Source organism: Hippocampus zosterae, chromosome 6 (assembly GCF_025434085.1).
Source record: "Hippocampus zosterae strain Florida chromosome 6, ASM2543408v3, whole genome shotgun sequence".
NCBI lineage: Eukaryota > Metazoa > Chordata > Actinopteri > Syngnathiformes > Syngnathidae > Hippocampus > Hippocampus zosterae.
This window is the reverse complement of record NC_067456.1, coordinates 12,622,736-12,760,708: the sequence shown is the minus strand read 5'-3', so window position 1 is coordinate 12,760,708 and position 137,973 is coordinate 12,622,736. Positions and strand designations below refer to the sequence as shown.

At 43.9% G+C, this 137,973-nt stretch overlaps 7 protein-coding genes and 1 long non-coding RNA gene across 17 annotated transcripts; 5 read left to right on the top strand and 3 right to left on the bottom strand.

Annotated features, from left to right (window-relative positions):
• The first annotated feature begins 3,526 nt into the window (after positions 1–3,526).
• On the top strand, positions 3,527–10,302 carry slc6a4b (solute carrier family 6 member 4b). The gene is made up of 13 exons (XM_052067785.1): positions 3,527–3,740; positions 4,418–4,552; positions 4,715–4,934; positions 5,062–5,200; positions 5,275–5,409; positions 6,364–6,467; positions 7,297–7,424; positions 7,494–7,606; positions 7,859–7,990; positions 8,107–8,206; positions 8,319–8,419; positions 9,533–9,700; positions 9,789–10,302. Exons 1-13 carry the CDS (start codon positions 3,545–3,547, stop codon positions 9,867–9,869), a joined length of 1,752 nt encoding a protein of 583 aa, XP_051923745.1. The 5' UTR covers positions 3,527–3,544; the 3' UTR covers positions 9,870–10,302.
• A 9,764-nt stretch (positions 10,303–20,066) lies between these two features.
• On the top strand, positions 20,067–20,760 carry LOC127602006 (uncharacterized). Its single transcript, XR_007962681.1, has 2 exons — positions 20,067–20,230; positions 20,402–20,760. It is a non-coding gene; the product is annotated as an uncharacterized LOC127602006 (long non-coding RNA).
• A 387-nt stretch (positions 20,761–21,147) lies between these two features.
• ankrd13a (ankyrin repeat domain 13A) lies at positions 21,148–27,880 on the bottom strand. The gene is made up of 15 exons (XM_052067774.1): positions 27,546–27,880; positions 26,379–26,514; positions 26,126–26,250; positions 25,982–26,027; positions 25,606–25,749; positions 25,341–25,530; positions 25,023–25,089; positions 24,848–24,929; positions 24,354–24,415; positions 23,833–23,963; positions 23,599–23,756; positions 23,340–23,471; positions 23,099–23,259; positions 22,940–23,004; positions 21,148–22,566 (listed from the first exon to the last, which is right to left on the bottom strand). The coding sequence occupies exons 1-15, from the start codon at positions 27,651–27,653 to the stop codon at positions 22,368–22,370; spliced, it is 1,806 nt and encodes a 601-aa protein (XP_051923734.1). The 5' UTR covers positions 27,654–27,880; the 3' UTR covers positions 21,148–22,367.
• A 911-nt stretch (positions 27,881–28,791) lies between these two features.
• git2a (G protein-coupled receptor kinase interacting ArfGAP 2a) lies at positions 28,792–45,778 on the top strand. 7 transcript variants are annotated; one of them, XM_052067773.1, is made up of 21 exons: positions 28,792–29,161; positions 34,397–34,530; positions 34,863–34,975; positions 35,080–35,185; positions 35,270–35,356; positions 35,584–35,714; positions 35,787–35,881; positions 36,382–36,427; positions 36,794–36,845; positions 36,919–36,991; positions 37,448–37,545; positions 37,640–37,751; positions 38,264–38,406; positions 38,507–38,656; positions 39,718–39,966; positions 40,651–40,740; positions 42,507–42,589; positions 42,665–42,856; positions 43,018–43,149; positions 44,679–44,742; positions 44,839–45,778. In XM_052067773.1, exons 1-21 carry the CDS (start codon positions 29,110–29,112, stop codon positions 45,049–45,051), a joined length of 2,415 nt encoding a protein of 804 aa, XP_051923733.1. In that variant the 5' UTR covers positions 28,792–29,109; the 3' UTR covers positions 45,052–45,778. The 7 variants fall into 7 exon arrangements, with proteins under 7 accessions (XP_051923733.1, XP_051923727.1, XP_051923726.1 ...); XM_052067767.1 differs by lacking the exon at positions 43,018–43,149 and having other exon boundaries at positions 36,797–36,845; XM_052067766.1 differs by lacking the exon at positions 43,018–43,149.
• Positions 45,140–54,148, bottom strand: tchp (trichoplein, keratin filament binding). Of its 2 annotated transcripts, none has more exons than XM_052067781.1 (13): positions 53,794–54,148; positions 53,343–53,537; positions 49,212–49,407; positions 49,073–49,129; positions 48,790–48,858; positions 48,481–48,651; positions 48,286–48,398; positions 48,150–48,216; positions 47,813–47,985; positions 47,186–47,267; positions 46,905–47,069; positions 46,641–46,775; positions 45,140–46,542 (listed from the first exon to the last, which is right to left on the bottom strand). In XM_052067781.1, exons 2-13 carry the CDS (start codon positions 53,531–53,533, stop codon positions 46,510–46,512), a joined length of 1,452 nt encoding a protein of 483 aa, XP_051923741.1. In that variant the 5' UTR covers positions 53,534–53,537; positions 53,794–54,148; the 3' UTR covers positions 45,140–46,509. The 2 variants fall into 2 exon arrangements, with proteins under 2 accessions (XP_051923741.1, XP_051923742.1); XM_052067782.1 differs by having other exon boundaries at positions 53,813–54,148.
• Positions 54,149–55,049: 901 nt separating this feature from the next.
• On the top strand, positions 55,050–58,651 carry gltpa (glycolipid transfer protein a). Its single transcript, XM_052069217.1, has 5 exons — positions 55,050–55,243; positions 56,391–56,449; positions 56,998–57,131; positions 57,221–57,371; positions 58,080–58,651. Exons 1-5 carry the CDS (start codon positions 55,141–55,143, stop codon positions 58,260–58,262), a joined length of 630 nt encoding a protein of 209 aa, XP_051925177.1. The 5' UTR covers positions 55,050–55,140; the 3' UTR covers positions 58,263–58,651.
• Positions 58,652–59,461: 810 nt separating this feature from the next.
• On the top strand, positions 59,462–76,809 carry trpv4 (transient receptor potential cation channel, subfamily V, member 4). The gene is made up of 17 exons (XM_052067526.1): positions 59,462–59,682; positions 60,742–60,822; positions 61,557–62,005; positions 63,058–63,233; positions 63,745–63,897; positions 64,452–64,592; positions 66,679–66,977; positions 68,504–68,683; positions 68,777–68,935; positions 69,893–69,985; positions 70,085–70,158; positions 70,455–70,620; positions 70,704–70,770; positions 71,076–71,380; positions 71,887–72,014; positions 72,308–72,429; positions 73,469–76,809. Exons 2-17 carry the CDS (start codon positions 60,814–60,816, stop codon positions 73,567–73,569), a joined length of 2,622 nt encoding a protein of 873 aa, XP_051923486.1. The 5' UTR covers positions 59,462–59,682; positions 60,742–60,813; the 3' UTR covers positions 73,570–76,809.
• Positions 76,810–80,461: 3,652 nt separating this feature from the next.
• On the bottom strand, positions 80,462–137,326 carry fam222aa (family with sequence similarity 222 member Aa). 3 transcript variants are annotated; one of them, XM_052069220.1, is made up of 3 exons: positions 137,219–137,326; positions 105,416–105,558; positions 80,462–84,772 (listed from the first exon to the last, which is right to left on the bottom strand). In XM_052069220.1, exons 2-3 carry the CDS (start codon positions 105,510–105,512, stop codon positions 83,298–83,300), a joined length of 1,572 nt encoding a protein of 523 aa, XP_051925180.1. In that variant the 5' UTR covers positions 105,513–105,558; positions 137,219–137,326; the 3' UTR covers positions 80,462–83,297. The 3 variants fall into 3 exon arrangements, with proteins under 3 accessions (XP_051925180.1, XP_051925179.1, XP_051925178.1); XM_052069219.1 differs by lacking the exon at positions 137,219–137,326 and adding an exon at positions 133,315–134,199; XM_052069218.1 differs by lacking the exon at positions 137,219–137,326 and adding an exon at positions 105,676–105,804.
• Between the last annotated feature and the right edge of the window lie 647 nt (positions 137,327–137,973).

Below are 137,973 nucleotides of genomic sequence, written 5' to 3'. Positions count from 1 at the left end.
AGTGGACACAAACCACTCAGATTCACACATAAAGTATGTAAAACTTAGTCTTCCAATTATTCTGCATGCACAGTTTAAAACATACAAAATCATGGGGACAACATGCAAACTCCACAAGAGGAAGGCCGGAGTTGAGATTCAAACCACGAACCTAAGAACTGAGGGGCGAGCATAAAAACCCCTGAATTGCAGAAAAAATAATTTCAGAAAATAAAAGATAAAAAGGACCAGCTCATCAACTTTATACAGTACCCCAAATGTGTACACAACCATACACATTTGAGTATGTGGCTGTTTAATTTCCAGCAATATGAAATGAAATTTCTCCAAATGAGTAAACCTACCAGCATGAAGTGGGCATAGACATCAAGACATGTTCCAGACGGTGGAGTCTCAGGGCCACGAGTCCCACTCTGCCTTGGAGGCCCTGAGCTGTCAGGTGGATCAGATGGCGAAAAGAATGCAGTGATTATGCAGAATGACAGACTGAAGAGGTGGATGCCCCCCAAAGATGCTTTCATGATCTCAGCACCAGAACAAAAAAAACCCCAACTGAAAATGTGAATGTCAAGATGGATTCTTGCCAGCCCAAACAGTGTCCTCATCCAAATCCTAACCTGCAATCCTTTTGCTCAATTCCATCCCAAAGACCTCTCAAAAACCCATAACAGTGAGAGGAATATGGAGCCTTAGAGGAAAGCCCAGCATATTGCAATTTCTTTCCTTTTATTTTTCTTTTCATATTCCCCGCAAACATGTTTGTCTTAGGATTCCCTTGCAGGAATGACTCACACCTGACAATGACATGAGGTAATAGCACGTTGTTAAATGTCAAAGTGGGGCTTCGGCTCGAATAAACTGCACACCAGAGCTCTCCCCCAACCCCATCATGCGTTTGGTTTCATTATCATACCGACAACTTCAAGGGTGAAAACTACTTCGCTGCAAACTATTGTATGGAAGCTTGGCACCGTTTGGGCGAAGGATCAAGTGGAAACAGCTCAGTGCTTCATCGATCTGTACGTTTGAGAAACAACAATGGTGTGTCATCTTCATGTGTGTTTGCCTGCCGGCGGAGTCTGCGGGCATGGCTGACATGCACATGTCCGCGTGTGATTGGAGTCGACGTGCGCTAACAGGCGATAGAGGCACCTGTCAGTCCGATGTTCTTCTACTGCGGTGTGCCAATGCGGATTGACAGAATGGTATGCTCGAGAAGGCCAGAGCTACGTGGGCTGTTGTCTTGATGCTTTCAGGCCCCCAGGAAATGCACACCTCGGCTGAGCAGCCATAGCTTGCTCTTGGCTGATTGTTCTCATGAAGGCATTTTGGTGGAGAAAAACATGACTATATCCAATACCTTTGAGAGGATCTAGACTTGACTCAGACTGCCTCACTCCAAATCAATGATCTCTGACCGTACATATGTTCTTCTGGCTGGATGGACAAAAAGTCCCAGGGACGCACTCCAGCATCTTAAAAAAAAAAAAGGTTTGGCCGGAAGTGTGGCTGTAATTATAGCTGTAAATTGGGAGGGGGGAGGGGGACAAGAAGGGGGGCACTTTGGTACTTTTGTCCATGTAGTTTTATTATAGGCACAATATCTAACCGGACACCCAGACATTTAGACCATTAGGTGACACATAAATAATGGCACTGTATGTGTCTCACTGTCGTCTCAATTTACTAGTCTAACTTCATTTGATGCACTCTGCACTCAACGTGAGCACTCCGAATATCCGGTGTGCATGCGCTTCAATAAGCTTGCTGCTAAAAGCGATGGATTTGATTTATCATTTATCAGGTTTTCTTAATGGGAGCATTTTAGCTTCTGTGGTTTTATTCTAAACCATATTAACGCTTGATCAGGCGGTTCAGTTGGCTCAAGGTGCTACAGCATTAAGAGTTTACCTGCATCAAACTACAAAAATGTAGTCTTCTTGCTGGCCTTTGCTTGCCTCAAACGTGGTTGGTTATTTTAGTATATTGGCATTTATTCCTAACTGTTGACCACAACCAGACTCACCTACAACATTAGTGATTTTTCTTCGGGACAGTGTGTGCACGGGCATGGAAAATATTGTCATTGTCATGTAACATTGTGGGGACAAATGCCCTTTTGACTTACTCTTAATATAAGGGGATCACACTCTTTATCCTCCGTGCAGGTGATGTCTGTTCAGGGGTTTTGCAGACTGTGGGTAGGAAGTCAAATAATAGAGAGTCAGGAAGAGCCGTGTGGTTTTCGTCCTGGCCATAGAACAGTGGGCGAATTCCACAGTGTGTCCTAGGGTGGCACGCAACAGGAGGATATGGTTCTGGATTCACTGATATGGGCTCATATGTCCCTGTATGACCGGCCGAGGTCTGCATTGTCAACAGTAAGTTGGATACGTTGTCAATGATGGTTGTGTTGTATTGTTTTGTCATTCTATGTTGAGTGTTCTTTTGACGCCGGTGCGGGCACCCGCAGCGGCTCCTCTTGTTGTCTTGTTGTCTGTTTAAGAGGGAGGAAATTTCATCTCTGCTGTATGCTGCACATACAGCACATTTGACAATAAAGTTGTACTTAACTTAACTTTACTTGACTTGACTCACTGGCAATTTGAGGCCTTGTAAGTGTCCGGTTCACCGGCATCAGTATTGTGTGTTTGCTTTTTGCAGATGATGTAGTTGTGTTGACTTTATCAAGCTACGATCATCAACTCTTACTGGAGTGGTTCATGGCTGAAAGTGAAGCGGTTGACCTGAGACTCAGGCCCAAATATATAGCCTTGCTCCTGGATAGATTAATCGAGTTTGCCCCTACGCAGATTTAGACAGCTCCTCTCACTTGACTTGCAAGAAAATGTAGGTTGACAAGCAAGGAGATGGAGGAAGCAGAGGGAAGTCTGGGCTTTCCTGCTTAAGCTGGACTCCCACAACCCGACTGAAAACGTTAAAAAAAAAAAAAAGGACAGATGGATGGACAAATTGCTGTTGTCTATATCTATTATGGGGATGGCAACACATGAAGAAAAAAAAATTGTGCACCACCCTGAGGTATAAGGAAACTACTGTACACTTGTTTTCGTCCTGACACAAGGTTCCCCGAAAGAGATGACATCAACATACTGCGTACAAGTATAACACATTATTCAGAATTAGTCAAGCAACAGGTGAAATTTGACAAGGGGTCTTTGTGGAAATATGAATATGGGTGATGTCATAATATTGTACAAATGCTCATAATGTTGTGGCATGGTAACATATTCCCAACGATCTCATACTCAATGAATTTGGCTTTAAAATGTGTCTTTTAAAATTCACATGTGACTTATCAATCTGAACTTCAGCACATGCAGTAGGCGATGACAAAATTCTTCTATTATCATTGAAATGTCACAGAACCACTCTGATGTCTGTTTTACAGGTGTTTATCCAGGCCCCACCCACAGCTCCCGCGGTAACCGCTCGAGGTCAAACCGCCCCGCCCCTCCCTTCACGGTACTGCTTCCTTTGACTGACTTTTCGCAGTCCGGTGGCCCAACACATCTCAGCGGTCATGGCCGGTAGTCTGATCCACCACGGCTCCCCAAATCCCGGCTACGCGTCTAACAACGCGGTGCCGATCCTCACGCAGACGGACTCAAGGGACAAATGGAGCAAAAAGATGGACTTTCTCTTGTCTGTCGTAGGTTTTGCTGTGGACTTGGGAAATGTTTGGAGGTTTCCTTACATATGTTACCAGAACGGTGGCGGTAAGTTGTTTTTTTTTTCGTTTCGTTACTTTCATCATTCATTTATTTGCATGTCATTTTAGATCTTCAGAAAAACCGTCTGAACGTGCAAATCCACTGTCCATGGTGCTGAAAGTAGCTCGTTAGGAGAAAAAGAAACATACTTTCCATGACAGAGTATCAAACACATTTATTTTGTGTCATGTAGAATACAAGAAAAACGTTTGCTTTTAATTTCATTCAGCATTTAAGAAGCTTATAACACTTCATCTGACTGCCGTGTCAAAAAGAAAAACAAACATAGTATGATTCAAATACGATGAGTGAAAAAAACAACTTTTCTAAACAAAGAAAATGCAATTGTTAAACGTGTAAATATAATTAGGATGCCATTTGTTGCCCTTAGAAGAAGTCCGGTTTTCTCATAAATTATATTTGCGATTACGGTTTGATTGAATTAAGATTTAATGATTGTTAACCCCACCGATAGCATAAACCACACTTGGCAGAGAAATTAATTGCCGAAAAATGTAAACCAGATACGGTATGGCAATTACAAATTTTACTTCAAATTCAAGCCTCTTAAACATCCTCACTTTTACAAAACTCTATCGATATACAGTAAATAACCATGATACCATACTTTGTTGGACTGTGCATCTTAATTTTGGTTTGTGTGCATGTGTGTGAGAGTGCAGGAGCTTTCCTTATCCCTTATATTCTGATGGCCATCTTTGGCGGAGTGCCGCTCTTTTATATGGAGCTGGCCCTGGGACAGTTCCACAGAACGGGAGCCATATCCATATGGAAACATATCTGCCCAATTTTCAAAGGTAAATCGAATGTATCCCACATTTGGAGCAGCAATATGTATCAAGAAATCTGCACTTTTGTATGTCAAATTAAGGTCACCAAAATACTGTTACAGAGATGACAAATCCATTTTTTGGTATATTTGTTTTCTATTATTGGGCACTGCTTTGTTTGTGTCTTAGGCATAGGTTATGCCATTTGCGTCATCGCTTTATATGTTTCCTTCTACTACAACACCATCATCGCCTGGGCCCTCTTCTACTTCTACTCTTCCTTCTCCACCATTTTGCCATGGACAAACTGCGACAATGCCTGGAACACCGACAACTGCACCAATTATTTTGGCATGGACAATGTCACCTGGACGAATTCGTCCCGATCTCCGGCAGAGGAATTTTACACGTAAGTGCATGTAAGTGTGACTATAAATAAAAAGCATGTCGGGTGAATACATTTAAAGTGTATTGTTAAGAGTGGAGTCTTGAATGTTGACTGTGTGCTGATGGCAGGATGTGTTGAATCCTAACAGGAGGAATGTCCTTGAGATCCACAAGTCGTCAGGTCTGGCAAATGTGGGAGGTGTTCGCTGGCAGCTGATGCTCTGCCTTTTCCTCATCTTCACCATAGTTTACTTCAGTCTCTGGAAGGGGGTGAAGACTTCCGGAAAGGTAACACATTGTCACTGCCTTGCCCCGCTTCCCTCACAGAACAGATGATGATGATTTATTTCCTTTGCGCCCAGGTTGTATGGGTGACCGCCACTCTGCCCTACATTGTCCTTTTCATCCTGCTGATCCGCGGTGCAACTCTGCCAGGTGCTTGGAGAGGCGTGGAATTTTACCTAAAACCCAATTGGGAGAAGCTTCTGGAGACCAGTGTGAGTGGTCTAGTTCTCTGAAAAGTAAACATATCCAAAGGAGTTATGCGATCCTAACCCCTTTTACAGAGAGTTACAGTACTGTATAAATTTTACTCGTCCAAGGTTTGACCTTGCTGCATCACCCCTGCAGTTTTTCTGCCTCTCCTGTGAATTTTGTCTGCACTCCACTGTTGGAGGTAAAAAACTAAAATGCAAGTGATCATATATTCTTTAGTGTGTAAATGGGGAACAAGAAACCTAAATGATTTCCTCAAAGATATCTTTACACTTAAACTGATCGAGACTCGGGGTTATGTCATGCTTTGATTGGATATGCCTATTCTGAGAAAGTGACGGAATCATTTTGAGAATGGGACTTTTTGACAATATAGAAAATAAAAATCGTCCTATTTGAGAACATTATTTTAGTCTTCTGCCACGTTCTCATATCTTTTTGAAACTTTCGGCAAACTCAAACGAAAATGCAATAATAATAACAGCAAATACGATTTTATTTTACACTGAGATATGTTGAGAAACTTGTAATAAAAGGCTGTTACCGTATCTCTCACCCTCTGGCTCAGTGAAGCGGTTTACTAAGAAGCATTAGTAAACCACCATATTCGCCTTATCAGGGGCGAATATGGATGAGATGAAATGAGATGCATAAATAAGCTACAGAGCGGCATAATGAGATGCATAATTGGTTTAGATTTTCTGCCCATTAACAAAGGCCTCCCTTTTCTGACTCACAAGGCTGCCCTCTTCTTTTTAACATGCTGCTCTTCAGATCTCCCTGCGTACAGCTGCAGGGTGGCAACATGGCAGCTACAGTATATGCTTTCATGACAAACAACACCACTTAGCTTCGACACACTTTAGGGAATTAACAATGATGAGTTATTGGGGATTTCACCTGAATGATTTTGTTACACTTTTGTTTGCATTTTCCTCTCCACATTTTTTTTAAAGGTATGGGTGGATGCTGCCGCTCAGATCTTCTTCTCACTTGGTCCAGGCTTTGGAGTGCTCCTGGCACTCTCCAGCTATAACCCGTTCACTAACAATTGCTATCGGTAAGAAGTGACGTGTCCGATTGTTTTGTGCCCTGTTCACTTCTGCCATCCAGTCGGTGTTTGTTATTCCTTTTGAATATCTTTGAAATTGCAACTGAAACCATAGCGCACTCTCGTTTGACTGTTAAGCATATTCCAACAGACAAAATGTCTTTTCATCACTAGAGAATGTCAACCTGAAAAACATCTCATATGTTTAACGGTACGGCGTTAAACTGAAACTTAAGTTGACCCATATTTTTAAAATGTGAATTTGTTTTATTGAACTACCGGTATATGATGGTGACAATTTTTCTCTTATCATATGGTCATTTACAATATATATTTTTCACTATTATTCATTTTTGTGTATTGATTTGTTCGCAGAAATGTAGCAGTTGGCTTTTAATGAAGTTTGCTTAGTCTATTTTGGACAGACACCATCTTAACATATCAAATGTGATGCATCGGATCAGCCGGTAGATGAAATATCCAGCCATCCAGCCATTTTCTAATACGTTTATCCTCACGAGGGTCACGGGCATGCTGGAACCTGTCCAGCATGCATACCTGTCTTCGGTCAGTAGGCAGGGGGACACCCTGACCTGGTTGCCAGCCACTCGCAGGGCAATGAAATATTTGAAAGGCAATTATTTGTAAGACGGGTAAGAGCTACAGCAGAATAGTTGTCAACGCACACAGAGAAGATATGTCTACTAAACATGTTAAGCTGCAAGCAGACAAGAGAGAAATTTGATTTTGAACCACCCAGGTTGACAAATAATGTGTGCAGCTGATGGTCAATTCCTTCTTTTTTTTTGGATAAATCTTTTCTTTTATGCTTCTTTAGTGACGCCATCGTGACGAGTTTGGTGAACTGTGTCACCAGTTTCGTGTCAGGGTTCGTCATCTTTACAGTGCTGGGCTACATGGCGGAGATGAGAAAGGTGAAAGTTGAAGATGTGGCCAGAGACAAAGGTGATGCCAAGACATTAAACACTGTCTATATTTTCCCGCCGACGTCATAACATGTTGTCCTGATCTCAGGACCCAGTTTACTCTTCATCACGTACCCCGAGGCCATCGCCAATATGGTGGGCTCAACTTTCTTTGCCATCATATTTTTTGTGATGATGATCACTCTGGGGCTGGACAGTACGGTACGTCCTGTCACCTGCATTCAGTACATAATCAAGTCAACTTACAAATCACAACTTAATTGCTTGGAAACAATTGCTCCCCTATGTTTGATGTAATTATCTCGTCTAATGGCAAATACACGTTATTCCTCTTCCAGGCTGTTACAATTAGACAAATCGCAGATAGCGTATAGATTAAAAAGGTACATGCTGTGAGAGATAGAGCCAAAAAAATGTAACATTGTGGGGACAAATGCTCTCCATTTGTTGCAGTTCGGCGGTCTGGAGGCGATCATCACGGCCGTGTTGGATGAATACCCCGATCAGTTGTCTCAGAGACGTGAACTTTTTGTCCTTTGCTTGGTGCTGGTCTGCTTTCTGGGCTCTTTGAGTACCCTTACTAATGTATGTTGTGGTTGATGTTGTTTTGATTTTTGACCGCTTGATCATTCTTGTCATGTGTCGAGATGATGTATTTTAGGGAGGACAAAATAAATGACTTCACGTTGGCTGAATGGCAGGGCGGTGCCTACGTTGTGAAGCTGTTGGAGGAGTTCGGGGTGGGATGTTCCATCATTGCCGTGGGATTCCTTGAGGCCATTGCAGTTGCCTGGTTCTACGGTAAACCCGAGACTGACTGACTGGGCAATTGTTGTCCCGTGATTGCAGCATTAGAGAATCAACCGCAAGATACAAAACCATAAGAGTTTTGTCCTCCTTATCCTGCTTTCAGGTATCAACAGATTCAGCAATGATGTTGAAGCCATGCTGGGCAAAGCACCAGGACTGTTTTGGAAGGTGTGCTGGGTTGCTATTAGTCCAGCCTTTTTGGCGGTAAGAAGTCTCGATTTATTTCGGTACAAATTTGGATGAAAACATTTAAACTGGCCTGAAATATTATGTGTCGCAAATATCTCTATAAATATAAACTTCACATACCTTATCTAGTTCAGGGATGAGCAACTCAAATGATGGGGTGTTGGGGGGCGATGCACAGTTTTTCACCAGCACTACCAGAGATACAAATAACCCGATGTATGAGATACGAGCCGATTATTTATTTATTTATTTATTTTTGGGGAGCAAACATTTCAGATATGAGCACTGTACAGTGGCAGGCAAATCGACTCAACTCACAACAAAATAAGGATCAATCTGGCAGGTTGTGAACAATTCGTGAAAAAAAGAGGCTTTGAGCTGTTTGTTGTCACTCGCAGTGGAAGTTTACAGTCAAACTAAATATAACACAAAGAGAATTACACGTTGTGTAATTGAAACAACTACATAACTTTGCCTTTAAGTCTGCTAGTTTCATGCAAACACGCAACCATCAAGGGGCTAATGAACAGCATTTGTGTGGCGGCATTTTAATGTTTACGTAACATAATTGAACACGGAGGGTGCAGCAACACATTTAGACAGACATAATAATACTCACAAGCATATGGTCTTTATCCTCTGTGGAAAACTAGCTGCTTAGTCACTTACAGTAGTTGTGAAAATCGTCTTTGTTTGTGTCTGTGCTATACTGGTGCCGGGTTACCAAAGTCTGCACACCAAAGGGAATTGATCATTAATGAATTAATCATCATGATCTAGCCTTTAAATTATTTACAATCTGTTTAATTATGCTCTTACTATAGATTTTTATAAAGTAAAAATATTATAGTGTTACAGTATTCCCATTTTTGGCAAAATTGTCTGATGTTAAAAAAAACCCTTAAAAAATGATTTTTTTTCCATCCACACATGACATCAAATATATTTTGGAATACATTTTCACAGCCACGCTCATATCAACAAACACACATTGCTCATGCGTTTGATACATTTCCAGCCCAAACATGCATATTCATGAAGATGTAGAATTCACCTGAACCCAAACCGTGCCCAGGATAGGAAGAATTCCATCTCACCTGTATGGTCATGTTTCCCCTCTATTTTTAGTATATCATGGTGAGTTCGCTGCTGAAAGCCCCAATACTCACATTGTTTGACTATCAGTACCCGGACTGGAGCATCACAGTTGGATACATCATTGGCTTCTCATCCTTAATGTGGATCCCCATTTACATGGTATACAAAATGGTATGGACACCAGGCTCTCTCAAACAGGTCTGTGAACACACAAAATACATTTCGGAAAAATGTGTGCATTGGGTAGGAAACTTAATGCATATGGAATCATTTCCCCAACTGACAGAGGCTGGCAGCGTGTCTCAGACCGGAGAGGACCTTACCAGACATTCACGTCGACAGCTTAAACATGGCCATCCTCCCATAGAAAGATGTTGGAGATGAGAAAACACCCTTGAGTTTTATCTGTGACATTATGACTGTTTACAGCTCACTTGGTTAGTTTTTAGTTTTATTTTTGGTACTTATCGAGCTAATGCTGAATTACAAAGTAATAGGTACGTTTTGCTAAAATTTCATAAATACTTGTTTGTGTGCTCACAGATATGTCTGCATCAATGGGACAATCTCAAGTTTTCCTAGCATTAGTCTCTCAAAGTCTGTTCCCTGTATTTTTCTCGCAGTGACGTACGGTAAGGATGGAAAATGACAGCATGCATTGCGTTACACATGGGGATTTTTCCTCAAACCGAAAGCTGTTTTCCAAAACTAATAAAAGTTAGATGTGTGTTCAGTTTTTTTTAAGTGAATACTAACTTGTCTGTGCTTTTAAATTATTAACATATGTGGGTTAACCTTTTTTTTTATTTAAACAGTGACATTGATACTTTTATTATATGTTATTATTGGTAATATACATGTGATATGTAGGATTCTATACCAGCTGTCAGACATTTTTTTTCATGAAAGTTTAAATAAATCAAAAAAGTCTAAAGTCTTTCCCGTGGATGTCGACCCAATTTACCGCCCCACCAATGTTAGAGATGAGTCTGTCAAGACTCACAATATACAATACACCAGAAGCATCTTAATCACAAAAGCAAATTGGTGGCAATGTAGGGACTGTTTGAAACATCCAAAAATTGCAAATAACATGTTTTGCCTTATTCTTCCCTAAATATCACTGTGCAAAATTGGGTCAAAGTTGTGTTTATATTGTGCCTCTCCAGTTGAAAATACCTGCTATTTTTCTTTTCAACATTAGTCAAATGTGTTAACTTCTCTTCTATACAAGCGCTCTGACTTTATATTGTGGTGTGATGAGAAAAGTCATGATGGCTGTAATTACATTGTTAAGGTAAATGTCTGAATTCATTCCAGAATATAGATGTGTCACGATCTGCCCGAAGCGATAATGATCGCTCCGTGCAGAACGAGGAAAATAAAGAATTGGATCCCCGGAAAACAGACAACGAAAGGATTTTCTCAAAGCAAAGAGTGTCTTTAATGACAAAAACAGAAAGAGCCCGACAGGGAAAAAACGGAAACACAAAACGCTGGTCAAATAAGGACCAGGGAAGAAATAAGGAAACAACTGAAAACGCTCGCTGAAAAACAAAGTGCGAGGAACTACTGATTAGGCAATATCAAAGTATTCAATTTAGTGACTAACGCTAATGGCAAGAGTAAAGGCCGCAAGGCAAGAAGGCAACGAGTAATCTACAAATAGAGGAATTAGCACGAGAGATCAATGGCACGGTGAGGAATTCTCCGGCAGCGAGATGACTGTCGGAGTCTCTTAATAAAAGAGGGTAATCAGCCCGAAATTACGGACAGGTGCGCGGATGGCGGGGGAGAAAACCCGCCACCTGCTGGCGGACACGCGACGTGACAGTACCCCCCCCCCTCAATGGACGCCTCCCGGCGGACTACCCGGCTTGGATGGATGTGCAGCGTGGAAGTCGCGCAAAAGGGACGGATCAAGGATCCAGGAGCGAGGCACCCACTGCCGCTCCTCAGGCCCGTAGCCCTCCCAGTCGACCAGATACTGGAACCCCTTTCCCCTGCGCCGAGAGTCCAGGATGGCACGAACCGTGTACACCGGGTCACCGTCGACGACCCGCGGAGGTGGCGGCGGCGTGGGAGGAGGAGCCAAGTCACTGGGAGACACGGGTTTGAGAAGGGAGACGTGGAAGACGGGGTGAACCTTCATGGTGGGCGGTAGCCGGAGCCTGACTGCAGCTGGACTGATGACGGCCTCGACCTCGAACGGTCCAGTAAATCGGGGTCCCAGTTTCGCAGACGTGCCGGCCAGCCGAAGATCCCTCGTCGCCAACCACACCTTCTGTCCTACCACGTATGAAGGAGCCGGGCGCCGGCGACGATCCGCGATCCGCTGGTTCCTGGCCGCCGTGCGGGACAACGCAGCCCGGGCCTCCTTCCACACGCGATGGGCCCGCTTGAGGTGGTGCTGCACAGAGGGGACCTCCACCTGCCCCTCCTGGGACGGGAACAGCGGCGGCTGGTACCCGTAGGCGGCCATGAAGGGGGACCTACCGGTGGCAGAAGAGACGAGGGTGTTGTGCGCGTACTCCACCCAGGGTAAGTGGTTGACCCAGGACGAGGGACGGTGAAGGCACACACAGCGGAGGGCCGCCCCCAGATCCTGGTTGGCACGCTCGGCTTGTCCATTGGACTGGGGGTGGTACCCCGAGGTCAGACTGGCAGTGGCCCCGAGGGACCGGCAGAACTGCTTCCAGACGCGGGATACGAACTGGGGCCCCCGGTCCGAGACAATGTCCAGTGGAATGCCGTGGAGACGGAAGACGTGTTCGACAAGGAGGTCGGCGGTCTCCAGCGCCGACGGCAACCTGGACAAAGGAACAAAATGAGCCGCCTTGGAGAAGCGGTCCACGATCGTGAGTACGACAGTTCGACCCCGGGAAGGCGGGAGACCCGTGACGAAGTCCAGGGCGATGTGGGACCACGGGCGAGGAGGAATGGGCAACGGCTGGAGCAGTCCCGCCGGCGGCTGATGGGACGACTTGCCGCAGGCGCAGGAGGTGCAGGCCTTGATGAACTCCGTCACGTCGTTGCGGAGCTCCGGCCACCAGAAACGCTGGGCGACGAGTTGCACAGTCCGGTTCACCCCGGGATGACACGCCACCTTGGACCCATGTCCCCACTGCAGAACTTCAGATCGTAAGGAGGGAGGTACGAATAGCCTCCCTGCTGGGCACTCCGTCGGCACCTGAACCCCCTCCAGGGCTGCCTGGATCCGCTGCTCAACCTCCCACTGGACGGCCCCCACGACGCACCGGGTCGGGAGGATGGTCTCCGGGGATCGATCCCTCCCCGCAGGCTCGTGGAGACGGGAGAGGGCGTCGGGCTTGGTGTTCTTAGACCCGGGAGAGTAGGTGAGGATGAAGTCGAACCTGGTGAGGAAGAGGGCCCACCGGGCCTGACGGGCGTTCAGTCTTTTGGCGGAGCGAAGGTAGGCGAGGTTCTTATGATCTGTGTAGACCGTGAAGGGTTCCTTTGCCCCCTCGAGCCAGTGCCGCCACTCCTGCAAGGCGGTCACAACTGCCAACAGTTCACGGTTGCCCACGTCGTAATTGGACTCGGCAGCACTGAGTCGACGGGAGAAGAAGGCGCAGGGGTGCAACTTCTGGTCGACCGGAGAGCGCTGGGACAGCACAGCCCCCACCCCCGAATCCGAGGCGTCCACCTCCACGATAAAGGGGAGATCAGGATCAGGGTGCTGTAGTACGGGGGGACTGGTGAACGCCGCCTTCAGGTTTGCGAACGCCGCATCCGCGGTCGGATCCCACTTAAATGGGGTTTTAATAGACGTAAGGCGGGTTAAGGGGAGCGCCTTCTGACTATAACCGCGGATGAAGCGTCGGTAGAAGTTGGCGAACCCCAGAAAGCGCTGCAGTTCCTTGCGATTGGTTGGAACCGGCCAGTTAGTGACGGCACGCGTCTTAATGGGGTCCGCCCTTAACCTGCCCTGTTCAATAATGAACCCTAGGAAGGAGATGACGGGGACATGGAATTCACACTTTTCTGCCTTGACGAAGAGCCGGTTCTCCAGTAGACGTTGTAGCACCAGCCTAACGTGTTGCTGGTGCTCGTGTAATGACCGGGAAAAAATTAAAATATCGTCAAGGTAAACGAAACAAAAGATGTTAATCATGTCCCTTAGCACATCATTGATTAGGTTTTGGAAAACGGCAGGGGCGTTGGTGAGCCCAAAAGGCATAACCAAGTATTCGAAATGACCCAGAGGGGTCTTAAAAGCCGTCTTCCACTCGTCACCCTCCCGGATGCGAACCAAGTGGTAAGCGCTGCGCAAGTCTAATTTGGAGAAAATGGTGGCTGACTGTAATGGGGCGAAGGCGGAGTCCAGCAAGGGTAGCGGGTATCTATTCTTAATAGTTATCTCGTTTAAACCCCGATAATCTACGCAGGGTCGCAGGGTCTTGTCTTTTTTCCCTACGAAGAAAAAACCCGCCCCTAACGGTGAACGCGATGGTCTAATAAGACCTGCGGCGAGCGAGCTGTTGATGTACTCCGTCAATGCCTCGCGCTCGGGTTGGGACACCTGATACAGCCGCGAGGTCGGCAACGGAGCGCCCGCCTGCAGGTCTATAGCACAATCGTAGGGGCGGTGTGGAGGCAAAGAGTGGGCACGATCCTCGCTGAACACCTCCTTTAGATCCCGATAGCAATCCGGCACTCCGTCAAGGCAGATCTCCTCGGGGGGTGTGACACGTTCATGCCTCCCGACGGCCGATTGCAGACAGTGCTGGTAACAGTACTGGCTCCAGCTGTCTATCGCTGGGCGCGCCCAGGAAATCACGGGATTGTGTGTCTTGAGCCAGGGTAACCCGAGAACGATCGGGGCGTTGCGAGACCGCATTAAGTAAAAACGACGATGTTCGACATGGTTGCCGGACAGTAGAAGTTTCAACGGCTCCGTCCTATGCGTAACTACCGCCAGGAGACGCCCATCAAGATCACAAACCCGCTTCCTATCTATCAGCTTCTCCACGGAACAACCCAGCTCGGAAGCGAGATCGGTGTCCATTATGCAGTCATCTGCCCCCGAGTCTACCAGAGCCCGAACCCGCCACGACCGGGACCCCCCTAATATCTCCCCCTCGAGTTCGAGTCTGTTGGGGTGACCAGGCCGCGAGTCGACTCGCCTAGACTCGAAGGGAGGCGCGCGCGGTCGTGACTCACAGTACTCCTGGTGGGCAGGGGGTGACGGCCCCGGATGGCTGGTTGCGGCGTGAGGAGATGGTGGAACGCCGTCAGTCGTCGCTCGATCGCTGAAACGACGCTTTCCTTCCTCCGCACCAGCGTCCCTGCCTCCCAGCTGCACCGGTTCCTCCGTGGGTGTTCGTCGGAACTGGGGCCGCTCACCCCCACGCTCCCGGCTTCGCTCCCTCAGGCGATTGTCCATGAGGAGGGAGAGGTCGATTAATTCCTCCAGGTTGGTGCTGTGGTCGCGGGTCGCCAGCTCGTCCTTGAGTTGAGGGTTTAGTCCACGGCGAAATAGGCCACACAGCGCCCGATCATCGTATCCACTCTGGGCGGCCAGGATCCGGAACTCGATGGAGTAGTCCGCTACCGATCGCTCTCCCTGGTGGATGGCGAGTAACCGGACCTCTGCCTCTCTGCCCCGCACGGGATGATGGAACACCCGGCGGAACGCAGCCACGAAGTCGGGGAACGAAGTACGGAGATTCGGCTTGGCGTCACTTGTCGCAATCGCCCACGATGCTGCCGGACCTGTTAACAGACTCATGACATAAGCCACCTTGGCGGCGTCATTAGCATAGGCAGACGGCTGTTGATCAAAAACGAGAGAGCACTGGTGGAGGAAGTGTCCACACTGCCCGTGCTCGCCCCCGTAGCGAGGGGGGTGTGGAAGCGATGGCTCCCTCGTCATAATGGGATATGAGGGGGGCGCTTCGGGAATGATAGAACGAACCCCGGGGGGAGATGGTATCCGCTCTTCCACCCGGACCAACCGAGGTTCTAAATCATCGGACCGATGAGCCAGCATGGAGACCGCGCCACGGAGTTCCCTAATGGCTTGGCCCTGCTGACTCATCTGTTGCTCTTGTCGGGAAAGAGCGGACAAAATTCTTTCGATGTCTGCGGGATCCATGGTGGCCGGAGAATTCTGTCACGATCTGCCCGAAGCGATAATGATCGCTCCGTGCAGAACGAGGAAAATAAAGAATTGGATCCCCGGAAAACAGACAACGAAAGGATTTTCTCAAAGCAAAGAGTGTCTTTAATGACAAAAACAGAAAGAGCCCGACAGGGAAAAAACGGAAACACAAAACGCTGGTCAAATAAGGACCAGGGAAGAAATAAGGAAACAACTGAAAACGCTCGCTGAAAAACAAAGTGCGAGGAACTACTGATTAGGCAATATCAAAGTATTCAATTTAGTGACTAACGCTAATGGCAAGAGTAAAGGCCGCAAGGCAAGAAGGCAACGAGTAATCTACAAATAGAGGAATTAGCACGAGAGATCAATGGCACGGTGAGGAATTCTCCGGCAGCGAGATGACTGTCGGAGTCTCTTAATAAAAGAGGGTAATCAGCCCGAAATTACGGACAGGTGCGCGGATGGCGGGGGAGAAAACCCGCCACCTGCTGGCGGACACGCGACGTGACAAGATGATATTGTAATTCATTTATTGGGGCTGGTTTAACTGTGATCTAACAGGAGGAGTGAAATTCAAATATTACTCCCCAAAAAAAAATGCAACAATCGCTTTATGTTTATGAGCTGGCAACCCCAGTTATAATTTAAAGTAGGCTTACATCATTTCATATCAAATTTAACTTGCATGATCATTTGAATTTCGGCCTCCCGGTGTGGAATTTGCATGTTCTCCCCGTGCCTGCGCGGATTTTCTCCGGGTACTCTGGTGTCCTCTCACATTCCCAAAACATGCATGGCAGGCTGACTGGACACTCTAAATTGTCCGTAGGTGTGATTGTGAGTGCGGATGGTTGTTCAGGGTGTCCCCTCCCTACTGCTCGAAGATGGCTGGGATAGGCTCCAGCACCCCCGCAACCCTTGTGAGGATAAAGTGGATTGGAAAATGGATGGATGGATGCTAATTTGAAATGCACAAAAATAACCTCTGACCTTATAAGCTAAGAAGAAGCACACTTGTTTTTTTATGTTGGTTATTTTGTGTCTGCAACGGCAGACCAGTTCCCACTTAATACACGGTACTGTACATCTACTGAGGAGTGAAACACAAAACACTTATTCAACAAACACACATGCAAACACGTATTCTGGACCATTAAAGGCCTTTTTTTTAGATCTATTTATTTTGTTAGGGAACCAAGCCCTGCCACTTTTAAGACCACAGGTAGGAAAATACACGAGATCATAAAGTAGCTTATAACATTACAGTATGATCCATTATGGAGCTTCTAGCTGATGTTCAAAGCGTCTTTGTGTCAGTGACTATTGAAGTCGACCACAGCAATCAGATAAAAGAGATGTTTCTGAAAAGGAAGCTGTTCCTCCACCTACCAAACATGAGTGGCTAGACACTGAATGGGAGGGAAATGTACTAAATTGACTATAAACCAAATGGATTTGATACATTCATTCTTAATTAAAGAAAATGAAAAAATATTCAAGACTTGTTCATGTATTCAGGGATCGACAATTTACTTAAATCCAACAACACCAAATAGACGTCTCAGAGAACTATATTATATTCCCTCAACATTGAAGTCGAGGCTATACATTTTTGACCACTGGCTCGCACACCAGTTGTTATGTGTACCGGTAGTTTAATATAAATATTTGACGACATAGAATATGAGGCCAATAATAACCTCCTGCCTGCCATTAAAAAAATAGGAGAGGGTGTTAACAGTTGAAGGTAGCAGTTACCTGACAAGATGCACATTATTCCTCTTTGTGATAGCAAATTGTGACCAAAATTGACGTATATGTTACTGCAGTTGGTCAATTCAAACGGCGATACAAAGATACCATTTTGATAAGGTACGGCAATGGGGGAATACTGTAATTACAAATTCAAATAAATGTTGGGTTGAAGACGTAGGATTTAAAAGTGTGGGGCTTTTTTTGGAGAGTGTATGGCAAAGCAAACACAATATAGAAACTGCATGATGGTTCAGGGCCGGCACAGTGGACGACTGTCTATCACGTCAGCCTCACGGTGCAGAGGAGGTCATGGGATCAATTTCGGCCCCTGGCCTTTCTGTGTGGAGTTTGCATGTTCCCCCGTGCCTGCGTGGGTTTTCTCCTGGTACTCCGGTTTCCTCCCACATTCCAAAAACATACATGGCAGGTTCATTGGGCACTCCAAATTGTCTCTACGTGTGAGTGTGAGCGTGAATGGTTGTTTGTCTCTGTATGTATTTGCGATTGGCTGGCAACAAGTTTAGGGTGTCCCACGCCTACTGCCCAAAGACAACTGTGATAGGCTACAGCAAGCCCCTCGACCCTTGTGAGAATAAAGCGGATCGGAACATGAATGGATGGATGATCGTTCAGGATATTATGGTACAGGTTGTGGCAACAGAACACATTACCCTCACAAGCAAATGCGATGAAAGTACGGTAATAGGCTCCTTGTATGACAATGCTCAAATTCACTGATGAAAATGCACTAAAGTACAATATATAAGAAGAAAAAAATTTACTAAACCATGTCAGTAGCCAAAATCAAATGACTCAATTTGAAACACCAGAATCTCCGACCCGATATACTACCGGTAATTCTAAGTATAACGGCAAAGGTATCGCTATTAATGTTACTTCCCATCTCTCAAAAAAAGCTTTGCTGTGAACTAGGAGCATTAAAATGATGCACACAAATTAGTTCTTTAGGGATGAAGATAAAGGCCATAGACATCATTCGTGCAAAGTAATTACATAATGATATAACCTCAAGGAGCTTGACCTTTACATCATTTCTCGATTGCTCTTTGACATTTCAGAGAAGTGAAACGTGATGGAGGCCTCACATTTGCATGATGGTTTCCAGTTAAGATGTGAGGTTTGGTACTGTTTTTACCGTAGGTCGACAAGTAGCACCACTACCGAGACCTGTAAACATGGCTGCTTTGATTGCATTTTAGTGATCGATCTGCTGCAACTTTTATGAGTTTCATCACATTGACCTGTTGATCATCGTCAAATGTTTAAAAAAAATATCCCACATAATTCCATCAATAACTAAGATGGGTGCACTACATGCAATAATTGGGAGAGGTTTGGGTACCAATCACCCCCGCCTGTCCCTCAAACACAGCTTCTGATCAAATGTCGGATATCTCTTCAAATCGGATCAAATCGGAAAACATTTGAGGCTGACAGTCGTAATTGTCAAACCTGTCCTTATTTACAAACCCAATTCAAAAGAAGGTGGCATATTGTGTTCAACATAAATAGAAACATAATCCAATGATTAGCAAATCATGTTCATATTATTTTCAACTGAATAAGATATCCTTTATTTGTCCCACACTGGGAAAATTTACAGCCTCCAGCACCAAGAATGTAGGTAGAAAGAAGAAAGAAGACAGAAGAAAGAAGAAAAAACAACAACAAATACCGTTCAATTAAGTGCAATATAAACACATTAAATACATTACAAAGGGAAGATATTTCATGTTCAAACTGATAAACATGTTGTTGTTGTTTTTGGCAAATAATCATTTTCTTTTAATTTTATGGCTGCAACAAGTTGCAAAAAAGGCTGGGACGGCTGTCAAATAAATCTTAGTGTGAAACATCCCACAGGTGAACAGGCAAACTGTCGATTGGGGTTAAAAGGAGTTCCCTTGAATTGCTCAGTTATTCACAAGCAAAGATGGGGCGAGGTACACCACTCTGTGAACAACTGCATGAGAAAATAGCTGAACAGTTTAAGAATAATATCGCTCAGCGTACAGTTGCAAGGAATTTATGGATTTAATCGGCTACGGTCCATAGTATCATCACAAGGTTCAGAAAATCACCACATGGGCTCAGGAACACTTCGGAAAACCAATGTCAGTAAATGTAAATCTGAGCTAGATCTGTAAGTGCAACTTAAAACTTGACTCTGAAAAAAAGCTATTTTTTCTGGGACCGAGCTCATCTAAGATGGACTGATGCAAAGTGTTATATGGTCTGACGAGTCCACGTTTCAAATTGCTATGAGAAATTGATGACATACTATCCTCCGAGCCAAGGAGGAAAAGCACCACCCGGATTGCTATGTACGCAATTTTCCAAAGCCATCGTCTGTTTTGACTGAGACGTGCAGATAAGAATATTGCTTAGCCCAAGTATAGTAGTTGCTTTGCATGCTAGTTATAGTTGTTTTGCTTCAAAATGTCCTCTCTCAGTTAAATTCAGTTAGTCAGAGTTGCAAATCACCATAACCGTGTAATGCGCCTCGTATTGTTGTTGTACAGGTCTATTTACTGACCCGATCGCATTAGTTCCACAATGTAATTGTTGAGTTGATTTGAGCCCAGTCTGATCATGTGGCGGTTTTAGGACCCTGTTCCCACAGCGGAAGCGCCCTCTCTCTCTCATCAGCCTCATCATCAACATCATTCTCATCACCATCGTTTCTTCCGCTTCCCCTGCTGTGATGCTAGCTGCTGTCCCACACGCTTTATTCATGATGTCACTAATGGTGTCGGTGAGTGGTCAAGACGAGGAGTCTACAGTTGCCGAGAGACCTTACACGGTCTTACAGAAACAAAATTTAGGTAAGAAACGAACACAAATTCAAGCGCGGATGATTCATTCTAAGTCTTCCCGAGGTTTGACCAGGCCCTTTTCTCGTTTCGACCGTTTTTTTGCCCCATTGTAAGCGACAATCGGAAAACTGTCAATCAAGCCGTTCAAATTGAATGGATAGCCGCGGTTTTTGTGTACAGTCGCGCTGGGGAGCGTCGTCGGTGTCCTGCTGCTGCTGCTGATCATCATGGCCGTGTGCGTCTACAAGCCTCTACCCAGGCGCTGAGCGTGTCCTCACGGGCGGAGACTCGACATCAAACACCACCTAATGGGCCACTCAGTGGTGATCAAATCCACCCAGCCAGAGAAAGGTGGGCCTTCGAGTGGCTCTACCTCTTGTCCATTTATTTATTACAGGCAACTGGATCCCACCTCATGCAATATACAGTTTGCAAATTATGCTTGTAGAAATTCAGTGTTTGAGTTATATATTTCTGTTATTTATTTTAAGTGAAGACTTATGTAAATAAATGTTTTGGGTGTTTTCAACACTACTTGAGTGAAGTGTTGCTCATTAAACCTACGCAATTGAATAAGATCCATCCATACTGTAACCACTCTACGTGGCGGGACCAAAAACGAGGATGCCGTGTTGGCTAGTATGCCCATATTTGGAAGTGCTGACCTAGGAGCTGACCACGGAGATTGGATTGCACGTCAAATGATTTTGTCACAGGTCATGTTTATCGTGTACTGTCAAGCCACAATAATTGTTTAATCATATACGTCTTGTTTTAACTTGAACCCCCCTTGATAATGCAATCAAAACTACTAAGTAGTTGCCTATTCAAGGCATTATTTTTGATACAGTGGAATCGCGTGAAAGTGTAGATTTGTTGAATATGTCTGGATTCTCAGAAAGTGCGTGAAGTCACTGTCAGAGTACTTATGGAAATAAAGTGCTTTTATTTTAAGAACAGCTGCACCTCAAATGGTATGTTACAAAGATCTCGGTTGACTGAAGCAAAAATTGGCCTTTATGAAACGGTTGGCAAAATGATATCATTATAACCGCTCGTTTTTCCATCATGTACCACAGTGGGCAAGATTTGCACAAAGCGCTCAAGTTAGTGGTTGGTCATAAGAAAAATAACTACACTGTAGTGGTTATCCAACATCACGGTGGGTATGTCTTGCTTCCTATTGGACAAGGGGAAAAAAACTTTCTAAATTTTGAGTGGCACCAGCTAAACTTTCCATCATGTAACAGACAAAATGTCTGTTGGTACATGCTAAAAGAACAAATCATCGAATCCCGACATGCCTGCACACAATCAAGAGGTTTGCCGTTTGTCGCTACAGGAGGAAACATCAGGACTGCTGTTGCATTTTTGAACAGAGGCAATAATGCTGGTATTTGCTCAGGCAGCTCCCCCCACGCTCATTCGTACAAATTCCACTTAAAAAAAAAGAACTTAATATATACAATTGCTGCAGAAATTTCCAGTCTCTTGCAGCATTTTCTTGGCCTTCTGAAAAGTACAAGAAACCTGCATGTACTTCGAGTTAGTCGTATGGCAGAGCTACTGTATGTGAAATTACCAGTAGTTTAAAAGTCGTTTCCAAAAAAAGAGGGTGGTTAACATTTGACCCTGAGATTTCCGTTGCCAAATGGAAATGGCTTGTAGCATCAAACCCTTCATGGGCATCAGCAAAATAACGCTATGGGAGTATTTATATTCCCCAAATTACCACATCAGAGATTTAGGATTCGAGTCAAGCCAAGAACATAAACCGAAGAGTTAAGTGGGAGTGCCAACTTATTATGTGGAGTCACTTGAAGTAGTCATTTTTTGATAACATTCTCAGGAGCTGCCGTAAGAGTAAGATATGAATGTGACTGCTGCTGAAAGGATTCAAAGCCCGCAACACCTCAGAGCGCACTGATCAAACTGGAAGACGGAGAATGTAGGTACGGAAATAACATGTATCCTCTTAGCCCAAAATGCACTTTCAAAAGTTAAGACAGGAAAGTTTTGCCTGTGCAAAGAGCAGGCAGTTAAAGGGAAAATCTGCTGTTGCATAGAATACAGGAAGCGGCAATTGTCACTGAGGTGAGATGAGGTGGCCCGCTTTCAGATCGATCCCGATTCCCTCTTCATCCTTCTACTTTTCAGTGAGTGACAGCTGTAAGATGCGCTCCAGCTCCTCTTCCTCCTGCTTCCTCAGCCGCTCCTCTCGCTCTTGTGCCCGCACAGAAAGCTCCATGGCCAAGTGGAGCTCGGAGTCGTGGCTTGAGGCGGAGAAAGTGCTTGTGGGGCTGGAGGTGTCGCCATATTCCACTAGCACCCCCTCTGGGATACTCCTGGAATCACAGAAGCCGCAGTTATTTGTAAGAAGCTAAGTCTGCATCTCAATCAGAAATGTTTGGTCATTCCAGACCGCTGTGAGCATTGGTAGTGCATGTCGTGAGCGATTGCGAGGTGTGCCGCAGGAAACTATCCAATTTCACTTCATTTTTCTGATCAGCATTTTTTTACTACAAATAATGCACAGTATCTTTGTGACATTTACAGTAAGTCTCCTTAAATGCTCTTCAGCTAAATGGCAGAAGGTGCAATTAGTCTCTGTATCCGTCTGTCAGAATGTACTGTACTAATTACAGAGAATGTCTAAAATGCGATCATGAAACGTTTCAGTGACGGTCGTCTACATCACATGATCGTGTGAAAATCTACCTGTCACTCTGGCTGTTGACCATGGCATCGGTGTATTCGCCGTGTGGGTCATTCCCGATGCCATCCTGCAGCAACAGAATAGTGGCAAGCGTTCCCAGCACAATGGACAGGAGAGGAGGACGCATGGAAGCATATGAAGAACGATCGCTGGGACCTCACCTGGTCTGAGCCTATGTGGGAGTCCAAGAGACTTTGATGGATTGCGTACTGCAGAAACTCCTCGTCGTTCGTGGACGCAGGAGCGTGACGGCTGCCCCCTCGGCGGTGGTAGTTGTCAGGTATTGCAAACACAGACGGACACACCCGGAATGTTGGAGGGACTGAATACGCACAAAAGCCACAGGTGAGGAGCAAAGACAGAGATTGATCTATTTGCTCGCGCTGTTGAGTACGTTTCTACCTCTGGCCTCTTCGTCGTCTCCTGTGGATGACGGTGTGGCTGCTGGTGTTATGCTGGCTTCCTCTTCGGTGCTGCATTTATTCACGTTCCCAAAAGTAATTCTGGCATTCAGCACATGAAATAGAGGAATCTCTGCAAAACAGAAAAAATAATCACGACATCATTTGGATGCTACACGCACGCACACACGCACGCACGCACACACACACGCACAGACACACACAGTGTGTTTCCTGGTTCTCAACATGATGGCAATCACCAATTTTGATGGGAAATCCAGGAGGGAATTTCAACGTGACAAAGTCTCGTAGCCGTGCAAAATGCGAGCTGGTCCGAGCCATGAGGTCAATGATGGGGGTCACCTGCTCCACCAGGGACAGAGGATGATCTTCGCTCATCCACAATGTCCCTTTAAACCTGCGTGAGAAGGTAACGCTGCTTTAATGCCGATGCGGAATACAGATGAAAACTAGGTTTTGGAGGGTTGTCTAACTTTTGCGTTCGCACGCTCAGCTCAATCGGTCGGCCGATGTCTCTGTTCCCCAAATTGAAATTGGGATCGAAATATTCCTCTGGAGTGATGGCTGTGGGGTTTGTGGCAGTTGCGTATTCAAGTGTCAGGTCCTGTTAACAGTAAGAGGTTTCAGGATGACAGGTCGCACCAAATGGTCAATCAACACACTGAAAACTACAAAAATATGATTAATATTACAGGAATATATTCTCACTTATTGCTGGTTCAGTTACTAGCCTACATCAAAATATCACTTCCGGTCCATTTCTAAGGTTTTGTGTCATGCTCTTAGAGGCAGGAAGTGGCTTGCTAACCGAGAAATGGAGAAACATTTCTTTCCCCCTTATGCTCCCTTTTTAGAAAAGTACCATTCTCATTTTCATCTTGGTCCCTTTTCAACAAGCCCTTGCATTTTACTTCATTGGAATGTGCATGGGTAGTCTGCTGTGGTCGTGAAGTGTATGTAGGCAACATGTTTGATCACAGGATGCGCGCATTACCCCTTGTGCACTTATGTGCTGTTCAACTGTCCCAAGCAGAGACTCCAAAATGTTCCTTTCACCTTTGAAGAGAAAGTCCACATTCACCTTTTTCGAAGAACAAAAGCTATAGAGTACACACATAATTTAGTGACGCGTGACCTTTTAAATATTTGCGCGCAAATAGTCAGGTTTCCAGCGCGCCAACCAAGTACATTTGCTGATTCCTAAAAATGTGTCTGTGAGGAAGTGTTTCTGTACTTGTGCGCAACAGTGGGGATAATTAACATAATACATCAATTTTTCAGATGAAAGACACTGACTTATTGCGCCATGATCTTGTTGGTTCTTTTCAAAATTCGCGCCGGCTTGCTCACAGAGACATTTTCAGATGTAGGCAGATCACAAAAGGTTTACTTAGTTGTGTAATTTTACACTTGCATTGAATTCCAGTAATTAAAAAATATATACAGTATGTCCCCTTTTAGGCTGAAATACGTTTTTTCCCCACCTACTTTTTATCCGGGCTTTCTCTTCATCTGTAAGATGTTCAGTCCTCGTCCTGATGACTACATTCACATTGTTCACACTGAAAACCTAAGAAAGCAAAAGGGAAATGAGTGCCTTGGAAATTACATGCATTTTAGCATTGTTGTTTTTTTTCATTGATAAAAGACCAGTTCTTTGAACCTTTGTTTCAAATCCGTTGACGACTTCGGTTTTGTCTGTCCTCCAGCCCCAAATCCCAGCCTTGTTCCTATCCCAAAAAAAGAAAAAGAAAAAACATGTCATTAAAAGATAATGTGCACCATGTGTTGTCAGTGAGGATTCACTACAGGTGATGAAAAGCTATAAGGTAAAGGATTTCCTGAAATTGTAACCATGCTTCCGTTTAAATACTCTCTCAGAGCAGTAAAACTGGAAAAAATCCCGCTCAAGTGGAGTTGAGTGCAATCACAGAGCGCAAGCTGCGAAGAAGCCAATATGCGAATGGAATGAGATCCTTGCCTCTCAAAAGCAATGTCCTTGGTGTCCAAGTAGGTGTTGACGATTGGCGTGGTCAACCTTTTGGCCACTTCTTGTTCCGCTGGCTGCATTGACTCAAGAGTGACATCCTCCATCTCTTGCGATATGATGAAACGCTCCGTGTCCACCACTTGCTCGTCATGGTTCACCTCCATCAACTCTGCGCACGAATCTGTCGAGGAGCTCGTTGAGTTGCACTTTATCGGACAACGGCACTCTCTTCATTTTTTGGTCGCGACACACACACCATCCCCTCTGAAAAGGTAGCTCCTTCGCCCTCTGATCCAAGTCATGTTCTCGAAGCCGAGAAGGGTGGCGTCCACGCGAAGGCTCGCTGCACTTTTCCAAATTCGACACACATCACTTGGGCATACCCGGGACACAAGAGGGACTGTGAAGCAACAGTGTATAAGAAAAATCATTGTTTAAAAATACAAAAAAAACAACTAAGGGATGTGGAAATATTATGAGTCATTTTAAATAATGTAGTTAGTCCAGTATAACCTGAATAGCCTTTGTGTTGATGTGTATATTTTTAAATTCAGCACAACAATGTTTTTACAGCCCTGACAGTCACCGTGCAAAGAAAAATAAGACATACACTATTTTCACACAGAACTTACTCCAGCTGGTGAACTCCCACTTCATTTCCATATAGAAGTCTGGTGACTGTGGATGAAAGACAGAAATAAAGCAACAGGTTTGTTTTATAAATCAAATGAAATGTCGCGGAAAATGAGGAGGGAAAAAAAGTTTGCAAGTTAAACCTCTCGGATCTTTGACAAAAGCTCCGGTACTCCTTCCAAAGCGGTGGATGCTTTCAGGTAGTCCCTCCGTTGCAGAACTAACTGAACCATCTCTGGATCTCCCGTGCTGATGGCTTCCTGCAGCACTAGATAGACAAAATCAAATATTTACCGGTCGATAAAAAGCGTTACAACTGGCAGAAACGCCAAAGAAACGTAAAGCGGTGAGACACTTTCGGGGAAACAGCAGTGGATGGAGCGGTTGAATGCTAACCTGTCCAATTATTGGCATTTTCTTTAGTAACTTGAGCTCCATGTCTCAGGAGGACTCTCACTGACTCCAAGTGTCCGAGTGACACAGCCAGGTGCAAAGGTGTCCGACCTCTCGGATCCACAGTCTCTATGTCATTCTGGGAAATTCCAAAAGAACATGCATAACTCTTCTTAATGACACAATTAATGCATACTTCATAGTACTTTACAATGAACACATTACTGTTAAAATTCGCACAGTAGTTCAATACTTTAAAAGAACTTCAAATGCCCTCAACTATTCCCATCATGACACAAAATTATGTTTTGAGCTCATGGAATTAGAACACCTTTTTATTGATTCATAAAGACGATGCTTATGAGTTCGTGTTTGAAATCTGTTGGGATGATGGGAAGTCGCTACAACAAAATCCTTGTGTTCAACTAAACAAACCGACATTTCACACCGATCGAATAAATCTCTGAGTAAATTGGGGCGAGATCAATGTTTTAGCATATACTTTTTGCAACATTTTATTGTTTGCCGGTGATAGAAGAGATGTTTTAAAATTTAACTTTTTTATTAGAAGTTAACAGGTTATACTTTTCACGTCTACACACTAAATAAGAGCAATGAAAGTAAAAACATTTAAATGTGTATATTTGATTTTTTTAGTCTAAAGGTTCTAAAAAAATCAGATGTAGAAATAAAGTTTATAGTTTATAGCACACATTGAATCTACATAAAAACGCAACATTATACTACTGCACTTTTCTCCTCTTGCGTTAAACAAACCAAATTATTTAAAACACAATTGTGCTAATGTAGCAATTTACAAACTATAAGCTCATGTATAAACAGTGTAAAAGGCTAAACGTATTTGGCAGTGTCAATCAAAACTGATCATTGGTCGTTTAAAGTGAATTGATTGAGCGGGTATAGCTATTTGTGACCGGTGATTGTACGTGTTTAAATGAGACGTAGATGACTAATTTAAGATGGTACCTGTGGAAAAAAAATTGAAAGGAGTCAACAGAAACCAAATCACGTCGATATGAACGTCAAACGTGTGGCAATGAGCAGGATCTGTCAAACAAGGCGGCCCACTATTTCCCCGTAGCAGTTTCCTAGCTACGTGGGCTAACAAATATTACTTTGCATTTTGGGATACAAAGCTGCTGTACTAACTTGCAGTAGTGTAATTTGCTGCTCCAGCTTCCTGTAATTATTCTCCCAAACTGAAGAGTGCAGTGGGAACTCCATCCGAATGTCTTCGCTAACATTAGCTGCGGACATGTTCTTGTTCTCTATGTGGAACACTATAGCAACGTTCGCGAGCTTCTTCTGGACACGACTACAATGATAGCTATGCCTTCAACCAGCCAACTTCTACAAATATTATGGGTCATGGCGCTGACATTTTCGGAAAATCAAATCATAGTAGCAGCCTCACTAAACTTTTGCCCAAGCCTTCCCCAAAACAAAAGTTCGAACAAGGAAGTGGCAGGAAGATTCCATAACAGTGGCAGGGGTAGCAATCCTAGAACCCAAGTCGGTTCACACAAAAATTGGAGAAAATTACACACGGACAAATATATTTAAGATTAGAAATATGTGCTCATTTCTTATCGTTGCATTAGCATTGCAGTAAAGGTGCAACAACGTTAAATGTTTTGTCCACTAAAACTCAAATGGTCAGTTCCAGCAGGACACGTCCATTGAACGTATTAATATGGGGGTGTGAGAATATTTTATAAAGGGACATAATGACAAAACGTCACTTGTTATAGCTGTACATAGTTATACATCTGGAAAATATGTCCCTATAAATCGTATGTTCATTTTAAATGTGATTGTGTCATATAAAAAAGAAAACTAAAATAAAAAAAACAGCGCAGGCGAATGATGCCTAAAATAGGATCGCCCGCTGCATTTAGTGGGATAATCAAAATTGATTATTTCATTGTTAATCGTGCCATACAACTATCACGCCATTTATAACCTTTACCTGTAATCAGCCTGTCTCTTACCACGTAAAGTCATTCATTTAGGATGTTTGTCATTTTACAAACAAAATGTAAACGAAACACTGGCACAGGCACACGAATGTTGACCTCATTCAACCAGGAAAGGGACGTGGTGCTAGCAGTACCATCTTGCGTCTGATCTTACTAGCATCGCCACTAAAATCTCGATTGAAACCCACAAAGGAGCGAGCTGTGAAACTATTTTTTCCCTCAACTGTGTATGCCAGGCTATGTGCGTCACAACAAACTCAACAAAACTGAATAAAGCCCCTCTTTTTTAAATGCAAAGTAGAACAAGCATGATATTGGACAAAAAAATATGAACTATACTGAAAACAGCATATTTACATGATTTAAAGGGTATCCTGACAGACACGAGGGAGGGTTCATAATTGTCCGTAGGCGGACTGAAGCTCGCTGTGGTGTTGCTGCTGTCTGTCTACCACAGACCGCAACGCGTCCCATTAAGCGGGCGTACTGTTGTCGACGGACCAGGTGCTAAGTCAGCTAACTTTAAGTGACTCGGCATTCAGTGCTGAAGGAGAATGGCTTTATAATGGTTTTCCAAACAGCCTCAATCGGACGAAGCGTCTCGGTGTTTGGGGTATCCTTTAATTGGGTAGCTTTTAGCTAACACGGAAGGCATCTCCAGGGAGTCATCAATGATCAGCGTGCGTACTTCCAAGATACTGAGCTAATTTCTGCCAGCATTTCCGCTGTTTAGGATGTCCAAACGCATGAGGAACACGGAGTTGTGTGCAGACTGTTGCGTCCCAGGTAAGTGAACCTTATAATCGAACGGTCAGCATAAGCTCGTATCTGTTCTCGAAACGCTGAGCGACGTGTGGTTTCCTGACACTCGGTCCACTAGTATCACACCCCGTGCTTCTCATTCTAATCGGATTATTAGTGCTCGGCCCAGCCACGCTACTGTCTACTTTACTGTTAAATGCAGCGTGTGACAAGTTTAGTGTTGTTGACATATATCCGAGTTCCCAGGGGAGGATGCTATTTGACCTCAAGCGGTCAGTTCTTGTTCAATTTCCGTCTGTGGCTATGTTGACATCAAGACGAACCAGTTTTTGAAAATAATATTACCATAGAACATTGACTCATATTTGTGAATTCATGTAATAATCATCCCCCTTTTTGTTTTATTTTGTTTCTTGCTTCCTAGACTGTAGATCCCATGCGAACGTACGAAGTTTTACTAAAGATCAATGGTATGACTCAATTAAATAGGGGAAACCGTCAGGTATTAATGTTTTCCTTAATTCGTTATGAAAATAAATGCAGCAAAGTATTTACAATCAAAGATCTACAGAATTTGGAGTCCAGACTATTAACAATTTCATTCTGTGTGAAAACCCCTTTTCTGTAGTAGTGACGTGATGTTTTTCAGCAAGCACAGGAAGCCAGACAGGATGCTGAATGAATTGACTGAGTGTTTTCAGTTCGGAAATCTTTTTCTGAAGGGGTTACCCGAAAAGAACTATACATTAAAACACACAGAAGCACAAATTATTAAAATTGAAAATGTATTTGATTCCTCAAGCTTTAGACCCCCCTTTTCCACTCATCCTGATATTCTTATGCTTTAAGGTCTCTACAGCAGCTGGTTTTACTTGCCCCTCCCTTGCAACTGTGACCAGTTGTTGGCTGTGAATATTTTTAGATTTTCAAGATCTGGTATTAAATTTAGCAGCACTTGTTTGAGGAAAGCGTGAAGGAGGCCCACCAGCGGAGCGGTCTTGAACAGTAGTTTGGATGGGACTCTTTAAACTACAACCAGACGGCATGAATGTGACGAGTAACCCCTACAGATGTTTCCACTATATTTCAGCAGTTGTCCTGGTGCAGCATCAGCCACTCATGTGGCTTACGTTTTGTTGCCTGTAGTGGAGGGCCGGCCGAATTCACAGTATTAATTGTGAATTACACCCACTTATAATTATGCAGGTCATGATGGTTGTTTTTTTGGATAGTGACTCTTAAATCTAACCCCCACTGTCAATGTCAGTCAACAATCAATATCACATAATTGATCACTTACAGTACAATACAATACAATACATGCTGATTTATATAGCGCTTTCACAACAGCGGCAGCTGGAACAAAGCGCTTAACAAAACAGTTAACATAAAGTCAAATAAATAAACACAACACATAACCTAAAACACGGACAGTCGTGCAGTCCTAACCACTTTTCCGTCACACGCTTTGTTGTTTGAAGCAGTTTGAGATGAAAGAGGAGAGAGTCAAAGTGTCCTCTCACCAGTGGAGCAGAGACGTCACGCTCAAAATGTGCACACGTCTGCTACAAGCTAAGTTTTGAAAGCAAACACGAAGCTGTAGCATCCATTGACGAAAAAAGAGATTGGTTCACTTCTCCTGTCTCATGGAAATCCATTTGGATTCCAAGCGGCGACTCTCTGTTCCAAATACGCATCGGCGCTCTGCAGTACAGTTATGATACATACATACAGGTTATGTATATGATGTCGAAATCTGTATCTGCATGACAAGCCCTCCACTCTCTGTTCCTTATGATAGGAAGGTAACATTCTAATAGAGCCGCTTCCTCAACTGGCGGACCGCGATCCACGACCGGACCGCCGACCTCCTCTGTTCGGCCCGCCGACCTCCTCTGCCCGGACCCTCGGCAAATTGTATAAAATAATAAATTATAAAGTGATTTTTACGTTATACTGTACATTTTCTATTTTTGGACTATAATCTGTGCATCACCGCGATCGCTTGTTAAAATTATCCGTTGTATTATTTGCGTGCACGAACAGATGTATTGCAGAGGACGCAGCAGTGCAACTGTGCGTATAATGTTTGACGAACTGGAGACGAGCAGGCTGAGCAGGGCATGTCGGTGATAACGATGCGCTGATTGGCTCCTCTGAACTTAAGGTGTGCCAATACATTAGGGTCATGCATTCAAAATGGATATATTGTGTCAGGAAACAGATGCATGCGCAACGCCACAGTGTGCTCGCAGCTTCAGCACGGGAGAGCCGCACACAGACAATTAGACAGGACGAATCGCGGGAGGTTTCGATCGTGTGCAGTTTTGCTCCCGTCTACCTGGGGATCTTTGCAGCTGTTTAACAGCAGAACACCGCAACATGGTAAATGAACATCACAATGGCGTCCTCAAATAATATTTGCATGCCTCAGACATTGCATTCACCGTTAGTGGAAGAACAGCACTGCACATTCCTGTACTCCCTTGTGTCCGTATTTAAAATGGTTCTTAACTCCTCTTCTGATATATTTTTCAGTGATTTCGGAGGGGATGTGAAAAGGGGAATTGTACAAATGAAAATAATATTTTTGTTTTCATGTTTATTATTTATTTTGGTAAATTGAGTATTTAGTTTTGCTTTTGTTAAATTAAGGGAAAAAAGACAACCACTGTTTAACAAAGTTAAAGTAAAAATGTCTTATTTACCTAAAAGGGCTATTTCTATTATTAAGCAGGCACAACTTAACAAAATAAAAGAGTTCCTCTGCCTCAACACAATACTTCTCATTATTTGCAGACTGGCAAAGTGAATAATTATTTTCATGCACCCCATTATTGGTTGGTTGTGAGGAGTGTTGATTTGTATAAGCTTAGCTTGACCATACTGAATGGGCATATTGCCCTGGTCCCCATGACCGTTGTGCATGGGACCGGACCTAGGTCTTTAAAAAAAAAAAAGTGGACCGACAGCATTTCTAGTTGAGGACCACTGAACTAGAGTATAGTGACCCCCAACCATTGTGCCGTGGCACATTAGTGTTCCGTGAGAGATCGTCAGGCGTGCTGTGGGAAATTATCCAATGTCAATTAATTTGACATAACTAACATTTTTTGTTAATTTATATATGCCCACCACATATAAGAATAGTAAAAAATTGAATGTGTTTTCACTAAATGACCGCAGATAACTCTCATGCTGAGTCAAAACCAAGGAATGAAAATGAGTTTTAAGGTGAATTTTGAAGATGGGCAATGAGGGGGCTTGCAGAACGTTCAGTGGTACGTCATTCCAAAGAGAGGGACAAGCAATGAGCCATCGCTTAGTTCTCGGTACTTCTAATAGTGTATTTTTTGTTCAGCGAAACATAGATCTGACAGTAATCTGCCTAGCAGTGGAAGGGAATACTGTACCATGTTTCCTTAAGATGGAACCCAAAGTGAGAACAGCCAAAGCCCCAGAATTGAGCCCTGTGGAACACCACACAGCAGTGGGGCAGTTTGTGACTCAGAGCAACCAAGGCTAAGACAAAAGGTTCATCCATCCATCCATCCATCATCTACCGCTTATCCGGGGCCGGGTCGCGGGGGCAACAGCTTTAGCAGGGATGCCCAAACTTCCCTCTCCCTAGCTACTTCTTCCAGCTCTCCCCGGGGGATCCCGAGTCGTTCCCAGGCAAGCTGGGTGACATAGTCTCTCCAGCGTGTCCTGGGTCTTCCTCGGGGTCTCTTCCCGGTGGGACATGACCGGAACACCTCACCGGGGAGGCGCTCAGGAGGCATCCGAATCAGATGCCCAAGCCACCTCATCTGGCTCCTCTCGATGTGGAGGAGAAGCGGCTCGACTCTGAGCCCCTCCCGGATGACTGAGCTTCTCACCTTAACAAAAGGTGACAAAAGGTTTTGTCAGCTAAATAGGATCTAAACCACTCAGGGACGCTACCGCCAATGTCCACTAGGTCCTACAAACAAGCCAACAGAATACTGTCATCCACTGTATTAAATGCTGCAGTTAAATAATAATAATAATAATAATAATACATTTTATTTATAAGCTCCTTTCAAGACACCCAAGGACACTTTACAACAACAAAAAACACAAAACAATACGGGTTGAGCAGCGGCAGCCAAAACGCGCCAGCGTTCACTCAACCCGAAAGTGAGAAAGAAACCACAAGGGAGCGAGAGGGGGAGAAAAAAACCCCACGCACGAACTACCCTCATTTTGAGGATAATTTGAGTGAGGCAAAAAACTCCTGCACAAGCATATGACAGTTACAACAAGTCACAAGACATAAACAAGGAAGACAGTAAAACAAGGGAATGTATGCGGGAGGGGGTGATGGTGGGGGACGAGCTTGTTTTTAGGATGTAAATACAACAGGAGGCTAGGAAAAGTCAGACAAAGACAGCACATGGACTGAGTGGCGAGCAGGGAAGGGTGGGGGTGGGTGTGGTGGACAGGAGCAGAAAGCAAAAGCGTCCGCCTTCGTCGAGAGCCAAGCAAGAATGTCATAAAACCAGACACACATAGTCACCAGTGTCATTTGGTTGCCATTAAAAACTCGTAACAGGGCTGACTCTGTGCTATGCATCGTCATGAAACCTGACTGGAAGACCTCCAAGACGTTATGTTCATCCAAGAAAAAATGTAATTGCATGTGCACCGCTTTTTCCAGAATATTTGAAATGAAAGCCAGCTTGAAAATGTGCCTAAAATTTGACAGAACATCTTGATCAAGGCCAGGTTTCTTGAGCAAGGGTTGCCCCACAAATATGGGGAACTATACCAGAAAACAGACTGCTGTTGATAATGGCCAAGACAAATGCACCAATACTCGGGAGAATCCCCTTAAAGAAATGCAGAGAAACCGAATCACAAAGGGATCCATATGACTTAGTCTGGCGAACCACATCCTCTAAAAATGTCAAGGACAAAGCTTCAAAAAAATTTAACACAGCTGAATATGGAATAGGAACAGAGGGGTCAAATGTGGTGGTTGAAAGAAGAGTCCAACCTGTGGAGACCTTACCAATGAAAAACTGAAGAAATCTGTTGGACATTTCGGGGAAGAGTCTGAGCAAATAGGATGAGGGGGGTTTAAATATGTCATTGTGCTTGTTTTCGTTAGTGATCTGCATTACAATTCTAATAAAAAAAACAACACCATTTGGTACTTGTTTGGAGCGGATGTCTTTATTTTATATCTCACATAGTAACAGTTAACAGCCAGTAAGTAGTCTGTTCCCTTCCTCACAGAACCCCGCTGGGCCTCGGTGAACAGAGGGGTGTTGATTTGTGATGAGTGCTGCAGTGTTCATCGAAGTCTGGGCAGACACAGCTCACAAGTCCGTCACCTGACGCACACGCCATGGCCTCCTACACAGCTACAAGTAAATCTTTTTACGCTTCCAGTTATTTTATTTCCTCTTGTGTTGAGCCATTTGTAGTATATGTAGTATAACATGTAGTATAACAGCACAACTTGGGATTACTCATTTGTTTTGTTGTTTTGTGTGAACTTGCATAAATCAATGATTGCACATTTTTACGCAACCGGTCAAAAGTTTGCAGGTTCTAATTCAATAGCATGAGAAAGGGTCCAAACATTTGACTGGTAGTATGCATACAAGTTCATTGCTTTTGGCCGGAATTAGAAAGTGTTACAACATTCTTCTGAATCACCGGAGCAAAATTTTCCGTGTTTGTTTTTCATTTCATCAAGATGGTTCAGATGTTGTACAGCAATGGCGCTAATTCAATTTGGGAGCACTCCCTTCTGGACCCGGCATCTGTGATGAGTGGAAAACGCAAGGCCAACCCCCAGGACAAATTACAGTGAGTTGTTCTGATTTGAAACTTATTAACGTGTTCCCTGCATGACGTTCATGGCTCCTTACTCGTCTCTCTGTGAGCTGTTTCATTTCATGTGTTCCTCATAGCCCCAACAAGTCAGAATTCATCAAAGCCAAATATCAAATGTTGGCATTTGTCCACCGAATGCCTTGTCGGGAGGATGACAGCTCAACAGCCAAGGATCTGAGTAAGGTGAGGAGAGATACTGCTGCTGCTCACAAGAAAAATATGACATCAGGTCATTGGAAGTCTCATTTATTTTCTTCTTTATTCTAGCAACTTCACTCAAGCGTTCGCACCGGAAATCTTGAGACCTGTTTGCGGTTGCTCTCTCTGGGAGCTCAAGCAAACTTTTTTCACCCAGTAAGGTTCCCTCCAATTTAGATGTAACCTCCAATAGCTTCCCAACGCGCCTTAGTTTGAGGCTGTCGTCATTCCCTTGTCATCCGCAACTTGGTCAGCGAAACAAAAATAACGTAAAATGCCCCCATTTTTAATCAACAGTCACTGTATGTTATCCAAATATTAACTCATTTAAATTCCTATTCATGCTGAGTTTTGCTGAGTCGAACACATTCTCTGTCTTCAAGGAAAAGGGAAACACTCCCTTGCATGTGGCAGCAAAGGCAGGACAAGTCTCTCAGGCTGAACTGTTAACTGTTTATGGGGCAGATCCTGGAGCCCCTGATAGCAACGGCAAAACTCCCATTGATTTTGCGAGGTTAGTCACGCCATTATTACGCGCAAGCAAGTCATGTTGGTTCCACTAGGGTTTGAATGCGTGTCATCTTAGGGAGGCGGGCCACCACGACCTGGCAGATAGACTGGTGGAGATTCAGTATGAGCTAACGGATCGGTTGGCCTTCTACCTGTGTGGGAGAAAACCAGGTGTGCTACAATTTCTGTGACTCGCTAACATTCAAATTAAAGTGATGTGAAAATGATGCATATAGAGTAAAAAATAGAAAATATTGTTCTTTTTTTTTTTTGGGCGATGTTACAAATGTGGCTCTCCATCCGCTGTGGAACCTTCCCAGATGCTAATTTGAATGCACAAGTTTTATGTTTTTGAACTTTAGAGGCACGAGAGAGCTAATGTATAAGTTTGGCATTGATTTTAAAATGTAGACATTATTGTCAGCAAGCCTTGAACGCCAGTGAGTGATTTTTGGACGGTGCTAGCGAATAATAATTTTGATTTAAATTAAACTGATGTCAGAACTAAGAGTCATGCAGGAATTAAACACCAAAAGATACTTTCAGGAAACGGATGTTTTCTTACGTCTGACACTTGCAGTTTTCGTTGCTGATTTGTCGAGCATGTACTGTATGTGACTTTCCTACTTTTGAGTTTGAGAAGTGCGCAACATTATTCTTGTTCCTTTAAGATCATAAAACCGGGCAGCACTTCATCGTTCCTCAAATGGCTGACAGGTAAGCTAGTAAATGTCATCTTTTCTTCCTGAGTGGTTTTAACTTGACTTGAAACTGCAAAGCGAGGCTTTTTCACCAGCTAGGATTTGTCTCGTCTTTGAAGTGGCTTGTTGAGACTTGCTGAAACATCGACTGTCTGCGTCTAAGGAAGCGAAGCACCTCCAAATATGTCACACGAAACTCACTTAGCCTTTATTCTTGTCCTAGAACTAGCGCAAATATGTCTTCATTTAAATGATGCTGTTCGTTTTTTTCTTATGCGTTCTGTTGATGGATTAGGAACATGTAAGTATGATCAAATGGCATGCAGATGAATGCTCGCCCTTAGGTTTCGGCAGCATTTTGATGAATATTATTTCACTTTAGCAGTTTAGATCTATCGGAACTGGCCAAGGCAGCAAAGAAGAAGCTACAGTCAGTAAGTGATGGCGCACTTGACAATATTTTTCACTTAGTCCCTTTCCACATCCAATGTTGTTACTCTTTTGCAGCTAAGTAATCATTTATTTGAAGAGCTGGCCATGGATGTGTATGATGAGGTTGACAGACGAGAGACCGATGCAGGTAACGGTTTCTGCAGAGCCTGTTGGATAAAAAAGTAACATACAGTAAAACGAAGAGTTACTTGCTTTACTCAAAAACAACTTGATATTTTTCACTGACTACATACTCTTACAATAATAGGAGAAAATCACTCTGAAGTGATGGCAAAACAGAGATGTATTTATTTGGGGCAGGGGGGATGGTGGCGGGCGGCAGCAAGCCTGACAAATGTGTAGATTGTTTTCAAGATTGCTGTTGGTGTTGTGGTGGTCACAGTCATGAGCGAGGACACTCATGCGGAGGGAAATACGCCCAATATGTGTAAAATCTTCACTTCCTTAATGCGTCATACTTAATTTTATCATGGAGAGGGGTGGGGGGGGTCTGCGCTGACTTTTTTTTCTGAACTGTTTCTATTCACACCGATAATAATAAAACCCACACTGAATTGATTTGGTTTGTCACACTCTCTTGAAGTGTGGCTAGCAACACAGAATCACAGCGCCCTCGTGACGGAGACAACTGTGGTGCCTTTCCTTCCTGTCAATCCAGAGTATTCATCCACAAGGAACCAGGCAAGTTAGCATCGTTAGCATTCTTTCTTACTTCCCAGACTGACCACATAATGCTGAGTTGTTTTTTGTTGTTGGTGTTTTTTTTTTCTTTCAGGGACGCCAGAAACTTGCTCGATTCAACGCACACGAATTTGCAACTCTTGTGATTGACATCCTGAGTGATGCAAGGAGGCGACAGCAAGGGAATTCAGCAGCCAACTCCAAAGGTGAGTAGTTAAATCCCTATTTTGACCATACTCCATAGTTCACCTCCTACTTCTTTATTTTGGCTGGTTAGAAATTGTGAATGGGTACCAAAACAACCATCTGTACTATAGCACCAGCCGCCAAGCTGAATTCGATATCTATTTTATTTATTGACAGAATCATCACTTCCATGTAAGGATCAGGAAAACAACAATGTTCTCCAAACAAGTCTCGTCGTCTTCTTGTAATTAAAATCCATATGCCAAAAAGAAAGTACACAAAACGTTGGATGTACCGGTGCCACATTGTTGTTTACCGTGTCACATTCCTCTTCTGTTGACGACAGTAGATTGCCGGGTAACACTACGTCATTCTGCTACGGTGTCACGTTATTTACAAGCTGGCCTACATGCAAAGTCAGATCTGGGCTTACTGTTCCAACCTCTACTGGGATGAGCAGAGCTTTTTTTTTTTGTACACAAAACCTTGAGCACAGAAGACCTAATTGCAATTTGTGTCTTTTAAATTACAGATAATGTGGAACTCATCTTGAAGAACATGTCTGGCAGGCCGTACAGTGACAGCCAGGATAATGATCAGCCCGACTACGATAGTGTAGCGTCCGATGAGGATACAGACCAAGAGCTTCCTTCAAGTAAAGGAGATAGGACCAAGGTGAAGCGCTTCTACTTTCTCACAGTGAAACCATGAACGCCTTTAATGAGATATTCGTGTGCACCATCCCAACAATGGATGCTTATTCCGATCCCCACAGAGCCTCGACTCTGACCTCTCTGATGGCCCGATCACCATGCAGGAGTACCTTGAAGTGAAAAACGCTCTCTCGGCCTCCGAGGCCAAAATTCAGCATCTCCTGAAAGCCAACAGCAACCTGAGCGATGAGCTGCGACTGATGCAGAAAAAGGTATCCGCCGGGCTCCAACAATAAGATCACTAACCTCACCGAGGGCCAGGACTGAGTCAGGGTGAGGATATGTGCGTGTGTGAGGGGGGGGGCCACAGCGGACCAACCTGTGCCATGTAATTAAGCCCTGCGTGACTACGTGAACAGGAAGGCTGCTGTGACACCCTTCTGCGCCACCCTCCCTCTCTTGCCGGCCAGCATGCTCACTTGTAGTCATCCGAAGAGGAGGAAATCACTCCAGTTCATTTCACAATTGACAAGTCTTTATTCTTTACGAATGTTGTCAACTTACTAACAAGAATGTTTGAAAATGCATGTTTGTTTGAATTCTCTACATAGGCGATAATGACTAATGTGATTTGTATGTGTGTGTGTGCCTTGCTTCATCACGTTGTTATGTGCTCTTAGTTATGTTTTTGAACATTTCGCACAGATGGAATTTGTTTTCCAAATGTTTCATAGAAAATATAGACGTATCATTTAAAAAAATGTAATTTAAGCAAACATGATCCATTTGGGACCTAGGTTTTACTTGGTCTACAAAAAAAGATTACTTTTTACTGTTTGGACAGAAATTGTAGTTTATTTCCATCAATGTGATATACTGTAGGTCATTCTCATTTGTCCAGTAAATATTCCGTGTAGTCTTCTCACAGCACAGTATTATAGGAATACTAAAAGGAATATTTCGATCCGGCAAACATGATAGTGTTGTGGTCCTTATATCATGTGATCAATAGATTTTTCTTCCAATCTTCAACATGAATCCATATCCAGTCTGGTACGAACGTAGTGCTGCACTATGATATAATCGTGAACATCAGTGCCAAGAAAACCTCTTTCTTTAGTCCATTCCTTAAACTCCATTGCTGTTAACGCATGATCTTTGACGGCACCTCTGATTCCACTGGCGCCTGCGCAGTCAGTCCTTTGCTTGCTTATCACTGGCTTCTCTCCTCGTAAAGCTTTAAAAGAAAAACGATCCTCCCGTGACGTGAAGTGGATGACGGCTTGCTTTTCTGAGAAGCACGTCTTAGTGTGTTGCTGACCGTCTCTTCCAGCTGCAATCTCTGCAAAGTGAGAACACCTCTCTTAGACGGCAGGTCACAGCCAATATCTATCAGATCCCCAGCACGTCAGACTATCCCGACCCCTCCGCTCCTTCAGCCCTGAAACGCCGGCAATCAGCTCGGGCAAGTCGGCCCATGAGTATGTACGAGACCGGCTCGGGCCTGAAGCCTTATCTCCCTAAAGGGGAAAGTCCTTACCCAGAAGAGGCTATTCCCACCCTGCATCCCTTCCCACCTCATGTAAGTAAAACCTGTTCCCTGCATCCCTTCGCTTTTTCCTCTCTACTGGGCCCATTTCACCTCTCCGTGTCTTCCATTCCCATTTCCTTTTCTTTTCATTGTGGGCTTCTCTAAAATCACAATTGCATCCTCTCACACCTCATCTTGTTCGGTACTGATAAGGCAACAAGGCCGTTACCAACATACAAAGTACACGTGTTGTTTGCTGGGGTGCCTGTTGTCTATTTTTTGTTTAGACATTCCATTATTTTGTACTTGCTTGCAGATGGTGTTATCGTGATTTAATTTTCACTTTTGTACTGTCTTTTATGTTGATGAAGCATTAAAACAACCATACAAAGACTGTGTTTTTGTACTGCATGACAAACTCATCAGCCTTTTTTCCCGTTTGATTCAAATGAAGATACTTTCTCTTCCAGAGGTGATTTCAAAACTTTTAAAGTAATATGTGCTCCGTAACAAGGAAAAGCTCTGTATGTTTATTTTTTATTAAAACCGCTTGAGGGTTTTTTTTTCATTAAGGGTTTTCTTCCCTTTACTTAAATAAGATTCTTTAAATTACACCTCAAACCAAGTCAAATCCTTTTGATTGCTTGAATTAGAAATAATTGACAGCTTTTTAGTTTTTACCATTTAACCAAGAACTTTTGTCTCCCTAAAATGTGATTTGGATCACGTCTTTAGAAGGAAAAGGGCCCTTTTATGACCACAACTTCATCCCTCCTCTCATTTCCATCCACCCTGTCCTGGTCCAAGGATGAAAATAATCTAAAGGTTAAGTACTTCCTCGCGCGGGGGGCGGGCTCACCTTGCGGGACGCAGCAAGTCCACTGGGTGCTTTCATCACCTTCCTTCTGCCTCACTCTTTTATCGATCGTTGCTTCCTGCCTGCCAATTTGCATGAGCCACCTCATCATCAAACGCATGCCTTCATCAGCGTCACTCACAATGGTCAAGGAAGAAAAAAAAGACATTTATTTGGAATTGTGGTGAATACAGAAAATATGTCGCAATATGTGACAAACATCTGCTGAATTTGCCGAAAATGTTGCATACACTCACTTGCCACAACATTCCTGTGGGTAAACCCACCCAATGTAACCTTGTACCCAATTTTACGTATTAAAAGCACTGACAACTGAAACATGTTTTTACCCAAATATTAAAAAAAAAAAACCATAATTCTACACCATTGCACATGACAAGAATAATAAGGTATGTGGCATTGTCAACGGATTACCTGTACACCGTCAAGAAGTGTGAAAATGGGCTTTTTTGCATTGAAAACACTTTTTTGCATTATCAGCAAAGTCATAAGTTGGTTGACCAAACTGTCCTTTCAATTGCCCTCCAATTTAAAGAGAGAAGTGAAAACAACTCGCCAAATTGTTTTGAAGCAAACAACTTGCTTGAGTTGTTGTGCTAACTAGCGTTGTTGCCCGAAATGTCACTCATTTATATTTTCAAGTTTCATCTTGACCCTTTCATGCACCCTGTAACCTGATAACACAATAAGCTGTCCACTGTAGTAACCGCTGTCCCCGAAAGGGTTAAATGACTGTTTTAGCCCAAAATAACTCCAGTTGTTTTTTTGTTTTTGGACAGTGTATGACCACATCCATCAAGACTGAAAAATATAAGCTCACCACTTTGTAATACGATCCACCTTCTACAAATCGATTAGTGGTGAATACCGATGAATATTTTTTTCTTTTTTGTAGCTTCAGTGCCAAGTCATGGTGCTGCTGTCTCCAACAACGCAAAACCACTTTGCGCTGTAAACCAGCATGATCTGCCTGGATCCGATTTCGAAGTGATGATCCAGGATTTTGTGGCTTGCGTCTAAACATATCTGGTGTAATTTCATATTTGGCCGTTATCCAGAGTCTGCGTTTGTGCTGCGCATGTATTCCTACTACAAAGTCAGGGAGAAATAGTATCTCTGAGGTTTAATCGTCTGTGCTTATTTTCCCGTTTTCTTTCGATGGTTATTTTATGAAGCCATCTGGACTTTCTCATCCTGGTCGTGAGCTCTCTTCGCTAGAAAAACAAGCCTTTGTTTCACAGTATGTCATCTCATGTAATCATTGCTGTCTCTAGACAAGGATTTCAGTCTTATTTCTTCTGGCAAAGTGCAAACCTAATTGGTAAAAGATGCAGCATTGCCCCTCCAACCACCCCCCCCCCCTCCCCAATAATGGTTTTCCATTGGTGTCAGCGATTGCGATTACTTCATGCAGACTAAACAATCTAACTGTACTCACGGTAATCAGGGAAATGGCTTTGACATTGTGCACTCTTCCTTTCCAGCTTTATGAGCTAGTTTCAGACGTCTTCTGCACTAGCTTTTATTTGTTTTAATCACAGTTGTGATTTGAGCACACTCTTGCTGGCAACACTTATAAACAATCATTGCAATTCTTATTATTTTTAATTCCTTAGTGGGGTGAGTATGTAGGATCACTCACTGTGTGTTTTCACCACAGATGTTTCTAGTTTATATTCTCAATGACGTGCGCCATCAATCGCTTCCCCTGCAGGCCTCCAAATTAGAGAAGCAGAGCAGCATGCCTGAAAGCGATTATGACAATGCATTCATCGACTCTGAGGTGGACGATTCCGGGTAAGATTGTCAAAATGTTTTGCCTCCGTTAATAAGACGTTGAGTGCAAGCCCGAAAGTTGCGTTCCCGTTGCAGTATGTGCAGGAGAGGGAGGCTGAGGAACAGTGGCCGGCTTGGGGAGGGCAGCTCCATCCCTGAGCTGGATGACGCAGAGGTGGAGTCGGACGCGACGCTTCCCAGCACCGAGGACGTCATCCGCAAAACCGAGCAGATCACCAAGAATATTCAGGAGCTCTTGCGAGCAGCTCAGGATAACAAACATGACAGGTCAGAAAGATCCGCCGAGGTTTTTGTTCAGTTTCCACCGGACATCAATCCAAACCTCTTGCATCTGTCGTTCTCCTGTCGCCTTCCGTTTTGTTGACTTGTCTGCCATCTTCACTCCTCTCCTCGCACTCGGCGACCTCGGGCCTCGTGCCTGACAGCAGACCGTGCGAGCGCGAAGGCGTGCGCCGCCTCAGGCACAGTTTGGGATGTTTCAGCACTCTGGTGCCCTGGGCTGAGAAGCCCCCCGTCCCCCTTCATCCACTCAGCCTGCGATCCCCCGAACTCTCATCCTGGTACTCTGGCCTCTGTCCCTGCCTCCCAGGCACAGTTTGATCTTCCTCCGCCTCCGCTCTTTCTTCCCTCTCTTACCCACTAATGAATTATTACCCACAAACAATATTTCTTACCATCTGCCACTATAAGTGTTTGATTTGACGGTTCGGTTTTCATCGGCATGAGTTTGTTCGTTATATGTTGGTATGCATATCCCTAACATAACTTCTTACACTTAAGAGTGCCGTGAAAAAGAATTTCTCGTCTTTCTGATTGCTGTGCTGTTTGCATAGTTATCACACTTAAAGGTTTCAATTCATCAAAGCAGTTTTAATATCACACAAAGACAACCCAACAAATTTGAAACCATATAATGCCATTCGTATCATATTTTATACATGCAGTTTCATTATGTAACTCATTCTTTATAGTACATTAAATCATCTGCATCAAATTTGATACTGCAGGTTTAAAATATGATTTTCCCCAAATTTTCAGTTTTTGATGTAATCTACATAATGCTTATAAATGTGTTATAACAAATATCTAAAACTATGGCAAAAATATTTTTGTGGATTTTGTTGTAAGGGTTAATGAACATCTCAGTTCCCAAAAATCTGATTTTTCTTGCTATTCCTTGATGGGTCAGGCATTAAATGGTTAAGACAAATCTAGAATGTCATGTTGAACCGAGTTTAATTCGGGTCTGATGCTTTGCATTTTCCGAATTTCTGAAGCGAACTGGTTCAGAAATGGCTACTCTCAAGGTCACCCTGAGAGTAGCCAGGCTGAGGCTGGCGTCCTGCCACCAACTGGTTACAATTTGTGTCCATCTGCTGTGGGATTTGGACTATGATGCTCTGGTTCCAAGGGTAAAAAAAATCATTGGAAACTGAGCTATTTGCCTGTTTAGTGGAAAAGGTTTGCATGGGAAAACCATTTAACATGTTCAGATGCTTTTGCAGGTGCATCTCAATAAGAATATCCGAGAAAAGTTTGATTCGAAAGGTGACATTGATACAGGTTAAAAGTATTTTGCAGAAATCCATTTTTGGACAAATGTCAGTAATATTATTTATTTATTGACGTGGTAAATTTGAGGTCTTAGCTAGCTCTAAACTTAAGTCCTCGAAATGGTTAAAAACTAAAACCATGAAATATTTCACTCTGTACGCCAAGATTCTCTAGAATATACAGTATGCGCTTTACTTTTTGAATTAAACAACTAAAATACATTTTCCATGATATTCCAATTTTGTGAGGTCCAAGTCAAAGCTCAGTCGAGTTCACTTATAACCTTGATATTGTTTTTATCGTTGTTTCTCTTAACATCTTTACGACAAAGGAACTCTCTAATGACAAATGTTATCCATTTTGTTTTTGTGTTTTTTAGTGAATATGTCGGAAACAGTTTTTTATGTAACTCCAAAATCTGCACCATATTGCCTGAAATGTTGAGCATGGATTTACAGTCTGGATTTCGACTTTTGACTGCACAGTGTTGTGACTTGATAACTGGCGTATAATTGAGCATTTTGATCTCCCACAGCTTCATACCCTGCTCAGAAAGAATACATGTGGCTGTGACAGAAATGGCTGCACTCTTTCCAAAGGTAAGAAAACTGTTCAAAACTATCACGATATAAATGAAAAGACAAGAAAACAATGACATATGCCGCCTTGGTGCCCGTTTTCACTTCTCTCCACAGAGGCCGCGCTCCGAAACTGTGAGAAGCTCTCTGCGCTTGTTGACTTCCAGTGCGTGTAGGCTTCAGAGCGAATGCAGGAAGGCGGTGCCACCAGAAGGCTGCCCAGGACCGGACATGCAGCTAGTCACCCAGCAGGTCATCCAATGTGCTTATGATATCGCCAAGGCGGCCAAACAGCTTGTCACCATCACCACTAAGGAGAACACCAACTGACAGGGTGGCGGCACACTTTGGTTTATATTTAGTTTATTCTGGTTTTGTTTTCATCTTTGTGATGTATGCATGCCTTCATTTATTTAAATTATTTTTTTTTTGGGTCAATTTGGTACAGATGGGACTGTTTACCTTCTCTGAGCTTTACTGCACCCGTAATGGCACAATTGAACTTAAGGTTTAAATCCTCTTAAGCCAATAGGATGAAGCACAGTACTCGGAAATCCATCCAATAACGCATTACACTTTAAATGGTCCCTCATTAAGGATATTCGCATATGCGTATGCATATTCTCCCCATGTGTCAGATTTGCTGCACACCTTTTAGGTCTGCTGCCTGGATTCTCCCATTGGCCGATAATTAGGGCTGCTGAGAAAATAAGCGATATATTTTAGAATATCAAATAAAATGCTGGAGGAGTATAACTGGATGACATAGATTTGTGACGAGGCTATAGAAACGCCCATGTAGTGCCATCCCTGTGACAATCAGTATAACTTCCGGATCCACGACGAAATTTTCCAAATGGATCTCTATGGAATTCACATCTTGCAAAAATTTCAAGATGTGTAAATTAAGAGCGACCATCAGAATTCACCGAATCATGCTTCTTTGGTGGTTGTGCACACATTTTCACATGGGAGGTGTGTCAGAAGTCTGGATGGGAGAATCCCCACCCCTAAAAAGTGCGCAAGCCAGGCATGTAAAATTAAAAACAAAACCAACCAACCAAAAAAAAAAAACACTTAAGCGCAAAAGGAACAATCCCCCCCCAATTGTGCATTGTTGGGCTCATGTTTTTGTTGCTTCCTTTCAGTTCTAATTTACACATACTGTAGTTGTGCAGCTTTGCAGTGCAAAGGTTTGTGGAGTGGAAAAGCTGATGTCCCCGATGTACCCGTCCGTCTGTGTAGCCTGTCAGCAGTGCGGCTGTCGCATTCACAAAATCTGGGAATGCCTTCGACGTTCATGTGGTCCACCATTAAGAAAAGGTTTCTTCTCTGCACTATGACGCAGTCTGTGTGCCGCTACAGTGTTGGCATCGTTACAACTAGAGCTAAAAACAATGTGTAAGTTCACGTGTGTTGTGCTCTGATCTGTGTTGTGTTGTGCAACACTATCAGATCGAGCTGTCCATGTCATGTTTCCTGGTTGTTTAGCACAATTTAATGTTACTGAATGGAGTGAGTGCAGGGAATTACTGTACTGTATATGAAGCAGCTGTTTGAGTTGCATTTTGAAAAAAATATTTTTTAAATAAACTTAATTTATTTAAAATGCACCTTCGAAAGAGTTTGTTTCATAGACAACATTGAATTTATGGAAGAATGTATTTATTGAAATTCATTCTACACGTTGAATATAAAATATACTCTTGAACACGTTTGACGTGACAAAGATGGCACACAGGCAATGACCATGATTTTAAAAAAGAATAAATAATGTTTTGATGTTGCTCATGTCCACACTACTCGAGGTTTACTGTATACCTGAAATGGAGGGGGGGGGGGGGGGGGGGTTAGTTGGTCTTTACATTTAAGAGTTGAAAGTTTCCAGCCAGAGCATGTTCACCGAATGTTGAGTTTACCTTTGACGGGTATGCGTTATTGATTATCCCCTGCTTTATCGCCCCCTCATGGATGAAGTGAGCATCCAGCTCCTCTTGAAGATCGTCTATCCTGCACTGCTCCTCCCACTGTTCTTGGAGCTGCTCCTCCTCCTCCTGCATGATGCACACGCCACGACTGCATTACATTGTCAAAAAATGTGCACAAGGTATCTTCGTTCGATGGCCTGATCAGTCATAATTCTAACGCAGCGATCCAAATCCTGAGCGCCAATGTCTTTGCACCTGCTCTTTTTTACGGCGCTGCTCTTCTTCCCTCTCTTGGCGTCTGAGCTCCTTCTCCAGCTCAAGCTCCTGGATCAGTTCTTCTCGCCTCCTCAGGGACTCTAATTGCGCCTCGCGATTTTTCCGCATTTTCAGCTCCAGCTGCTGCCGTCTTCCCACAAGCACCTTTTTCACAAGGCAAACACAAGAATGCTCATTTAGCCTTTTGTGACTTGTGTAATGTTTTTCAATGGCCCTCAGAGATTGTGACATCAAATTTGCTTTGTAAGAATTAAGTGCACCTCATGCATGAGTAGTTGTCTGGCTTTTCTCTCTCGTTCCCATGTTGCTTCTCGTTTCTCCCATAAGCGCTGCGCTTCGTCCCTGAATTGGAAGGCACGTTAAAATGTGGAAAATGCATTGTGAATACTGAGAGGTGTTTTTTTTTGAAGATTTTTTATTCGTATTTTTTTTATACACACATACACAGTATATATGCTGCCTCAACATCAGCTGGTGGATTTCTGAATTAAGTATTGAGCAAATATGTTATGACATTACATCGTTTTAAAAGTCATGCAAACAAAGCATTTTATGTCCATCTTTGGTGCTCAACTTCAAGAAAATTTGGCAACATGACATTCATTTGAAAAATTAAACAATACCCCAGGAACAGAAGATCTTTTTTTCTGTATCAGCAGAATGCATCATGGAATGTATTTGATTTTAGAGATAATTATCGCTCACTGCTTTTCGTTCCATTGTGTGATACAATGACTGCACTATGTAGGGAATAGCACACTCGCTACGCATTCAAACAGCACTAAAAATGGGCGTCGACTCATGACAGAGCACGAAGTAGTGGAGAGAGTGATTTCGAAACACAAGCAAAGTCTCTTTTGGAGAGCCTGGTGAAACCTGTTGCTCACCTGTGTATGAAGTCCAACTCGGCCGCCCGCTCTCTCTCCAGCTCAAGCTGCTCTTCAATCACACGATTCATCCAGGCGGCATCAGCAAAGGCCCTTTCTCTTCGCGCCCCCTCCTTGCTAACCTTCTCTTGCTCTCCTTTAAGAAAGGCTGCCAGGATTTTATGGTCAGACTCCTGGAGGGTACAAAGATATACACAGCGACACTTTTGAAGTCACACATCAGATACATCTCCTTATTCATTTTTCCTGACCATTGCAGCTTTCACCAGTGTTCGCATAGTTGAGCAAATTGTTGACCACATATATTTCTTCGATAAGCGACTACTTAAAGACTCACCAGCTCTTCCTGCACCAGCTGGGCTCGCCTCCTAAGCTGAGCTCTATATTGTCGGACCAGGAAATGCCTAATTGAAGAAATAGTCAAAGTCTGCCACCAGCCTGAATGCCAATGTACCGAAAAGCACTTTCCTTACCGCATTTCAGCTTTCTTGCGCCTTTCCTCAAATTTTCTCCTCTCGACCTCCATCTTGTCCACCTCCCATAACTTGACCTGAAAAGCTTCTTCTTCCTTCTTTAAATGAGTTGCCTTGGACAGGAAAATAAACGATTTGAACTTTAACCATACGATTTTTTTCCCTAAACATCTACTTTTGTTGATTTTGCAGTACCTCTTCTTCCATCAGTCTCAGTTCTTCCATTTTTTGGTGAAGTTTCTGTGCTTTCTCATGCTCTTCAAGGTTACCATTTTGCTCAGCCCGTTTGATCTTCTCAAGGTCTTTTCTTCGGGTCATCTCACATTCGTTCTGAAAGCGACACATCTCCTGCGCCTCCACTTCTTGCTGCATGTTTGAAGAAATTAAACATTCAACTACAAATTATGTTCGGAGAACAGAGGTCAGAATATTTGAAACTGAAAACTGAGCTCACCAATGACACAAGAAAAATTATGTAACGACAACTTTTGCTGGCAATCCTACCTGTTTCTTTTCAGATATTAGTAGTTGCAATGGGTTGACAATGTGATGTTGCTGTGAGGCCGTTTCAGCCTATGAACAAATTGAAAGCAGAGAAGAACTTCAGCCCATGGACAGAATAGATCTTTGAACAAAACCGGCAAACGGGTTTATCATTTACTAAATAAAGACAGCATTGTTTATCACAGCTTGAGGCAAAATCATTTTCCGATTTCTTTTGCTCCGAGGCAATTAATTAGATCGTTTAAACCCCCCTTTTAAATCGTTTAAAAATTGAGTTGGCTACCTGTTGCAATTCAGGGTTGTATCTTTTACGGTGCTCCTTGAGCAGTTCCTGTGCTAGCTAAGGGTACAATACAAGAACAATAATGAGCATAACACACAGGCAGAAAGGAAATATGCTTCTAACAATTGACTTCATCTACCTTTTTTCTTCTCTCGTCTCTTAAATGCTGCGCATCTGCTTTTTTCACCATTACACCCCTGTGAGGTAGCAAAAGATCCAGCTCTTTGTCCAGTTGCTTTTGCTCCTCCTCAAGCATGTGCTTGAGTCGCATCCTGCGGTTTTCCAGACTGTTTGCTTTGTCATCCTCCAGCTTCTGTCTACAATATGCGGCCATGCTGGCAAAGCACAGACATACATATTTGCCCCAGACTTCCGTGCTTGCAAAACATGGATAAGATACACAGTTTTGACATAGTCCAAAAGGTGAAGAACACCCTGGATGATTAATGCATCATCTCGACAATCATATCAACACTTTTCCCAAAGAAACATGTTTTTGGAATGTTGGAGGAAGATGGGGTAGCTAGAAAACTCTTGAGTACAAACCTACCGTAGTTCTTTTGTTAATCAATCAGTGTTAGCTTCTGCCAAATCTTGATTCTCAACCATATCAATATAGTTTGAAAATCCTCTGCTTCATGTGTTGTTTAACCTTGGAGAACCCATGGGGTCAACTTACTTGAAGTGAAGTTGTTGTTAGGGCAGGGGAGAAGAGAGTGTTTGGGTTTGGCAATATTTTGTTGGCTGGTTTTCCACACTCCAGTTACTTACTATAAGCAACCAGATGGCCGCGTAAAAATTCACTGAGCACAGCGGAAGAGACGACTGCTGCATGAAGGAGCCAGCAGGTTCTTAACTCAGTCGTTGTCAATCTAACGAAAACCGGACTCACCATTTGGCTCAGCAGTACGTAGGGTGGGATGAAGGCTGACACAAAAGTTTAGACAGATCAGCCCTTAAAACGACTATGGCAAGAAACATGCCCTACAAATGTTTCTAAGTATTTTTAATTTTGACAAAAGCACGCCACAGACATGTTTTCAGACACCAGCAAACTGTTTTAAATTGGTGGTGGGGGTCTGTGGGCGGTGGTCGTCATCAGGCGCCGACAGGTATGGCAGCCTCGGTCACACGCTCCCTAGTATTATCCCTGTTTTTGTCACTTTCGTTTGTTTTTGGCGACCCTGAGCGGCTTACTTACACGAGGGAAAAGTTGCTGCTCATTGGGGAGTCTACGCTCGGTCTTTTTTCACCAGTACACGAAAATCCACAGGGTTTTTCGGAGCTAATCGCGAGCGGAGCGGCTGCGCTGTACGCAGCATGGAAACGCCGCCGGAGGGGGAAGCGAGCCGGCGTGCTCGTCAAGCTCCGGCAGCGTGGATTTCGAACCCCGCTCCCATCGATCCATCTTGCTAATCTACGATCTCTGCCAAACAAGATGGATGAACTTCTTCTCCTCACAAAGACCAACAAAACATTTGCACGTTCTGCTGCGCTCTGCTTCACTGAAACCTGGCTCAGTGACCGCCATCCAGATCCCGCGCTACATCTACCCGGCTTCCGCCTTCTCCGAGCCGACCGCGACACGGAGCTATCAGGGAAATCGAAAGGTGGTGGGATTTGCTTCTATATCAACGAAGAATGGTGCACTGATGTCACGAAGCTCGACGCACACTGCAGCCCGGACCTGGAGTCGCTGTCTTTAAACTGCAAGCCATTCTACTCGCCACGTGAGTTCACCTCCTTTTTACTAGTCGGTGTTTACATTGCGCCACAAGCTAACGCTAACACGGCGATACAAACGCTAGCCGAACAAGTAAACAAACTCGAGCTAAAATACCCAGAGTCACCCCTGATCATTTTGGGCGATTTTAATAGAGCACATCTTAACCGTGAACTTCCCAGATATAAGCAGCACATCGACTGTTTCACCAGAGAAGGCAACATTCTAGACCACTGCTATACAACAATCAAAAATGCATACCGATCGGTCGCCCGTGCAGCATTGGGTCTTTCTGACCACAATTTAATCCACTTAATACCTACATACAGACAGAAACTCAAATGTGTTAAACCGGTTGTTAAGACTGTGAAAAAATGGACAGATGAAGCAAAGCTAGCTCTACAAGAATGCTTAGACTGCACTGATTGGGGCGTCTTTGAAACTTCAACGGGCACACTGGATGAATACACAGACACTGTAACATCATACATCAGTTTCTGTGAGGACATGTGTGTACCAACGAAGTCCTTCCGCTCGTTTAACAATAACAAGCCATGGTTTACTCCCAAACTCAGGCAACTCAGGAAAGAGAAAGAGGCCGCATTTAGAAGTGGAGATTGGGCACTGTACAAACATGCCCGAAACCAATTGACGAAGGAAATTAACATCGCAAAGAGAAGCTATGCAGAGAGGCTGAAAAACCAGTTCTCTGCTAACGACTCTGCATCTGTATGGAATGGCCTGAAAGCAATCACTAACTATAGAATGCCATCCCCCCAAACAGTGAACAATAAGGGTCTTGCTGATGAACTAAACATGTTTTTCTGCCGATTTGAAAAGGACACCCCCATTTCCCACACACACCCACCTCTACCAGAAACCACTCTACCTACCCCCCCACCCTCTTTTTCTCCACTACAGATCCACGAACAGGACGTGAGACGGCTCTTCAAGCAGCAAAAGATCAAGAAAGCTCCGGGGCCCGACAAAGTGTCCCCCTCCTGCCTGAAAGTCTGCGCTGACCAGCTGGCTCCGGTCTTCACACAGATCTTCAACAGATCCCTGGAGCTGTGTGAGGTCCCATCCTGCTTCAAACAGTCTACCATCATCCCAGTTCCCAAGAAATCGGCAACATCGGAACTGAACGACTATAGGCCTGTCGCCCTGACGTCTGTGGTCATGAAGTCCTTTGAACGCCTTGTGCTGAACCACCTAAAGAACGTCACTGGACCCCTGCTGGACCCTCTCCAGTTTGCCTACCGGGCAAACAGGTCTGTGGAAGACGCAGTCAACATAGGTCTGCACTACATCCTCAAGCACCTCGACAGCACAGGGACCTACGCAAGGATTCTGTTTGTGGATTTCAGCTCTGCGTTCAACACCATCATCCCGGAACTCCTCACCCCCAAACTACTCCACCTCGGTGTGTCTCCTGCGATCTGCCAGTGGATCCTCAGCTTCCTGACGGAACGGACACAACAGGTGAGACTGGGAGCAACAACATCATCAATACGCACCACCAGCACTGGAGCCCCACAGGGATGTGTCCTCTCGCCACTGCTCTTCTCTCTCTACACAAACGATTGCACCTCAACAGATCCAGCTGTCAAACTCATAAAGTTCGCAGACGACACCACGGTCATCGGTCTCATCAAAGACGGCGACGAGTCTGCGTACCGCCAACAAGTGGAGCAGCTGGAGCTCTGGTGCGGCCGACACAACCTCGGGCTGAACACGCTCAAGACTGTAGAGATGATCGTGGACTTCAGGAAACATTCTTCTCCTCAGTTGCCCCTCACACTATCCAACTGCCCTGTGTCAACCGTCGAGACCTTCAAGTTCCTGGGAATCACAGTCTCCCAGGACATGAAGTGGGAAGTCAACACCATCTCCATCCTGAAAAGGGCCCGGCAGCGAATGTACTTCCTGAGGCTGCTGAGGAAGCATGGCTTGCCACAGGAGGTGCTACGACAGTTCTACACGGCAGTCATCGAATCAATCCTGTGTTCTTCCATCACGGTTTGGTTTGGGGCCGCCACAAAAAAGGACAAAATCCGACTTCAACGGACAGTTAGGACGGCAGAAAAAATCGTTGGCATCGCCCTACCCGCTCTTGAGGACTTGCACACTGCAAGAATCAAGACAAGGGCACGGAAAATCCTCCTGGATCCCCCGCACCCTGCCCACCACCTTTTTCAGCCACTCCCCTCAGGCAGACGCTACAGATCTATGCGTACCAAATCCAGTAGACACTTAAACAGCTTCTTCCCTCTAGCCATTAACTCCTTAAACAGTCACTGACATAGTCACTCTTCTTGCACCACAAAATGGTATTACAAAACTACTGGTATACTCTAAAATGGTTCAATGATTTTGTTGTTTACGATGATACTAGTGCAGCGTGTTATACCGGAGACAAATTCCTTGTGTGTTCTACATACTTGGCCAATAAAGATGATTCTGATTCTGATTCTGATTCTGGAGGCTCCTTCATACACATTTCAAACAATGCAATGCAAGTAATGACATTTGTTGTGTGCTGTCTACCTCTGCTCGAACGAGTGCCGGGAGGTCCACTCGGTGTGGAAATGGGTGCGGACACTCTGGTCCCTAAAATACTTAGCATTGAGGGCCAACTGCTCCCGCCTCCGACATTGCTGCTCCCTCTTCCAGGCCAGCTGTATGCCAAGCGCCCTTTGCCGATAGGGCACATATGTGGAGAGGGTCGGCAAAGCCATGTACCTGCAAAGACACACTGACTTAACGAAAAATAGGTAACTCTTTCCTAGCTCAATCGACGTGACGTAGTTTCTGTTTTGCTTGCAAACGCATCCAACAGACAACCGTTAGCGTAGCACACAATTAACAAAACACACTGAATATATCTTCTCTTAAACATTTGGCTCCAAAAAAGCCAGGTGATATGTATTTTCTCTTGAGTTCACTTCAACCACAGTTTTGCAATAAAACGCAAACATATTCAAAACGGGCGTTATACCGGAGTCATCCGTGCTTACCGCCGTTAGATTGTAGTTCCACTTCCTGGTTACTCGCTCCTAGGCTGGTACGGACAGTCGGAGAGTCCAAAACGTGTAAAATAACGATTGGCTTTTCGGGTGTCCGGTAAATAATAAAATATATAAATTGAGAGAAGGGCTAATTATCGCTCCCCTCCCCCAGCCCATCATTCGTCTCTAAAATTGGTGTAATATACACCTCTGCACAACATTGCAGCCTTATTAACAGTCTCGGGACAACCAAAAGCAAGAAATATAGATGGCATTTAAACAAAGACTATATTTGTTGACATTGTATTAACACCTATGTCTGCCTTTCTTTTCATCCCTGTTACATATTTGCCCATGTTTCTTAAATTGTGCTCGATGGGGGAAACTATAAAAAACTATACCGCGAACACTCACACAGTGTGACAGTGACAGTGCTTCTGCTGCCTCCTATTGTAATGGGTGTGGTATTACACTTAATGACGTAAAAACCAAACGCATATGTACTGCATTCCCTCGAGTCACTCACACGTACCCGGGCACCCTTGCTGTCTTCGGGCAGTTGGCGGGGTACACCCTGAATTGGCTTTCAGCCAACCGCAGGGAACACATAGACGAACAACTATGTGTGCTCACACTCACACCTAGGGACAATTTAGAGGGTTCCATCAAACTTGCATGTTTTTGAAAGTGGGAGGAAACCGGAGTACTGTACCTAGAGAAAACACACGCAGGCGCGGGAAGAACATGCAAACTTCACACAGGAAGGCCGGAGCCGGAATCGAACGCTACAGCACTGCACTCTGAGGCCGACGCCTTAACATGTCGACCACCGGTTCACCTAATGTTTTTTCATTTTAGCAAAAAAAAAAGGGAATTTTTTTCACTTTACGCAGAAATCACAAGCATGTTGACTTCATTCAACTTAGTTTCTTTTTTGCAGGAACAAATGAAGGGCATACCCAGTTTCCCACTCAGGTCCAGCTCACCTGTCTACGTTGTAATGAGGATAAGTGATATAAACAACTCATGGTCAATTACAGTGAATTAAAATTCTAATCACGGCTGTCAGTCTGACATACTTGCTAAAGTTAGACTTTTACAAGGAATTTGTAATTCTGAATGGTCAAGCTTTAGCAACACTTGATCCCGGGTTTCCCCTTTTTTTAAATCAGCACACCAATAAAATGTGTATATTGTATGTATAAATCGATTGTGTGTGTGCGTGCGTGTGTGTGTGAGAGAGCGTGTTTGCGTCACCCAGTCTCATGGTCACTCTAAGTCTATCAGTCTGTTACCTTCACCTCTGAGTGGACAAGCGACTGTGCAGGCGAGACACCATGGCTCTGCTATTGGAGCACCAGTTCAGACCATTGCCAGCTGACAGACAAGTGGAAACCAGACCTTTTTTAGAGGCTGCAACCTACCTTCCACCATTCATTGGTAAGTATGTTATCATGTTAGTAGAAGTGGTATCATTTGATATAATGTTGAGTCTGTGCCTAAAATTAGAGATATCATTTATTGTGTTTATGATTTTTAGGTACGGGACTAGACGGAGTGTTAACTGTGACTATGCAACGTTAAAAAGTACTTTTGCATTTAGGTGCTTATGACTGTTTGGAATTCAGAAAACGGCCTCATTGCTTGCTTTGTCCAGTGGTTACAATGAAACAGTTGTTTATTTTCCCTCAAACAATAAATTATTGGATCACATTTCCCTTCATCAAGCTGTCTCCAATTGTTTTATCATGCATAATTTAATTCCCTGCCCTGGATTTGAAGTTGTGAAAATGATTCGTATGGTATTGAGTTCCGCTTGCCCATTCATGGGCGCAGGGCATCTTTGTGCCACTTCATTCTGTATTAATATGCCAAAGGTTGTGTATGGAAAGTGCTACGTGAAACCTTTTAGAGGAACAAAATCTGATGTCAATATTGAACACTTTTCTTCTTGTACCTCATTGTTTTTGATGACCCAGAAATCTTTTGGCCATGACCCATTACTGGCCCACTCAGCCATGAAATGAGGTTGTGACTGGCACTGTCTGGTACTTTTGTCTGGTATTTTTTCATTTGATTTGAGATATGGCAGAGATTAGGGTTCCTGCTAAAGGTTGAGGCATTTGGGGCAAATTCTACTTTTTGGTGGATTTCTTTGCTTTAATAAAAAACATGTAAAGCACATTTGCAAAATTAATGTGGGCCTTGCTGAGATCTCTGGAAAGTTAAGTAAAATTCTTCTGTATTTCCCAAACACGACATGCCCTCATGAGCAGGAAGGAATGACTGACAAGGCCTGAAAGAGTCCCGTGAGTCGAGCGAGCCCTACGTGGGTCCACATTCTCATTGTTCACTTTCCTGGCACCAAACACTCCACTCGTCTAGTAGCCTAATTCAAGAACAACGAATGATACTACTGTACTAATGGGTCTATGAAAAGAGACACTATAGCTGGCCCATTCTGGTGTGGGTTCTAAGGTTAATCACCTGTGGTAAATCTTTCTTCACTTTTGGAAAATCTTGCATGAATTGAAAATGAATTTGAAAAGTTGAGTTCTCTAAAGTTTTGGATACAATCTGTCTGCAGACTGTCTTGGCCCGACCATCTTTGCACCCCTCAAGTCTGACATATTAGCGAATATTACAGTAAGTACAAGTAAAAATACTGGTAAGTCAAATTTAGTTTTGCTGACTTTTCTGCTTCAGATGAAAGAATATACGTGGTCAAGTATGGCAAATTTGCTGATGCGCTTCAGTCACTAAAGTACCGCGAGCGGTAACAAAAAGCACATCCGTGCAAGTCAATAACAGTATCCTGTATTGTGACTGGTATCGGCATTTTTAGCAGATACTGTGCCTCTGTTGTCATGCTCCGATACTATGACACAGATACCACTATGCCAGCCTAAGATATAGAGATCTATTTTTGTGTCTAGCACACAGCACAATCTAATTGTGCATGTGGGTGGACTTTTTGTTATGTGGTATACTTCGTATTTTCACAGACGAGTGCAGTAAGAAATGGGCATTTGGGCATGAACAAGGCTGACTACTACTCTTATTCCCTTTAAAGTCAGCATACTAGATGTGCACAGCATTTGACATTGTGGAAGCAGAAATAGACTCGCTGGAATCCATGCAGAAGATCGTAACATGCAAAACAAAATACCGTGTATTTGTGTTCAAATGTTTAGAAAGTCAAGGCTATCTATGACACCAACCCAGGACGCTTCAGGACCCTCCAACAGATTTTGGAGGTCGAAAAGGAAATGTATGGAACACAATGGCCCAAAGTTGGAGCCACATTGGCACTCATGTGGCTGAAAAGGTTTGTATGTTTAAATCACGTGTGTAACACATACTGTCATGCTTCAGTTTATTAAGTGTGTGCTCATTAATCTCTTTACATCTCTCAAGGAGTCTACGCTTTATCCAAGTGTTCCTTCAAAGCCTGCTGGATGGTGAAAAGGATGAAAATAACCCAAATCTCATTCGAGTCAACGTGACCAAAGCATATGAATTGACGTTGAAGCGATATCATAGCTGGTGGATTCAACAGCTTTTCAGGGTGAGTTCTGAGATATCGACTCACAAGCTCTAAAAACAGTAAGAGTAGATGTGCACATTCTACACATTAGGGTTATAGGTGAGTTGGAGGCTTTCCTTGCTGACTATCACATGCACACCTATCGATAATTCAGAGTGCTCACTTAACTTAGTGTGCGTGGTTTTGGAGCGTGGGAGAAAGCCAAAGTATCTGGAAATACCCAAGCAATATGCAAGCATAAGAGATCTTGGAAACTCTACACAGGAGGATCTGAGTTGAAATTTGAACCAGGAAGCTTTAAACTGGTGCAGAGCCTATTGAAATCCAATATCTTGTATAGAGAAGTTTTTACAACATTTTACAACATTTTTAACCCTTTATAATGATAGTAATGTTCAATTTTGATTGATACCACCACTGGTGCACTGAATCATTTTGAGAGGTGTTTTACATTTTTAGATTTGAACTTTTGGTTGTCTTTCACATATGAGAGGGGCAAAACGTTAGGAACACCTGTGCAGTTCTACTCCACCGCAAACTACAACCCCCCCCCCCTCCCCGCCCAAAAAAAAGAACCATATCGTTGAGTTAATGATGATAACGCTACCGTTTTTTATTTAAACATAACTCACATTGTATCTTCTTAGATTGCTAATGTTGTGTTGTTGGGAGCAGAATAGCAGACTACTGTTATGTTGGAATAGAATTGACATTTGCGTTTGGTTTTAGGCGGCTCTGTTTGCTGCCCCGTACAGATCGGACTTCTTGAAGGCGCTCTCCAAAGGCCGCGAAGTCAAGGAAGAGGAATGTCTGGAGAAGATGAAAAAATTCCTGATCAACTTCTCTGTTACAGTCGATGCTATTTATGAGATGTATAATAAAATGAATGCTGAGATTGACGACAGAGTTTGAGCACAAAACAACCCATTGCCCTTCTCTGCTGTGCTTCGTTTTAGACTTACATGGTATTGTTATCCATGTGACTTGCAATGCCTGAATTTATGTTCTGTTGGTGTTATTGGTTGTGGGCATGTTCACTCAGAATAGAGAATAATATAACATGTCTATCATCAAAAAATATACTCTCCATGGATTCTATTGTTTTCGGCTATGTACTTTAGTATGACCCATAACCTGCAAATGGACGTTTTATAGCATTTCAAAATACCGTTACACATTTTAATAAATCCCAAAAGCCTCAAATAGCCTAAAGTAGTTTGAAACTTGGTTGAATGTGCAGTCTGCAAAAGCATGTTATAGATTTGCACGACATTCGTATTACTATGGACAATAAACACATGTGCAACATTTTGTTGTTTTTCTGTCTGTTTCACTTTTGTGGGTAAGCATTTAGCATAAATCACTTCCAGTTTAATCTATTGGCGATCACTTTCTTTTAAATATTTTGTTGTTCATAAATTTTTAAACATGAAATATATTGTAATTGTGTGCATATGAAGAAATAACAATGGGGCAACGTAATGGAGAACAGTTATTTTGTTACTGTTCTTAATCAGATCATTGAAGTAGCTGTACTAGAGTATTTTATTGGACAACTTTTTTTTACAGAACACCTAACATTTGAAAACGGATATCTGTAATTTCCAGTTTAGGGTCCACCAAACATTTTGAACGTAAAATGGTTACTTAACTGCGGAGGATTAGCTGTTTGATACATACTTCTGAAATAACAATTTACACATTTGCCCTGTTTATCTTATTATCTTATAACAAATGCTGTGGTATATTTGATAGTTTACTAGTTATAGTTAACTATTTATTAATTTTTTAGCTATCTTGTTTTGTTTGGCTCAAGATGGACACTGTTAGGTGTAAAGTGGCAAAGCAGTACCAATCCCCCCTCCTCCAATCTCTCGAAATGACTTCGACATCAACATTGAATAAAATTAGATGGAGTTTTCCCCCTTGTGTGCCAAGTTATCAAAACGTGTACTGTATTTAATTGACAGAAAAATATGTTAGATTTTTTTACATTATGCTCATTTTCCACTTTCTATTTACGTTTCTCTCTATTCAGGATCAAGAGTCTCCATCTTGCGGGAATTTACGGTACTGCACCTTCAGCTGCCGCGTCAGTTCCAACCTTGGGAGGCAAGTTAGTAAATGACAACTTTTTACTCCACCCCAAATCACACGAAGAAGCATGCGTTTGTTCTGTTGCTGCTGTTTATCCAGCGGTTTGGCCGTTTCAGGTGTAGTGTGAAGGTCAGAAACTGAAGACAGACTAAAATTCAACTTTGGGTCCGTGGAAGCTGTGGAAATGGTGAAGAATTGATAAGGCAAAGAAATTCAACCAGCCTAGCGGATTAAGGTAAAATCCACCTTTTGTTGACTGCTTTTTACCACCAGGGGCAACAATTATACGTCCAAACCTTTAAAATCAGAACTTTATTGTAGATTAATACAGGAAATCAATTTCGGTATTTTCCTCAATGTTTTCAGTTCCATGAAGACCTATTTACATTAAGAAATAGTAATGGAGTTTGTTTTCCCCTTTCCTTGTCACATCACTTGAGCCAGTATTGTGATTCATGTCAAAACCTTTCCGAGGGAATATCCACTCTACATTGCTGTAGTCGCAATGGGCGTTTGAGCAGTTTCCACCGTGGTGCTTCCAGGGATTTCGGGTCTTGTGGGGGAAAAATACAAATAAAAAACTATATTAAAGACCCCACCATTTCAACGATGCAGGTTAAAAGTACAGTACTGCTTTTAGGGCCACTGGCAGTCACGAGCCTTTAGAATCATCATCGCCACATCTCTTGAGTGAGCGTGGTTAATCGATCCGTCAAATCAGACACTGGTGCGGACATAGCTGACACAACTCCATTAAACATCTTATTCCTTAAACTTTCGTGAAAGTATATCAAGGTTGGTTATAGCATCTTTTTGTCTGTGTGCTCACTATCAAATGTGAAGTGAACTGTAAAGGCATGATAATCCATTGTGTGAGTCATGGCTGTCCCTTCGAGCCCCACAACCTTTCGCGGTTTAGATAAGATTGCATTGACATGAGCCAACACAGGATTTGAGAGGATGCTTTAAGGGATGGCATGTTGTAAACGCTCGTCAGACCATATCAGCGACATGAATGTTTATGTTCCCACAGTGGCTGGAAAATGGAAGATTACTTGCTGGTTAGAGTAAACCTGTCATTCATCCGAAAGTGCAGGTGGTATGACAGGCCCCCTGACCAATGACAGAGCAGACGCTAGTCACCTTATTGCTTTTGGCATCTGCTTTCCAAATTTTCAAACGTCATACACTAACCCTTTTTTTTATGCCGCTCAGTTTTTTTTAAACCATGAATACATTTTTATAATTGGCCTTCCAGTAACGCTTCTTTATTTTTTTGTGTTTGTTTTTTCAGGTTCAACCCATGCTTGAACATCATTTCCACTTCGCTTGAACAGGAATTTATCACACTGTTGTGATAAAAGTGATGAATGAGGTAGAGAATGAGCGCAATGCACCGTAAAAACATAACTCATATTATGGGGGCTAAAACAATTACCCCTCCCCCCAAAAATAATTTATTTAACTTGAAACAACTTTAAATTAAAATTATTGACATTTGTTGGATCTTAGTTAGCGTAACAAAACAAGCAAGTTGTTTGCTCCAAAAATAACTTTTTTTAACTATTGAGTTCTTTTTAATTTTACCTTTACACTTGGGGACAATATAAGGGATACTTAGTTCTGTGTTTCTTTCTTGTGAAATGAAGAAAAGCCAATTTACAGAACAGCAAAACCTAAAACTTTGTAATACAAAAACATTATACTACACGTTCATGAATATTTGGTTGAATTGCCCAGCTTACATTTTTATCAAAGCTCTTTGCCTTGAAATTTTGAGTTCACCCAACTTTTTCTTTTAATGTATTTAATTCATGGATTTATTTATTTTTCACATTTTTAAGTGCTATTGCTGTTGTCTTTCATTGGTTCCTTTCTTTTTTTTCTTGGAGACAAATTGTCTGTCCATATTGGTGTTTTGCACAAGCGATGCTTCACTTTGGCACTATGCAAAGAATGCATCTAAAATGTAACCTAAAGGATATCTACATAAAAGATTCCAGGCAAAGAACATTTTATAACTCTCCTTCACATCCTTTTCAGTTTGTCCAATATATTTCTGAGCTAAAGCCCTCTTAAGCTTCTGAAGTGTGGCCGTTGTTTTTACAGGGTCGCTCTGCTACGACCCTCCTGAGAAGGTGCCACCTTGCCCTGTCCAAGCCTGACACCGTCGGCTCGCTCCCAACCAGTACAGCCCTCTCTCTCGATCCAAACGATGGGGATCAGGCTGGGAATGACGGGCAGTTCTTGTCGGAATTCTCAGAATTGTTTGAGAGCGCGGATGGCTCCCCATCTACTCAGGACCGTGGGCAGGATTCGGCCCAGGAAACGGTTCAGTCCGGCCAAGCGGCAGTGGATGGGAGACCAAACCTGCGGATGAAGTTCCAAGGTGCTTTCAAGAAGGGCATTTCAAACCCCATGGATCTACTGGAATCCACCATATATGAATCAAACGTTGTTCCAGGTCCAAAGAAAGCACCCATGGACTCCCTCTTTGACTATGGCACTTACAGGAACACGAGTAACCAGAAACGACGCAGGAAGAAGTTGCCCAGAGGGTGAGAAGGCACTTTACTAAAACTAAAATACATGAACAGACCTGATAAAGTTCTTTTAACTGGGAAAAGATTTGGAAAATGCTCGTCACATGAAGAAGTGCGAACACACACACACACACACATACACACACACACAAATGGGCTCCTTTTAGTAATCTAACAGAGCGTATGTTGTTGGTGCCTTTCTTGGCCGTTGAGGTAATATTTAGACAACTGCCTCCACCCAGCGCTCTCCTTGCTCATACATGCAGCCCTACACAATATGGGCAAAAGTATAAGGACACTACCTAGCAACTAGACCTGAGGTGAAAATAGAACATGTGCCATTGGCCACTTTCTGTGATAATTGTTGCTCATATCATCCCTTAGATCAGGGGAGTCAAACTCATTTTTTTGTGGGCCAGATTTTAGTTGCAGTTTCCCTTGGAGGCCCGTTATGACTGAAACTATGTAAAGAAGTCAAGAATAACCTATTCACCTATTGTTTAAGTTCATGAAATGACTGGTTTGTTTCACAAGAAAATGCTTACAGCATCACTCTTAATGATTACAAATGAGAATTTAAAATTTTGGTAGAGATTTCAGCAAGCATCATGAAAGTTGACATCTTTGATTTGCTTTCGCGGGCCACATAAAATGATGTGGCGGGCCAAATCTGGCCCCCCGGCCTTGAGTTTGACGCATGTGCCTTAGACTAATTGGTAAAAATTCAATCATGTTGCAACTGAGAGAAGATCTGACTCACAAAAGTGTACGGCATCAAACTCATAACTTTATGGGCCGTCTTCTGTGGACTGGGGCAAAGAGTCATGCTGGAATAGGAAATTTCCGTAACCAACCAGCATAAAATGGAGAATGATGAAGCGATGCTATTGTGCGGTCTTGCCAGCCCCTCGATTTAGGTTTTGGGATTAATTGATAATAAAATGCCTCTCATGCCTTTTGGAGTATATCGTATCTCATCATAGCACTGTAATGACCTCTTTGTGCTGTGTTAAATTGAAGCATCTTACAGTTAATACATGACACCTGTCATTTCTGTGTCTTCATAGTAAAACAGAGACATCCAATGTAGACGGTGCAAGTGAGGACCCCCCAAAGGTTATGAAAGTCTTCAACCGCTCAAGCCTCTTTGAATGTGTGTCACGCGGCGATCCCGAGGCCCTGGAGGGTCTGTTGGAGTACTTGCAAAGTAATGACAAGCGACTGACGGATGAGGAGTTCAAAGGTAGGCTTGGGAGTGTCAGCATTCTCAGGAATTGTTTAAACAGAGCTGGCAGAGAATGGGCCTTTTGCCGTGAGGCAGAACCCATTGTAATCTCCACCTTGTTGACTTTCTGTTTCCCGCTGATCCTCTGGGTCTTTGCTATTCTTTGACCCAGATAGATGTGAGTGGGAAAGGGCGCTGATGTCATTGACTTTGTCCTATCACGGGCAGTCCCTGGGAAAGCTTCCTGTGTATGCTCGATGCTTATAACAGGGAGCAGAGAAAAATCACAGCAAACTGTTGTCTATTTGAGCTGCCAAACACTTTCAAAGACTAGACCTCTAGAAAGAGGTTAAAAATAGAGAAGACGTAACTCCATATCATCTCAAGTTTTTCATCTTTCTCTTTTTATTTTCCATATACATTTCCAAATTAAGTACAAGGGGATTTCTACATCCGCACAAATGTCTTCATTTATTAGCGATACTGTACAACAATAACCACTGCACATTCTACTGTCATTTCTCATTAGAGCCGTCCACTGGTAAGACATGTCTTCCCAAAGCCCTGTTGAACCTCTACAACGGGCAGAATGACACCATCCCACTGCTGGTGGACATAGCAGAGAAGACAGGAAGCCTGAGGGAGTTTATTAACACGCCTTTCAGGGATGTCTACTACAGAGGTATGACTATGGCCCATTTGTTGGTCGAATTCGAGCCCCCCCCCCCCCCCCCCTCTTTCCTTCACTGTGTCAAAGCAACCAATGTTTAGAGTGGTGGGCGAGGTCCTGCAGTGAGGAAAAGGAGTGTACAGTATTTACAGTTTAAAGGTGCTCAGTGACTATTTACAGCTGTGGAAATGAGCTAGTATTTAGTTTGTTTTGTCTGCCTGGCATTTATGTGTATCTATATTGTTTTTTGTTATTCTGAACTAAGGTGCTCCCAATTTCCTCCGCACAGAGGCTGAAATGCACCTTGAGGTTAATTAAACTGTTCATTCTTGTCTATACTTCTGAAAATCTGCTGGGTTTCCATAGAAACACTTTGCAGTTCTCACTCAGCTTTGTTTGACATGTGCCTCGAAGGTTTCCCCTTTCCTACAGTCCCTTCTGACTGAAGCCGATAGCTCACACTCGCATTGAAACAACTCGAATGTCCTTTTGGCCAATGTGTGTGATTGTGAATCATTTCTCGTGGCAAATTTGCACATAACTTGAGCACGGTTCGTTCTTGTCAGGCCAGACGGCGCTCCACATTGCCATCGAGCGTCGTTGTAAGCAGTATGTGGAACTACTTGTGGAGAAAGGCGCTGATGTTCACGCGCAGGCCAGAGGACGCTTCTTCCAACCCAGGGACGAGGGCGGCTACTTCTACTTTGGTAATAGCCTCTGCCTCCTTCAAACTGTGCCTCTTTGTCTCAAAGCAAAGACTTTTTAAACCTCAAACCACCTCTTTAAATCATGAAAGACTGTGGATGAGGAGTAGTGTTGAGGAAATGACACAAATGCAATGATGTGCCGGACCGACAGCTTTACCTTTCACTCTTTTCCACTGTGTCTGCATTTAAATCAGCTGCCAACACAGAGTCATACCTTCTCGGTACATGTTCTTGGCAGGGGAAATGTCAGTGCCACCTTTTCGCCACCGGCAAATTCAGGCACTGGTAGTTTTTTTTTCTTTTTCTCGAAGGCAGCCATGCAATGCTCGACAAACACATGCGTATGTTATGGCGTGTGTTCAAGTTGCATCAGAAGAAAGGTGTCTGTGTTCTGGAGTGGAAAACTAACATCCTGTGTTGGAAGGCAGGATCTCAGCAAAACCCAACACTGCCCTCTGTTGGTTGACGTGGCTCATATACGTACTGATTCAATCCCTTCACTCACTTAAAAGTAGAAAGATTACAGCCTCAGTAATGTTGTTGATTTATGATGCAATGTCTCTTTTGATAAAACATCATCGAGCGCATCGCCAGAAAACAGAAAAATCACATTGCATGTCACTTACTGTTTTTATAAAAAAGCCAGCTAGCATCGCTAAAGCTTTTATACCTTATCAAAAGAAAATGTTCCACTGTTCCCATAGCTTTGCTAATGTGGCGAACTGAGGAGCAAAATGACAAATTAGCTCATGATAACGATTGAAAGAATATTCCTGACTTGTTTGTATTTTTTTCAGAGTAGATGGATATTCAAATTACAGTAAATAAAGCCATGGTAGGGAATATTTTGTTTCTCAGAATCTTTTCCAATATGGTTGTTAAATGCTCTCCGGTTCACCTCTATTGTGCTGATTTTTTTTTTCACAATACAGTCTATAAGTCCACAAGATATCAATCAATCAGGATCTCAAAAGTTATTGACCATACCTCTCACTATCTATAATATATATTTATATATTGCGTCATAATCTGTGGAGGTCGAAACAAATATTGAGTCCATTGTGACAAAGTAATGATAAGAATTGTCTTCAAATGAAGAAAGAAAAGTTAAAAAGCACAAAAAGAAATGCTCAAATACAAATACATGAAAAATCTACTCAAGTATAATTATGAAGTGTTAATACTTTGTTTCCGAATACCAGGAACAAAACCACACAAGCAAGGAAAGAACTCAGAAAAAAATCTGAACCGTGAACCTCAGTACAGTGAGCTCATTAATAAACATATCATTATGGACTCAAATTTGAGGATTATGTCGTGGTGGGGCGGTCACCATTTTTTTTCAATGTAATTTACCAGAATAAGAAGCACCTGATGAAGAAATAGTAGCAGAACAAAAAGGGATATTTACAACATGTGTTATGTTCTCTGGTAAGGATTCGGGGGAAAAAAATATGACTGATTAGATATTTCTATCGAACACCGAAATCAATGAAGCAGTAGATTGCGCCTTCTTTCTTTTTTTTTTGTGTGTTGCATAGTCAACATAAAGGCTCGTACAATTTTGATTGGAAACGCACATTTTACTCCGCACCCATCACGGAGGAGATGATTTCTATTTGCGCAAACTACGGTTGTCATTCCCAAATCCCAGCATGTCTGTGCACAGTGTGAGTAATTTGCTGCGGAGCTTTGCGGCGAGGTGAACAGGAACCTGGCAGGGCTGATGGCTAATGGGATTTCCACTCACGCTAACACTCAGCGTGCACCCGTGCAAATCCATGAAGAGGAGCGTTTCTATCTGAGGTGACAAAGTAATCTGTCACCCGTGGCAACGGCTCATTTTCCCGCAGCTGCTTTTGGCACTCTGGCCCCATTGCAACCTTCCCTCCAGCAACTGCTAATTGTGCTGTTTTCGAAGCGGGGATTAAAGACCAATCTTTGATCCATGTTTAGAATGCTTTACAAAAACAAACAGAAGCTAGCAACAGCTCCTAATTAACTCTCGTATTCATTAGCTGGTTTTTCTACCAAATTGCTGTCCTCCCCCCTGAGAATTCAGAATTCTTCCCTCTGCCTCCCACAGGTGAGCTTCCTCTCTCGCTGGCCGCGTGCACCAACCAGCCTAACATTGTGCACTACCTGACCGAGAATCCCCACAAGAAGGCCGACCTGAGGCGCCAAGATTCCCGGGGCAACACAGTCCTGCACGCCCTGGTGCACATTGCGGACAACACCAAGGACAACACCCGTTTCCTCACAAAGATGTATGACCTGCTTCTGATCAAGAGCGCCAAACTTTATCCAGACTGCAGCCTGGAGAAGGTGCTCAATAATGATGGCATGTCTCCACTTATGATGGCGGCCAAACTGGGCAAGATCGGGGTAAGAATGATGGGAAATAAGACCCAACGATTTCACAAATTCAACTTCATGCAATGAACAGGGGACTGTTATTTGAAATTGTGTGCTTGGAATTTTCAGTCATGCATAACTAAGTACAGTACTTGGGTTCTACAGTGTTTAGCATCCACCCATCTATCCATCCATTTTCTGATCCACTTATCCTCACAAGGGTCGCAGGCGTGCTGGAACCTATCCCAGTCGTCTTCGGGCAGTAGGCGGGTGACACCCCGAACCGGTTGCCAGCCAATCGCAGGGCACACAGAGACGCACGTTTTTGTGATGTGGGAAGAAACCGGAGTACCCGGAGGAAACCCATGCAGGCACGGGAAGAACATGCAAATTCCACACAGGGAGTACGGAGCTGGAATTGAACCGTGCACCTCTGGACTGTGAGGCCAACGTGCTAACTAGTCGACTACCGTGCCGCCCAAAACAACAATTACAGCATAGTTACAGTTCTCACAATCGTAGACTGAATAGAGCTTGATTTAGGTTTAACATTCGGGTGAAGGCGGGCTTGTCAAACTTCTCTGCGGGCCATATTTTAGCATTGTTGTTGAGGTTGTTAAGGTTACGGTTTGTTTTACAATTTGTACATTATTGGCAGAAAATACAAAACAAATTGCTAATGTGCTGTATAAAGTGAAACATAGGTAATACCATTTACTGTACATTTGCAATGAAACATAAACATATGTTGAGTTATCTGTCTTTAAATGAAAGTGCAACATTTGCTGTCTTTTTGGGAAATGAACAACGATGACATGTGCAACAGTAACGGTTTAAACAGTGAGAAATATGATGATATGCTGTGAAAACATGAACTCTTGCATTTGTCGTTGCTTTGGTGCCATGCGAAAAGCCAAAGTAAGGGTGTTTAAATGTCATTTAATGTTGCCTTCATCTCACTCTTGTTTTTTCATGCCAATTCAAGCAATTGAACACATTAGATGTTCTGCCAAAAGCGTTGATGAGTTGGAAACCGGGCTGCACTGTATTTGTTTAAGCACCGTGCATGAGGCTTGAGTGTGAGGCACTTTTTGTCCCAAATATAATTGATGTGGCACCAGTAATTATCGCCCCGTCATTATTTATAATTGCTCATGCATTTTCTCATCATTTCTACGATGGAAAGCTAGTTTAGAACAAACGTTTCTTAGGCCACATAAAATTTAATTTTACACCTGTGAATTAGGTTGCCACCATTAATATACTGCATTAGTGTCATTGCCCCTTATTGCATATGATTTTTGAAGGTCAGTGGCAAACATCACCAGAATCAAATCAGTGTCGGACCTAAATGTAATTCCAACACAATTGGAATATTTAGGGTGGGTATTTTGTGCGTTTTTGTTTACTTATTTTTTTAATAGTTGACAACTGCCACTTTGAGGTGCAAAATTATGTCAAAAAACGGATAAATGAAAATAGCGTTTTTTTCTGAAGACTTTCTATACGAAGCAACATTCGATGATGCACGGAATCATATTCATTTCGTTTTACAGGTTTTTCAACACATCATCCGCCGTGAGATCAAAGATGAGGATGTCCGTCATTTGTCACGCAAGTTTAAGGACTGGGCTTATGGACCAGTGTACTCCTCCCTCTATGATCTGTCTTCATTGGACACATGTGGAGGTGAACCATCTGTGCTGGAGATCCTTGTTTACAGCAGTCGCAGTGAGGTAAAAAAAAATAAAAATCTACAATCTATTTGTAATGGAGTTTCTTTCAAGTACAGTGTATTAAAAAGTCAGATGACAATATGCCCTTATCAGATCCGCCATGAGATGCTGGCAGTGGAGCCCATCAATGAACTGCTGAGGGCCAAGTGGCAGAAGTTTGCAGCTGTGACCTTTTACATCAACGTAATTTCCTACCTCTTCACCATGATTGTCTTCACCCTGGTGGCTTATTACCACCCGACACAGGGAACGGTGGGTAGAAGAAACTGTGAAAGCCAGTGACTTAGCACCTGGTGTGCTCATACACTATAGTGATGGGCAACTTAAGTGATTGAGGGGGCCACAATTTTCATCAGCGCGACTGAGGGGGCCACGTATAGGACCACGCGCTTCCGTATCAGATGTTTGACAAAAATGCCACAAGATGCAGTATGTGCATATACCTTTTTTTAATTGAACAAATGAACATCATACTATCTTAATATTTCATTTCTCAATGCGTCTATAAAACATCCTTCTTTTGAATAAGTAAGGGTTTGCACAATCCAAATATTACCACATAATTTTTCTCTTTTCTGGTGCGAAGGGCTCTTGTGCACATGAATTACCATTAACTCATTCACTCCCAAAGACGTTTTTAAACGGATTTTCAGACTTGGTCCAGAATTGGCTGCTACAGAATTAAAGGATGGCACAAAACTGTTGAGCAATGAACCAAAATTAGCTGCAAGAACTGTGATTCCCCACACACACACACACAAATTAACTCACTCAGAATTTATATTATTCAGATACTATGTTTGCCCTGCATGTCATTCCAAAACCGCCAAAAATTACAGTATGTGACCTACTCACATTGTTGTTTAGGGCAATATAAGACCTGGTGCAAGCACAACGATGCCATGTCTGCCAAGAAATTATGAATGATGCTATTAGAACTAGCATGTAAGGATAAGAACGAGACCAACCCGCGATTAGTGAAATTTTGCGTATAATTGACTCCCATTGAAATGCATTGGGAAAAAAAAATCGACCAAAAATGGTGATAAACCTCCAATTTACATTATCATTGTATCATGTTTTTCAAAGCAGTATATGCAGTACAATATAATTATATCTCATAAGATTATGTCGGTGCACCTAATATTAATATTTTAGTCTCCTGGATAGCATCTGAATAGTTTGCTAATCATCCTGTTTGTTTTGCAGCCCCCGTACCCTTATACAACATCCAGCGACTACTTGCGGATGGCAGGAGAGGTCATTACATTAGCATCCGGTATCTTCTTCCTCCTCACCAACGTGAGTTCAAATCAAATATTTAATGGCCGCTTACTCACTCGTGTCTTTAATGAGTGTTTCTTGTTGCATTTATGGAAATGTGTGTACATCTCATTGCAGATTAAGGACCTCTTCTTGAAGAAATGCCCTGGGGTGAAGTCATTATTTATTGATGGATCCTTTCAACTGCTGTAGTAAGTCTCACACTACCTCCCACACATGACTCTTCCTCACATCTTGTGAATCTTTACCCGCGGCATATTCCGCTTTGTCTTAATTGAATGGTCTAGTTTATCTCCTCCCTGCCATGTTTTCAAGTTTACATCTTTAATTAAAGCCATGATTAAAACAAAGGGCACTCAATGTTCAACACCTTTGTACATTTGTTGATATGCCAAGAATGCGTTTCTGCGCGGTGTGGCAGACTTTAGCACTGCAAGCGCTATCCTTGACGCTCTCCCACCTCCTCCCCGCCCCCTGTGTCCTTTAGTTTCATCTACTCGATACTGATCATAGTCACAGCTGCTCTCTACTTATCTGGCATTGAGGCTTACGTGTCAGTGATGGTCTTTGCTCTTGTCCTGGGCTGGATGAACACACTTTACTTCACCAGAGGCCTCAAGCTCACTGGTACCTACAGCATCATGATACAGAAGGTGGACACCGCGCATAGAAACTTAAGTAGTCATCAAACCTCAAATGGCCTTGCAACTTAGACGTGTTTGTATTTGATCCCCAGATTCTTTTCAAAGACCTGTTCAGGTTTCTACTGGTGTACGTACTTTTCATGATTGGCTACGCATCAGGTAAGATGAGCATAAACCTCAAAGAATAACCGTTGGAGTCTTCCAAACATCCCTTTTGCAAACACATTTAGTTTCCGTCCATTCTTCGGGATCACCAGCCTTTTAAATTAGAACCACCTCCATATTCCATCTAGAGCCATTTTCGACCACAATTTGAAATTAACGCCGTGCTTCTATTGCAAAGCACAATCATCATTATTATTCTCGTTAGGTTGTACATGGGCATTTACGAGAATGTCTGTTGAGTAGTTTTATTCATACTTGACATAGGAAAACATGGCGTGACTAATTCTAACCCTTTGTAGCTCTGGTATCCCTCCTCACTGTGTGTCCACCCCCGGGCACGGACTGTGATGGAGACTGCCCGACGTACCCCAAGTGCAGGGACCATGACACCTTCAGTATCTTCTTACTGGACCTCTTTAAACTGACCATCGGGATGGGAGAGCTGGACATGATCCACAGTGCTCAGTACCCTGCAGTTTTCCTCGTTCTGTTAGTGACTTACATCATCCTCACCTTTGTGCTGCTGCTCAACATGTTGATCGCCTTGATGGGGGAAACGGTGGGCCAGGTGTCCAAGGAGAGCAAAAAGATCTGGAAGCTGCAGGTTAGTTGGTTCTTCCTCATGTAAAAACATCGAATCCAATGAAAACTCTGGAAAACGTAAAACTTCAACTTAAAAATACCACACAGTTAGCTGCTTTCACATAGACTCCAACTTGGCTTTTACCTTCTTTTGTTCCTTTTTTTTGGGTCATATTCTGACTCATTTGTCAGCGGTCTTCACTGTAAGTTAATGAAGTAAATTTAGACCTTCATTTTGAATGGAATCATATTTTGTGCTAGACACATGAGTTAAAATGGACATCACGTGCCTCACTCAGTTACCAGAACATGCTCCCACTCAGTCAACATATAAAGGTAAAGATATTATGTATATTGTAAGACCATATCATCATAAAAATAGTGTTAATAAATGTAAATGTTGAAATGGATGCTATCGAAAAAAAGTTTTGTAAACTACTGAAACAATTTTGTTGTCTTCAGATGTTTCATTACCAGGTATTTTACTAAAAGAAACAAAAGGTCTTATATAATAATATCCATTTGCAGTGGGCAACCACCATCTTGGACATCGAACGCTCTTTCCCACTTTGTATTCGCAAATCATTTCGAGTAGGCGAGATGGTTACTGTAGGCAAGAATTGGGATGGAACACCTGACCGACGATGGTGCTTCAGGTACGTTTTCATTTCAGTTCAACTCAACATTTTAGTGGAATTGTATTTATTGAACAGAGATATCCATGCTGAAAATATTGGTATATCCATGCTCTAAATTTACAGTTGGCTCGAATGCTGTTGATTCATTAGATTTGGGCAAAACCTTGTTATCAAAGCTCTCTGATCAAATCAGTGATATGAATTATGAATCCACTTAAAAGATAACTCAAATGCAAACTGTGGATAAACAAACTGAAAATAGGAAGTTTCAAAACTAAAGCTTACAAAGCCTTCATGCCATGTTTCAACAGAGTGGATGAGGTGAACTGGTGCCACTGGAATCAGAACTTGGCAATAATCAATGAGGACCCAGGCAAGAATGAGACCTGCCAGGCCAACGGCCTGCAACAAAGTGTCAGAGGCTTGAGGAGGGGTGAGAGTCTTGCTGCACTTCATGAATATGAATGCACAAGCGCCTTCTCACAGAATGGGTGCCATTTGCTTCTTGTAACTCTTTTAAAATCAACTGAAATTTCCGTCTTCTAATAATAGATATATTGAATTATTCACAATGTGTTTTAGTCCATCTCAGGCAACCTTTTATCATTAGTTTATTGTACTGTAAATCATCATTTGAGAAACCGTACTGAAAGTAACATGAAATACAGGCACATGGCGTTTTCTATGTTGACGATAAGCACCTTAGCTTACAGTGATTACAAAAAAAAAAACATACGGCATTGTAAAAACGAACGATTAACATCAAATAAATCATTTAGGTCCCAGGAAGGTGCCAAGAGTTGAGAGATTTTGGTCTCATAGCTAGGCAACTGGCCACCTGCAGCCACACTCACACACTGAGGGGCTACTTAAATAATTTTTCCCCTAGAACACATACACTTTTTTTTTCCTGGTATTTAATTTAAAAATTATTATGATGATTATTATGATAATAATAATTATTTTTTAAATTATTATTTCTACATCCCCCCCCCAAAAAAAAAATCAAAAAAAAAACGCTGATAAGAGGGCAGGTGGTAAACAGGGGTGGTGATGGCGGGGAAACCCCCTCTCCCCCCAAAAATCCCAAATATGAAATAAATATTGAAAAAAAAGACCAAACAGAAAATAATATATAAATCTGCAGCTGCCATTCAGCAAATGTACTAAATGAGCAACTTCCCGTGGAGCATTTGACTTATAGAGTATTACATTTTTTTTTTTTTAAAGATTTTCCTGACTAGTGTAAATTTAAACTAAATACACATATTTTGCAAGACTATAATCTTACAGTATAGTTGGTGTAAGGCATAATATAAATAGGAAGCAGGGCCAGGCAAGTGTAAACAAAAAAATATATTCTTAAAAATTTATTTTACTTTTAATCTTTACATGTGTTTATTATAATTTGATATTTCCCCGGGATGCATTACAAAGGAAAGCAAGTTATTTTTTTGTGTGTCCCACTTCAGACCGCTGGTCCACCGTGGTCCCACGAGTGGTGGAGTTAAATCGGGGTCCGCGGCCTCGCGATCTCGTGATAGAGATGGAACCCCTCACGTCCAGGCATTGACGGCAACAGAAGACTAAGGCTGTCATCGTAGTTACAAGACAACAAGAGTTTTGTGTGCACTCATTTTCACATGTGCCTTTTATTCATGGGACCAAATTGGAAATATTATTTCTCAAAAGCCAAAGGGATTATGAGGTGCCCTTATAAATGGATAAATTGGACAATGGATGTGCAATGTGTCCAATAAACCGCTATTTATGGTTAAAATCAAGAATATTAATGACCTACTTTGGCTGTAATACTGTATATGTCACAAAACGCATCATAAAAATTTTACTCAGGGACTTGACAAGGTCAGAATACTGTATTCCCATAATTGAGTCCTCCAGAATCATGATTACTGAATCATGACATTAACAGTGCAAAGAGTGATTCATATCTAGAACGAGACATTCTCAGTAGGATGAAAACACATCAATAAATATTTTTCTAGTTCAGGATTGTGAGTGTTTGCTAGGGTTATATTAGTGATTTCTGTTTGGTGTTAACGATATATTTTTAAAAACTAGTCTTAAGCCTAGGCTGCTGCTAAGCCCGGAATCTTTTATTGGAGCTAAACAATGCACTGTGCTCATTCCCAATATATGCATTATTGTCGCAAAACATAGACATTGTTCTGCAAATACGGGCGGGCCTGATGAGCAAGGTTACAGTTGTCAAGCAAGTCGTAGACAATAGCTTCACGTGTTATGGTTTGTCTTAGGGTTATTACGCTCCTCGCAGCTGCGGGAAATTTGCATAATCGACGCAAGGGCCTCGCCTGTATTTTCTCGAGTACATTCACCGCATTTGGCTCCTTGCCCTGTTCGAGATCTTGTTTTTGTGCTTCCTACTTATGTGTATATGCTGCATATAATGCATATTCATATTTGAGTTATTGCGCTTTCATTTGAACAGTTAAAGAGGTATGGATTGAGTCTTCGTTTTCATTGATGCTTCACACCTGAAGGTCACAGGTCACATTTCACTATGTTTACTTTCTTGTGATGAATATTTTGTGTACAGTTAATTGGTGGTCACAAAAATTCCCAAAACAAAACAATAAACAGAGAGAGGTTTATGTATTTTGTATATTCTTTGACCTACAGTATCCGTAACACACTGTTAAATTCAATACAGTACAGTATGGTAAAAGCTGGTAGAACGGTTTCTCCCTGAAAGTACCCAGTCAGCAAAATTGGTCTTGCCCAGCTCTGGGGCAGACTGGGCATGTACGCTCGGCCCACATACCTCAATGAATGACGGTCCTGCAGTGGCCCACGTCTGTCATCTATGATGATCTGAGCCGCATTGTAAAATCATATCTGGCCCTACTCCGGCCCGACGCTGGGCCAGAACAGGTTCCTGATATCAGTCTGAATTCAACCTCAACTAAGCCACTTTGGCTGCAGACAACAGAGAAAAGCAAAGGACATGATGACCTAATGAGGACTTAATGAGTACAACCACTGTAGAGAACGGCTGGATAATAGTGAAAGAATTCATTATTTTAACTGAATAAAAATGGTGACGTCTCAAAGCTACTGAATTGCCCTATCTAATAAAATGAAGGTTCAGCTTCCCATTTCGTGAAGTTTCCTTTTGTCGTTTGAGGGTTTCTGCTGTTCTCGCTGATCGCCTGCTGGCGGCAGCAGAGGGCTGTCATGTGGCACTTGAAATGATACGAGCAGGATGTTGAGCGTTCGTTTCGAATCTCGTCTGTAAATATGATATTTCACTCCATATTCTTATTTTTTATAATGACGAATAATTCCTAAAAGAATGCACACACCTTCTAAATAGTTTTCTGCCAACCCGTGGCTGACCTCACTGTCACACCTGGCCGGTAATTACCGGCTTTTGCCTTCTTAATGAAAGCACTCGCCGGAAACCATTCAGTGCATTTCACCTTTAATTACTATTACTTACCTTTCCTCTTTTCCTTCTTTTTTTTTAAACATGACGCGACAAAGGTGATTCTCACTCAGATAACAATAGGGGCACAACCTGGAGCCCTCAACCCCCCCTCACCACTTGCTCTCATCTCTCTCGGCCAGCAATGCTGAAGGACATGCAGGGAATCTCTTGCCACCTCAGAAGAGAAGAGGCTAATCCTCTTTGCCCCAACTTTAACTGGGCCACTAATCCTGCAGGTTTATCTAAGCAGCAAGCACCTAGTGCTGCTGACAAGTTGGCCTGCCCTCCTCCTTGCAGCCCCTTAAGTAGGCCAGGCCTCGGTCCTGCAAGTATCACTGTCAGCAACTCTGGAGATGCACACTTGCACAGGAAATGCGGGCAGTTAACAAATGTGTGCTTGCCGCGAGAAATGTGTGTCAACCAATACTGTAGTGGAGAATCATGTTCACTTCACTGCGGGGCAAACTCTCAAACTACAAATGAGGGAAAGCTGTTGTAAGCTCAGCAACCGGCAGCACAAAATGTTCAGCCATTGTCCAGCTAGCAAAGCTTTAAGGTGTTTAGGCTGATAAGTAGCACACAGATTCTTTGCTGGGATTTAGCCAACTCATTTATGCACGACGTGATGTTGCTGACCGCTCAGCTCGTCCAGTGCAATTTTCAGTCTGCGCACCAGAATCCTGCACTCAACTCAAAAAGGAGACAACTCCCAGAACAGCTCGAGGTTTAATTTTCTCTTTGCTGAAATAATTGCACGAAATACTTCCCATGATCCCCGGTGAAATATTACACCAATGTGCAGTATTTCTAAATTGAATGAGCAATCTCAGGGAGCACTGGGAGACGATGAGCCACAGACATATTGCTTGCGTAGCCCGTTGGATGACCTTTTAGTTCGGCAGATGAAACGAGGTCACTGAACCCAAAATGTTTCAGGGTGCCTGAAGTGACAGGCGAGGGCAGTGCACTGCCGGGCCTCCATCGGCATTGCTCATGATTTATTGTTGAATTGCCAGCGAGTCAATGTGGCGTGCAGGTGAATGAGTTTTGCTAATAAGAGAAGCATTTCTGCTCCACAGAGCTCTTTTTTCTGTCCGAGTGAGCGTGCATGAAATCAGTGTGCAGTCTCCCAGTAACGCACGCTCTGGTGGAGGAGGCGCCCTCATCAGTCTCCACTTTATCTCATGTTTTTAGGTGGGTGGAGAACGTGTGAGTGAGGGGACAAAGAGGGGAAAATATCATTAATATTAATAGTTCTTGAATGTGCCTGTGTTGTTTAAACAGGAAGCGTTGTTAGAACAAAAATATTTTTCCATGAAAAGTTTGTGAACTATGTGCTTGCTGTCTGTCCTTTAAAAAAAAAAAGAAAAAAGATATATATAATATTATATATATATATAAATCCAGATCAGAAATCTAGATTATGCCCATTACCAAGTCACTTTTATTGGCCAATATGTTTCATGAATAGCTCTATGATAACTCCTTAAATCGGCTAATGCCACTTTATTGAGTCATCAAGCATCACGAAATAATTGCAGGGTTGGGTGTACTTGAACAAATCTCTTTTTGCAAAAGAAAAGAAAAGGAAGCAGCCCGTGTATCTGTTTTCTTGTTTCATACGGTCGGAGAACTCTGCTATAATTTATGACAATTTGAGATTTTAAGAGTCACAATTACCTGCTATTGAAGAGGGCTGTGTGCGCTTTATCTTGACCACAAAAGACTAACGTGATGTGGCTTTTTTTGGCCTCAGTGCTAAGAATACTGTCACCAAATCTTCATGCAAGCTCAAACAAAGAGAATGGATATGCCTTCTGCCTGTGAAATTAAAACGGCGTGTCCTTCATGTGGTCATAAACCTTTGAGGATACCGTAACCAACAATGGTTCAAAAGGTCATGTGAAGAGCACGATTGCGGAGAACAACATATGGTGGAGATGTGTGTTCTAACTAAGACTAACCTTCACGACAGTACAGATAGCAAAGCAAGAGTGTGGGGTCTCGACGAAGCAGAGCGACAGAAGGGGACCCACATAGAAGTCATTTGCTTTATTCACTTATGTCAAGCAATCATACATAAGAGAGGAGAAGAGGTCCAAATGAATAGCAAACTTCTACAACTCCTACATTTCAGTCCTGAGATTGACAAAAAGCAGGGGGCAGAGCATGTCGCTGCAATGGAGGTGGCGGGGGGTGAGGGGGGGGGGGTGCCTGTGTGGCAGTTTGAGCAAATCCAAGATGACGCTTGTGGGGAGATTAGGAGGAAATTGCACAACTGCGGGAGGAAAGAAGGTAAGCAATCATTGGGATGCTTGGCTGTATAGGCACATTGAAAAGTTGGAACAGTCCTGCAACAATTTTTTCTTTTCTTTTTAGTTTTTTTTTTTACAGATTTGTTTATTATTAACACCTTTTATTTTGTCCAAGATATATCACTTCCAAAATAGTGGAGTATTCTTTTACATGTTTTCATCCTGAGGAGACACAAACATAAATACATCACTGCAGGGAGAACAATAAGAGAGATGCTTTCTATATTTCCCCATTTCCATATATATTATTTTCTCAAGGTTGCCGTACCCTCAGACTTGGACATTGTTGGTGCATTTCAGATCATCCGGGAAAGAAAACGGCCCTGTTTGCCCATAGGAACATTGCACACAAACAATAAAGGAAACCGGGGGAAAAAGCAAAATCCCCAGACTTTAATATTTGAATTGGACACAGACATCTACATAAGATATATTTGGAGGCAATAAGCTTCTTCAGCTGAACCGATATCATTTTGATGCTCAAGATATAGAACGGCCTAAGCCCCTGCTGGATGGGCTTTCGAAGCCAGTTCGTGATTGATGTGCTCATCTATGATTGTACATTGTATAGCTCTTGGAGAAAAAAAAAGGAAATCATACTGGAGGGGTGAACATATTTTGCTGTACAAGAATGTGAATTATTGATTAGAGTATTTTCTTGCTTGTTGGTGGGAGCGGCCCTGTGACATTATCTGCCTCTGCCAATAATAGCCATTGAGAGGGGGCGTTAGGAAGGCGCCCTGGAGGACCAAGTTCTTACCCCCCCTGTACACACACACACACACACGTGCGCACACACACGACGAACACACACTTTACCATGTGTAAGCTAGAGAAAAAGCGCCAAGACTCTACAGAGTGAGCAGCTGCCATTGTTTTCTTCAACGCTGCGCCCCTTATGGCCCCTTGTTTTTATCTGGGCCCGCTTCCCTCTCAGGTGGATAAAATACAGCAGGACCTTTGCACCAACTAAAGGTCTTCATGGGATTTACAAAAGGTTCTTTTACAAGCAGCGAAAGTCAATTTCTCTCCACATTGCCCTCAGGCCATACCGGCGAGCGTCTCGCTGCCCTTGAAAACAGGTTAGCAGTCGATAAGTTTTATAGATCTAAATGTCCTCATTCACATGGCGCTCACATCTGTCCTTTCCTGGTCACCGTAATTGGCTTCCAGCATTTCAAATGTAATTGATTTACTAGAATGTGATACGTGGAGGCACAATATGTCTTTCAGCTTGATTTCAATGGAGGTTGAATTTGAATATGAGGCCGCCGAGCTGAGCGAAAGAGGGGCATCAGATAGCGGCACCATGCAGGAACATGGCAATTATCCTGATTACTGATGCTTCGAGGCTTTTCTGACCCCCCCCAAAATCCCTCCCTGTATCTCGCTCCGCTTCGAGATCTGTCACATTGCACGGGGCCCCCTCAGCCAAGCGGGGAGCAACCATGTATAATCCAACAGAAAACACATCCCCCCGCCCCGATCAAACACAGCCGGCTTTCAAAGCGGGCCGATGAGCCCGGGCGCCATGGTGCGCCGCTGAGGCCCTCTGAGACACGGCGGAGACTGGGCTTTAGCCGCCGCCCCCACTACCATCTCTCCCACCCGAGACCCCGCCGTCCTCCCCTTCAATGGCGAACAGTCATAACCTTCAGTTTGTTTTAAGTACTGCGGAACCCTGTTGGCCTTGGACAGGCGGGGGGGATGGGAGGGGGGGGAATAATGACATGCCATATGCCACTCTGCCTCTGCAGCCGAGTGAGCCGCATGCATGGATCAGCTCAGGCACAAATCAATTTGAAATGTAATTCTATTATCCTAATATGGCCTCAAGCGCACATTGTCCAAATTGGGAAGCTGGGTTACAGCGTGGCCAAGATGGACCTCGTTCGTGAAGTCTGGGACAAATACTAGCTACAAAATGACGGCACATAACTAACTACCGGTACTTGCTTTCAATATGAATGCAACGTGAATTGACAAAGTCTTGTCTCTCTAATTACTGGAGTCCTCTCTGTACCTTACAGGAAATCCATTCCTATTTGAAAAGGGTTTTGATTTCACCCCTCTGTGTCAACCGAATACTCTCCACTGGTACTGTCACCCAATACTCTCATTAGCTGAAAGGACGGCTGCCCCAGACTTCCACTGGTGGGAAAGGCCAGACACCAGAATCTCCGCCGCCTCAAGTGTTGCCTCTTGACTTCAACGTCATGTGACAGGGTTTAATGCTTGGATGCAGAAGCCAAACGGAGGGAATTTAGGGAAAGGATGTATATGTAAATCTATCAAAATATTTCTACAAGATAGAAAATATGGCAGAATCAGATCGCAGCTGGGGCAATAAGCTCTTGAAACAACATCATGTATCTTTTTTTTGGGGGGGGGGGTGTTGAGGAGGCTTCCTGTGCAAAATATAAGCCAAGGTTTTTTGAGGCCATCAGGACTTCAATGACGGTGGAGGGTCTATAATCACCATCAAATCACTTTTTCAGGCGCATAGTCAAGATTTAGGTCGGCCGTCAAAGTTCAAATAAGGACTCACTTATTTTTTTGACTCGGGGAAGAAGGGAATCCATCACATTGTCAGGATTCAACATTTTTGTTGAATTGCTTTTTTAAGTACAGTATTTAGAACCCATCAGGATTAAAGAAGAGAACTTAAAAATATATATATATTTTTATCCTTCTTGTTGACAGCAAAGGTTCAACATCACGCATCAAGCCTCTGCTTGAGGTCCCACAGGGTCCAACCTCCCGCTGACATCTAAAGGACATCTAGGTTTAGAAAATAATGACAGACGTCAAAGCCAAAACGTGGCCTCTGGATATATTCTTAAAGAAATTTATTTTACACCTCAAAACAAAACAAACAAACAAAAAAAGGGGGAAAGGGAATTGGGATGTGGTACATTGGGAATGTATTGACAACTGTAGTTTACATTTTTTTTTTTTTGGTGTAAGCTCAGAGAAAAAAAATGTTCATACAGTCATTATAATTGCACTTCATAAATCTAGACTGATGCCAGTATTTCCCCTCAACAAAGCTCTGGCTCTCGCTTTATTTAATAAATTGAATTTAGCATTGAAATTCCACTGACAAAAGAAATGCTAATCAAGATCTGCTGCATTGATCCAAATTTTCTCTTTCACTTGAATCCCACAAGGCAATAACACATCGCAGTAATTTAAGTGCAGTACATTCAAGGGAATCTCACAGTCATAATAAATATTTCACCACTCTGAATCATCTAGTTAAGACTGGGCCGGGCTAAATACGTACATCCCAAACAGAGGCCTAAAAACGAACACGGAAAAGCAACGACCCTTGTCCCATTTTATCTGATGGCAGAGGTGAGCAAACGATTGTTTTCATTTTGTATTTTCAAGAGAACTGAATTGTATCTCCCAAAATAGGACTCATTGCTATCCCAGCTTCCTCTATCGCTATGATGACACCTGACAACGAAGGCAGATGTGACAGTTACACGTATTGAAGGCGCTAAGTCCTCCGTGAAATAGGAAGCGAGATCAGCAAAATAATTCCTGTACATTACTCAGATATGTTTTTATGGGTACGGTGGTCAAAATCTTCAAATGACACATGGGAAAATGCAAAGTCTGAGGCTTTTGAAGAGCTAGAATGCACACACGCACACACACACACACACACACACACACACACACACACACACACACACACACTCACACCACACACACGTATTGAGCACACGCACTTTTACCGTTATGTCGACAACCTCGCAATTCACATTTTTTCTTCTTTCTCTGTGTCTTATGTTCTTTTCAAATAAGTGTTTCAAGATTTATCGTTATGAAGGAGTATTAGGAAGACACTGAAAGGAAAAGGAAAATGATGAGAAAAAAGTTATTTGTGAAGATAAATATTTATATTGTCTCAACAAAAGAATTCACTTAAGAAAGTAGGAACTACATAAAAAAAAAATCATTGTTTTTGATGAGGGTACTGTATATGAAAGCTCCCGTGTCACTGTCTCACAGTGAAGACCCGCCATAGTATTCAGGTTGTATCATAAATGGTTGACAACTAAAAATAATAAGAGCAATGATGGTAATGCTGTTTTGGTAACATTATGTTCTCACAAGATTCTAACTTTATTCTCATGGTGTAATTATTTTCTTTTCTCAGTGGGCCTAATAACTCCTTCGTCATGGCGCAGGGTGGGTGACAAGTGACGAGGCATTAGAAATAACTTTTGGAATTTTGAAGTACAGTATCGCTCAGGTTGTTTTGAAACCATTTTTTAAAAAAGACAACACGTAATGGGGATTTTTCATTGTGTTATTTCCCAATTGTCTTTATTTATTTTGCAGTTACTTGGCTGTCTGTTGGTTTGTTGTAATTGACGCCACCTTTACTGACTGCATGTTGACATGTCTGACCTACTTTCATTTTGTCATGTGATAACACGTATGATCTGATTAAAACAAACAAACAAACAAACGTAGAATTATAACATTGATCAAAAGATTTTTTAAAAATGCCTATTCCTTTTCACCCACCCTGTAGATTCAAGTGTTGGTTTGGAAAACAAGCTCTCACAAATCAGGTTCTTACAGAACCGAAGCAGTGATGATGCCTCAAAACAGGACATAGGAAACCGCTAGTTTGCTTGAAAAGGAATATCTAAATCATAAGAACCAAGTGGAAAGAACAACGCATCAGACATTTCTCCCCCTCTCGTAGCAGCCAATGCATATAATATACCTACAAATATATAAAACAACATAAAATAGGTTCAAGTTTTTCAAGTTTCTTAAATATATCATATCCAAACTACCCAATTCCAAACTTCAAAGAGAACAAGATTCAAGCAGTGCAATTTATGTATCAATTATAACAGCAATAATTATGTACTATCCTTTCCTAATCGGACTTGATGATTCTTGTGCAGAACGCGAGAGTCCTGGCTATCATTTCACTGAGTCTGTCTTCATCCATCTGCATGTGGATTTGGATGTTGAGAGCAGCCCTAAACTTTGGTCCTCTGAAGACCACTTATTTCAGTGACAACCTACACAGTAGCTTCAGTCTTAGTATTTGAAGTGGGGGTACACGAGGCATATGCACTTCATGTCAAACTATGAAGAAACCCAAAAAAAGCGAGAGAGATAAAAACGTTCAAAGTTCAGGCAAGTAAAAGATCAGCAAAACAAACGGAAAGAGAAAGACAAATATATCAATGCAAAATTCCTATTGGCAAACTGCACAATGGATCAGATCGGGAGAATCGCGAAATCCCTTTTCTCCCCGCCCCCCACTTGCAATTACTACTGCCTTTTCTTATTTGGAATTCTCGGAGCCTGGCTTGAAACCACCATCGATTGGATCACACAACATGACAACAGCTCTTCCTTCTAAGCTCGCACACCCGTTAAAGCAAACCTTCACCCGCACGCGACCGGATCTGTCCTTTGACTTTTCGATGCTCTTGACAAATTCACAACTTGATTTCTTGTGATTCCGTGGCGCCTCTATCTGTAAACGGGGAGGCGGATGTGCGCGTGCTGGTGGTCCAACAGACGTGGCACCGACACGGTCTCGTAGCCTTTGCCCAGCATTTGCTCCTTTATGCACGGTGGGTGGATGTCGTTGATCAGGTATTCCAGAGACTGCAAGCTGCTGCTCAACACAGACGTGTTGCACAAACTCTTGCTGGGCAAGCTGCAACACAGACGGCCTCCGCTGTCGATGGCGGGGTGATGATGATGGTGGTGGTGGTGGTGGTGATGGTAGGGATGGTGCGGGTAGCCCACTTCTCGGTGGCCCGTGGCCGACCCGCCTGTGGAGGGGACCAGAAGCTCTTGGGGGTTGTAGCAGTCACTATCAGGTGTCACCAGGACACTGTTCCATGGGGGGGCAAAGTACTGACCCACCGAGAAATTCCCATGCATGCCCATGCAGTTCAGTGGAGAGGAGCTGACTTTTTCCAGCCCGCCTCCGCCGCTAGCGCTCGCCGTCAGGTGGTAAGGTCTGGATGAGGACGAGGAGATTTGCCCCGCCATGATCCCCCCGACAGGAATGCAGCTTTCGGGGGACTTGCTGACGGCCCCTCCCCCTCCGCTGCCCCCGCTGTACATTCGTAGCACTGCCTGTTGTTGTTGCTGCTGCTGCTGCTGTTGCTGCTGCAGCTGCTGCTGCTGCTTCTGCCATAGGATGTAGTCCATACCGTCCGCGTAAACCCCGCTCTTGGCCGCCTCTGCGTTTGGAGGCGGCAACCCTGGACCCGTGTACACCATGTTGGCCTGTGGGGCGATTCCCACCACGTAACCTCCACCTGAAGAGCTCGAGGAGACCCCCATGACAGTGGTCCCCTGCTTGGAGGGACTGGAATTGGAGGGTGCTGCCCCTTGACACACCTGCTGCAGAGCCTGGGCTTGGCAATGCTGGTTGATCTGGTAAATGATGCTCTGGATGGAAGGGAGGTTGGACTGTGGGGGGAGAGCCAGGCCGCGCCCCCCCGCCACAGGAATCACCGAGCCGGCGACGGTGACGTTGGGGGGGACTGACAACCCAGGGCCCTCTGGAGGCTTTGTGGGCCCAGTTTGATATCCCATCTGGCTGGGGCCAGTGACTAAAGTGCTACTGCTAGGTGGGTATGGGGCAATGTGGGCTGGAGAGAGCTTAGTCCGTCTGCCTTCGGAGTTCTTCAGAACACCTTTTGACGAGATGAAGGTGGAGGTTGATGACGATGAGGGGGAGGAAGAGGACTTGACAATGGCAAGCAGGCCATGGTAGCCCCCCGTGTGGAAGTGTGGATAGGGGCTGTAGCGCTGGCCAGTGGTGTCATATCCATTTACAGTCCGGTTAAGGTGCTTGTGCTGGGGAACCCTGATGTTGGTCGGGAAGATCTTAATGGACAGAGGGCTGTTGGCCGTCTTCTGAGCGTAGGCATCAAGTTCTGCTGCAGTGGGGTAGCGAGGGGAATGTGTAGGCACCACCGGGTCACCTGGGGGTCAAAGAGAGAGGAAAGAATGAGATTCAAACTCCACGTTGACAATTTTCACTTTTTAATGACTACCGCGGTCTAGGGGGGACAACCAGGGATGCCTTCAACCTAAAACCCCCGCTCCCAAAAACCAAACAAACATAATTTGCATGTGCTAATCAGGATTCCTTTGCAGCGTTCCTCCATTAGAGATTTCTTTCTTTCCATCTTATTTTAACTCCCTTGTCGAGTGGAGTGGATCTTTTTTTAAAACTCATTCTGTCAAAAGCCTGGAACCTTAGGCGGTGTTAAATCTGTGCATTGTGAAATTAATTCAAGCTCTCTTTAGCAATGAATTAGGTTAGCCTTGCATACTAAGCAAGGGGGGAGTGGATCAAAGCTTGTTAAATTGGAATGGCACTTTGGAGAATTGTCAGTGGTTCAGTCCACTGTGTGAACAGGCCCAGTTCTAAAATCGATGCTGTGTCATTCAGGTGCCCGCTGTTTATTTAGGTTAAACACTTCATTGGAATAGGATTTGTATCTTGCACTGGTTCTGGAACTGCCACCAATATTTTCAACAAACTAAATTGGGTTACCGAAATATTTTGCCAATTTTGCACCACTGCAAATTAGAACAAGAAGAATATGCAAAAGCATCGACGGTAAATGCTCTGTGGTGTTTGCAATATGAAACTCCCCAATCCCAGAAATTCAATTCAGCAGCACAGGCGGCGACTGTGAATAGCAATGGCCCCTTGTTCAATGAGGCAAAGCTCAAGGTGGCAAACAGGAAAATGGCAATTTCGAGGTAAAAAAAAAAACAACAACTCATGTGTCATTGTTGGGAGCCCGGTCATGGAGGTGAGGGGCCACATTGAGATTGGATTTAAACAACATTATTCAGGCAATTTCATGGCTACTTAGCTCAGTGCAACAGAAAATGTGCGTGGAGGGGGTTGGGAGGAGAACTCAATTTACAAGCGATACATCAGCCGCCACAAATGACTTGCGATCCCTTTGCAAATATATATACTGTATATATATATTATGCAAAAGGCAACCAAACACACACACATTCACACACACATATATACCCGTCAAGTGTCATGACTGTGCCGTCAGCAACCTAAAGAGTGTGCACAGGTTACAGACTGTGACGACGACTCACTCCATTTCCTTTCCAGTTGCAAAATTATTAAAAAAAAAAAAGAAAAGAAAAGACTCCACAGCCAAATAGCCTCAATCCTCATTTCTGGGCTTCCATTACAGATAGCACGGGGAGTTAATTTCAACAACCCAATGGGTCTCCAACTGCGAACATGATTAAATTGACAAGATCCATATCATAAAAGAAATAAATTTGGAATTTAATGACAGAGCGGAATGGCTGCGAATAGCCTGTGCTGAATTTAGTGCATCACCTATTGCGGTGCCATTTCTCACTCGAATTGCAAATTCCTAGAAATACATGTTGTTCTTTCTCAGCTCAATCTTATGTTGATGATAAATCTAAACGTGTGTATTCGACGAAAAGGGGCGGAGTTCAGGGCGCCAAGCTTCGACCTCGCCAGCCTTGATGAGGCACAGCTCGGCTTCCCCGGCGACGTCGCTGCCAGACGCTTTGATGCGCTCACTCACAGTGGAAAACTGACAAGACTTGTTTGCTTTGCTCTGAAGAGGGAAAAACACGCTCATTTCAAAGCCCATCGCTGGTCCACATGCAAATGGAAAAGGCAGCATTTTTCTGCTGATCTGCTTTACATGAGGGAAAAAAAAGACCATCTTTGATCACCACATGGTCCAAATGAGGAACGATTCTTGGCTTTCAGGCATATCGAGGGCCTTGTGTCCTGCTACCCTGACAAGCCCCCAGATGCATTATGCCCATCATTCCATCTAATTACTGCTACATGAAGAGGATAAAAATCTATTTAAAAAACAGCCAGAAATGTATTTAAAGGTGTCTAATTATTGTCCATATTTTACATGACCAAGTTTGCGTTTCTTCAAAGGCATAAAGCCTTCTCTCTCTCTCCCTATCTATCTTTTCCTCGCTTGGCCGTTGTTTGTCAATAGGCAGGGACTTTGGCACAGCAACCTGGCATCAAAGGCCTTCACACTTCACAGGCCACAGGGATTAGAGGCCTTTCAGGCCTACAAAACCCATCTCGGCCTCACAAAGGTTTCCGGTTATTAGAAATCACAGGCATAAAGGAAGAAGAGGGGGGAGGTGGGGAGGCAGATGAGCATCTGGATGCTTCCGATTCCAACATGCTTTTTTTTCTTTTCTTAAAGTTGCATGGCAGAAATGTTATCGCAAACTTGATCCCAATTAGCATGGGGCGTAATTTTGCTGGCCGACACACAGTTTGATACGTCGGCACATCTCGTTTCTCCAGAGGCAGGAAGTCTGTTCTACTGTGTGACTTCTTGGTTTTGTTTGCGGCAGATCCACGCTAAGAGCAGCAGAATACGGTACAGATGGTGCTTGCAGATGAAACATCCTCCGAGGCAGCTTGCACCACCGTCTTTGTGCGCGCCCTCACCTTCTCGCAAGATCGGGGCTTTCCTGCACCTGTGCGCACGCCTCGGCGCGCCCGTGCATGCAAATACCACGCGTGAAAGCCGAAAAACAAGGCGCGCAAACACCGCACACACCAACCTGCATCTGCACTTGTGTGTCTCGTTTGACATCGGTGAAGCATGTTGTTATCCTCTCTCATGAAATGTAGGGCAGGGACAACAACAGGTGCCAGTGCCGGCGACAGCCTGCAATGCCTCCTGGGCTAAATGCTTCACACTCGCTTCATTTCGACACGCGACAGCCTTGTAAGGATTAATTATTTCCCCCGAGGATGCAAGAATATGCTTTTTCCCTTGCGGAGATGAGGTGCGTTCACCAGCACGTGAAATAACATCCAGCTAACGAACAGGGCAAAGCTGAGCAAGGAGTAAGCAACTTTAAAAGAAATGTAAATAAACAAGGAAAATGATTGAACTGCGGAGTAGATGAGCGAAAAGTGCAGGCAGACATGCCTTTATTAGAAGCAATCACGTGCTGGGGGCTGAGCTGGCAGGGAGGCAATTAATGGGCTGACCTTCGTCCTTAATAATCCAGGGCCTGGCACACAATGCCCATGTGTCAGGGCAGCACATCTCTAAATGCCACCACTCATTAGCACGATGCACGCGGTGAGGGAGGCTATCTGTGCAGCGTTCTACTCTGCGGCCGTCAGACAGCGCAGGCGTGGGATAACATGGCAGCGCGGGGCGGTGATATGATCTGGATAAGCCATTCCGCTGGGAGGATGGCCACTCTCATTTCTCTCCATTTTTGATTGGCACGAAGCCCCCCAAGCGCAACGTCCTTGGCGTACCCGGTGCTGTCACTGTGATTGCTTGCACGTGTGTGTGCGGGTGTTTGTGTGTGTGTGGATTTGGAGAAGGGGGTGCTCGATTCTTAACACTCAATTAACACTCCTTTAATTAGCCAGCAGTACATTTTGAATTCTGATGAACTAATTTTCTCAGTGTGTGTGTGTGTGTGTGTGTGTGTGTGTGTGTGTGTGTGCGTGTATGTGTGTGTGCAGGGGGAGACCTGCCAAAGACGAGGTCCATTGGGTACAAAACAGCAATAAAAAGGGAGCTGGTTAGATTAGACTGTAAAAAAAAAAATCCATTAAATTCTGAGCACTTTTTTTTCAAGCAGGGGCCAACCTGTGTTGATCACACCAAGGCAAAAGCAGATGGGGAGTGTGTGAGAGACGGGGAGGCAGGTAGGGGAGATGTTTAAGAGTGGAGCATCAAATCCAGAGGTCCACGGGAATGCGTTGCATTTTAATTAAGAAATTTAAATGAACAAGCATAGGAAAAAAAATCTTTGAGAACTACCTAAAATGCCCTCACTCCAAATGATTGAAGTTCGGAGTGTTCTACAATCATAGAAAACTGTCTTCTTATTAGTGAAAAAAATAGCACGACATCAAAAAGCTCTCAGCATTTCCTTCCTCACTTCTGCAGAGCCGAAATCTCCACACACTTTGATCCCAGCGGACCATGTAGTCAGGTCAGCGGGGGGAGGTAGGGGGGGGATTGCTTGCTTAGATGAAGGGAGAAGACTGGTTGGTTGACTTGCAATTAAGACCCAGAAAAGAGGAAGGGAATAGCTCACAACACTGCTGACAGAAATTATGGCTACATCGAATAATAATTGATTCATCGAGAATTTTGTTGAATCGAGCGCATTTGATTTTTGGCTAATTGCGTCTTGAAGCCGTTGAACCTGTAACCGGCTGAGGAGTCTATTTTGTGATCTCAAGCCAGGAAGCAAGTTTTGTTATTTTCAACAAAGAGAGGAAAATACTGCCGCAGAGTCATACTGTATGTTCCAAATCCACTCTCGTCCCATCAGCTCCCACTGATTTTGCATCATGGTGAATTGTATTATAATAAAATGACCATCATTGCTGTTTTTTCCAGGAGCACTTTTACAGCAATGTAGTTAATAAAAACACACAGCCGATGTTATTATAAATACTCAGCGCCGGAGACAGATCTGTGTTTTTACAGGCATCACTGTATGTTTTGTGTGTAGGTTTGAATGTTTTGATGTTTTGAAACAGTCATGATGTATCGGTTTACTCTTGAGACTTCCATGCGGGTCGTGCGGATTCAGTCACCACGCAGTTACGGTGTCAATGTGAGTGCAAGGGGTTGTCTGTCTGGATGTGTGATTGTCAGGTCGCCTGTCAATTGCATGAAGCTAGATCAATATAGGCTTCGGGTCTGGAACAAGGTAGGGCAGGTAAAGGAAGCTGGCTGCATTGTATATCTTTCTGTTGTAACACAGACCGCAATGACCTTGTCCCATATTGTTTTTGTTTAACTTTATGTGGCTGTGTTTCTGCTTATGCTGCACCTGCGTCTGACATGGTAAGGACGATCTCAACGCCGATTGGCCGTCGCTGACGCTACGCTGCCAAAAGTTCACTTTACCGACTGACTGAATCTGACAAAGCTGGCCTGAAATAAAACAGACTGGTGATGACAGAGAGGGGGGCTGGCCGCTGGCGAGCAACGAATGACAGACCGGTGAAATGAACTGATCTTTTGCTGTTACCACTGTAAACAGTTTTTGACTGATAACCAGAAAATAACCAGAAGTGGGCAATTTACAAAATGTTGCCAGTCCATCATTCATCAGTGACCTGGCTATCTAACCCTTTATTTTCAGTCCGTCATTTTTTTCAACCCAAACCAAACAGTAAATGTCAGTCAGTCGGTCCGTCATGTTATTTTAACCGCATTTCTGTCATTGCCCCTCTTTTTCAAGACTCAAGTTTGAAAAAAGACTTTTTGAACACCAAATTAATTTTTATACAGAAAATAATTACAGTACATCTGAAACAAATGATTATAATAATACATTTGAAAGAAAAAGTATGTTATTTTGCCCAATTCAAATATTAACACTGTATCTGAACATTTAAGTATGTAAACTAAAGTGCAATCACATTCGTAAATGAATGGCTTCTGTTTTTTGAAATGTAAATTACATCATAACTTCTCCTCAGCTGCCGGTTAACATGGTCGATCTTCGACCCACTTTTCTCCATTTTCTGTTATCTCAGCGGTAAGAAAGAAAAGAGAAGAAAATAACAGCAATTTTTTTATTTTTCTTCTTCATGCTACCGCTATTTTTATTTTTATTCTTCGTGACAGAGGTTCACTTTGGCCTGGGGAGTAAAGTTCAGCATTCACGTCAATGATATATGGCGCCATCTAGCGTCGTGAATGGGTTTAATGCCTAGACCCCGAATATAAGACAAGCACCACTTTTTCTTATTTCAATGCAAAAAAGACCGTCTTATATTCGAGCCAATATGGTATATTATTCTTATTCTTACAGCATATGAACGGTCATTGTTTTCTGTGTTCTGATTCGCTGATGCATCACTGAATAAAGGTGGAGAAACACCAATCAAATTCAGGGATTTAATTTAATGCGGGTATTTTTCACCCCGACCAACCAACGCGCGCAGACTTTTTTTTTTTTAGGTTTCTTGCCATTCGTCAGCAAAATGGGCATCCATCAGTGACAGACTGATAGCTCTTCTGTCAGTACTGAGGATAATGAAAATGACGATGGCGGAGTGATGGACTGATGATGGCGGTTTTGGTTCATCTTGAAATAATGACGATGACGGACGTGTGCCGAATAGGAAAATTCAAGATTGACAAAATTTACTGACTCGCCCACCTCTGGTCAACGGTGCATAACACAACATAACCATCCTGGAGACTTCAGTGATGGCATATGTCATTCCTGCAGGAAACAAACTCCTTCCCCTGGTAACTTCTGCCTTCAGCCTTTGTGCCATACAAAAAAATCTGAATCCAAATCTATCATGTACCAGTATTTTATACACTAATGCAATATAAGCGCAATATCAAATTGCACTTATATTGAACTGTGTACAGTTCTTTTCTGAAACATTTATTTTGGGCAATGAAACACTTTGTCGTCCACCCCCCCAAATTTTGCTGCTGTAGACTGCAAATTTCCCCAGTGTAGGACAAATAAAGGTTATTTTATCTTATCTTATACCCCCAGTAATAACGGTTCTGACTTTTTTTTACTCGCTCTTCTCAACCAACCCAAAATGGGTTCCGATCCACCAAGAATCGCTGATTTTAGGGACTGCGAGGACTGCACATGGATAGGTCAAATTTATGCATTCACACTCAACCACAAAATAACACCTAGCTGAGACAATGACTTTTAGAAATGTGGCTTCTATAGCAAACGCACATCCCGGACTCATGAAACTTGAGGGGGAAAAAAAGTTGACTGCAACAAAGTGAGTGTGTTTTCCTGAAGTAACGCTTGACTTGAAGCTATTGTTGCATTTGGCTGATAGGATCATGGTCTGGATGACGCACTGGCCCTGCCTCGTTTGCTGTCGGAAGGGTGGGGGTGCTCGGGGGCAGCGTGGCATCCTGAACAATACCTGCCTTGTGCTAATGGAGGTGTCATCTGCACAGGCCTGATTAGTCAGCGATTACAGCGAGGCCTCAATTGCCGTGACAACTGCCGCAAACACAATAAGCCTTGATAGAGCCAGCTGTTTGGTCCTCTGCAATTAACCCCACATCCCCACTCGTCTCCGCCAGTGCACTGCCTCTAATTGACTATTGCCTATACAAAGCAAAGGCTGTGGGGGCCAGACCCCCTGGACGCAGCCCCCCCCCCCTGCGAAGGAGATGATTATAATAGAGGCGTCCCGTCGACTCGGCCGCCAGTCAATCAAAGCCTCAGTGCCCCACAGGAGCTTCCTGATGAGTGAGAGAGCAGAGGAGGCACATGTATGAGGCCATGCGAGAGCTCCCTCCTTGGAGCGTGCGGGGGTGTTTATCGTGTATGTGGGTGGGTGGGTGTAGAGGTTGCGACGACAAGTCGAATAGGCCTTCAGTCCAAGTACTAATCAATTCAAGTGCATGTGAGGAAACCCTGCTGCTTGCTGCATATCAGAAAAGCCATTTTTGGGAGCACTCATCTCGCTCTCTGTTCATCTCAAGGTTGATTTTCTGGGCTATGCAGACAGGGGGAAAAAAATCAAGCCAATTATTTGTCAGGCCTCTGTTATCTATAATTGCAAAGATAAAAATCAAACTGCAATGATTTCTCTGTGGATAGAGCTGTCTGAATTCACAGCTGCTTGTGTCATCATAATCTTCAAACAAATGCATTGTCTGCACCTAACTCCACTCTGCCTGCACTCAGTTGGGAATATTTATTATTGAGGAGGCTGAATTATCGATGGAATGTTTCAGGCACATACTTTATAAGAGGAGTCGAAAGCATGTTATGTGAGCGCATCTCGGTGTGGATGAAATGAGAGATTAATTTTCAAAAAGCGGTGTCACATGAACCACATGCGTTCTTTCCAAGCGTGGCAAGATGTTTCAAAGGGCAAAGAGGACCGTGACAAAGTTTAAATGACTTGCACACTGATTGCTCACAAGCACGCACACATGACACAATGTCAAAAATGGATTTAATCATTCAAAGACTTTTTTTTGGTTTCAATCTTGGACCAAACATCCAAATCTAATCTTTGATTTCATTGAAGTCACCCTATTCTCAGATGTGATCTATTTCCTGCACAGGCAGAGAGAAGAGAAAAACAAAACAAACTGGGAGCCTAATTATGGCTCTCCTTTAAACCGACTCCAACATGAGGTCATTCAGTTGGCCTGCAAGAAGTGGTCCGTGCGTATTATTACTGCAGCCATTGTGACTGAGAGGAAGTCTTCAGGTACACCTACGAGTGAACTTAAATTTGACACACGATGCTCCCTCGTAACATTTAGGGACACAAATATGAAGACAAGCCTCCTTCACTCTCCTTGCTGTAACAAAAAAAAATCATTTTGGACAAGTATATGTCCTCCTATTTTGAGGAGAAGTTTTGGGCATGGCCCGTTTCTGTTCCCATGCCATGCTCGTGATTGAAAGAGTTTGGTGTGGAAGCACTTGACCCAGCCCAGACGACAATGTGGGAAAAAAAACAACAACCCCAAACACACTCCGACGTCTTGTTGACAGTCTTCCTTATTTATCAAGGCCGAGGCATCACAGCAGCTCATTAATTTATACCGGTTCCCTTTGAGGATGAGCAAAACCAACAGGACGCTGCCATGTTTACATTTTCTCTCTAGAAGTAATCTCTGAAAGCCAGATGTCACTGGATCAGCCATGAAAATTAATTAGCAGGGTTGATGTGGCAACCTCGTCCACTTTCCGTCGTGACCTGCCTTTTATGGGCTATCGGGAAAATGAGTGAGAAATGACCTCCTTTGGCTCAGACGCCCCCTTGTTTGGGAATTACTGATAACCTTCCAAAGCTAATACAGTACGCGTTCTCTCAAGCTAAAAAGTCAAGTGGATTAGAGGAGAAAAACAGGTGGATCCAAAGAGGGACAAATCTCAGCTGACATCACCATGCAGTTGCCCTCTCTGACCCCTAAAGCTCCGCAATTACAAACAGTGGAAATTCTTTCTTCGTGTCTCTTGATGGTCTCCGTTCTCTCGTTCTGTTTTCATCCCTCTCGCCTCCCGCTATCTATCTTTTCTCTGCTTCAGTCCGCCTTGTCTCTCCAGGCTCCCTCCCCTCTCCTCTGTCTTTTCCATCTCGCTCTCCGAGTAAGTGAGTTTCATCTGGGGTGCTTGCCGGGCGAAATCACCCCAGGGTGAACACTTTATTATCTGTAGTCAAAGCGTCACCACGAATACCATTCTACACACACAAGTGTCACTTTCCATTTGTCCACTCTCTGGCTGCATTAGCGGAGCCTAGCCGGCCCAGGGCCTTGTGTCTCCAACAGAAGAAAGCTAACAGCGTGGGAAAGCACTCGTCCTGCATTCCTGCCCCATTGACACCAGTGAAGCCAACCTGCTGCCTCTCTCTTGGGAATTAAGAAAAACAATCACAGAACATCAACGCTAAGTTCAAAATGAGCAAGATAGCTTGTGAAATGACCGCTAGACCAGGATGTTTTGGTACTTTGTGATCTTTGTTACTGTATAATTTATGAGCTCGCAGCAAGTGTGAAACAAAGGAAGCCGTCGGGTTCAAGCTGCAAACGTGTATTGGTCATGATCCAGCCAAGTGTCCGCTAAAAATGCACGTTTTTTGCGGTTCCTGTGGAATGCAGCACCTACGTCGCGCATTTGCGAGACACCTGTGTACCAAATAAACAAAGTATGACAGTAGAACACATCAAGTGTTGACCTCAAAATAAACACTGAGCTCGGTCAAACAATGGAGTGAAATACTAAGTTGGCTTCAAGTATGGGAGATTAAAAACTTACATTTTACATGACAGAAGCCTACAACAAATATTAGTACAGTATAACAAATTAAAATAATACAGTGATCTCCAACAGAGGTACCCCTCAGGAATAAGGCAATACAATTTAAAATGTAAGCGTCATTTTTAAGTTATGATCTCACAATTGTGCTTCATGAAAAGATGACTGCGGCTAGGGTCCAATGGCTGCACAACTTCTTACGTCTACTACTTACTGTTTACTTGTTCAAGTTGTAAACGCTGGAGTCTGCCTGGCTGCTCTTACGTACTTTTCCGCAGCGTCTGATCAAATAAATATGCTTGCGGCTGACAGCTGGTTAGGGTAATGTCACACTTCATAAATCATATTATCAGCGGCCTTTACTTATATTGCGCTTTGGAAGGTAACCAATGGAGTGGATGGGTTGTTAGGGGCTGATTTACAGTATATGCTCTGACCCCCAAAAAGAGGTCTCTCTGACCATTGCTATATATCGATCTTAAAACGGTAAAGCCCAGTGCATAGTAGGTTGCACGTTTTCCGCACAGTCATCAGATCTGGGTTCAAATCTATGTTGGACTTCAAACATGCATGTGATATATTCATTCATTCATTCATCTTCCGAGCCGCTTGATCCTCACTAGGGTCGCGGGGGATGCTGGAGCTTATCCCACCCGTCTTCGGGCAGTAGGCGGGGGACACCCTGAATCGGTTGCCAGCCAATCGCAGGGCACACAGAAACGAACAACCATACGCACTCACACTCACACCTAGGGACAATTTAGAGTGTTCAATCAGCCTGCCACCCATGTTTTTGGAATGTGGGAGGAAACCGGAGCACCCGGAGAAAACCCACACAGGCCCGGGGAGAACATGCAAACTCCACACAGGGAGGCCGGAGCTGGAATCGAACCCGGTACCTCTGCACTGTGAAGCCGACGTGCTAACCACTGGATACCGGGCCGCCCGCATGTGATATAGTGAAGACTAAATTGTCCAGAACCATGAATGGTTGCCTGTCTTTCATGTGCGCTGTTATTGGCTGGTGACAAGTGCAAGGTCTACCTCACTTCTTGCTCAAAGTCAGCTGGGAAAGGCTCAAGTTAGCTGCGACACCTCCAGTTATTGAATTGAAACTCATGAGATGGTGCCAAATCACAGGACTGTTATTTAGCTAATTACTTGTGACAAAGAAAGACAAAGAGATGATACCCTACTCCTAACATTAATGACAATCACAAAGATGCGTGATTGTGCTTACAAGTTCAGAGCTTACTGAGGATAAGCAACTTTAATCATGGATGGATGGATAGATGGACACGATAACTTCTGGTTCATGGGTCTGAATGCATAAGAGAAATGTGAATTGATGAGCAAAAAATCCACTCAAAAGTGCTCCGTTTAATAATTAGGTCTGGCTTTGGATGTGGGTTGCCCTGCGGCCTGCCTGGGCCACCCTCGTTGTGCACACTGCACGGTCGAGAAGGAAGAGGCTTTATCAGCAAATAAACCGAGTCAGCACCAGCAGCGGGGTGGTTATGCGTTGCGACTGGTGCACCAGCCGATATTGTCATGTGCGATTAGGCCTGTGCTCATGAGCCTGTGAACTCATTGCTATGGCACGGGAGTCAAGCCCGCCCCCTTATTTCCCGACACTTGGATCTGCCGGCACTGAGCTCCTCCTCTCAGCTTTCTCATTGAGCATTGAGCCCTGCCACTTCTCCAAGTAACCTCTCTAAACCCTGCGAGGAGCTGTGCTGAACTGATTAAGAGTCTGCAACAGGTCAGAGCGATGCGATTCGAAACAGTAATTCTTTGAAGCCTTTCATCCAAAAGGGTCAGGCCAAGTCAAAGCTCGCCTCTGAAGGTTAACTTGTCACCTCTGCAGATGCCAGTGTGGATGGCGAGGAACAAAGGGAGGCAAAGACAAACAGTGAGGCCAGAAAGAATTAGGTGACATTCAACATTATGAGCACGTCAGAGAGATTGAAAGACAGCAAATTTTTTATGTTGGCTTACAGCGTGACTGTCCTTTATACTGGCATCTGACACTGTTCTCTCAAAGGGCTCCGTGTACTGCCAAGAGCAGGAGCATCCACAACACAAACACACGCACGCAGCGCTCTGGAATAAAAGACCTGAGAGATAGCCATTGTAAGCACATTCAAAAATAAGAAAGAAAGCAGATCTGAGGAGGGAAAAAGGCAAAGAAGGAGAGACTGTGGCGGGGGGGGGGGGGGGGGATATAAAGGAGAGAGGCTGGAGGCGGCTGGGCAGGCCTGTCAAAGCCCAGAAAGTGCTGCTGCACAGGCCTGCAGGTAAATGGAAGAAGAAAGGCGCCTGTAGGCTGCCTGAGGCAAGCCCGGGCCCTTCTGTTCTATCATTTAAGAGACAAGTCGTTCACTGATTCCCAATTAATATTTAACACTGCACAGACAACAAGGCACTCCACTCTGCAGTACACATGCCAGGAGGAGGAGAGGGGTGGAGAGGAGCAGGTTCTTGACCTTTAACAGACATTTCTCTTTGGGGTTTAAGTTAAAAGCGGTCATGAGAAGAGCAGACGCTTTTTGCATTTGATGCAGACTACAAATACAATAATATAAATCCAAACTCATTGAGCCAGTCTGAATGAAGGCTGCATGTAAACATTGTACATTTTATTAGGAACTTGATGTCTATATTGTATTAAATTTTTTTTTACAACGATGGTGCTCAGTTTTGTGTGAGTTAGGTTTGTTGTATAAATATTTGATCTATTTATATGATGTCATTATAAATGATATAATGCTTTCAAATTATTTGGAACATGTTTATTCATGCGCTGTTAAGGCACTTTATAATTATATTGAACTGTATTGCATCAGACTGAGTTGTTTCTAATATAAAAAAAAATACCTCAAAGAATTTACATCAGTTGGTTACAGTATGTTGATTGGTTAGCGTGTTTGCCTCACAGTGCAGAGGTGCAGGGTTTGATTCCGGGCCCCAGCATTCGTGTGTGGAGTGCGCATGTTCTCCCTGTGCCTGCATGGGTTTTCTTCGGGTACTCCTATTTCCTCTCACATTCCAAAACATGCATGGCAGGTTAATGGAACACTCTAGATCAGGGGTGCCCGAAGGTGATCGAAGATCTACTTTTCAATCAACTAACCTCCCGCGATCTACCCTTACCGGCACGCGCGCACGCACACACACGCACACGCACGCCACGATGAGAAACAGCCTGAAACTGAGGCATGCGACGCACTTTTGCAGCCTGTTTACTATCGTAGCTCACACGTACCGTTTTAAAGTGCTTCCCTGGGCTCTCCTCGATTCCTACTCTTTGCCCATGCCCTTTGCGAATTGTACACGAAGCAAACACTGAATAAGACTAATGACGAGAAAAGATAGACCGCAACAGCTCTTATCACAAGCTGCAATTGCAGACTGCTGAGAGCTAACAACATGCGGTGAAGTACTCACGCGCCACCGTAAAGAGATTTACCTGCTTTATTTTATTTTTTTTAAATATTTTTGGGGTGAAAATGAGACTGATAAGATGATTAGGGTGCAGTGTACATTAACACAAAAAATATATATTACTAACATGTACAAAAACACACAAATGGTTGTTTGCTTTTTTTCTCCTCGACACTCCTCGGATCGACTTGGGACCTGTCTTAGATCTACCGGTAGATCAGGATCGACCTAATGGGCTCCCCTGCTCTAGATTGTCCCTAGGTGTGATTGTGAGCGTGATTGTTTGTTTGTCTATGATTTGCTGGTAACCAGTTCAGGGTATGCCCCGCCTACTGCCCGAAAACAGCTAAAATCAGCTCATGCACCCTGCGACTCTCGTGAGGAAAAGCAGGTTAGAAAATGGATGGATGGATGGATGGATAATTACAGGATAAGAGACTTTGATGAAGCTATTTTTATTGGTCTTAGTATATTACTGAGGTGTACCTAATGTGCATTCAATAACACTTTTAAAACAAATTTAATCGCGGTATTTTATATGTATCTAACTCTACAATGTTCCCAACCGTGGCCGTCAGAACACACGTAAAAAAAATACTGTGTACCGGTGTATATATATATATATAAAAAAGTATGGGGCCATATGAGTTTCCATATATTTGTAATATAAAACAATACGAAATACTGCACAAGAAACAGTAAACTGTAGTCCTATCTTGCCTCTCTTGATCACACATACAGTCACGTCTGGGCTGCTCTTCCCACGTAAATGGCACTCTTTACAGCGAGACCTCTTGCACCAACATATCGATCAATATTTACCATCTGTGCGTTTCAATCAAGGCTGGGAGGTTAAATGCATGGAGTTATTTACTGAAGTGGAAATAAAGATGGGCAGCTTGAAGAACAAAACAGACCTGCTCACACATGCCTTTAATTGAAAAGAAAAAAGCAGAAAGCATGCATCCTACTTATAAGTATCCGAGGCTAATAATAATAATAAATGTGAACTGGCTTTAAGAGTCCAAATTAATCTGAGAATCAAAGAGAGGTTTCATTTTAATTTGTTTTATTTTAAACTAGAAGTGCAGGATGTACGCAAAACAAATGTTTATATTGTCAACACAAAAAAAAGGACAAACAAGAAAAAACATTAATAGAAGTCCGAAAAGACAAGACACAAATCGTAAATCAAAACTGGGAATGGGTGGACAAACAGGAGGCCAAAGAGCGCTTCCAGGAGCATCAAAACGAGCAATACTGCGACAAAGACAGAAAGAAATCACAGAACTAAATACAAGCAAACCGATGAGAAAGCGAGGAACACCTGGACAAGACACTAATGTTTGGAGGGATCTGATTGGTTTACACAAGGGACCGAAGGGACGTCGGACTGATAAGAACAGGTGGAAACAAAACCTAGCGAGCAAGACATGAAAAAGGAACACAAGGAAACAAGACCAAACTAAATGTAATCTAAACAGTAAAAACATAAATGGCATGACTCCTGCTTGTGACTTACTCCAAGTCAGCCCGAGATTATTCAGAAGCTTTTTATTTATTCTGCTTGGCTCTCGACAAAGGCGGCCGCTTTTTTTTGCACAGCTCCTGTCCCCCGCCCCTTCCCATTCATCCTCCCCCTTATTACATGTTATGTCTTGTGACTTGTTGTAACTGTCATATGCTTATTTATGTGCTAGGGTCTTTTTTATCCTGGACTTAAATTATCCTCAGAAGAGGATAGTTCGAGCGTGGTTTTTTTCCCCCTCTCCCTACCCAACGTTTTCCTTTCTGAAGTCTGATTGTAATTTCCCCATTGCGGGACAAATAAAGGATATCTTAAATCTTAAGCTATAAAATAGCATTGTTGCACAGATGTTATGTGACATTAATTTTCTTCATTTCAAAAATGTAAAAGATCTATTCTCTCCATGACCTCTCATTTTTCCTGGACATCCTTGTCATGGGTAAGCACAGCTATGCCGTCTGGACCTTCCTTTTTAAGCCATAAAATCAGCCAGCGAACACCATCCCATGTTTGATACTACAGATACCCAGAATGAAGCACTTGAGTATACTCCTCGAGAATGTGCAAAATATGCTGGGTGTCAATGAAAACACATTCAGTACCAGCCAATTCTGGACCAAGTCTGAAAAGACGTTTAAAAACGTCTTTGTGGGTGAATGAGTTAAGCGCGTTTGGCCGCTACAATCTTGGGTATGTTTGTCTAAGAAATCAAGTTTGAGCCTGTATTTGTGATGCAACCCCTTGGTAAATCAGGCCCTTAGTGTGCCATTTCCTGTGCGAAAGCAAAGGACTGGCGACACTCTGTCCCCTCAAACCCTACCACCCAACCCCCACTCTCTGGCAAGCAAAGACAGAGGGTGTTGATGCCTGCACCTGCAGGGTCGCCCAAATGCCAGGCTCCCTTTGGACGTAGGAAGCTCTTTTTCAATCCAATTCCTGCTGTGAACTCAGCCACAGCAGAGCCCATCTTCCTCGAGCTCGCCTCCCATGGCAATAAGATCGCTTCACCCCCTGTGCTCACAGCAGAAGGCAAGAGGGCAGAGTAAAGGCAAAGCTCGGCAGGTCACTACCAGACGGAAATGATCCTCTCTGTCCTAGTACTGAGATGGCAAGAGGCTACACTAAGCAGGAGGGAAGTCTGTGGCCACTCATGTGGCTCCTCCTTTTAATTCTTACCATTTGTCAATATGATGAACAGGCCCGGCTCCGGGACTTTTTCTCTCCCGGGGCTGAAGTGGGGCTTGACATAGTGGGACTCAGAAAATATTTTATAGATATATTTTAAAATATCAAATAAAATGCTGGAGGGGCTTAAGTGGGGCCACACACATTTCTGATGGGGCTATAGCTCCCCTCCTTATCCGAGTGTAGCACCATCCCTTATGATGAAACTGTGTGGGCACATATCAAATGAGAGAGCAAACCCAAAGATTCCTCACAATGAGATTGCATAAGTAGGGCATCCGGGAAAGAGGCCATTCACGGATAGCTGTCACTCACCTTTCACCATCAAGAATACTTCCTGACCTGCTGAAATAATCAGAATGCAGATGTAGACACTCTGTAGAATTCCAAATGGGACGGAGAAAGAGGACATTTAAGTCAGTGGGAAAAGGTCAAGTGGATGCAGATTTTTTTTTTTTACCCTTTCTGTCAATTCTGCATAGGAGTCAGAAGGGAACATGAAAATGGGCCGCTGCAGCCGGTATAGAAGGAAGTGTTGACTATAGGGTAGAACACTGCAATGTGCACACCCGAGCGGCTATGCTAATCTTAAAATGAATGTTTATTTGTTGTCATTTCAAGACATGTCCACTGAATTGTTACAATGGGTAAATGATGACAAATTTACCGAGAAGAGGTCTTCAAACCCCGTCTCAAATTAGTATCTGCTTTTGCCAACGGAAAAGTGTGAATAGTAAGCGGAGCCGAGTTGAGCCAAGTCGCGTGTCAGGCTCAGAGTTGCTATTTCAGCAGCTATTGTAACCACTTATTAATATTCAATTGGAACGGCTGATATCATAGCACACCACACAACATACTGAAGTTTTTTTATAAGCTTTCCAACTTCTCTGTAGTGGCCTCTTATGCCAAATTAGAAACACAGGACACAGGAGGGCAGTGTGTCAATTAATTCCCCACACTTAACTCAAAGCAAAGCAACCATCTACCATCTGTGGCGTCATTGCCTGCAGAGGAGCGGGCTTATTAGGAAGTTCCCCAGGTGAACCTCCATGCTGTGTCCCGAGGCCGTGTGATTGTCTCTGTCCATCAATCGAGAGGAAGTTTGAACCTGGCTTGACATGGCATGAACTGCGGATATCAGGCCTTCTGGGAACGTTTCATCTACACCTGGCTGATTGGCACGCCAGGCCTCGCGGCTGGTGTCGCAGGAGGTTACTGCTGCATGTGCGCTCCATCTCCCCTCCTCTGTGTTTGTGTGTGTGTGTGTGAGTGTGTGTTTAAGGGCACATTTGGAAAAACAAATCTGGACTTTAATAGCACTTGATTAAATGGATTTAACTAGGATTAAACTGTTCTTTCCAATTTGATTTCACCGGACTCACACACACAGCTGAAAAAGCCATTACCCAAAGAAAGGTTAGATAACTGACTGAGGCGCTAATTTTTAAGGTATTTAAAATAATAGCCCTCTCCCCCAAACCTGGAGGGGCACACGGCTTTGACCACAAATCAGGATGTAATTAAACAAGCAATTGGAAACGCGGACAAAATCATATTTTAGGAAATAGCCACATCATCATCATCTAGCTGTCATGAAAGATTGTGAAGCCATTCTTTTTTCTGGAGATGACATGTAGCAGAGTAATTGGTGTCTGGGCCAGAGAGGGGGCAGGTGGTTTGGGGGGAGCAAGGGGGGCTATGTCAGTGTTAGTCATCACTGGAGTGGAGACCTTCCATTTCCCTTTCGTCTTATGCTCGCCTCTACTCCTCTCGGACCTTCAGATGGGCTGCGATGACGTAAAAGTAACGATGGGGAGGGTTGCCTCTGGTGGAGGGTGTCTGGGGTCAGTTGCTTCTATTCACCCCTCTCCCCCCTGTGTGGCCTCTCTCTCTCTCTCTTTCTCTCATCAGGGCACCCACCCTCTGGGGCACAACATGATGAGAGGCACTGGCTCCACGGCCGTCTCTGCCTTTCATGTCTCCATCTAGACCAGGGGTGGAGAGACGCGGAGGCGAGGACGAGGGTTACAAATGTCACCCATAAGGAGGATTTAATTAAAAATGACAGCGGTTGGCGCGGGAGAGTGTAGCCACATGTGCGTGGAATATTTGGACGCAGTGAAAGTCAGTGCCTATGATTTATAATTCAAGTAATGCTCTGCACTGCCTTTTAATTCTATGGCCAAAGGAAGAAAAAAAAATATTTCAAAAGGCCGCCCCTAGGAAGTTAATCCAATATGATATTTTTAAGGGCAGGCGGTCAATGGCTTTCTGAAAAGACGGCTTCTCGGAGCTCTCTCGCCACCTCCCTCGCTGAGGCTGCTGCCTGCTGTCTCCGCCCTGCACGCCGCTCTTGCGCGCCTCGCCCCCAGTCCCCCTCGAGCCCGGGCTGCGATAATGGAAACATCCTACTCTCCGCCTCCCGTTTCTCCCGCTAAGCTCTGTGCGCTTGGGGGAAATTGATTGTCTGGCGAGCTGATCTGAACGCTTCCAGCTGATGGCAGAGCCAGTTAAGTCCTTTTTTATTGAGGGTATGAGGGATTTTTAATGGGAGTCGCATCAATGAACTGTGCAGTCACTCGGTATCTGCATGCAGGGTCTTTCTGTGTGTCGCTCACCCTCTCATTCCAGCACTGTCTCATACACACACACACACACAAACACACACACGTCATACATTTTAAACAAAGGGCAAAAGAGGCAAATGACACATTTCACCTGTTTCATTGCCAGGTAATCCACCTCCTGTATGTTCATTCACTGTGTCTGTGAGGTGGGAACACTGGGATGGGAGCCTCCCATTGAGAGGCTGGGTCACCTTACCAACACCTGCTTGCACTCAATGGGACTAAGACAAAAAAATAAATAAAATCAACATGCTCGGTGTAGGCCATTTCCATGGTCTGAATCTCTGTGCAACTTGCCGTCTTCTATATGGACCTCACATTGCAAAATTTTAAGCAACTTGCTCATGAACCTCAAGACAAGTTTATGAGATGGTAATTGAATGTCTGGCTTTACAGCAGCTCGAAAGAGACACCGAGAGGGATGCCAGAAAGAGAAGTGGAGGAAACTGAAGACTTTTCTATGACAAAGTACTTTCTTGATCTGAGTTCTGACTCCCATTGATGGAGGTCGGTTAATCCTGCAAAATGGGGAAAGAATGGATGAAGATGAAGTTTTGAGGGTCTGCTTTATATTCTGCTTGCTTGCTTTCCATCATTCCATTTTATAATTCTAGTTTGTGCAAATGTTTCACCTTTGGTTCACCTTTGGTCCACATACATCCTTTCTATGGTTAAAGACCAAGCACTTTCCTCTAAGATCAAGATTCTATAAACTATTTGTACTACAAAACATTCATCCATCAAAATGTTTGTACCGCTCATCCTCACGCGGTCATGGGTGAGCTTGGGTGAGAAGTGGGTACAACCAGGGCTGGTCGCCAGCCAATCACTGGGCACAACTTCAGAACTGTGAGGCTGAGAAATGTGTGGTTTCATTATCATTATATCATTTGGACAACTGCATCGAGCAGCATCAAGGAATCCTGGCCCTCTCCGCTTGGGCTCCCTCCCCTGCAACCTGACCCCAGACGTGTGGCGAAAAAGCAATTTCTTATGAAAGAAACAGATAATTCAAGCACATTGAAGCGCTTCATCCAAAATGCATTACTTTTTAATAAAACGATACAATACATCTTTATTTATATCGTGCTTTCACAAAAATCCTTCATCGCAAAGCCAATCAGTGTAATGACCTAAGTAAATCCCCATGGACGAAGATTACAAAAGAAAATGATAATTTCATTCACATGCTTCTAAAAGCCACACATATTGTCCCATTTTTGCAGAAACACGCAAACGTTGTTGCTCAGATGCCTCTCCTTTCTATTAATCAGTTTGGAATGGCTTATATGGCTGCCTCGCAAAACACAACAACTCCTACGTTGTCATAATGGAGGCAGACATTGATTTCTTTATTTGATCCCAAAATTACCACAGTTAAAATTACATCAAAAGCTTCAGCTCAAATCAAGATCCAATCCATCCACTGGATGTCTGATTGCTCCAGCTGCAAACTGGTTGCAACCAGTTTAGCAACTCCGCATCAACTCATCTTTGTCCCTTTGCACCATTTTGTGAGTGGACACAGGGTGGTGCTGGGGGAGCCAGCGCAGCAGCTGTCATGCTTTACAGGCGGCCCCAACCAGACACTGTAAAAGTTTACAGACCCCTCAGGGTCATGCGGGGCCATGAGGCACGTTAAAACGGTGTCTGCTCAGCCCTGTTGACACGACCGCACAATCAGCATGGCTAAACAGTCCCACTCACAATGATGGGCCAAACAACACAACAATCTGGCCTGTAAAGTGCACATTTGCTCGTCCAACTGTTTGGAATTCCTCAGAGAAGCGAGGGATCGCGGTGACACAAACAGCAGAAACCGGAAAGTCTATTTCACGGTCACTTATTTACAGTCAGGGTTAGCGCTCTGTTTCCATTGTGGGCCCTGACTGATTAAACTGAGGGTTATGTGGACACGGTGGACACATTCTGACTCGATCCTCGGAATTCAACACGATCAATTGTCGGCAGCCCACGTCCCCAACGTTTTTTTGTGAACTTACATTTGCGTCCCAGGGCTTGCGGTGGCTCCAGGCTTTTGCTGGCACACGCCGGGTGCTGGGGTGGAGGGTTCTGCCTCCTCTGCAGACAGGCCAGCATGGCGAGGTGGGCACAGTACGACAGCCGGGGGAGTTCTGCGGCCAACCTGTAGCGCAAAAATACAAAAGTTGAGTGAAATCGGCAGCGGGATTTGAGGTCAAAGCTTGCATCCGCTATCCTGGTGGTACGGGGCTAAGTCACTAAATGAGGCTGTGTTTCTCACCCAGTATGCATTTGGGAGAGCTTGTCTACATTCAGAGGGTTCCGTGCTGCATGCGTTGACTGATAAACACACACCTGCGCCGGGGGCCGCTCGGCCGACCCCTGGCTCAGTGCACAGCGTTGCACCACACAGCTAGTCAAGCATATCTCCTGCCTATGAACCCCTGCTCACAACAAACACACAAGTAGCAGCACTTTAGCACATTCCTCTCACTGCAGTGTGTGATGATTGATGGTGTTATCTATGGACAGGTGGGGCAAAACAAAAAAACAGCAGTCTGACTGCTAAGCTTAGCGTGCAGCAGCGCGGGGGGTGGGGGGTGGGTGCTGTCACGGAGGGCTTTGGGGAACCAACTGGTGTCTGCATGGATATGGAGCCGTGTTCTGTACAGTGCAGTTGTGTGTGTTCATGAGCAAATGCTGATGGCGGGAGTGGGGGAGACTGCCGACCGTACATCATGGCCGGTGACGGCACTAATCAATCTCCCTGCAGACCATAAATCTGTAGACCTGCTCTCTCTGTTCCTTTACAATAACCTCCACTCAGGAAAAGTGAAGCAGTGGCTGCTCGTTTCCACCGAAAAAGGCCATAACGGAATAAATAGATTCACTATATGGACGAATGAAGTGGGATAGCCAGTCTTTCCAAAGAAAGTGCCCCTTTTTTGCAGCCTCCAGTCTCCTGGGAAGATTTTATTCAAGATTTTGGAATGTGTCATTGTTTTTTTTTTTTTTTTTTTTTTTAAATCATTTGTCATTGGGGGATTAAAACAAAATCATTTGTGATGTCTCGTTTATAATCTAGTTCATCCCACCCAAAGGTCTTTGAGGTCACGTTTTTCCGCACCAAAACTCTTCCAAGTGTTCCATTATGGATCTTGCTTTCTGCACTGGAGCATCTGAATTATATCTACAAAGTCAGAAGCAAACAATTGTCCAAAATGCGGAGGTAAGAAGGAAAATTAAGATTCAGCGCGAACCAAAAGGCCTAGCCTGGACATCAATTGATTAATTAATCAGGACTGAGCCCTTTCCGTTGTTTATGTACTATAAAAAGTAACTGCTCGCTAAAAAAAAGCTCGATCGTCGAGCAGTCACGGTTTCACAATAGTGACTGATTACAAGTTGTCTAGTTGGATTATGTAGCAGGCGAGGACAGTTAAAATAAAACCTCCAAGATCAAAGTGGATGATAAGAATTGATATTCCCTCACTCAGCGGAAATTTTTTGGTTTCCATGCAACAGACGCTCACACTGTAGAACATTGGCAAAGTCCACTCACAGCTCGCATGCATGCTGTGGCTGTCAAAAGAATTGTGGCCTTCATATTAACTCTGTCAGTCTTGTGTCCAAACCGCATCGCTATGAATCACTATCTTCCCAACCTCCTTTCATATTAAAACAAAGAACGGGAGCAAATATTTCATCTCGGCTGTCAGCGGCAGCGGCAGGCATATTATTGAAAAATGATTTCTCGTGCACCTCTCTGAAGCTTGTGTCCTGTTATTTATTTTGCCAGCGAAGTCACCTTAAGCCACCTGACATTGGCCTATTTAGTTTAATAGATGATAACTTCACAAAGAAAGAAAGCAATTACAATGATTACCTCATGAATTAAAGACTATCCACATAACGCGCGCTCCCGTTCTCTTATTAAAATACATTCTGAATAATATGAGCTGTTGATAAATACAAATAGCAGCGACGCGCTTGAAAACAGATAAGCATTGTTTAGGAACAAAAAAGGGACTACAAAAAAAGGGAAATAAACATGAGCAGGGAACTGCCACTGTGTAAAAAAGATCATAGACTTGAGTACAGCGTTTGTTTCCACTCTCTTTCTTGCTCTCTCACTCTCACACACACACTCACAAATGCACGCGCACACATTGCTGATGGAAGAGAGGAGCCACTCTATCGCTCGCCAGGTGCTTGTGCAAAAAAAATGTTTGTTTTTTTTAAAAGGTCATGCACGGTGTCATTTCCTTTGGCGCACGGGCGGGCCTGGCCCAAACACACCGACACTTTGAGTTCATTACTGGCTGTTCACATAATCCTTTTCCGTGGGCCCTCTCTTCCGTTCTCACTAATGTCACCAGCAGCCCATCCTCACAGACCATTTGTTAAAAGACAAGTTGCCGGAGAAGAAAGGTGCATGCGGTGTAGATTGAGACTAAAAGCTAGCTGGTGGTGGTGGTGGTATGGGGGAGGGCGTACTTCCACCGTTTTCACTGTCTGAAATGAAAGACAATCGCATAACTGCGCTCCATTTTTCTCCATTTGCCGCTCCCCAAATGTATTTTGAGGCATTATGCTTTGCTGAAAAAGACCCACTTTTTTTCAATTCAATTTCAAGAACCAATTTTCTCCCATTATTGCCATCAAGAGCGAAGCAGAAGAAGCAAGTCTTTGGCTTGTTTGTCATGCCCACGTCTCTTTGCCTCATCTCTTCCTTTTCGGTATTGTGCTGCTTAGCAGATGTCGATCAGTGGCAGGAAATGATGTTCCAAGCGAAACACTCTGACCCATCATCACAGCTGTTCTATAAAAGCCCGTCATCTTTGGATCAATCCCCTTGAATATGCTGAGGAATGTGAGCCAGTCGGCGCATTCAAACCACCTGCACTTGACTCTCTCATCAAATCCACTCACAACTCTCCTATCACACCAGCACGGCCGTATCTCCAAAGCCAGGGCGTCTATCGTTCTGATAACACCGCTGCTGGGTTTGCAGCGGGGGCGGGAAGGATCAGTCCCATGAGATGAGGGAATAAGCCAGAATCAAGAGCCAGTGGGCTCGGCGAAGGGCTATTTCTTCGTTAAAAGGTTCTTAAACGGCAGAGGAGATCAGAGAAGATGTCTCCACGCAGCCAAAGCTGTCTGTCGAGATAAGCATCCTGCAAAGTGGAGGAAGCAGCTGGGTGCTCGTGGCTGAAACAACGGAGTGCTTCTTTTTGAGTGCGTATGTTTTTAGATGGACGTGCTCATGTGAAAAGCTTGTGATAGGGCCAGTGGATGAGGCGTAATGTAAAATGTGTCGAATGTCTCGTTCCAACTTATTTCTTCTGTTGGCCAATGTAAAGGTTGCGAATTATAGGCTCAAAATAAGAGGCGACAAAGAATCTGTCAATGTCGCACGGTCAACTTAGAAATGTTTGCATGGGTATCGGTGGTCCGCATCTTTCCTGGATTACTCCCAGGTTTTCGGAACGGGACCACTTGTGGACCAGCAGAGCTGCCGGAGCTCCTGCGGGGTGGGTGCGGCTTGAGCCTCATTGAATGGTGACCCTGGTGTCTCACGGTGGGACGCCCCATGCAGTGCTTTTAACAAGCCGCTGTGTCTCTTCTCTTAATAAGCCCAAACAAGTTAATCCAATCGACACACTCTAACCCTTTCCTTTTCTTTAACAAGGCCCTGCACTACCCCCGTAATCCCTCACCCGCCCCCTCTTGTCCGTCACCATACTGTCACACGAATACAGAGAGAGAGAGAGAAAGGTTCCATTACCAGAGGCAGACAGTAAAACCTTCAGCTCGTTGTATATTCAAAATGCACACACTAATGCTCATACGTGCCCGCGTGAGGGCCCCTCCATTTGGATTGGCCATTCAATGAGCGGGGTTGCGCTTGCTGACCCCGTTCCACTCACACAAACAACAAAACAACGCACAGACAAAATTTGCAAGGGGACATTGGCCGACAGGCACGCACTCCGAGACATAAAAAAGGGCATTGTTAGCGAACCCTCCCAGCTCCACAAACACAAGCCACTGATTCCCTAACAATACGAGCCCCTGGATGCACTCACCCACCAGCTCTGTGCACAGCTTCACAGCAGCACAATAAATAACCTGCACAACAAAAGGCCATTGTGCGTAAAAAGCCCACAGTTTAGGCATCATCGCCGTGATATACAGCGCAGGAATAACATAATGACAGCCGAGTCTTACGCACACGAGGCCGCGCGTTGCTGTTATTCAGGCTTATAGCGTCTTGTATTCCACGCCGACATATTTATAAGAGTGGATGAAGGGCATCTTGGCACAGCCGCTCAGCTGCAAGGGCTCCATATACCAGTCAGCTTCGATAGCTTCATCCGCAGGATGAAGGGTGAGGAATGTCTGGCCGTCCAATAGCAGCGGGCCGCCTGTCATCTCTGATCAAAATACGCCTGTCTAGACTAATGTCAACCCTGTAATGGCAATGAAGACTAATTGACTGCACAGCCAACTGCTGCATCTTTGAGCCGGGCTTGATTTCATTCATGGTAAATGGCAGGCGCAAAAGGCATCCATGTGGCGAGCACAATCACAATGCAGATGCCGCGCGGAGGCTGAAGCTTGACAGAGGTCAACAGATGACTGTTGACGTGCATCAGGAACACTGAGAATCCTCTGTGAAAATAAACTCTGCATTCTAACCGATACTTGACAGATTCAAATCAATACAGCATACATTTGAAACAATGACGTCCCGTCCCTGCTAACAGCTTTGCGTGGAAACTAAACTACCAGAGTGAAAAACATTATACAAGTTTAATAGTGCTTGCAACATGAACAAGAACGTTTAAGGCCCTATGTCAGAGCTCGGCAAACTACGGCCTGCGGGCCGAATCCGGCCCGTTGGTCTTTTTAATCCAGCTCGCTGAAGGTTGGTCCACAATTAAGGTTCGATGTGAATGATTGCATTCATTTCAATTGGATTTGTAATGACAGGCATTTCACCGCCAGGTGGCGCATTGACTTGAAGTTGCAGAACACGGGGGGGGGGGCGGGGGGTCTTTTCGACCACTTAGGACCTCTGTATCGCTCAACTTCTACTGGTCTGATCACAACCCATCTGCAGAAATGCACAGGCTAAAATAGGTAATCAACAGCACTGTTGTCATTAAAAAAAAGGTATATTAATGCAGTACTTTCATGCTTTTGTTCTGTTGATGTTTGATATGGACTGTCAACAAATGCAGTTTTTTTTTAAATGTACCATAGCTTGTGCTGACCTGGCCCCATCTGTCAAATTTTAAAAGTCAATGTGGCCCCCGAGCCAAAAAGTTTGCCCACCCCGCTCTATGTCATAAGTAAAAATCAAGCACTAGCACCATTGGGCTCCTTAACTCATTCAATCACAGCCATTTTCACTGGAGCAACCCCCTCAATCCCAGCATTTTACTGAATTTTGATTGATCTTGCAAGGCCCACACAATATTCGGTTCTAATGCGATATATACATGGAGCCTACCAAAATAGTTTGGACTCTCTTCTTTCTGCAGAAAAAAAAATTGTTTCTATCTTTTTCCGTTCTTCAGCAATCGGCATTACAAAATGGCTAAGTTTCATGAAAATCGTGATTTCTGGGCAAAAAAACGGAGAAAAAAAGCTTTTTGTGAAAGCATTCATTTCAAGCATGTGAGGCACCACTGCCACCTACTGGTCACTTTTTTACATGATTTACAATGCAAACGGCTTATTCTCATTCATAGATTGCATCAGACCCTCCTCCTCTCTATGGCGCATAAAAAAAAGAAGACTTAGACGTACAAGTATGTCCTTGGTAGGCGCGGCCAAATTTTAAAAAGACGTACAAGTACGTCTTGTGGAATGAACGTCTTACGTCATGAGTTCATCATGACGGAGCCCGTGTCAAACATTCTACCATTTGTTATTCTATTTTGTTTGTTTGTTTGGAGATCAATTTGTAAAGATCCAATCAACAAATATAAAAACAAACAAGAATTTAGTACAAGTATGTACTATACTTTCTGTAAAAAAAATAAATAAAAAGAGACAAAGGAAACAAAGTTTGCTCAGGGGAATATAACCAATTTATCAGTGCAAGCTTTCGTGAGTATTTAATCATCTCCATACACTCGTTCTATATATTTACGAGAAAACTGAGAAGGACTGAGAACTCTTAAACAATGTTTAAGACGGATGGTAAACAACCAAAAAGAAAAGTAACATACGATGTCTACCCATGACATGTATCCTGTGCAGTAATGACTGCATGTCCTTGCGGTCCCCTGCTGGGAGACTCCCAGCCTCTGCCTCACGCAACCAAAAGTGCTCTTAGAACATGACAGAGCCTCTTGTGCTCCCGCTGATACCAGCCCGAGACTTTGAGCAATGCGAGTGTGGCTTAAAGTTGTCAAATAAAACCGCGGGGGAAAGTCTTCTTCTGTCGTTGACGTGGTCGTATTGTTTTGCGGCGACGTTGCCTGTCATCTAACCGCACTTCCACCCACATACCTTGCGAAAGTTGAGCAGAGGAGCTGCTCACGCTAAACTGTTGATCACAGGTGCAGTCAGAAACAGCCGCTCTGGCGTGCCGCATGTTCAATATCTGCATGGATGTAAATCCTTACCCGTTCTGCCAAAAATGTGAAAAATGCGTCGCACTTTCTTGGCTCTAGCTTTGGGATTTATATTTTCCCCATACGCCTGAATTACACACCATTTGTAAAGCATTGTTGATCGAGCAAAAATGTCTTATTCCAATGTGGCACAGTCTTTTATTGTGCCAGACAGGCCCATTCACAGCTTAACACAGCAACAATAAAACAAGGGATCTTTTTTTTGCCTCCCCCCTTCACCCATCATCCTACGGCTCGCTTGAATATTCAAACAGTTCCCATTGTCTTTCTGTGTTTTGTTCATTGTTTGTTGTGCTGTCATTTCTCTCTCCTGCTCATGAACTTCAAAAGAAAGGCTTATGTCAGTTTATGATGAAATGGAGGGAGCGGGCGTGAGGGCTGAATAAAAAGAAAAGGAAAACCTTCCATCAGGACGGCCCTGCCTTAGAGTAAGCGCGCGCTTATTAATGGCCGTTCAATAAATCAATGACATATACCGGTAATTAAAATCAAACAGTGTGATTCCTTCCTTCGGCTGCTCGCAGGCTGACTGCACACGTTGCTCGCCGCCGTGCCTAAGGTGACCCCAATTCCCGCGGTCCTTTCACTGGAGGGTGTCACAGATCCAATACTCAGTCATGCATAACATTAGTGCGCCGCCAAGCCCACAAGGCAATCAAATAGCACACCGGCAAAATGTTGACACTGATCCCAGTTGATATATTTGAAGTGTGACAAAGGCGTTTTTTTTGCTCTGCTGGATATTAGCGGCGTACACAAGTGAGGATGACACAACTGCTCACAGCTTCCTGCAGAATGTGAGGAAGGAAGCGAGATTTGAATTCAGCAGGCTTTCTCGTTCTAGTTGTGGCCGTCCAGCTGTTGTCGTTCCTTCCCCTACGCCCAGTCCAGGATGGACCAGAGCGGGCAAGACGGGATCTACTTGGATGGAGTGAGACGAGGCCGCGTGGTAATCACCTGCTGGATCAAAGCCCAGATGGCACAATCACGAGCATGATTTCCATGCAGAGGCAATTCAAGAAGTCAAAACTTCAGACTTGTCTCCAGCAGTAATTTAAATAAATACCTGACCGTACCAGCCCACTTTTCCTGACCATGTGATTGGAGTACCAACTACCATAGTAGTTTGACTTCTAAACCCAGCAGTTCAGTGATTGGTTCAAAGACAATCACCATTTTTTTGGTGTGACGAGTGGGAACGGGATGGGAAGGACATCCCATGCAACATTTCAAGCACCTGAAAGGCTGAATGTCCTCCCGTTGATCCGACTTTTCCACAAAGCATTATCCTTCACTTTGGTTCACCGATTACAGATTAGGTCAATCCTAATCAGGTTTCACGTTTCCATTATCTAATGGCAACATCTGAAAATAGACGTAAAAAAACATTTTTTAAAAAGTACAAAGAGTACAAAACTTGTCAATGAAAAACAAAATGGCGTACAGTGCTGTGTATCAACAAGTGACACAAGCTCCCTTCATTATTTCCGACCACATTGTACATGTTTTTTAAATGTTGCCTTTTGCTTTTTTTTTTTACGTTCAACTCTTATCTACCAATGACATAATTTGCCGTCAATCATTACATAGCATGAGTATCTTGCGCTGCTTTTATCTCCATACTGAACTCAAATATGTAGTTGACACAACAATTGCCATTCTGCCTTACACACACACACCACTGTAGCAGCAGCAACTCGGTAATGGGGAAATATAATACCAAAGTCTAACATTTGGTGAAAATGCAGCTCGAGGATCCAATAGAGCCCAGTCTTTCATCTTACTGTAAGTGCACTGACTTCAAGCATTGATCGCTTGTATTTCCAGGCAAGGTCTTGATACCGCTGAAGTGGTTCGGTTATAATGATCTCAACTAATGGTCGATTCACTTGACAAAGGCAACCTGATAAGGGCTGCACGTTGTCAGTTTGACCAGCAACATGCAATAGCAAAAGGTCATCACCGAGACAGCAGCACATGCGCCCGCTCAAGGATTCGTGATCCATTTTGTCGTTATACATTTGGACTTGCGTTCTGTTTTGGGTTCTACTTCAAGGAGAAAGCAGCTGGCATTGAGCGTTACTCTTGTGCTGCCATGACTTAAAATGATCAGACATTGCCAAAGACACTCATTTGAAGTTTCCAGCAGGATACACAGAAGATAAACCCTGATATATTTGAGTTGGAGTGAGCGTGCAACTGTCACCGAGATCAGGTGCAAAGCCTGTTAGCGTTTCTCTGAGCTCCACATGAAGGAACTTGGTCAAAGTCATTTAGTTTATTGATGTTTCCAGCAGAGATTTTTTTTCATGGTAGTCAAGCTTCCAAACACATCAAACATCACGGGGGGGGGGAGAGGCATCCCTCTTCCCGCACGCTCCCAGGCAGATGAGCTCCTTCAGTGCTACGTGCTCCTGCATCAGTTCCTGAGTTTGTCCTTCACAAGAGACAGGTAACACTGCCAAGACCCGGTAATTAGTGCAGATGGAGACGGGAATACTTGCTTTGCTTCCCTGCAAAGATGCCATGGGAGGCAATCTATAAATTCCTGCATATTAATGCAATTTAAACCCACTCCAGACACCTTGCTGGAGGCAGGTGATTAAAAAAAAAAAAAAAAAGGCAAACTTACTTGGCACACAGCTGCTGATACGACGTGAGCCCTATCGCAGCAACTTCTTGACCAAACCTCACTTCCGCCCGACACACACACACACACACACACACCAAGTAACTTGATCATTGTTCGCCCTATTCCAGAAAATGCTCCCCGACCTTAGGCTTTTCGACTCCGTCCCTATCAATAATTAAGCGGTAATCTAAAAACCTATTTTAGCTGGATCATCTTTTTTTCACCATTGTCCCTGCTCCTCCATCCATTTCCCCCCTTCCGTTCTCTAAGATCTAGTTAGAGATGCCATTAGCATGAGAAAGAAGGCTGGTAATTGTCTTTACCCTGCTGAGTGATCCCTGGATAGAGGATTAGGCCGAGAGTAGGCCCGATTTCAACTGGGAGCACAGATGCTGCCCACAACCACCCACTCCAGATTAGATTAGACTGCAGAGGGATGAAGCCCAACGGTACCTTCAAGCAACATGAAAGATAAAGCGCGGACGGGAGGTTAAAACCAATAAACCTTTCTTCGCGTGCGTGCGCGCACCTGCTTTTCTAATTTCAGACGGGTTAGAGATTAATTTAGAGGAATGCTACTCCTGAAAAAAGAAGACTACAGGAAATTATCTGAGAATGCCCCCCCCCCCCCTTTCTGTCTCCCTGACACTCACAGAGTACAGTATTTAGGGCTGCATCTCCCTAAATCATTCCCCCGGGCCACCCTGCCCGTCACTAATCTGCCCGCCACCACCGGTTTCAAAAGGAGGTGTCACATTTCTGGCACTCGTCTCCAGGAAAAGCGCTTCAAACACCAGAGCCTCTCCTCTTGACCTTTCCACGGAGATGATCGATTAAGCCCATTGGATTTATTCCATCAACAGGCAGCCATCACATCAAAAAGGCAAGGAATTTACCTCAGAGGCAGACCTAAAATCCATATAAGCTTCGTGAGGGTTCCACTTTATATTGGCTTTGGCAATCCACTTCTCACAGAGCATTAATAAACACTTTTTCTTTCCAGGGGTTGTTTGTTATCTGAATGACTGCAGCTCTTTAATTACCCAAGCAAATGACAACGGCAAGAGAGAGAGGCGTTTTTTTACAATCTGTCGTCCTTTGAAGCTGTGATGGAAGGAAAACTGTTGACGCAAGCATTTCTGACAGAAAATGACTGGAAACTTGAAATCGACACAATGACAATGGCAATCGGGCAAACCTCTGCCAAGGTTTCATCGTACAAACTGAAGCGAGCATTTGAATTTCTTTGTGGGACCGGCGTATTACAGGAGAGGGGCAGCTCCAGCAATCAGTAGCGCGGCCTCTCTGATAGCAAGCCTGTCCAAGTGGCACAAATGCAAATGGCTGGAATGCAATATAAAATCTTGTGCCATTAAAACTAAAGATTCCGTCTCTTCTGCAAGATGACACCATTTTGAATTATAATTATTGTTACTTTTTTTTTTCCACGGTGAATGAAATTCAGTGATAGGATGAGGCAGACAGGACTTGCGTTTTGGACCCGTTTGAATGGCTCCATTGTACATTTTCAACACAAACAACAAAAGAGAAAATGCATTCCGAAATTCACATTTTTTTATCCAGATTTCTGCAAGATTTCGAAGAGTTGTTTCTCAGAACAAGCACCGCTCCACCGCACCGTTTCGTGGAAATTTGCCATGCTACTTACTAAGAAAAAAAGCAATAGATGCTGGTTAAAATAATAACCCACACTTTCAGGGCACATGCAGGCAGGGCACTCTGCTCTCTAGACGTCCGGGAAGTGAACTACGGGCAAAAGCACAAGAGTGCATGCAGCAAGAGTAAAAAGCTCTGTTGCACTCTTTGCCTGTGAGTCATTAAGATACAAAACCGCCGCCTTCCACTTTTCACGCTTCATCACCTTTACATGCTTTTTGGAACAGCAACAAAGGCGGCCAATCAAAAGAACAGCAAACACAAAGAGGATCTCAACTCAGACACGCTACACGCCACGTTGAATCCCATCTGAATGTTACTGTAAAGGGGAAACCAAATACAGCGTGAAACCGGTTTCAATTGTTTCCTCTGAGGAACCCTGATGCACGAGCCTTCTCTCGCTCATGATCACAGCAGCCAGTTAGCCGCTTTATGCTAATCGCAACCCATTAGAATAATGAGGAAATGCCACCAATCCCACTTGCTCATTCCGCCCGCATCCTTGACTGGCGATGCTCTGATAGACACAAATTCCTTCTCCCATCTATAAAGCTCTTCTCATGAATTTTTAATAGAATCTATTACTTTAGGATTAAATTATAAAAGAACGTCCTGTTTAAATTTTTAATAGTTTGCATAATTGGTATCAGGGTCTAAATGTGAGCCCCAGAAAATAGCCAGTTTGTACAGGAAAAGTGGAGGCAAGTAAGTCGCCGCATGAGCTGATAGTCGCAGGTGAAAGGTGGGCTATTAGGTTCACTTTGTCGGAGAGCGGGGTGATGAGGAGCTCGGCGTGCATGAAAGCAACATAAAGGTGAGGACGACTTGCACCGGACATCTGAAAGCCAGATGCAGCGGAGGCAGCCCAGCCCACGTGTCAAGTCCACAGCAATCTTAGCGCTGCTAAGTTAGCGAGTATCGGGCCCCTTCACTCATCCATCTGAAGCGGAAATATATTTCTCCTTTCGGAAGCCGGATCCAGGCAGATTAGCCGTGAGTTAAATGTCATCTTTCATCGGATTTTCCAGTAACAGACAGCGCATACACGAGGGCAAATGTGGCATCGCCTCTAAACTATGCCGCCCTTAGAAATCTACGCACGTCACCATCCCCCAAATTAGCACCGCAGGGACACCCTCCTCACCGCCCCCGCCTGCTGGCGGCCGCGCTTTGCCATATCTGTAACGGGGAAAATATTTCACACTGCATGAATTATTAAGTGCGGGGCCAGTGCTAAGCAGTGCGGAGATAGACCCGTTATTCACAGCTCTATTGGGACGGACGCATCGGAAAGCCGGGCCGCTCGCCTATCAGATCGTTTGTCACCAGCGATAGACAATTTACAATGAGAGAAGTTTTCAATTTATTCATTCTGCTGTCGCCGCAGTTTTCTGCCTCCACTCATTCCACTCCTCAAACAACGCCAAGCGCCCCCCCGCCCACCTCCTACCCCCACCCCCTGCGCCTACTCCATTCCTTCAGCACTGTCTCGCCTAGTGAGGCGCTCCACACCTGAACCAACCACTTATCTCTGGCTGATACCGCAGCTCACTTTGTCTTTTTCTCCGCCTGAGGAGGAAAGGTGGAGCTGAAACGTATGTGCAAAAAGACATAAGCAGAGCAGTTTAATCATCTTAAGTGGAGGAAAGGTGTGGCAGGAACATGCTGTGACAGCCGAGGGATTCTGCGAGCCGGTGGCGACACGGTGGATGACTGCGGCTACGTGATAAAATAACAGGCAACGGAAGATGAGGGTATTTAGTTGGGCTTCTGCAGCGTCGAAAAAGCCGAGGGACCACCCCATTCGATGCAAAGTAAACAAAGAACCCAACTGAACACTAGTTGATGTATTTGCACTGTCAAAGGCACGAGAGAGAAAAGAAAAAGCATGTGAAAGCCTGGAAAAGACAACCATGCATTAATTTGTTGAAATAATTGAATCAAATTGTGGTTTCAAATACATCCCACACGCGGGGGTTTTCTTTTTGGTTGGTGGAAATTTGATTTAGTATGAAGTCAAGCTTCCCAATGCCGGCAAATAAAAAAACTCCCACACGCAGTCAGACAGTGGATCTCGGCACAACCGTCTGTCAGACTGCTGCTTCAACATTAATTACTGAAGGTGAACCAGCTGTCACAGCGGCCACATATTTTGTTTTTATTCAAAGTGTAAAAAGAAGATGCGAGACGGAACAGGCAGGCCTGGGAAGTACTACGCTGTTCACTCGCTTAAGAAACGGCGAAACATGCAGTACAAGACAAGTGGCAAATGACGTGACCGGCTTTGTGGCTCTAAATGCTCTCGGAGAGCATTTTGACCTGCAGCAGGAACAATGTTTCTTGTCTGCGATGCCATTCCGACGCAGACGGACCGCACAGAATAGGTCTTGATGTGAAAGGTAGAGATTTTAGATAAATGTCTTCACAGTCAAGGCCTTTGCCCTCTTCCTGATGCCACATTCTTACACTCAAAACACGGACCACCCCCTTCCGCATACACATCTATAAAAACAGCGACACGCATTGCCAACAATCCCACTGAGGGCAACATTTGTTTAGGGACAAGGTGACCCTGTTGCCTAGGGGCCTGTGAACAGGCACAATGAAGGCCTCTCATCCCGCACACACCCAGCCGGTTGTGTTTAAAGCGATGACGGGAGGGTGGAGCGGGTTTGCGCGAGAGAGAGCGCATGGTGACACCCTGCAAATGCGGTGTTAAAACCCCTTTCAGGAAGCCCCCCCCCTGATATAGCCCCTTTCATACCCTTGCACAGACGGCGCAAAATCCCTGGTTGTAACCCAGAGTCACGCAGTCAACAGATGGAGCGGCTATTGAGTGAAGGATTGTGCCGGCAGAGGCGGCGCCTCCTCATCCATCCCCGCTGGAAACAATGGGGCAGCAGGTCAAGAGTGCTTTCTCCAACAGGAGGAGGTTGGGCAGAAGTGAGAGGCTGGTGGCAGCATGCGCGGCTCTCTGGCTGCTTGCTTGAGCATACTGGGCGTGTGGGGTGTGCGGGGGGAGGTGGGGGTGCAGGTGGGGAGCAACGGGGGGGGGGGGCGAGCTTGTGTGAGAAAGTGGGACAGTCATGTTTGTATTTAACCCACAAACAGATACCCCTGTACACATCCACGCGCAGAAGAGACACAGATGCACAATGAAGCCCTTTAAGGGGCAAGAAACCATTTTTGGCAAACACAGTGGGTGTTCAAAATGGACCCTGTTGGCTTCTCTGTGAGAAAGTAGAAACAGGCAATTTCTTTCAGTAATTTAGCAAACACCAAATAAAGGTACAAATGAACTACTTATTCAACAGAATTAATTATTGTCTTTGCATACCCTTTCTCCCGCTCATGGTCACACCAGGGGCGAGACCATGAAAACTTTGAGTGGGAATTAGTCATGGCCTGCGCACAGGTTGCCAATCAATCACGATTTAAATTCACATCCGTGGTTCATGATTCCGAATGGGCACTGAATTGGAATTGTTCCCACACCAACTGCACGAATGTCGCCAAAGTGAACCATAACATTAACAAGGCTAATAAAAAAAATGCATTAAAAACGTGTGTGGCAAGGGGAGGGGAGGGGGGGGGGCTGTGGGAAAAAAAACAACACAAAAGTGAAAACTAGATGGCACTCAATAGGGCTCAAGTCTCCAGGGCATCTACTAAGCTTTGCCACGAATTAATGTACAGTATGTACTGCAATTGAAACTGGATCATATTCAAATATTTATTTAAAAAATATTCCACTCAAATTCTGTATATAGCAGTTAAGAGATTTCAATGTTGGCAACCAACTGCCAAACAAACGGTTTTCCGCGCAACCCATTTAGAAATGGATTAATTTTCGACTGCTTGTCTTATTCCGGATCGTGGGTGAGCGGGAGCTTATCCCAGCAGACTTTGATCAAGAGGCATGGCCCACCCTGACCTGGATGCCCGTCAATCACAGGCAGGGGTGCCTGTCCCTTTTGGCCCCACTGCCTGAATGCCAATTGACTCAAGTTCAACTATTTTGTGGAGCTCCTGCCAGTCATGCGCCCTGATCCTCATCACTTTTCTACCCATTATTACACTTGATCTCGGGGCAAAATAGAGAATCTGCTTTTGAAATGTGAGAAGCCAGAAGACTCTGACAAAATTCACACAGGCAAAGAGAACAGGTTAACACCACGCAAACTAGGCCTGAGCTGAAATCTCTGGCCTAGACCTAAACCTAGAATCTCTCAACTGTAAAACAGAGAGGAGCTATCCACATGTGCTAACATGGATTTTTTTTAAAAACCAGGTTACCTTTTGCCCTATCTCACAACCCTCCCAAAGGTTTCAGTGCAATCTGTACTTTTTCAGAATCCGAACACCATAACGCACACTCAAAGGCATTTAGTAACATGAAGACACCAAAAGGCCACTCACTACACATTCACTTAAGATGGGCTCAAATCTTACAGCACCTCATTAGGGAAAACAAAGACTTCAATCATTCATTATGGTCCAAACTGTCAGTATCATGTGATTGAACAGAAAACATCTGTAACAATAATATGAATACTGGTGTCATATTGTCCTGAAACACTTATTAACACATCCAGTGACCGTGTTTTCAAAATGGATCCACAGAGGATGCTATGAAAAGCACATTATGTGCATGAAGACACACACACACACACACACACACACACAAACTCAATCACAAAAGCGGTTGGTGCTCTTTAGAAAGGAAAGTACAGTATATCCTTTTCCATTGACCAGCAGTGTTGCTATCATGTGGCTGTGACCTGGGAGTCAAATAGTCATCTAGGTTGCACTGCCTCGCTAGGTTTCCAAGGACAGAGAACACACAATACAAAAAAGAAGGTGCGCCGCGATCCCACAATTTCGGGTTCTTTCTACGGCACCCGCATCAGAAACGCCCGAGTCACTGAATATTGCCGCTATATGATCCGCAGCCTTTAAAGTTTGGTTTATGAGGCTATTTTGCACAGGAAGACGTCCATTAGAGCCTAAGGTGTCAGCAACATTGTAGCAATTGTCAAGGAAGTGCAGAAACTTCCCCTTGCAAAAAAAAAAAAAAATAAAACCCTCCTACCGCTTGGGAAATGTTCACAAATCACACCTAATTAAACACAAAAGTCCAGTCCATGAAATTGGAGCACAGAAAGCCATTAAAGTTCACGTCCAGAAAGGTTTTGCAAGTCATTAAAACACTTCAAATTGCTGTAAAGCACAGAGGGCCAAATGGAGCTGTTTCCTTTTCCCTCCCTTTCATGATACATCAATGCTTTGCCATTTTGGAACAAACCACTGTTTCAACTCCCATTTGAAAAAGCCGAAAGGGATCTCTGGATTTGCGGAAAATGTCCATAAAACCAGAGGCTTTTCTATTTTTCATAGATAAAAGCCTCGTATGCACCTGGATGCCACAAAACAAGCCAAGAGAGTTATCAAGTGGGGGCTGCATTCCGACTTCAGCACATCCATCCCGGCAGCAGCTCTTAAGAGTTCTAATGTTGTTCTTTTTTGAAGGAGGCTCAGGCTCAATGAGACCAATTTTGCCCCTTTTTTTTCTACAAATAATACAGCTGGACTCCTCAGCTTGTTTAAAAGATGAATAGTATGCGTCTTGGTAGAGAGGCAATCAGTGAGGTTGTCTTTGACAGCAGAAAAAGTGTGAAAACAAGGCAAAGAGGCGAGACCATTGTCAGAGCAACCATCGGTCCACATGCTGCTTTTATGCCGAGCTGTCAATCATGGCAGACCGGCGTAATAAGAGGGAATTTGAATGATAAAACATAAGTCATGAGCTGGCGTATTTGGTTCTCAATCATGACTAAAGCTGTAGTCACAAATGGATTCCTCTAAGCTAGGCTGTTGACAACAGAAAAGTTCTTACGTTGCTTTTTCTAAAATCATCTATCAATAAATAAATACATAAAATCCCACGATGTCCAATTTGTTTTCACATGGGCCTGCCATGCCACTAGATAATAAGATGCATGCACAACTGCTGCTCCTTCTTTGATCCTCAAAAAGCTGCTGAATATTATTCATTTCAGCATCCATTTTTTTTCTATACCGCTTATTCTAACGTGGACCAAGAAATTATTCTTCAACATACCGTATATGGATCTTCAGTGTTGGGCAAGTTAATTCCAAAATGTGAAATATTTCATATTCTTCATTATTTGCATGTAATACGTTTCTTTACAATATTACCGTCTGTGTCGAGTCATAAGTTAAGTTAAAGTTTCACTATTTCAACATTTTAAAAGGAGAATGCAAAGTTTGCAGTCATAGCCGGTAAAGTTAACTCAAAATGAAGATATTTAACTGCTTTGTGTATAGCGTGTGGCATAATGTTAAAATTTTCAACACTCTGACGGGCGATCACTGCCTTTGATTAATATTTCTATCAATAAGGGGATGTATTTAAAAATATAAATATTGGAACAGATATTTGGTGCAGTAAACAAATAATCCCAAAAAGGACACTGCCTATAAAATAATCAACATACTATCGAACCTCATTTCAAGGTACCCCATTTACGTTTTCACCCCGATAATGTTCACATTTAAAAGTCCCGATTTCACGTAATTAATTTTGCTTACAACGGACACCTTTATAATGTAAACTTCCTAATAACCAGCTTTTTCCTGACAAAATATTTAGAAAGGCCTTCGTTACAGCAACCCGTGGGAAGCTAACTGTCGCCGCAACCTTGCTTACAAGCTAAAATGTACAGCGTGGGATTCCCCTCCATTGCTTAGCAACACTACTGATCGACATTGTTGTGTTTCCCGCCGTAACTCACGGAGGCATAGCGCGGTCCTGAGCACATGGTCTGAAAACATGGCAAACGGAAGCAAATCTCGCTGGCTGTGGAGGCTGAACTTGCCCCTTGCTTTCGAAAAGGACGTCGGCGGCATTGGCAGTTGCCTATGGCAGGTAACATTAGCTGACTGAATAAAACATTTGTAAGAGATTCTCTGGACTTTGCACACGTCTATGATGCGTGACTTATATGGATGAGTAAGATAGGAATGGCCGTTGGCTCCATTATGACCTCATGGACTGCTTTCTTCTATACCTTTAATGATCACTTTCCTCTCGTGGTTCCAAGACTGTATTACTTTAGTGATTAGTCATATTAGAAAATGACAATGAATAACTCGTCATATTACTTCATTACAACCTTAATGTGATATAACAAGTTACCTAGGCAGTAAACCTGAGTCACCAATAGTTTTACAGGACAGAATTGCACTCTCACGCTATTTGTAACAGCACAATCAGGTTGAAAACTGTCAAGTGACATTATAATTTGGTACCCCGGTTTTCCCTTGGTACCAGTATGAGAGTTCAACAGACTTTACCTATTTGACTCTGCAACTGCCCGATTGGCCCTTTGTGTCTGATTAAGAAATCACATCCCTGAGTACCTACTGGGGGAGAAAAAATAAATCCAAGAGGCACAAGGATGATTATGACACTCTCCAAAGTGCAAATGTTGAGCTCATGCATGTTTAGCACCACAAAAGAGCATGACAGGCGCTAATGACAGCTTCGCAAGAGACAGAAGACGCTCTCTGGTGAAGGCATAAGAGGAAAAACAGATGCCGTCTCCCTTTTTCCCTCCGCTCATCCCACAAGAGAGTCCCATGCGAGCTCCCTGATCCTAGTTTGTGTCTGACAGAGGGGACCCGAGCTCTGTTCATCTCGCATGGCAACCCTCCTCCTACTGTATCCCCCGCACCGCCGCCTCCTGCCTCGCCGACGCGCCGCTGCCGGGAGGAAACGGTGGTGAAGAGGAGGGGGTTGGGGGGCAGAGGGGGGCTACATCAAGGAGAGACTCTCCCAGTGGGTTCCCGTCAGTTCCAGGCCATTGCACTTTGCTCGCTGGGATTTTGTAAAGACACACACCCAGGTGTGCGCGCACACATATCCATGCACAAAGCAAACGACTATTAATGGCGAAGATAATGTGCTATGTTGTTTTTGTTAGCCCCCATCCCCCCCTCCCCATTCTGCCTTCTGGTCCCATGCTTCAAAGAAGTCTTGGAATGTCTTATTTCAGAGTTCCTTGTGACTTTAGAGCGAGGCCAAAAATCTCAGAGAGCTTGTTCAAGTGGCTAAAATGAGGTGATCATGTAAATTGCAGATGCAGTCACATGCTTGATGTGGCCAGTGGCGACGTGCAGCCAAAATGCATGACACACTTCCACGGTCTTTGGGGACAAGCTAAGAGCGACAAGCTGCCCTTGTGCATTCCCGCTCTACAGATGTTGCCTTGGAGGGAGGCTGACTGGATGGCTGCTGTGACAGCTGGACAGCTGTTCCTATAGACGTAGGCACAGAAGCATGGTGTGGAAATATGAAGGGGGGCGGGGGGAGGGGGGCGCTAATGCTGTATGTCTGGTTTATGTGTGTGAAGTTCCCAGGACGTGCAAAGCTGTCACTTTCACCACCGGTGCGTGAGCCTGAATGAGGAAGTGAAAACATTGAGAAAACGTGCAGATGGGTGCACAGCAGACTCCAAAAACACGATTTCAAGAGGATCCAAAAACAGGAATAGATTTTTAAAGCGACTTGTTATTTGTCGATCCAAAAAAATGAACACTAAACAGGCTACTTGGCAGCAGCTGAAACATTTAATTCACTCCATGACGTCTATTTGAAATGTCGTGACTATTTAAGATATCCTTTATTCGTCCCACACTGGGGGGATTTAGTATCGTAAACAACATTCATACAAACTTCACAGAAGAGTTCCTGAAAGAAGGCAACATTATTAACAAGCAGTGACTTCCTGTGGTTAAAGGCATCTTAAATTGAGGTTATGTTGAAACTCTATATGTACATTTCTCTCCAAACAGTTCTCAAAATGAAAATGTTGGAAACCAGTCGGCGGCATTAAAAGCTGTGAGCTACAGCTCCAACAGTACAGCTCACGAACTAACTGACGCCAGTTGGTTCTGCCGGAACGCGCACTTTTTTCCCCAAGCAGGCTGGGCCATTCATTATGCCAGCAAAGGTCAGCAATTTGTTCAAGTCAATAAAAATGTTCATAAAACTAAAAGAGCTCACAAGGGGGACGCTTTCGTAGCCTGTGCTCGCCCATCAAATAGCGAGTACGCGAACATGGATATGTGAGCGGTCGGCTTTTGCAGAGATCAAAGGTTGGAAAGCAGCAGTGATCTGGAGCGATATACTATATCGCTGTGCCCCGCAGTAATCCCGGTCAAACTCCACCAACTGCTCGCAAATGTGGGTATAAACACTTGCTGACAAACATGCATGTACGGAAACCTCATCTAAACTGCAGTTGAAAGTGAACTGACCAGATTAGACCACTCTTCAATACGCTACATGTAAAGTGCTATCGGGCCATTTTTAATGGGCCTTTGTCGTCTTATCGTTCGAAAAAGATGAACGTGTTATTAGCGAAGAAAAAAAAGTGAGGACTGTTGATGCAAGTCAGGAAGTGGATATGGGGTGGTTTATCGCTAAGCAACCAGTCATTATCCTCCAGAGTGGAGCGAGGTGACCGGCCATCCGTCTAACTCCGGTGGCTCGTCTAGCTTCTGTGTGCACACCCCCCCTGCCCGCCCCGACCCCCCTTCGCTCTCTCGATGCAACCACATCCACATTGCTCGCTCTCTGCCTTCCCCACTCTCTCGCCCTCTCTGTTGTCTCCCCGTCCGAATACAAACAGAGATAAAGAACGCCGCAATCGCTCTTGACACACAAATGGGTTAACACAATAAAGCCGGCTTTGCCTGGCTCACTCAGGGGGAGAAAGCAATTCCAGCGGCAGGCAGGAGGTAATAAAACAGGGCTAGGAGTGTGCGTGCGCGTGTGTGCGCAATACATGTCCTCCTGTCAATGTTCCTATGTTTTTATATGTGAGTGGAAGCAGGCACCCAAGATCTTTGGCCTCGGGGTTCAATATCGTCCGGCTTTGCAACCTTTCCTTGACACAAATAACAGGGTGGGAGAAAAAGATGGGAGTTCTAGCTTCCTCCATCATTTCGATTAAGGAAACTGGAGCTTAATACCAACGATACAGCTGACTTGCACCAGCCATATTCAGATATGGAAATGTGTTTCCCGCGGGGTTCAGCTGCTGTCTCTTTTAAACTGTATCCCGCTAGCTTGGAATACTCCACGTTGACCGATTCGGCCTTCTGTCCCCGCTGCCAAGAAATGATAAAAATCTCCAGAGTTTTATGACATCGTGCAGCATTCCCTCTCAACTTTGGGGAGAAAATTGTGAGGCGGCTTGTGCAATTACACTCTGGACCAGACAACGTTGTTTTCGGCGGTCGGTGAAAATTTCATTACTTTACAGCGAGCGCCTTATAATCGGGTAATGGCCTCTTTTTGTCACAGACACAAATGGTCTGTGGGAGGTGTGACAGCGAATAAGTGTTACGCATTTGAAACAGCATAATACGCAACCAGCCGGCGACAGCGCAGACGCTGGTCAGCATAATGTGCGCTGTTATATTTGGTGATATGGAGCAAGTGACGGGAGAAACGCCAAGACGATAGCTAATTCCTGGACTGACTGCGGTATAATCAAAGGCATTGAACTTTTCAGACATTGCCTCGTCTTTTGTATGCCAATACAGAGACAGACTTGGACCAACCCCACAAATCAGACAGGGCAGCCATTTGTTTATGTCAGCCAACTCCCTCTCTCGCTGTTCCTCCAATCCGGTAATCAACCTGCACGGATGTAAATTGGTGGCTTTTGTCAACGGGGACTACATTACGAAAGCAAGGAGAGAAAATATCTTATCTATCTGATGTATTTCCTGCTTCTGCAGAAAGATACAAAGCCTGAGGGGGTAGAAGAGCCGGCCAAAATGCGGAGAGATGGAGATTAGGATGATGTGCGGTTCCTTGTTCCATTAAAGTTTGATCTTCCTCAATAGCTGAGGAGAATCAGATATCTCCCATTCAAGATTAAAGTACGGCAGCATAGAGGGGGGAGATTAATCAGAGGCCTGCATGAGATGTTAAAAAAAAAAACACCCTTGCTTCTGGCATGGAAAACAGCGGCAATAAAGAGTTCGCCAGATAATGTGAAACACAGAGAGGCACAATGGTGAATCAAACAGCATGTATGGGCCTCCACAAAACCCATCAAAGTGTAGCCTTGACTGAGATACAGTAGCTGGAGAGCAACAGCGGGTGGTTGGGGGGGCCCATCTGATAGTGGCCAAGACTGTCATTGCGGTATAGTGTTTGGGGTTGAAGAGGGCACGCGGAGGATTTTCCCATGTTGCTCACTGTCGCCAGACTCCTTGTGGCCTCGCCTCCTCTCGCCGAGATCAATGATTTCACAGCAGCCCGCACTGTCACCCAGAACAAATCAATGTGAGCATGAGGAAAGCAGGAGAGGCATTGTTTTTAAGGAGAGCAAATTCACAGTTGGGGAGCGTGTCAGATTTGTTTTTATCCTTCAGCGAGGAACACTTTGGAAGGAGAACGCCTGCCCTTGCCTCTCTCACTGGGATGGAGCGCCAACTAAGATGCGCAGCTATCAGGCATGCAGGAAAGTATATCTTGCTCCTTTAGGAATCAATGAGGTGGTACCCTCAAAGGTACGGCGTTCACAGCCTTCTTTTACAGAGTTTTGGCACAAAAAGGAGCAGTTAATTTGGAGTCGAATAATCAGCCCTATGGGGTACCTTGGACCATGAAGGGCACGCACGGCCTTGTGTTGTACTTATTAACCGGCTGTTTTAGACAATAAAATGCATCAGCTCACCTTAACCTTTCCGTATTAAAGGCTACACATTAACCTAGATGTCTGATGGGACGTGACTTTCATTCAGAATGACAGAATGAGAAGACAGGGGGGGAGGTGAGAAGGGTGGGGAGAGGTCAGGGCTTCGGCCGTGTGTGTCACGAGCGACACTTGTGCAAACTTGTGCAGATGGACGACGGTCATCTTAGCAGATCACAAGAAAAGTGGTTGTCCTATGGGCCATCTTCAACGCATCGCACAAAGCAAAGTCGGGTGAGAGAGGCTTCAGCTCACTCGTGATCATGAACAGGTTAAGCAGTACAGAAAGGATGGACGAATTGGATAGGACGGCATACTTTTCTTTCATTACAAGTACATTGTCATCATCTGCTTCGTTTTCCGATCGGTTTAGAGAACACTGGTTTAGAGTAGAGGGCGGTAAATTTGTGTAATAATCTACAAAACGTAACCATGCGTGGCATGACAGAATCGACAGGCATTTTGTCTCTTTGCGGATGAATGCCATTTTTACAAACGAAACACAGCTAACCTCTCATTTCCAATACATCACCACCAAACCTCTACACTTCCGTATAGCAGTTCACAATCAATATTTACTTCATATCATGACATCAACATCGAAACTTTAAATCAAATGCATCCCTCTCACCAGAGATGTTGAGGCAGATGCAGTTTATTTGCTCTGCCCGCCGTTGTAAGCTTGACGCAACACTCATACACGCTGCTCTCATAGCACCCCAAAAATACTTTTACAGGTTGAAACAAGCAACCCAGAAATTGTATTGGCTGACCTAGACTCATTAAGTCCAGTTTTTCTTGAATAGTCTTTGTCCAATCATGTCAGACATCCTCTTCATCTGTAAATCATCTTTGGTGAGCCTATTTACCTCAATCAATTAGAGAAGTAAACATTGCAGACTCTTGAACAGAACAAGGACGGAAAAATGTCCCTTTCTAAATCAGATCCATTTAGTTAGAAAATAAAAAAGAAGCATGAGTATTTGTGTTTGGCACCAGCAAGCTGAATTGTGAAGGCCCTTGGAAGGTTACATTTGCTTTGTACTTTACCTGGAAACACAGAAGCTGGAATTTGCACCAACCCCCCCCCCCCCCCCCCCCAAATCTACATAACTTGCACACATCTGCATGCAGGATGGCCAGCACATGCTATGAATAAAGACAGAAAAACTTCTTCGAAAATGCAGAGAAGTCCTCCACCACTGTCAACACGTCTTTTCAATACAGCTTTCCTACTGGCCAACAAAAGCTACATATCCAAGTGGAACGGCAAACCCTCCGATTATCACAATAGAACTAATACGAATATGTTTCACGAGGCTCGGAGCAGCCTTGAACCACCATTTGACCCCGACATCGCGGAAACACCAACAGATGGGGCAGAAAATACGAGGCACTCGTCTGACACGCTCTGTGCAGCCGCAGTGAGAGCGCAGGGTCAAGCATCCGGCGCTAAAATAGATATAGTTGTGGAGGTATTGCTGCTAACTATACAACAAGGCAGCAATGTCATGTCAGGCTGTCTCTGCCCCTACAGCTGAGCAGAGAAGACCTTCACATACACTCACACCCACACAAACACAAGCATCCATGTAATGTCACATCCCATTTTCTCTGCGCACGGCCTCATTCGCAATGACTGGTTGAAGGGTGTGTTCGTCCCACCACACCGATGATTAGCGGCTAATGCTTTTGTTGTATGCCTTTTCATGTCTCTATATATTGCGGCGAGCGCAATAATCAGGACAGCGGAGGTGATATTAAATCATGTAGCAAAAGAAAGACAGGATGTGTCTCTTTTGTTGGCCTGCGCGTGAAACTTTTCAGGAAATTAAACACTTTGATCAAGAGTCTAATGAGCAGCTTAGAGAGGAAATGTGGCTTTAAGTGTCTGCTGATGTTGCCAGGTTTAAAGATATATTTCTGTCTGTCTGGTTCAAAGGCATAGTATGTTTTTCATCATGGCTGACATCGAGTGAACGTATGGACAACAGATCTGTCCCCTAAATGTTATTAATCAGCGTAAAATGTGCGCGCACACACACACACACACACACACACACACACACACAAACTGTGACTATTTTAGTCATTCTAATTGCTAAAATGAGATTGGCTGCCTCCGGGCAGGTGTTGAGACAATCAAACCATGCAAGGATTAAAGAAGAGATTAATACACAGAGCAGGAAATTAAACTTCAGCAACTTAAACGATATTCAAGACCGCTGCTCTCTTTTCACTGCAGGCAGCTGCATAAATAAGCGCTGAATATGTTAAGGTGCCCAAACTATCAATCAATCAAACTGATGTGTAATTTAAGAAAAGAACTTTTTTTCGCATTATTTTAGTTGGTGTATTGCTCAAATATTCTGAATGGCTGAATGAGTAGCAGATGTGATTTCAGGTTTTACTTGTTTTCATTGCCGCATTGTTAAGAAGCTGTGGGGCAAATGACAGAGATGGCATACTGATGGTACATTTCATATGTATTCACAAGTCCCCATTTATTGTCGGGATGAAATGGTACTAGCCCAGATGGAGCGCGGTATTTGTACTCAAGAATTCATGCAGTTGCTGGTTTCCCGAAATAATCTTAGTGATTGATTTATTTTGTGTACCTTTGTAATTACGAACAAAGTGCATGAGTTTGATAAACATTTCAACTTTCCCTGACGTATCTCTGTTATGTGGACCCACACATAACACAAGACAGTGCGAGCTGTTGACGTACTGAACGATATCACAGCCGGTCCACGGAGTCCAGAAGGCTGTTAGCCCACAAGCTAGCAGGCGATTAGCGCCTCTTATCGCGACGTGACGACTACGTGGGATAAATTCCACCCAGCGAAAAGAGGATAAAGAGGATGTATTTGTGTGGCTCTAACATATAGGCATATGCTAGACGTACAAATGTATTTAGACGGTTGAAAGTTTAGCAGGCTGTGTATCCACCGCATTTTGCTGACATGCTCATTGCACCTGAGAGCTGGGAGAACATTTTTCATTTTTCACCATTTTGAAGCCTAATTTTCATATAGGTGGAGACTTTTTTTCTTCATTCAAGGCTTGTTAATGACACTCTTTCCTGTAGTATGTCAAATTTAGAAGACTTTTTTTTTCACTTGACAGGAATGTTAATAGTTCGACAGAGTCTAATGCAGAGTGGGATGCTGGCTCAATATGTTTTTAAGTCTTATCACAATTTTGTTGTTGGTTTTTTTACGCTTGTATGACTTTTTAGAAAAGTTGTAATGCCTGTCTCCTCCAAATGCTCCAAATATCATAAAACCACAGTTAATTTCTTTTTAACATGATTGACAATGAACAAATGTTACTTGTTAGTACCTGTTACGTTAACTTTACAGTTAACAAAGGCTCTCTGATGAAAACTGAACCTGAATTGAAGAAAATAATTGATTTTCAATTGGAACTAAAAAGTTGATCCGCATTCCGGAAATGGATTGTGTTTAACCTCAGGAGTTCTACTGAATTTCTCAAGATTGAACAACAGGAAACAAGACATGCAAAACGAGACACGAGTTGAAAACTAAAGTCTGCAGTATGACATTTGAAGGTCTAAAGTGAGAGGAAAATAACAAAAGCCTTCAAAATCAAGTGAGTGAATAAAGAGGCAAAAAAGAGAGCGAGAAAGAAACTCCAGAAAGGTAATTCAGTGACCTAGATATTAAAGCTTCTCTGTCACGCCGTTTCTCGGTGCCTCGTCCAACCATCACATTGAGTTAAGACAAGCATTATGCCGGGAAGACTATTTGTTTAGGTGAGGAGCAGCCGCAGAGCTAATATGAGCACAATTTGCTCAGCAGGTCAGAGGCGCAGAGTGGAGGAAGTAAATGAGGCAGTTGTGCCCCCTCGGGTGCAGCCCCCTGCCTCATACATCACTGGATGTTTTATTCAATACAGCCAGGAAGGCTCCGTGGCAGGTGCCCTGGCTGGGGTGCAGGTTGGGAGGGGTGGGGGAGTCGGCCATATTACATTCAGCCAGCAACATGTCGACAGGGGAGAGACAGACTGGCTCCAGACAGGGGGAAACATTACTGTATATTCCAAGGATAATGCTAAAACATCGTATGCGTGCAGACGTTTTTGCTGCACAGTCAGCGGAAATCATATCACGATCCTTCATATCTGTACTGGATGCTTTATTACCCTGGCTCGAACCGATAATGCAGGGGTCTTCTTTCAGTCTTTTATATTATATGACAAAAGGCACATACAGGAGATTTTTGTGTTTTGGTACTGCTATGCGGCAACGCAGAATATATAGAATGCAAATCATTTGACTCCCAAGTAACGGTACTTTTACAAGACTGCGCCCAACTTCATTATTAGTGACACACCGGCTGTGTAGTTAAACACCACCCCATATAACAACCTAATAAGATTTCATAAGAGTAGATGGAGATACGTGGACCTAATAAAGTGCGTAATAAAGTGTGCGTCTGCGCGCATAGCAAGCTCAAAGTTCACGGGAGCTGAAAGTGTCTGACTTATTCCCGTTGAAATGACAAGAAAAGAAAAGTACATTCAAGATCATCAGCCAGTTGTCGCGTTCAAGGCTATGTGCGCGTGTGTTTGGCTGCTTGTGTCTGCCTGCAGAGGGCCCGCGCACAAGCACCCCCCCCCCCCCCACCCATCATATTCCGAATGAAAAGTTTTACAGTTGGACGCTCACATCTCGGGTGAATTTTACGAGACCTGCAGTAAAAAAAATCCTGCCATAATATGCAGGAACACTATAAAAGCGCAGTAGATTGTCATTAACACTCCGGGGTGAAGAAGCACTAATTGCAGTAGACATTTGCAACGAAAAGGTTCGCACGTTTGGATCAGAGCCCGCAGGAGGAGCGGTACCTGCCGCGGAGGCGTTCAATCACACTTCAAAGTGGCTCCTGGAGCCTTTCGAACATGTCCGTTTTACGATTACGACACTTGTGTTTTATTATTGCGGCTCACACAAATGCCAACAAAGGTCTTCCGTGCACGCGGGACATCATTAAGTAAGACCGCCGCTTTTACGAACATTGACTATCTCGTTAGCAACTCAAAGACAGAGCGCAAGATTCTGACAAGTGCGTTCAATGTTGAAAGGCGGCGGGGAGCCCTTAAGACATGACTTTTGAATAATACATAAATATATTTACCATAAATTGTTCCGTAGTGCAGACTAGAGCTCCATGCAGATTTGGAACATTGACCGAGCAAAAGCTGTGCGCTCCCCAATTAGAAATGCTTCATTTTGCTCCGATCCGGCAGCGCTGATGTCAAACGAAGATGAAGTTTATCCTCTTCTTCGTCCTCCGCCCGTAGCGATTTAAATCCCACACTTGACAAGCTTTTTGAAATTTTCTCGGACCGACTGCCAAATTCTGAGTGGAGGGCAAACGGTGCAGAAAGATACAGGTCCTCGGAGAAACGATTGCGCACCGCAAAGTGCGCTTCAAGCGGTCGAGGCTTCTCCTCGGGAGCGAGGTGAAAGGTCCTGGGGTTGCTTTTAATTTCACTCGCTGTTATCTCCAAAAGACGAGGCTGTTAGTGAAAAGATTGGGTGCGTGATTTATGCGCTACGAGGTATTCCACAATTCCAAGAGAGAGAGAGAGAGAGAGAGAGAGGAAAAAAAGATCCCAGTTGTTACGCATTAGTTTAAAGTGGTGTAAAAATGACCATTTAAAGGTGAGAATAAAATCGAGGCAATCCTGTGCGAATGGCCCATTGACAGAAATCAAAACAGACCGAAAAGGGGGAATCTACAGGGGCTGGTGAGGAAAGGAAAAAGAAATCCCGGCGATCCGGCTCCGCTCGGTCACTTTCTCCCCTCGATGTTTTTGCCTCCACATCCAGAATGTGGATCACCGGCTGCACTTGCGCACTGACCTCACCCCGTGTTGCTCTCTTTGGTGCATGAACCAATAAAGGAAGGGAGAGGAAGGGGGGTAGCAAAAATAAAAAACAAAAACAAAAAAAAAAAGGTTGAATTTGGATGAAAGGGCTGGCAGCTCCGGGATGCGGCGATCCTGCCCTGGTGCCGAGCTGCCAAGACTGACAATAACCCGGAACGCTGCAGCCCGTCAGGCTGTACAGACCGCCCACCGACCAATCAGCGAGGCCGGCCAACACAAACATTCCCACGGCTCCGCCAATCAACGATAATTGACGGGTGTTACCATAGAGATGCATGGCGTCTGAACGTCTGCAACCACGTTGTTTACCGGCGTAAAAAAGAGAGAGAGAAAAGACGCGTCTAATATTAATTGTCGTGGCAGAATGCAAATTGAGATCTTTAATCACCGTTTTATCCTCCGCAGCACTTCATTCATCTTTCGGCAGCATACTTAAAGGTTAACTCTGACATGCCTTATTGGAGAGAACTCAAGTCTGACAACAATACTGAGAAATAAAACCACTGCTATATGCCACCACAACCATACAAATCAATGCAATAGGACTAAAACTAAAACGAATAGAGCCGCCTTGTTTTTCCACATAGTGGATTAGGTTGCGTTAAAAGTCACATTTAACTCATACAGAACAGTATTTTTTTAAAATATTTTTTTGCACACAGATGATAATATCCCATGCACAGTAAATTTAGAATATATACAGTATATTCTAAGGAACGTTAACGAAAGTTAAGACAGCAACAAAAATGGTCAAACTAAATATCTTTGTTTACACGCGTGAACTAGCATATAGGGTCAACAAGCGGGGGATGATTAATTATGTAACTATATTTATTATCTATGCAGGAAATTGGTTGTATGGAACTTCAGCAAGTGGATTCCCGCACATTTATCAACAATGCTTATATCTGTTCCATTACTCAAAAGACAATGTGAGTTCTGCTAACATGCAGCCTTGTGGTGCATTTTTATCTTCCTGTTCGTTTTGAATGTGAACTTTCTAAATAGAGCGCTAACAGGGTTGAACGAACTGCAATTTACATTCACGTGATGTGGTTGAGCTTCTGGTTTTATTCCACAGAGCAAAGTATATTGCAAATGCAGACCGAGACAGCCTAATACGTGTTTATCAACTTTCAAGTGGAGTTCTCGTAGGGTGAAATGCTGACATTTTTAGGCAGACACAAATGACAGCTCATTCTACAGCTAATCTTTTTTCATAGTCTATCCATCCATCCGTTTTCTATATCACTTATCCACACTCGGATTGCGTGTGAGCTGGGAATATTTTGAAAGGTATATATGGATTTCTGCCAGCTTCCACATAAATAAGTCACTCACAATTTAAGGCGTGGTCATGTGAACGCCAAGTTCAGTTTGATTAGTGAAATGGAGTCGTGTATCAAGTCTGAGTAAAAGTTGTAATTCTTCTTAACAAAAAATGCTCAAGCAAATATAAAAAGTTTAATTGCATTAAAACTACTCTGACAATTTATCCAAAAGTTTACTTCAGACTGAATACAGCAAGATTATTTCTACTCACCTCTTATTTGAGAGTGCAAAATAAATTTTTTTAATCCAAAAATGCACTAATGGCTCAAAACAATACAATGCACATTTATTAACTAAATTCCATCCTATTTTGAGCACTTTTTCCAAAAATGTGACGCAACTATACTGTACGTCAATTTGCAAAATCCCATCACACACATTTCTGTCCGGCTTGAGTCAGCAAAACATCAATTTTTAGAAAGAAAAAATATATTAAGCAGCCTTGAGTGTTTTTCATCTTCATTCTTCTTGCCAACACTGCACTGGGGGCCATAGACACCCAAAGGGGGGAGGACAAGCAATCACACATCATGGACTCATAATAAGCTGACGCTGGGAAGTGGGTGATGCAGCACTCAGGTTATGCCAGCGCTGATAAGAGCCTGAAAGTATTACCTCGGTCTGGCAGCCTGCTCCAAGAAATCCATTGTGAGCCAGGTCATCAATTCTGCCCCATTTGATTGCTCCCCAATGCCCGCTATAGATGCATGTCACCACGCTGGCCACACTGCCGTTTAAATTCGCTTTATGAATTGCGCTTTCATGCAACAGCATCACAGTTACACATGTTGCACCTGGCCCGGGATTTTATGAGAAAAGTAAAACGTGAAAGGCAGAAACGTTTCTTGACAATAGAGTGCCTAAATCCATCCTGTATTAGCTTCAATCCCGTCTCCCTCCTTATTGCTGCTGAGCATAGAACAAAGCCTCCGGATTTCAGTCCTATGACATAGAGCATAAGGCTTTACCGTAAATCAAACACATGAACAATCAATAGAAAACAAGCCAATCAAGGGCAGGCGCCACGGCGGGCCAGGCATGAAGGCAAACAAGTCATTTGATTAGCTGATAAGTAGATGACTCAACAAACATTCAAGGCATGTGTACTCTGGTTTGATTAGTGCACGCCCAATACACAGAAGATTGGACACAAATACATTGTGAAAACACTCAGCTGTTCTAATCCCCCAAGGCGGCATGAGGGCACATAAAAACAATGAATTATTTATGGGGGAGACGAGCGAAACATCGCAGTAGATAATTTACTGTGGGCTATATTAAATGGAGCTTTCAAAATAATATATCTGAGCACGTGCATTTCCCAGATATCATTGCTAGTGACACGCTGCAGAGCAAGCAGATTGGATGCGAAATTGTATTTGATAGCAATGAGCTCTTCACTAAAACAGCAACATGAGAGTAATGCCAACACTAATTGGGCCTCCTTCGTTCTTGTGATCAACGCGTTGCTGCTTTGTCACTGTCAAGGTATAAAAATAAAAGAACTTCCAATCAAGGCAAGATTGGGCACGCCTCTATTATAAAAAGAGCTCACTATAAATGCATTCAATAAATCCACTCCAGCCTCTGTTTGAACAGTGCATCTCATAACTAAAGCCCTTTTTAGGCCCTGTCCAATGCTAACATTAGCGTCTGGCTTGGAGCTGACAGCCTTGTGTTGTTAAAATGTGTTCCTGAAAGTGAACTCACTTTAAATGAGCAAACTTTCCCCACACACGGCAAAGTAACAGGGGGAGGAAAAAAAATCAATGGCAACAGAGGCATGGAAAAAAGAGATAGCATTGATTTATCTACCATTGATTGTCCACGATCGCTGCATTGTGCCCCGCGAGCGAAGTGCGTGCCGTCTGCCAAAGGATGGGGATGAATCTGTAAAGGTGTCAAGTGGTTAGAGGACGCACAGGTTATAGGCTGAGCTCAGGGCACACACGGGTGGCAGGCAAGGAGGAGTCGTCTGGAGTGGGAGCAAGAGCAAGGGGAGATCAGGAAGAATAAGGCTCGATGTGACGGAATATGCGCAAGAGTGACAACACCTCTATGCAGGGTTCCGTCTTCACGACGTTTCTTAAATTGTCTTTGAGAAAAGCAAGTACGATCTTTCTACACTTTGGGGGCCAATTAATCAGAAACAAACCAAGGAAATATTTCTGAAAAAAGCCACCCTTGTGAGGATAATGAAGGCATGATCTCTTTTGTAGAACCTGTAAGCTATCACATTAGAGAAGGGAAAGAAAACATCCACAGAAATTTGCCACCAGATTAATGATATGACACCCGGCGACACTCTCAGATGCACAACAAGTCCACAACAACAATGACAAGAAAATTCCCGGACATGTACAGTAAGTGCTGGCATTTGTTTTGAATAACTAAAGATTGCTCGGTTAAGAGAGAGATGATCCACATATTTGCTTGATAATCATAATCATGGGACAAGGCCTGCAGAGTTGCACCGTCAGGAAAAAAGTCTTCCTTCAAAGGCACAAAGGGAATAGAAATGTGGGTGGCTTGTCTGTAAATTTAATCTAGTGTCTGAAGAAGCAATTTGC

What these genes read in the sequence shown, in the direction of transcription:
- slc6a4b (XM_052067785.1), top strand. Translation starts at nt 3,545, where the DNA reads ATGGCCGGTAGTCTGATCCACCACGGCTCCCCAAATCCCGGCTACGCG. An exon ending in ATGTTACCAGAACGGTGGCG is followed by an intron (nt 3,741 to 4,417) that starts GTAAGTTGTTTT and finishes GTGAGAGTGCAG; the next exon opens with GAGCTTTCCTTATCCCTTAT. An exon ending in GGGTGAAGACTTCCGGAAAG is followed by an intron (nt 5,201 to 5,274) that starts GTAACACATTGT and finishes CTTTGCGCCCAG; the next exon opens with GTTGTATGGGTGACCGCCAC.
- ankrd13a (XM_052067774.1), bottom strand. Translation starts at nt 27,653, where the DNA reads ATGTCCGCAGCTAATGTTAGCGAAGACATTCGGATGGAGTTCCCACTG. An exon ending in AAATGCCAATAATTGGACAG is followed by an intron (nt 26,251 to 26,378) that starts GTTAGCATTCAA and finishes TTGTCTATCTAG; the next exon opens with TGCTGCAGGAAGCCATCAGC. An exon ending in TCAACGGATTTGAAACAAAG is followed by an intron (nt 24,930 to 25,022) that starts GTTCAAAGAACT and finishes TTGCTTTCTTAG; the next exon opens with GTTTTCAGTGTGAACAATGT.
- git2a (XM_052067773.1), top strand. Translation starts at nt 29,110, where the DNA reads ATGTCCAAACGCATGAGGAACACGGAGTTGTGTGCAGACTGTTGCGTC. An exon ending in GTTCCTCAAATGGCTGACAG is followed by an intron (nt 36,428 to 36,793) that starts GTAAGCTAGTAA and finishes ATTTCACTTTAG; the next exon opens with CAGTTTAGATCTATCGGAAC. An exon ending in GTAAAGGAGATAGGACCAAG is followed by an intron (nt 38,407 to 38,506) that starts GTGAAGCGCTTC and finishes CGATCCCCACAG; the next exon opens with AGCCTCGACTCTGACCTCTC.
- tchp (XM_052067781.1), bottom strand. Translation starts at nt 53,533, where the DNA reads ATGGCTTTGCCGACCCTCTCCACATATGTGCCCTATCGGCAAAGGGCG. An exon ending in GACAACTACTCATGCATGAG is followed by an intron (nt 47,070 to 47,185) that starts GTGCACTTAATT and finishes CTTGTGAAAAAG; the next exon opens with GTGCTTGTGGGAAGACGGCA. An exon ending in AGCGCCGTAAAAAAGAGCAG is followed by an intron (nt 46,776 to 46,904) that starts GTGCAAAGACAT and finishes TGCATCATGCAG; the next exon opens with GAGGAGGAGGAGCAGCTCCA.
- gltpa (XM_052069217.1), top strand. Translation starts at nt 55,141, where the DNA reads ATGGCTCTGCTATTGGAGCACCAGTTCAGACCATTGCCAGCTGACAGA. An exon ending in CTACCTTCCACCATTCATTG is followed by an intron (nt 55,244 to 56,390) that starts GTAAGTATGTTA and finishes ATCTGTCTGCAG; the next exon opens with ACTGTCTTGGCCCGACCATC. An exon ending in GCACTCATGTGGCTGAAAAG is followed by an intron (nt 57,132 to 57,220) that starts GTTTGTATGTTT and finishes ACATCTCTCAAG; the next exon opens with GAGTCTACGCTTTATCCAAG.
- trpv4 (XM_052067526.1), top strand. An exon ending in CATGATTGGCTACGCATCAG is followed by an intron (nt 70,771 to 71,075) that starts GTAAGATGAGCA and finishes AACCCTTTGTAG; the next exon opens with CTCTGGTATCCCTCCTCACT. An exon ending in AAAAGATCTGGAAGCTGCAG is followed by an intron (nt 71,381 to 71,886) that starts GTTAGTTGGTTC and finishes ATCCATTTGCAG; the next exon opens with TGGGCAACCACCATCTTGGA.
- fam222aa (XM_052069218.1), bottom strand. An exon ending in GCAAGCCCTGGGACGCAAAT is followed by an intron (nt 84,773 to 105,415) that starts GTAAGTTCACAA and finishes TTTGACCCCCAG; the next exon opens with GTGACCCGGTGGTGCCTACA.